The 131789-nt window shown below is 37.5% G+C and overlaps 1 long non-coding RNA gene across 1 annotated transcript; it reads left to right on the top strand.

Annotated features, from left to right (window-relative positions):
- Positions 1–19361: 19361 nt before the first annotated feature.
- LOC117801554 lies at positions 19362–121166 on the top strand. Its single transcript, XR_004624194.1, has 4 exons — positions 19362–19525; positions 101194–101284; positions 106613–106727; positions 121033–121166. It is a non-coding gene; the product is annotated as an uncharacterized LOC117801554 (long non-coding RNA).
- The last annotated feature ends 10623 nt before the right edge of the window (positions 121167–131789 follow it).

Below are 131789 nucleotides of genomic sequence, written 5' to 3'. Positions count from 1 at the left end.
TTTTTTTTTTTTTTTTTTTTTTTTTTTTTTTTTTTTTTTTTTTAAAAAAAAAAAAAAAAAAAAAAAAAAAAAAAAAAAGAAGCCAAGTTTGAGAGAAATAGGCGATCTTGGAAATAAGATACATAATGGGATTGGAGGAATAAGAGTGACTTCAAAGACAGGGAGAGGGCAGTAAAGAATGATGGAAAGGGCTATGGTGCATTAAAGCTGGCTTCTACCTGCTCAAAAGAGCTGATGGTGAAGTTTTCAAGAATTCTTGGGGCACCTGGGTGGCTCAGTTGGTTAAGTGTCTGCCTTCGGCTCAGGTCATGATCCCAGGATCCTGAGGTCTAACCCCTCATCAGGCTCTCTGCTGAGTGGGGAGCCTGCTTCTCCCTCTGCCTCTGTCTGCCCTTCTCCCTGCTTGTAAACTCTCTCTCTCTGTGTCAAATAAAAAAAATAAAATCTTTAGGAAAAAAGTTTTCAAAAATTCTTATGAGCCAGTTGTTGAGCCCAGACATTATTAAAAATGAAACCTATAAACTTAGTTAAATAAATAATTTAAAAAACCAATGTATACACAAAACTCATTTCTTCCTAATTATTTTGCTGCATTTTACTATTATTTAGTAAAATCACCTTTTGAGATGATTTGTGTGTTTTGTATTTGTGTGGTGGAAACACTATATAGTGATTGCTGCTGTACACCTCTTACCAACTCTTCATTCAGGGACACCAGTAGCTTGTAGTTGGTCATGGTGGGGATATTTTTGTCAAGGAAATTGGAAAATGCTACAAATCAAAGCCCCCAGATGGTTGTGAAACATTGGCCCCCACACCACTGGAGAGGAGGTCTCTTTGGGAACAAGAGAAGGAGCTTTCCTATTTTATTATTTAATTTAACTCAATTTATTCTACCATCTATGCTGGATTGTTGCTCAAGTTCATTTATTCATTCAACAACATTGTTTTATTGAAGTGTAATTGACCTACAACATTGTGTTAATTTCAGGTGTACAACATAATGATTTGACATTTGTGTACATTGCAAAGTGATCACCACAATAAGTCTGGTGGCCATCTGTCACCGTACAAAGTTACAATTATTTTTTTCTCGTGATGAGAACATTTAAGATTTACTTATTTAGCAACTTTCAAATTTTTAATACAATGTTATCGACTATAGTTATGCTACATTACATCCCCACGACTTACTTGTTTTACAGCTGGAAGTTTGTACCTTTTGACACCCTTCACTCATGTAACTCACTGCTTGTCCCCCAACCCCCATTCTTCTTGTAGTTACCAGTCTATTGGTATCTATGAATTTGGTTTTGTTTGTTCATTTGTTTTCTAGATTCCACACATAAGTGAAATCATACAGCATTTGTCTTTCTCTAACTTATTTAATACCCTCAGGGTCCATGGCCCATTCATGTTGCAAATGCTAAGGTTTTATTCTTTTTAATGGAGGAATATATAGAGAGAATATATATTAATATATCAATGTTAATATTCAATATATATTTATAAATATAATTATATAAAATTATAGTTAATATTTAATAATTTAGTATTAATATAATATATTTCATTGTGTGTGTGTGTGTGTGTGTGTATACATCCCACATCTTCTTTATCCACTCATCCATTGATGGACACTTAGGTTGTTTCCATATCTTGGTTGTTGTAAATAATTTCTGCAATGAACATAGGAATGCATATATCTTTTCAAATTAGTGTTTTTATTTTTTCAGATAAATACTTAGAAGTAGAATCGCTGGATCATATGGTACTTCTAGTTTTAATTTGTTAAGCAACCTCCATACTGTTTCTATAGTGTCTGCACCAGTTACATTCCCACCAACTGTGCGTAAGGATTTGCTTTTGTTCCCATCCTTGCCAACACTTGTTATTTCCAATCAATAGTAATTTTTGATTCTCTATTTATTGGGAGACAGTTTTCCATGGGTCATCATGCTTCTGCCTGTCCTACAAGAGAGGCACTGACTGCCGTTTGTCCCAGAATAATCCTTTCAGGGACGTTCATGTAGCAAATGGCTGTGGAAGATAGGGATCATATCCTCCTCTGGAGCAAAGGGCCGGCATGCCTACTGCCATTATAAAATTTTTGGATTCCTTTAAACTCAGGATTTCTCTCGTACCAAACCCACTGTGTGTTCAAGTGTCATTTGGTCCTTTTGGTGTCACCCTGCAGGACTTGGGGTTCGGGGAACTGGTGCAAAAATGCCAATATTCTGGCTTCCATTCTTGCTGTAAGTAATAAATTGTCCTTCATCTCTGACCCAGAGTCTCATGTTTTCTGCCAGCATCAATGAAACTGTGTCACACTGCCTTACTGGCTCGCAAGTAGGGTAAAAGATCTGACCCTTCCCCTTTCTTGACGGACTGTGTGTCAGGCACTGGGACAAAGATTCTGCCCCTGTAGAGCTCAAAATATTTGGGGGATTATAAACAAAAAGCATTAACACTAAACATTAAAATTATATTGAGGTAAGTGTTGAGAAGGAGTTGAACAGTGCTGTGATAGAGTAGTGAGATAGTCAGGAGGGAATCTACTTCACACAGATTGTTGGGGAAGTTCTTTCTAGTGGTTGAATCAGAAGGGAGTTAGGACTGAGGGGTGAAGAGGGGGTTATGTAAAATAGTCCATGACATAGTGACCTAATGAGGTAGTATTTATTGATTGATAAATTAATAGGATTTTTAAACTGGGGAGGGGGGGTTACTTTTCTCATTACCAAAGTAAATAACTGGGAAGGGGGGCGGTCATCAGACAGTCATGGTAATGGCAGGGGACTCCTGCCTTTTTCTTACATTGGAATCACATGAAATTCCAAATACTGTGTGAAGATTTGGGATTTGAGGACATGCCTGGAAATAATACTTGGAAACTGGATGGGCGGAGTGTTAGTGCAGCGGGTAGAAGGAGTGAGAAGGCAGAGAAGGCTGCGGTGAGGGAATGGAATGAGTGTGCAGTCCCTGCCCCCTGCGGTGTTCCCAGCTGAGAGTTTATGAGTGGGGGGGGGAACTGCCTGCACTTTAAAATTACCCTCCTCACCATGATTTTGGAAAATTATGTAGCAAAATCCGGGGAGTATAGATACAGTAACTGTTGAGAATTAGAGTTAAGATAGCCTGGGTCAAGGACTGAGGAGAAGGGTTTTGAGACCCAGTTCCTGACATTTAATTGGTTGCTCTGTGACCTCTCTACTGTCCTTATTATAAGATGTGGAGCTTTTAACTAGAGTTTGCTTTCACAGCCTCACAGAAGACCTGAGACTCGAGAGCAAAGACAGAGCAGTAGAATATAAAAGTTCCCTTATGACTTCCACAAATGTGGGTTTGAGTATTTCTGTGGATTTTAGAAATATGAGTTAGAAGTTCCACTTAAAGCAATTTAAGAATAATAATTTATACTCAGTTATTTTTATTGACATAAGTGGATATTACATAATGCGTGTTCTGGATGGAATCTGTAAATTGGTTATAATTGCCTGTGTCTTTTAGCACCAGCCATTAGACAACCTAAAGGTATGTACAAAATGTCTCTCCCTGGATAATAAATTTCTTTGCTGGCTTCCAGAGAGTTTTCAAGAAAATGCCAACAAAATAAATCTTGAAAACATCCAAATTGCTTGACTGTAAAATTTCATTTAAATGAATATGTTGCTGTAATAATGTACCCTTACATTTACCAAGCACTCAACATATATTATCAGAGTCCCATAAGAATCCCCCAAAGTACTCATTTGTCATTTTTTCTATCTCTTTTAACACAGAGGAAGGAGCAGGCTCAGAGGTGGAGTGAGTTGTTTCAGATCACATAGTTACTAAGTAGCTGAATCAGGAATTTGATTTTGAACATCAAGCCTTTTGAACATCAAGGAGTGCTCTCTGATATAAGGCCCTAAGAAGTTTTTGCACATTGTCCCTTTGTTGCTTCCCTTTTAGTTTATGGGAATATCTTTGCCCCATGCCGTGATTCTCGGGGGGGGGGGGGGGTCATTGCGTGTTCTTACTGGCCCAGCCTTCCTCCCTGCATAGGTCTGAATTAAGATCTGAGCCCCTTTCCTCGTCCTGTGGAAAAGCAGGCTTGTTGCCTGTCTTGAGTACAGTGGTGGTGCTTTCTCCCACCCTAAAGTTTTGGAATGTTCATCCAGAGAGTACCCTTTTGCTCCAGATTGGGCCGTCATGGGCCTTCATGAGCACTGATCCCAGCACAGTTTAATTTAACATCCTATTAGTGAGAAGGATAAAACATATCCATTCCTTATTTGGAAAAAAAAAATCAGGGCTAAATATGTATATTTGTTAGGAAAAAAACTCGAAGATACTGTCTCTGAAACAGCCATCCTTAGGAATATTAAAAACTCTCAACTAGCTGGGGAACCTAGAAAAAAGTTGTATTTAGGACTGAAAATATTAAGTATGAAAAGAAAAATTCTTGACATAGTCAATTGGCAAAATCACTTAGGTAAGGGGTAGTTTTTGAAAATAACAAAATAACATAATAAAAAGTACATGAAACTATAGATGTATATAGTTACCAATCAAAGGAACTCAATGTAACTACCACATAGATCAAGAAATAGAGCATTGTCATCTGCTAGAAACCTCTTCCTGAGCACAAAGCCCTCCCTTGCCCTCTGTTAAGGTGATTTTTAGGATAAATTCTTCCCTCTCTTTTTTTTTTTAAGTTTTGATACCTAAGTTTATATATATTATATATATAATATATATATATACACTCACACACATATAGTGTGTGTATATATGTAGTTTATATGTAGTATGTATATAGTTTGTATAACTATGGTTTATAAGAATATATATGGGGTATGTGTATATGTATATATAAATATCTTAACCAGTATTCTAATTAGAGAATATATCAGCAAGATTTATGAACTTCTCAAGATTAGGCAACCTTACCCATCTTTACATGTCTGCTAGCACAGACCCTGAAACTTAACAAGGATGTAATAGCTTGCAATAAATTTGTGTTGAGCAAATAAATTATAAATTGTTAATTAAGAGATCATTATTTCCACCTATCTTTTAGAGATTATTTTGATTATGTGCTGGAATAATATATATATATATATATAGAGAGAGAGAGAGAGAGAGATACAAACTTTTTTTTTCCTTTAGTATCTCCTAAACCATTTCCTCCATCTGTCTTTATTGCCTTAGGGAAGGGAAACACAGATAAATCAGATTACAGAAGAGGTAAATCCTTGGCTAATCTATTTCTATTTCTAGGAGTCAATAATAAACACTGGATTTGGAAGATTAGTTAAAATGTTGTTTTTTCTGCTCCTGAGTCTCAGATCCAGAGAAAGAAGGAGATAAAAAGGCAAATAAGAGACTAGGTGTGAGGCTTTCACTGAAAACGAGAGGCTGACACTTGCTGTTTGCCTTCCTTGATGGCAACCCCAGGAGGATTACTGACACCTCAGAAAGGCTAGGAGGCTCCAAAACTAAGGGGGCGTATGCCCTAGTGTGCTGGACCTGCCTTGTCCCAGCTTGCGAGAGAGCCAGTTGTCAAATTTTTAGGAGTTTTGCGAGCTTGTTGGTGACACACTGGTAACTTGAAATCACACCAGGGTAAGAGGTTTACTCTCTGGAAATTGGCAAATGCTACAAACCAGTCCCCCATGCTACCCTGCAGAGCCGGTTGTTAAACATTTACCAGCACCCCACTGAATCTGTGCCTCCCCTCCCAGGTGGCACCTGGGAAAGTAGACGGACTGCTGAGGACCAGCCATATTCTGAAATTTCACATCAAGTGTAAATTTGTAGTGCGATACGTCTGGGAAGATGGGTGTCAGTCAACCTCCTAGGGCTCCTGCCTATCTCTATGTGCCACAGGGAGGAGTCGAACAATTTCTCACGCATCCAAAAGCGAGACAGAAGTAGTAAAGTATCTCAGACAATACTAATAATTGACCTGAGGACCCAGAGTGGATGGGAGAGTAGATGACTGTTTTCTGAGCTCCTTGGAAAGGGTGTGGCAACGATTGAGCAATGGCCAAGTTTGAAGGGTCTTGAAGTTGAGACCAAAGGATGACGTGCTAGTAACCTGAGTGATGAATGGCCCAGAACTGGGTAAGCAAGGTGCATCTCAAAGAATGCTGCTGTTGACAGATGACAACCCCACATCTCCAGCCACTCTTTTCACCCGGATATCTTGGCACAACCTTGTGAGTCCCTGTAACTTAAACTTGATCCCAGGGAAGAAGGAGGATAGGGGTTGGAGTTAGAGTGAAGTCTGTGAGCACCCACCTTGGGTCAGAATTTAATGGGGTGCCAAAAAAATTAGAAGGGAGAGGAAAGCATCTTGCTGAAGGGCAAATAAATGAAAGGTGAATAAAAATGTTAATTGGGAATGTTTTTTGCAGTGGATTTTATGAAGTACGTCCATATGTCTATTTGTAAATACACATTGGTAGTGAAAGTTACCCACATGATTTTCCAGCAAAGCCCAAAGCGAGCAAAGAACATAATCTCTTTGTTTTCCTTCATTCGTGGACATGCTTATGTATTTTTATTGTCAGGTGGACCAATTGATTCTCCAGGTGGTTTCTTTGTGACATACAATGTCTGTTTAAAGGATATTCTTATATGATAAATATGGCACTTTATAGATTTTTGAAATCCCTGCTCCCATTCTCCCCACCTTCATATTTGCCTTCACCCAGAGGCAGCTCTGTCATTCTGTGCCCATTGCTTGGATAGGAATGTGAAGGGTGGAATCAAATTGGTTTCCATTCTGTTTTCTTTTTCTTTTTCTTTTCTTCAAAATGCTAAGCCTCTAAGGGAATAAAAAGGCAGAGCTGGGGATAGGAGGAGAATAGAACTTCTCCAGATAGCAAAATTTCAGATGAATTTGTGGAATCTGTGGTTAGAGGCATCTATGCCTTGCTCTTTAGGATGCCACTTGTTTCTGTTTCGTGGTTGGATCCATCTGACTTATACACTGTGCTGCGTATCTTTGATCTCTCTAAGCCTAGAACCTAATAACAGTTTAGTCATTAGTTGGTGATATACATATTAGGACCACTCAGAACACTTAGTAGGACTATTCTAGAATTTCGTATTTGGAGGCAATGACTGCATGGCATGTCTGGAGATGTGGCACCTGAGACAGTCATGCGGATCACCTGTACCCCAGCATGGTATGGACATAAAATAACTCTTAATTCTCAGGGATCTCTCAGAAGTAGCAGAGATTATATTGGTCCTGAGAGGAACATGCAGACAGAGAAAGAGGTTCATTGTGAAGAATTAGATTACAAGATTATAGGAGGATTGTGGAAGACAATGGTGAGCCCAAAATCTGCAGTGAGGTCTGGCAGGCTGGAGACCCAGTGGTACAGAGGAAGTCTGAAGCCATCTGTTGGAGAATTCCCTCTTGCTCAGGACTTGCTGGCCTTTTTGTTCTGTTCACGCCTTCAGCTGATTGGATGAGGCCCACCCGCATTATGGAGAGCACACTGACTGTCTCAGAGTTCACTCATTTAAATGTTAATGTCATCCAAAAAACACCCTCCAAGTTGATACACAAAATTAACCATCATAGAGGGTGTTTGGCAGTAATGATGTGTGCCCCTTACAAGCTGGGCCTCTCAAACCTCCCATGCACAATCCTTAATGCTTGCTTTCTTTGGCAGAGGGAGGCAGAGTGGAGGCAGAGAATCTAGAATAGGATTCTAAGTCCTGCTGGATGAAGGAGCCACTAGATGGAAGGAAGCTGGGTCTCTGAAAAACTAGATGAAACAGAGCCTTCATTCCACCTCTGTCTTTCACTGAAGTGTGACACGTGTGAGATGGAAGCAGATGTTGTGCTAAACTTGGGGATTTTGGAGGTTATTTATTACACCGAGGGGCAGGAATTCTTTGGAGAATGTTAACTCAGGGTTAAGACAATCTAGGGGTAGGAATTATAAGAAGAACAGCCTGGAGCCCAAGATGCTAGGAAGTCTGGGGTAACGAGTGTATTAGTTGGGAGACTGGAGCAACCAGATTGAAGGGAGGGGGCACTGGGGACCTGGATGGGGTGGAAGAAGGAGGAAAGCACTGAAGGTAACCGTCCAGATGCTCTGTTCCATCCTTCTGCAGAGAGCAGCTTCAGTGAAACCCACCTGATGCCACCCCTAGTGGTTACTCGCAGCCACAATTTAACACGTATCTGAAGTAGTGACTGCCGCAGAAAATCTGAAAGTTGATTCCCAGTTCCTTCACTTTACAATTTTAGAACTTTCGGACGGTGCAGGCAGAAAGTTCGTAATACATATTAATGGTTAGATCGCTCAGGTGGAGAAGAAGTGAGGATGAATGCACCTAGGCCAGTTTCCTGAGAGCTGACTTTTATGCTGTGTGTAAATTTGGTCACACATTTGAAGAATCAGAGAGAAGATCATAGGGTAGACAGAAGAGAATTACATGATTCATCAGTTTCTCAATCAGCTTTTTTTTTTTTTAAGATTTTATTTATTTATTTGACAGAGATAGAGACAGCCAGTGAGAGAGGGAACACAAGCAGGAGGAGTGGGAGAGGAAGAAGCAGGCTCACAGCAGAGGAGCCTGACGTGGGGCTCGATCCCATAACGCCGGGATCACGCCCTGAGCCGAAGGCAGACGCTTAACCGCTGTGCCACCCAGGCGCCCCTCTCAACCAGCTTTTTGCATAATTCAGAAAGAGCGCATAGAAGGATCTAAAGAAATCTTGTTGAATAAATAAACTTGTAACTACTGATTATATGATTTCCTTCTCTATTGTTGTGAATTGGGAAAAAGATTTAAATAGTAGAAACAGCAATATTTCCAGCAAAATGTCCACACATTTTAAATTCAACTGCAAATAGAAGAATACATTTTTTTTTTTAAAGATTTTATTTATTTGACAGAGATAGAGACAGCCAGTGAGAGAGGGAACACAAGCAGGGGGAGTGGGAGAGGAAGAAGCAGGCTCATAGCGGAGGAGCCTGATGTGGGGCTCGATCCCATAACGCCGGGATCACGCCCTGAGCCGAAGGCAGATGCTTAACCGCTGTGCCACCCAGGCGCCCCAGAAGAATACATTTTTTTTCTAATCAATTTGAATGATTCTTCTTTTTGGGTTGTTTTGTTCAGTGCATTTTATACTGGGAATCCAAGACGGTAAGTAGGTAACACACTTTCTGAATACTTTGTGAGTCCATGACTATTCCATGTTAGGTGTTTATAAAGCAAATAGAAGACCCAGTAACTTGTATTGGTTAATTTGGAAGTTTAATATTGTGGTGATTATAAGTTATTTGAGATGGTTAGAAGACAACTTATATTGCAATCTTTATTATTTTGTGACTTGATCTAATCAGTTTCAATAAACATAATATAGTGAGATCATCAAAAAGTGTTCAATTCGTAGTTGTAATGATTCTTAACTCTCTCAAGAGGGCAGCAAAACCGCACCGCTCAGTTCTCAGAGATAGGATGAAAATCCTAAAAAGCAGTTCACAGACTTTCCTTGACCTGATCATTCATATTAGTCCAACTAATTAGACATAACATTGTGCTGAAATTTCTCTTGGCATTTTATGGAACTTTAACCTTTCCTTTGTGAAATGAAAGAAAATCTTTTTTTGTCCTTCTAGTTTCGAGAAAAGAGCTATACTTGCTTGGGGTCTCCAATGCATTGTTTAAAAGAGGCTAAACGCTGTTTACGTGATGAAGTAAGAACTTCTTTCCCCCCAGTTACTTGATTTGTGATCAGATAACGGTTGTGCTTGACTTTATTGGGGCCATTTTGGAAACTGCCTTTCCATCCATGATCTGTATCAGGTAGAAAGACCTTCAAAAATACATATTACCCAGAGTGAAGAAAACTTGAAAATTTGCCCTAGGATGAGTAGGGAAATGGGAGAGAGTTGAACACATCTCTGCCCACCTCCATAGAGGGGGATTTGGTCATTTCCTTCACCAGATGACAGATGAGGTTTGTTTTTAGCACTTATCACATCTCCTTTCAGTACCTTCTCTGTTCCTGGTTCTCCAGGTGCCATTCTTGCACCTCGAAGGTGGTCAAGTGATCCTGGGAAGGGGTTACCTTATAATGATTCAAAATCTTTCTTTTCTCTGGCGTATTTACATTTAATAAGGATTTGTGAAGACTGGAATATTTTCAAAGTGTAAAGAATGGATCATAGAATGGTAGCATTCTGGTCCTTAGCAGGTTTATCTTTTGTATACAGTAGGCTTTCAATACATGGTTGTTAAATGAATGAATAAAGACCCAAACAGATAAATGAAAGATATAGCTGCTCTTCTGTCTGTCCAAAGTACAGAATAGAAATTCTCTTTCTTTCTATGAGGCTAACTTTTATGGGAGAAGAATTTAGTTTATTGTAATTGGAAGAAGCACAGGTAGATTCAGGCAGAATATTTGATGATTCTTCCTGACATTATATTGAATAGGTTGACTAGGGGTCAAAGCAGGCTTAATAGCCTGGTTGTCACCATGAACAAACTTAAAAGTCTAAATTCAAGGGACTGTTCTCATCTTTCAACTCTTTAAATGTTTGGTAAGAATTAAATTTTCTAAGAATTAGATTCATATTTATCAAGGACTTATATTTTGCAAATCCCAGTGCTACTTCTGTATTGAAATTTACCACACAGACTAAAAAGAATAAACTATACCCCCATCTTCAATGAATTTATAATTTCCCTGGAGTCCCAAGACGAGCAAACATGAAAACATTGGTAACCGTAAAAGGTATAGAGCACTAATGCAAATGAGTGAGTGGCATGCCCACGTATTAAAAGGGTTCTGGAGAAGAGGAGGTCAATATAAGTTCGAGACCCCGGGGAAGGCTACACACAGGGAGGAGGTCTTGAGCTGACTCGGACTAGAGTGCAGGCAGGCTTCCAATTCAGTGAGGAAGGGAGGGTGTGCTGGAATGAGCAGTTTGTTTAAGGATGTAGAAGTGATGAGTGTGGTAAATCCAGAAAACCTACTAGAGCAGAACTGCAAATGGGAAAATAGCGAGGGCTAAAGTTGGGAAAGAATCTGGGGCCCATGATATAAAGCTTTTGGGGGTTGAAGCTGTAGAAAGAGATGAACAACTTAATATTCTTGAGTGGGTGAATAATGAAAGGACAGTCATGTTTCCAGAAAGTTAACCTGTCTCCACTTCCATTGCTGTAGAAACCATCAAGAGCCTGTGGAAGAGCAGGAAGAGGAGGAAAGTTTAGGGGTGGGTAGCGGACAGTAGGACCTGTTTACCTCTGAACTGTGAATATTACAGTTATTAAGCTGATTAGGTTTTCAAATCTATATGATGACATATTTTAAGAAAGTACACTTAGAAATAATAAATCTGTGTTTCAGTATCTGCACTAAGATAGTGCTGGTGGTAGATGCCAACCAACCTGAACCCCATGTATGTGTCATAGTCACTAGAAACCTACTTAAAATAAGAGATGAGATCTAATGATGGTACGGTTTTATTTTTCACTAGGAAGCTGTTTCTAACAGCAAATACTGGTAAACGAATGGTTTAATAGAAAACCAACATTTTTAGTGAAAAACATTTTTGTTGTTGTTCTAAATGGAAATTTACTACAGAAGCAATATTTTTCCCTTGAAATGAACATATATTGCAGAAATAGGGGCTACTTATATGCATCAAACTAATGTCTTTGCTAGATTGCTATTGTGCACTTTCATGATATGAATATTATCACTAATAATCCATCAGTTTTAAGCTGGATTTCACTTGAAGCTGCAAATTTACCATTTTCATGACATTTGAAAAGTGATTTTCTCATAGAAAAGTAAAAATAAGTAAAATAAAATACACAGATGAAAACATACCACAAAATGCTGGGAAAAATAACTAAAGAAGTTATTTGAAAAAATTTCTTAAAGCTCTGGAGTTAGAAAAATTTCACCAACTAATGGAATTTAGTGAATAGGAATGGAAGCTATTTCATTTATACCCAGTTCATTCACTCATTCCTCTCTCTCTCTCTCGTTCTTTCTTGCTTCACATTTTACCCTGCCCTTGTTCTCTAAATCTTCTAGATTTTTAGTAGAGATTATTTACTTAAGTCTTTTAAACTTGGGCTTATTTTCAACCATGATCTTTTCTTCCATTCTCACTTTCTATTCAAGCCACTGCAAGAACTTGATTTTTTTTTTCTTACACTGTCTCAAAGTATGTCACTTTTTGCTTTTCTAATTGTAAAGTAAGAATATCATATTATTTGGTCCCCTTTAATTTTTATTGTTATAACATTTTCTTCAGAAATATCCTCACATTATCTCTACGTTCTGTAATTTTGAATGGCAGAATCTGTATATCTTTCCTTTTTGCTTTCTCTTATCACCCCGAATATTCCACTTCCCATTTATGTTATCATCAAAAGAAGTGCATATGCATGTTTTCTTTCATGTTGTTTTCTAAAACAAATTCAAAATTGTATATTTAAAATAATTTTGTAATTTGAGTACTTCGGGTGTTATTCCTATTTTTAAAATTAGGAAGCTGAGAGATGAGAGGTTATGCCAACCAACAAATGTTTATTAAACATCTTGACTGCGTTGTGGGCAGCCCTCAGTGATAAAGGTAACAAAACAAAGTGTTTGGAATGTTTTAGGAATATTTCCTGAGACCAGATTTGCATGTACCACTAGAGAATATGAGTTTCCTCATATACTTTATTCTTGATGGCCATGAGAGTAGAGAATAACAAAGTTCTACTGAGATTTTAGACCTCCTACTAATAGGAGCAGCAATAGCACCTAATCTTTATTGAGGGCTTATTACTTTTCATGAATTTACTTATTTAGTAATTAAAACAACCATATGATATAATCATATTAACATAATCCTTAAATAAGGTTATGTATATAGGGGGAAAAAAAGTTTAAGTAATTTCCTAATGGTCACCCATATTGTAAGTGGTGAAGCCATCGATTTGAACCCAGGTAGTCTGTCTCTAGAATGGACACTCTCTACCACATTTACCTTTCATCACTTTGTATTTCCTTTATATTGCCCACCAAGCTCACTCTAGTTAGGGGCATGACTCTCTCATGGTGTGCCCTAGAGAAATTATAAAATTCTTTATGTCAGAGGGACTCAGATTTGTTTGGAAATAGGCAAACACCAAGAATTTAAGTGATAATATTGAATTATTCTTGATTGCAAAATATATACAAGTAGGCGATGCAAGGCCCACAGAAATTAGGAAGGGGTGTGACTGAGAACATACATGGAGGAGTAATCTTTGGGGAGGAGAAGGGAAGCATCTTCCATTAAAATTCTGAGAAGGAAGGATAGACATAGAGATATAGATGCATTAAGATGTGAACAGGGGTTGATAAAAGACAAGAGTTTGATGGTCCCAGTGCCTCAATTTTCCATTGATGTAGGGGAATTCATCTGCTAAAGCCAGAAGGAGGGAGAGGGACAGGTGAAAGTGAGTAAAGAAGAAATTTAGAACCAGCCCCGGAGAGAACCAACCCTGTTGTGGTTGCAGGATTGCTGAATATGGAGGGCCCAGTTAAAGTTAGACTGCATGAATTTGTAATGTGTACAGCCTGAATGGCTCTCTGCCTCTCTCCGTAGTGTTCAGTGACCTGGGGACAGGCAGAAAAAGCTCACAGTGAGGGTGATCCAGGTTTGTGGTTTTTATGGATTAAGTTATTTGCCTAAGGTCATACTTCTAGTTCTCTCTGATCAGTTCTTATTGTTTTTTCATAAAAATACAATGTTTACCCATGGACATATTTTATATTCCTGTGGTTCTGATAATCTTCTTATTGGCTTGAAATTCATCTCTCTAACCACTGGAGCCTAGATTTCTTTTTTACACTTGATTCTTTATAAACTATAATTTTAGTTTTTGGGTGACTTTCCTACTTTCTCACTTTTTTGTTTTGACAGATTTTTCAAATAACTTTGATTGGTGGAAAAGTTTTCTGTGGTTCTTTATGAAAGTTTGTCACCTCATTTAAATCATTAGTTTGGGTCATTAGCAATCATTACTAAGTGACTAATATGTGCCAGGTGCTGTGCGAAAGGCCAAGGATACAAAGATAAATGGAAAACTGTAGCTAAAATATAAACAGAACCAACCTGAAAATCCGAGAAAGTATAACTTGAAGTCTCTTAAGCTCCTAAAATGTGTATAACTTGTGTTCTAGTGGGTGTTACTCTCATTTGTTATTGAGGAACCCAGCTCTCTGAAAAAAATCTCTCTTCTGTTCCTCTCCTCTCCTCCCCCCCTCAATCCGCACACGCAGATTATTGTATTGCGTTTATCAGATTTGGTTGATCACTGCTTTGGTCCTTACTGATGAAACTGATCCTAGTTGTTGACACCATCTTATCCCACTAGTAACTATAGGCTCTCAACTGGATTTTGCTACATTTGCGCAGAAATGCTGCCACATCTGGGGCACTTGGGTGGTTCAGTTGGTTAAGCGTCTGACTCTTGATTTTGGCTCAGGTCATGATCTCAGGGTTCTGACATCAGGACCTACATCATCCAGTTTCTCTCTCCCTCTGTTGTTCCCCACCCTTGAAAAGAAAGAAAAGAGAAGAGAAAGAGAAGAGAAAGAGAAGAGAAGAGAAGAGAAGAGAAGAGAAGAGAAGAGAAGAGAAGAGAAAGGGAAGGAAGGAAGGCAGGAAGGAAGGCAGGAAGGAAGAAAAGAAAAAAGAAAAGAAAAGAAAAGAAAAGAAAAGAAAAGAAAAGAAAAGAAAAGAAAAGAAAACAAAAGAAAAGAAAACAAAAGAAAAGAAAAGAAAAGAAATGCTGCCACATCTGTAGGCTGTTCCAGGGTCTTACTGGTGTACTGGATCCTTTGACTGTTAAAGATGATTGCTGTTCTATTTTGACAAGAAGGCAAAGTTCTGTTTTCCGATTTCAGGTTACATTTAGAGGAGAACCAATGCAGTGTGTTTTATGGCTGTCAATTGATATGGAAATCTGTAACTACTACTTATATATAGTGCATATGAGTCCTGATTTTAAGTAAAATCAGATGAAACCCACATTTTTATGCTTTGTGAAAGTCTGAGCTCTTCCGAAAATACCCAGAGGCATATGGACACGTGGGCATCTTGGATTTCAATTTATTGTCTTTGCTGGAATTTTGTTTCTATACTGTCTGATTTTGTTTTTATTTTATTTTTTACTTTATTTTATTATTTTTTATTTTTTTTTTAAATTTTAGTTATTTATTTGACAGAGAGAGTACAAGCAGGGGGAGCTGGAGAGGGAGAAGCAGGCTCCCAGCTGAGCAAGGACCCCCCCCCCCTCAATACAGAACTCAATCCCAGGACCCTGGGATCATGACCTGAGTCAATTGACGGAGTCACCCAGGTGCCCCTGATTTTGTTTTTGAAAAGGCATTATTTAAATATGACAAACTGCTTCTTATCAATACCTACAAAGAAGCTATCCTCCCACAGTCCTGAAAATTTACTGGTGGGAAATGGGGAGAAATACTTACAATTTGGAAAAGTATACAAAATTGAACATTATAAATTCTTATTCATAAAAGTCGAGCCATTGGGCATTTCTCACCACCCAAACATATCATTCTTTCTTCTTTACCTTCTCTGCCTCTCACTTCTATTCCATTTGGAAGGAAATACATTGCTCACATTGTCCCGTGCATAAAACCTAGCATTTATTTTGGTTGCCTTGATTTTTCCTTCAGAATCTTTCCCTTTACCCTATGAGCTTTATCAAACAAGATCTTTTCCCAAACAGTTTTCTCCTGAGATAGAATTCTGGGATTGGGGCTCCTGGGTGGCTCAGTCGGTTAAACATTCGCCTTAGCTCAGGTCATGATTTCAGGGTCCTGGGATCAAGCCCTGCGTTGGGCTCTCTGCTTAGGCGGGAGTCTGCTTTTCCCTTGCCCTCTGTGTGCTGTCTCTCTCTCAAATAAATAAATAAAATCTTAAAAAAAAAAAAAAGAATTCTGGGACCAGGTCTTGTGGTCATAAAATGTGTGGCCCTACTGTAAGTCTCACAATTCCATGAATCCAAATGACATGAAAAAAACCCCTTGGGTATATAAATTGGTACAACTACTTTGGGATACAGTTTGGCAGGACCAGCTTCATGGGTAAGTGACCAATGCAGCCACAGAAGGCCCTGTGCTTAGAAGGGCTCCCACTCGTTCTAATGCTCTACTATTTGTCTTGAAATTTTTAATAATTTTTGAACAAGGGGCTCTGAATTTTCACATTTCTTCACTGGGCCCAGAAATTTATATAGGTAGTCCTGCAGGTTGGCATTAACTACCAAAGCTGAGCAAACCCAGTGATCTAAGGAATTCACTCCTAGGTAAAAATCCAACTGAGACTCATACCCATTTTCACCAGAAGATAATACAGAAATATTTATCTCAGCAGTATTCATAATAGCCAAAAAGCAGAAAAAACAATCCCATTTCCATCAGCAATGAATGAACATATAAATCAAGTTGTAATCATACAAAGAAATACTTTCTAGCAGAGAAAATAAATGACCTACTGCTACAAATTATAGTGGATTAATCTCACAAATATATTAGGGAAAAGAAGTAAGGCAGTTTAAGATTCCATTTTTATAAAGTTTGGCAGCAGACAAAATTATAATGTTAGAAGAAAGTATAGTGGCTGATTTTCGGGAGCAGAGAGTTATAATAATTAGGAGGGAACGTTATGGAGGCTTCTGAGGTTCTGCTAATGTTCTGGTTACATGTGTGTCACTTTGTAAATCTATACATTTATGTTTTATGCACTTTTTTGATGTGTCTTATATACACACAAAAATAAAATAATAATACCTACCATGATGTTGTTGCCAAGGGAAATTGGAATTTTATGTTATGAGCCAAGTAGAAGCTCTCTTAAATAATCTCTGATTTAAATAACTCATTTTATTAATAGGTGCTCTTTCTTCCCACTGTAAAGTGCACTGTCAGATTCCCAAGACTCAAGAATGTTCGTATCTAGTAAGCTTCTCTCTTGTGTGCCCTTTTAATAAGCCAACAAGCTTCCATTTGAATAAGATAAGGGCATCAATGGCGATAAAAGTATATTCATTCTACTTATTAAAAAAGGGAACTATTAATAAGGCTTAATCGATTTTTCGTGGAACTCCAAGACCAGAATGAAGGTAAGCCTCAGGAAGGTTTGGGATAAGGAAGGAGAAAGCTGACATAAATTGCTTGTCATTTCTTATTTCTGCATCTTTATCTACCTCAATTAATTCTTCTGTCTTTGGTCTTATTTTTCTTATATTCAGTCTACTCGGTAAAATACGGCTATTTCATAACTTTCACGATTTTATGTCCCTTCAGTCCAAAAGGCAAGGCAGACTGATGTATCCTCAGACCTGAGTACAAACTTTAGAAACAGACACTTTGGTTGCCTAGCTTGCATCAGGTAGCTATCTCTGGACCACTTTGAATGGCTGGAAGTGGGTCACACGGTAGTAACACCTTTACAATATTCCATTCTGTATGATCTGAAAAGCTTGTTTCTAATGCTTAACATGTGAATGCATACACAAATTAAGGTGCAGGACATCGGCTCCTCTAAATACCCAGGCTGGTGCAAATGCCCTGTCTTTCTGATCAGTGAATTGGCCTTGATTCACAATGTGAAGGAAATATTGGCCCTGTCTCTTATGAAAAGGTAAAAAACACAGGAATAATGTTCCTATGAAACCTCCACCTAAAAGCAACATGGGCATTTCAAAATGAATGGTTAAAGGTTAATTTTTTAAGAAATTGTGTTGGGACATTTGACTGTCCATTTTGGGGGAAAAGTTAGTTTTCCTGCCATATGCCAATCATTTAAAAAATACAGGTAGATAAACTACCTAGTAATAATACGAAGACCTTAAAAAAGCAAACAAACCCACAAAGACTATAAATAGAATTTGTTTAGAAACATGGGTCAATGGGGTAGTTTTTAAACATGATACCAAAAAAACATTAAGTGGAAGGTTGGTAAATTTGATCACATTAGAATTAAAAGCTTAATTTTAATGAAAGACACCATATACATATTTATTTATTTATTTAAAGTCCAGTATAGTTAACATACTATGTTATATTAGTTTCAGGTGTATAATATAGTGATTCAACAATTCTGTACAATACTCAGTACTCATCATGTTAAGTGTACTCTTAATCCCCATCACCTATTTCACCCATCCTTCTACCCACCTCCCCTCTGGTAACCATCAGTTTCTTCTCTATAGTTAAGAATCTGTTCTTTGGTTTGCCTCTTTTTGTCTTTGTTTGTTTGCTTTGTTTCTTAAATTCCACATATGAGTGAAATTATATGGTATTTGTCTTTCTCTGACCTTTTTCCTTAGAATTATGCCCTATAGATCCATCCATGTTGTTGCAAATGCAAGATTTCATTTTTTTTATGGCTGAGTAATATTCCATGTGCATGTGATCCATTCATCTAGTGATGGACACTTGGGTTGCATTCATAATTTGGCTATTGTAAATAATTCTGTAATAATAACAGGGGTGTATATATCTTTTTGAACTAGTGTTTTTATATTCTTTGGGTAAATACACAGTGGTGGGATTACTGGATTGTAGGGTTGTTCTATTTTTAGCCTTTTGAAGACCCTCCGTATTGTTTTCCACAGTGGCTGCACCAGTTTGCATTCCTACCAGCAGTGCACGAGGGTTTCTTTTGAGACACCATATAAATTTAAAGACAAGAGTAGTGATCAGTTTTATATGTCCCCATAGGTAGGTAGGCTGTGGTCCCCATTATTCAATCAACCATGAATCTAGGTGCTGCTTTGAAGGTGTTTTGAAGATGTTATTAAAGTCCGTAATTAGCCGGCTTTAAAGTAAAGATTATTTTAGATTATGTGAGTGGGCCTGATTTAATTCCTTGAAGGCCTTAAGAGCAGAATTGAGATTTCCTTGAAGGAGAGGAAATTCCACCCCATGGATTGCAGCTTCAGTTCGTTTGGAGAGACTTACCTATGAGTTTGGGGCTTCTCTAGCCAGCCGCTATACCTGCATAAATCAGTTCCTTGCAATAAGTCTGTGAATATGTGTCCTCTACTGGTTCTGTCTTTCTTACTAAACATTACTAAACTGATACAACAAGTGGTAGACTAGATGCAAGTATCTGTGAAACCTATCATTCATCAAGAAGGAGTAGGTTTCAGAATAAAAGATTAAAACAAGCTAAAAAGGAGAAATCACTAGCTTAGTAGAAAAATGGGCAAAGGATATATTTCATTTATCTGCTGCTGTATGACAAACCTGAAACCTCACAGTTTCAAGCAGAGGTCTATTATTTGTCATTTTCTGTAGGTTGGTAACCTGGAAGAGCCTTATCCTGGATTCACCTGGGATTGTGACTACAATTATCTGAAGGCTTCTGTGTGTCTGGAGGATCCAAGTTGTCCTCACTCAGATGTGGGGCAGTTGGTGCTGGATATCAGCTGATTCTCCTCAGTTCTCCTCCACCTGATCACCCGTCCTCTGGTAAGCTGGACTGGGCTTCTTCATAACATTGAGGTGATAGGGTTACAAGAAGATGAGAATGGAAGTTCTAAGAATAGGACTTATCTTTGGGGAGAGGTAACAAGAGGCTAGGGCAAAGTGTCAGTTAAAGGGAATTTTGATCTTATCTGAAAAGTTTCAGTACTTTAATATGCAGTCATGATTTACCTGTGTAATTAAAAAAATGTATGTTTCTATAAATATTGCTAGAGACTGAATGTTTGTGTCCCCACCCCCTTCCCTACCAAATCCATAAGTTGGAACCTAATTTCCAATGTGATGGTATTTGAAGATGGGGCCTTTGGGAGCTGATTAGGTCATGAGGATGGAACCCTCGTGAATGGGATTAGTGTCTTTAAAAAAGAAACCCCCAGAGAGCTCCCTCTCCTCTTCTGCTATGTAAGAACACAGTAAGAAGAGAACTGTCTATGATATAGGGGGGCTCTCACCAGATACTGAATCTGTCAGCACCTTGATCTTGAACTTCCTAGCTTCCAGAACAAAAATAAATTTTTGTTGTTTATAAGCCCTCCAGTCTTTGGTATTCAATTAAAACAATTTGGATGATCTAAGATGAATATATACAAATATACATACAAACACACACAGGGAGAATAACAAGGGAGAGAGCTTTCTTCTTTTTCAGTAATCTTAATTCCTTGCATATACTGATTCTTTGCCATCTCAACTAAAGTTTCAAAAAGGTTACCTTTTGTTATCTAACACTGTGCCAGTAATGGACTTCTCCATTCTCTGTCCAAGCTTCCAACTGGAAGAGTAATTACATGAGATGCTCTCAGAACAATACATGAGGCAGTATTCAGGGTGCTTTGGTGTTAGGATCCCAGTTGTGCTTAAACAAAGACAATGATGTGGTTTTTGGGGATCACTGAGAATAGAAGGCCATGTTACTTCCGCATGAGAGCATTAGCCCGTGAACCTCATTTTCTTGGTTACACTCTGAGATTGGGATGTCAGACTTACTTATGAGTATGGCGTAGTTTGTAAGAAATAGTAGGCTGGTTGAGGGCCCCACTAGTTGGACCTGTTTCTGTTGCTGTGCATTATGTTTATGGTACAGTAAGTGTTATGAGACTCTCTCATTTCAACTATAAGGGGCAACACTTTTCTTTGTATTTGGCATATATATAAGTAAAGGGAAATACATCTAACTGGAAGAGTTGGTCCAATATTACAATGTGTACCCACCCAATTCCTTCATATCTAGGCTAGAAACGGACATGAATTGTATTAGGTTAGGATTTCCTGAAAACAAAACCAGGAACAGAGATGCTGATGGGAAATGTGCCATGATAGATCTGATGGACAACAACCAAGAAGAGCCTTTTCTTCCTTCATTGAGAGCAACCTTTTGACAAAGTTATTTCACTGTGAACCTGACTTGATATATGATATGATTCTCTGGGGTATGAAAGTTGTTCCTAGGGAGATAGAGGGTGAAGGACATATGGTTCAAATGGCACAGAAGAAAGGTAGCAACTGCAGCCTGGATTGACCACTGTTTAGGGTTCACAGCCCAATTCAAATTGGGAATTTGAGAAGGGAAGAATTAGAAAGGAAAAAGTGATTTTGCAGGTATCTTTAAAAGTCTAGGCTCCTGACAGTTATGCTGCTAAGTGTCTTTAGCTTGACACAAACAAACACAATGTTGATAACATATTTTAGCAGCCCGGAGCAGGATCCTTCTCTGGTGCAGAAGCTTACAAGTATCTGAGAACTTGGGCAGTTACCAGACAAGTGGAGGACAGATTCTTATTCCTCCCTGGGTATCAGGAGCAGGTGGCAGATTGAGATGAAAGTGAGCTTGGGAAACATTGTTATCTTTTTCTCTTAGAAGCTGTAGCAACATCTTGTGTGTAAGGACCTGATATTATTTGATACAAGGTGGAGAACTTGAGAAGTCAGTAGTTAAAATCAATTTTCAGGGCCTTTTCAAAGGAGCCTTTATTTTCAAAGGAGCCTTCCTTAAGCCAATAATTGAATGGTCCATTTGGGACCGTAAACCCTTGATGTGAGAACTGTGGCATTTTCTCTTTAATATGTATGTTTTTTTGCCCTGTTGTGGAAATAATTCTTGAATGGATGTAACCAGTTAATGCAGAGTTGTATGCTTTTAAGAGGTTATGTTGTCCCTATAGTTTCCTTTTGAGTTACAAAGATGCTTGACCTTTCCAAGTTTACAAAGAGCAGAAGTTTAGACATCAATGTTTATATAACCATTATATAGACTCTTGGTACCTATCCTCACTGCCCCCAGCTGCATTTTGGCTGAGAAACATGTTTTGTTTTCTTTGCTGCCATCCATCTGGCAGTAACTAGTGGAATGAAACTGGTGGGCATGTAGACAGACTTCTTAGAAATAGAGATTTAATGATTTCTTTATTACCACCTTACTCTAAATGAGGTGAACTCACTGAGAACTAATTAGTTGGCCTCTACTGACCAAAGCTAAACATGAAAAAGGATTCTTAGACTGTTTTAGAGACTAATGTTTTGTCTAATAAGAATGACCCTCTACACCTAAAAATATTTAGTACAGCTGCTTCATTATAGACTGGAAACTCTTAGGGTTCTCCTTTGTCTGCTCAATTGAGGGGATAACATAGGAATTTACTTAGGTAAATTGACTTAGCTAGATTGGAAATATGGACTTGGAGCTGTATTAACTTTCACCCTGGTGCCCCCTCCCCTTACATGGAAGGTGCTTAGAGCATTTAGTAAATGCTGTGAAAAGCATTTCTCAGTTTGGGAATGTATTACTGGGTATGTATGTAGAAAAATCACTCAGATTAGTTAGATTATTGTGATTTTTAAAAAATGCTTTATGGAGTAGATGTAACTGTGGAATTCTAAATTTGGATATGGGCTTAGAATGTCTAATTACAAAACAATTGATTACTTTGAGCTGCACTCTTCTAATTGGGAACTGACTCTACAGGTTTTATAGTCCTGAATGCAGCATTAGTGGTGATTGCAACGGTGACATGCTGGAGGCATGAAGCTGCTGAAACAACCTAATCTTTGTTTCTTCTTGTGAATAATTTCTGAAAGGAAATGGATTCCCAGTTCTCAGTTGTAATTTAGCTAACATTGGGACCCAATTTCTAGAAAGCTGCAGAGTAATGCTAGATAATACATTAGCCTCAAAGAGTTTTCCAGATTAAATTGTCTGGGTGAGAAGTGTAAAAGCATATATATTCTGGAAGTGCAACCTAATTGTGTCACATCTTTGGCTTTGAGTTGCAAGTTAAATATTATATGTCTCTTTGAAGAACGAAATTCTAGTTAAAAATTGTAGATAAAAGACATTTCATCTCCATTTCATTTGCTCAGAAACTGTCAAAGAAACAAAACCAATATGTGGGAAGGGCTAAAGAAGAGGTGAGGTTCCTTTTCATTTTTGGTGGAAAAGGAAGTTGTGAATCCCTACACCCCAAAGTTTGTCACAAACCTGCCAAATAGTGTGGAATGTGGACTGAAATGAGAGAGAGAGAGTGCTTAGTGCCAACCTACCTTCTCTGATTTTTAGCAGGAAACAGTAAAGTGAATATTACAGTCTAGAAAGGACAATACAACCATTATTTGATTAAAGTGGTGTGATCCAGAGAAATGGATGGACATTCAGAGACTAGAACAGAGATCCAAAGGAAAGAGGGAAATGTGATGAGAAATCTGGATTCCAGCTCCTAGTTAAGGGAAAAAGCTGTGAGGAAGAGCAAAGTGAGGGTGGGGTATTTTCAGGTAACAGCCTAGGGAACCTGTGGATTGAGATACATTGACTTCTTAGCACAGAACACTGCAGAGACCTGTCCCCAGACCAAGGAGAAAACAGACCTGGTGAAAGAATGATTAAGAAAATACCCTAATCAAAATTCTGTAGTGCTTAGATATCTGATTAAACCCTTCTGGCTGTGTTTGTGAGAATGTTTCTGGAAGAAGTTAGCATTTGAATAGTGGCCTGGGTAAAGCAGATTGCCTTCCTCAATATGGTGGGTATCATCCAATTCACTGAGTGCCTGAATAAAATGGTGGAGGAAGGCACAGTTCTTTCTCTCTGCCTAACTTCTTGAGCTGAGACATTGGTCTTCTAAACTTGGACTGAGACTTATGCCATCAGCGCTCCTGGTTTTCAAGGCCTTCGGACTCAGATTGGAATGGCACCACAGGCTTTCCTGGGTCTCTAGCTTGCAGATGCAGATCGTGGGACTTCTTAGCCTCCAGAACCATATAGATATGGTTCTGTTTCTCTGGAGAATCCTAATACATCCTTACTCTGAATAATTGACTGAACTTGTAGACAAAATATCAGTAAGATTTTGGTATCACTAAAAATTATGACTAATTTGACCTAATTGTTGTTTATATTATACCAAAAAGTATAGAACATATATTCTTTTCATGTGTACCTTGAGTGTTCACCAGTATAGAACATTTGCAAGGCCATAAAACAAAGCTCTGTAAATTTCAAAGAATTAGAATTATATCACATGTGTTCTTTATCACAGAGAAATTTATTTGGAAATTCATAAGATGAGATAACCAGAAAATCCCCAAATATTTGTAAATTAAGCAACATTTATTATAAAGAGAGCATAGTCAAAAAAGAAGTCAAAAGGGAAATTCAAAAATACTCGTGAACTGAATGATACTGAAAATACAACATACGAACATTTGTGGGAAGTAGCAGATTGTTTGCAAAGGCTGGCTGCAGTAATTCCTTCTGTCACTCTGTGAATATCCTTTCTGCAATATTACATTGTTCTTCTTCCCATCAAAAGATGGAGTTATTTTCTACTTCTTGAATCTGGGTTAGTCTTATGACTTGCTTTCCTTAATTAATGGCATGTGGCAAAAGTGATGTTGTGAGACTTCTGATGACTGGTTTGGCCTGCATGAGGCTGAGACGGAGGCAGAGGTGCAGCAGGTGGCTGGTACCAGCCACCAAACATGTGACTCGTATGAGCGAGTTCATTTTAGACACCCAGCTCCAGGCAGCCCAGGCACATAAATGGTCTCAGAAGACCAGCAGGAAAACCACTGAGCTGAGCTCAGNGGTGACATGCTGGAGGCATGAAGCTGCTGAAACAACCTAATCTTTGTTTCTTCTTGTGAATAATTTCTGAAAGGAAATGGATTCCCAGTTCTCAGTTGTAATTTAGCTAACATTGGGACCCAATTTCTAGAAAGCTGCAGAGTAATGCTAGATAATACATTAGCCTCAAAGAGTTTTCCAGATTAAATTGTCTGGGTGAGAAGTGTAAAAGCATATATATTCTGGAAGTGCAACCTAATTGTGTCACATCTTTGGCTTTGAGTTGCAAGTTAAATATTATATGTCTCTTTGAAGAACGAAATTCTAGTTAAAAATTGTAGATAAAAGACATTTCATCTCCATTTCATTTGCTCAGAAACTGTCAAAGAAACAAAACCAATATGTGGGAAGGGCTAAAGAAGAGGTGAGGTTCCTTTTCATTTTTGGTGGAAAAGGAAGTTGTGAATCCCTACACCCCAAAGTTTGTCACAAACCTGCCAAATAGTGTGGAATGTGGACTGAAATGAGAGAGAGAGAGTGCTTAGTGCCAACCTACCTTCTCTGATTTTTAGCAGGAAACAGTAAAGTGAATATTACAGTCTAGAAAGGACAATACAACCATTATTTGATTAAAGTGGTGTGATCCAGAGAAATGGATGGACATTCAGAGACTAGAACAGAGATCCAAAGGAAAGAGGGAAATGTGATGAGAAATCTGGATTCCAGCTCCTAGTTAAGGGAAAAAGCTGTGAGGAAGAGCAAAGTGAGGGTGGGGTATTTTCAGGTAACAGCCTAGGGAACCTGTGGATTGAGATACATTGACTTCTTAGCACAGAACACTGCAGAGACCTGTCCCCAGACAAAGGAGAAAACAGACCTGGTGAAAGAACGATTAAGAAAATACCCTAATCAAAATTCTGTAGTGCTTAGATATCTGATTAAACCCTTCTGGCTGTGTTTGTGAGAATGTTTCTGGAAGAAGTTAGCATTTGAATAGTGGCCTGGGTAAAGCAGATTGCCTTCCTCAATATGGTGGGTATCATCCAATTCACTGAGTGCCTGAATAAAATGGTGGAGGAAGGCACAGTTCTTTCTCTCTGCCTAACTTCTTGAGCTGAGACATTGGTCTTCTAAACTTGGACTGAGACTTATGCCATCAGCGCTCCTGGTTTTCAAGGCCTTCGGACTCAGATTGGAATGGCACCACAGGCTTTCCTGGGTCTCTAGCTTGCAGATGCAGATCGTGGGACTTCTTAGCCTCCAGAACCATATAGATATGGTTCTGTTTCTCTGGAGAATCCTAATACATCCTTACTCTGAATAATTGACTGAACTTGTAGACAAAATATCAGTAAGATTTTGGTATCACTAAAAATTATGACTAATTTGACCTAATTGTTGTTTATATTATACCAAAAAGTATAGAACATATATTCTTTTCATGTGTACCTTGAGTGTTCACCAGTATAGAACATTTGCAAGGCCATAAAACAAAGCTCTGTAAATTTCAAAGAATTAGAATTATATCACATGTGTTCTTTATCACAGAGAAATTTATTTGGAAATTCATAAGATGAGATAACCAGAAAATCCCCAAATATTTGTAAATTAAGCAACATTTATTATAAAGAGAGCATAGTCAAAAAAGAAGTCAAAAGGGAAATTCGAAAATACTTGTGAACTGAATGATACTGAAAATACAACATACGAACATTTGTGGGAAGTAGCAGATTGTTTGCAAAGGCTGGCTGCAGTAATTCCTTCTGTCACTCTGTGAATATCCTTTCTGCAATATTACATTGTTCTTCTTCCCATCAAAAGATGGAGTTATTTTCTACTTCTTGAATCTGGGTTAGTCTTATGACTTGCTTTCCTTAATTAATGGCATGTGGCAAAAGTGATGTTGTGAGACTTCTGATGACTGGTTTGGCCTGCATGAGGCTGAGATGGAGGCAGAGGTGCAGCAGGTGGCTGGTACCAGCCACCAAACATGTGAATCGTATGAGCTAGTTCATTTTAGACACCCAGCTCCAGGCAGCCCAGGCACATAAATGGTCTCAGAAGACCAGCAGGAAAACCACTGAGCTGAGCTCAGCCCAAATTGCTGGTTCACAGTGTAACGTGCAAATAGGATAGTTTTGGTTTTCAGGCACTAAATAGTAGAATTGTTTAATACGTAGCATAGATGACTGATACAGATATTGATACTAGAAGTGGGGTACTGCTGTAACAAGGCCTAAAATATGTAGTGTTGGTTTTGCTACTGGTCAGCAGTCAGTGGCAGAAAAAGTGGCAAAGATGTGAAAAAAAGTGAATTTATTGTTGGAAGTTAAAATATTGGCAGAATTCTTTATTGAAATAAATTAGAAAATGGGGGATATGCTTAATAAGTTTATGATTCTAGCTAAAAGGATTACCAGGCAAGATTTTGACTGCATCAATTGGCTGCTCTTAGCTAGACACAATTAGGTATGGGAAGACGGAGAGGAAATAAAGTGGGGATTATCCAGTTTGTAAGCAGAATTTAGAAGAAATAAGACCCAGAACTTGCCTGAATGGAAAATAAAATCATTCCCCAGTTTGTCCAGGTTGGAAAAGCTTCTCAGACTAAAAAGTGGCCTCAGGGTAAAAATCAGAGATGTGGCTGTTGGATGTTTTGTTAAAATCTCAGACGTATTTAAGACTTGGTAAACCCTCTCAGCTTGACAAAAGGGATTCTAAGACTCATTGGGGAGTCATCTCTCAGCATCCCAACATGTGGCACAAAGGATTCACAGGGCAGATAGAGTTGTTCTAGATCTTCAATTAGATGATAGTTATGTCTGAATGGCTGAGTATAATCTAGGAAATTCATCTAACTGTACGTGGAACATTGGTGCATTTTACTGTATGTATAATATCCCCAAACATGAAAGTACATTGTAGGGATGAAAGCCACATTTAAAAGCAACTAAAAATGAAAGTATTTCATGGTGAACACACAATCTCAGAGATGAAACAGAACAAGGACATAAAAATGATTGTAGAAATATTCTACTAAGGTATACAAAGGATATAATATATATCAATTAATAATAATTGTATATAATTCACATTATATAATATTAATTTTAATTTATTATACATATAGTTGGTGGACCTCAAAAAGGAAAGAAAGTAAATGGAAGAGAAAAAAATATTCAAAGACATAAGAAAATCCCAGTCCTCCTTGTCGGCCAAGGGAAAATAGAAGACCTTTTTGTTAATTTATTCTGCTGAAGATCTACTTTTTTCTTCACTTAAAATCTTCCCATTTTCTGTATGCCCATTTGACATTGTCTTTCATAAATATGTCACTACGGTGTTGTAAACAAAGGAATGGTTCTCTTATAAGAAATTTTCATCCTGCCACCTTGATCAACTGAATCAGAGTTCATCCAGTTTAAAAATAGTTATGATTTCGGGGTGCCTGGGTGGCACAGCAGTTAAGCGTCTGCCTTCGGCTCAGGGTGTGATCCCGGCGTTATCGGATCGAGCCCCACATCAGGCTCCTCTCCTATGAGCCTGCTTCTTCTTCTCCCACTCCCCCTGCTTGTGTTCCCTCTCTTGCTGGCTGTCTCTATCTCTGTCAAATAAATAAATAAAATATTTAAAAAAATAGTTATTATTTCGTTTCTTTCCCTTAAACAACTTCACTTGCCTGAAGTCATGAGATTAAATAATAATATTTCTGGAGATTGATTTCATGATCGTAGATGACATTCAGTGAATGAGTAAATGGCTGCTCTTGATCTCCTGTTGTCCATCTCTGAGAATGTTTCCCTGAGAACAAACCCTGAACTGGCATTTGTGCCATTATTGCCATAAATGTAAGTGCTATATGATTGTTCTACTTCTTTCTCTTAAAATCTTACAACCTGACTTTAAGCTCTTCTGTTCTATTACTTTTCTTTCCTCTTAGAAACACTTACCTTTAATCTCCAGGAGAGTGGTAGGCAAATTCAATTAAAACTCTGCATGATGACTCTTTAGACAGTCGCCAGGGGAATGCTAATACAGAAGCCACCAGAGCAGTTTAGCTTAGCGTTGCCAAATAAACCTGAAAATCATATAATGAGTGGATTTACTATTCAGGTAAGATTTGGAATAGTTGGAGTTCTGATTTGCACCTAAAAATGATGTATTTTAGAAAGAAAAAAAAAATCACTTGAGTTTTGGGAACAGGATTTTACAGGCACCCAAAGTGCTGGGAAGCAAGTCAGGACATTTGGATTCTAGGCTTGTGTGTTCACTTATTAACTCTATGGTTGGTGTCTCTAGTACTTCATTTGTGGAATAATTTATGGGGCTGTTTTGAGGATTAAACAAGGAGATCTCGGAAGAGAGCTGTAGAAATGTGTTAATGGCAATCTAACTCTTTGTGCAACTGAATACCTATGATCCAGAAAGAAAAAGAATTTGAGGAGTTCATATAACCCAGGAATCTTCTCATATATACCCTTGGGACTTGTGGGCTTCAATGAAAAGAAGCACCACTGTCCGCCCAGTTTCTTTATATCAGATAACTGAGAAGTGGCCTTCATTCACCAATTCTTTTGTCCAATCAGTCACTATGTCCCTTAAATATTTCTGGAATCCCTTGACATGCTCCATCTTGGGTGCCATATTTAAGCTATAATCGTAGCTCACATCTAGTCTCACCTTACTCTACTCCACTTTCAGAATGATTTCAATAAAATAAATATTGGATTATGTAACTTTTCTACTTAAAATCTTTTAATGTCTCCCCCACCCCATCAAGATAAAGTTCAAGCTTCTTCTTCTTTCATACTTCCTGATCTTGTTCTTGCTTCCTTCTTATCTTCATCTCTTTTATTTTTCTCCATATTTTGTTCACTCAGGCCTTAGAAAAACACAGAGGGTAGCTGTTGTTAATGAGGTGAAGGAAATTCATCTGAGAAGGGACCATGAATTATAGAAATGGGAGATGGTTTTTTGGGTTACCATTTTTATAGAAGCCTTGATCAGAAAGTCAACTTGGATGTCTCATATCCTTTATATAAACCAGAATGTCCTTATCTTCTTTTTCAATAACCACAGGGCCCTAAAGGCTCCTAGTTACTGAAAAGAGACCCTGGTGAAGGAAACAGAGACAAAGATACATTGAAAAAATAATTTTAAAAAATTTAGTGCAAACTTCAGGCTGCTTAAATCTAATCAAATAAGCTTGGAGGTGTCAGAGACCTAAGTATTGTTTATGAAAGACATGCTTTGGGCTAGGGAATTTTTATCTGACCATACTTCTTAGGTGGCTAAATTCTTATAAATATGCCCTAGAACTGGGACTTCTTGAAGTTATCTGATTTAATTTTTTTTTTTCCTGAAGCAGTGAAATGCCTTCATCAATTAGTACAGATTGTTACTGATGTTTCCAGGAAATTTCACAACTCTTTTTTGGCAGTGTACTCTAGAGTTTCAATGTCAAGGCCAAGAGTTTCTTCTTTATGCTTAACCAAGCCCTGTTGCCCTCATTCTAATTTTAGCACATTTTCTCTCATTGTTTCCTTGGTCAAGATGAAGAATAATTTGGTTGATTTTTTATTCACCATGACTCTTCTCATTAAATATCCCCAAAGACTTTGCTTTTCCAGATTAAACAGTCTTGGTGTCTTTTAATCTTTTCTCCAAATAACAGTTCTACCTTTTTTTCCCTCATTATATTTTACTTTTTTGCCCTCTTCTAGCCCCTCTAAAATTTCTTCACATTTATTTTAAACTGCAAAGACTGGACACAGCATTCTGCTAGGGTCAGACCACTGCCAAGAAGGGGGAGGTTGCTTCCTGACTCCTGGCAAGCTGCACTACTGTGAATACATTCTAGTATTCTACTACTTTTTAAACTTTCCTCTTCCAATAACATTATCTTCAAAAGCATTTGTTCAGTATCTATGAACAGAGCCAGTTTGCAAAAGAAATTCAGATGCACATCTGTTCCTGTCAGACTCTTTGTAGGAATAAACATTCTGTGTTGGGAAACAGAGGGATTCAAATAGGAAAGATTGTAAAACCCAAATTAAGACTTTTCTCTTGGGATGCCTGGGTGGCTCAGTCAGTTAAGTGTCTGCCTTCTGCTCAGGTCATGATCCCAGGGTCCTGGGATGGTCCCTCATCAGGCTCCCTGCTCAGTGGGGAGCCTATTTCTCCCTCTGCCTGTCACTCCCGCTGTTTGTGTTCTCTCTCTCTGACAAATAAGTAAATAAAATCTTAAAAAAAAAATTTTTTTTTCTCTGTGAAAGGTAGAGAGCCAGTGTTTAAGATGCTTTTTCGTTTTGCCTAAATTTACTGGAAATGAGTGCAAGGAGAGAACAATTTAACAAAGGCAGGTATGTTTAGTACTGAGCCTGTGAATATAAGTTGGAAAATTCAGTCCACTCTGAGTGTGGGGGAACTTTTTTTTTTTAATTTGAGAGATACTTTCTTAAAAAAATTAAATTCAATTAACATATCATGTATTATTAATTTCAGAGGTAGAGGTCATTGATTCATTAGTCTTATATAATATCCTGTGCTCATTACATCACATGCCCTCCTTAATGCCCATGACCCAGTTACCCCTTTCCCCTACTCCCCTCCCGTCCAGCAACCCTCAGTTTGTTTCTTATGATTAAGAGTCTCTTATGGTTTGTCTCCCTGTCCAATTTCATCTTGTTTTTTCCCTCTCTTCCCCTATGATCCTCTGTTTTGTTTCTTAAATTCCACATATGAATGAGATCGTATGATAATTGACTATCTCTGATTGACTTATTTTGCTTTCCATCCACATCGTGGCAATTGACAAGATTTCATTTTTTTGATGGCTGAGTAGTATTCCATTGTATACATATATACCACATCTTTTTTATCCATTCATCTGTCAATACACATCTGGGCTCTTTCCATAGTTTGGCTATTATGGACATTGCTGCTATAAACACTGGAGTGCAGGTACCCCTTCAGATCACTCCATTTGTATCTTTTTTTTTTTTTTAAAGATTTTATTTATTTATTCGACAGAGATAGAGATAGCCAGCGAGAGAGGGAACACAAGCAGGGGGAGTGGGAGAGGAAGAAGCAGGCTCACAGCAGAGGAGCCTGATGTGGGACTCGATCCCACAACGCCGGGATCACGCCCTGAGCCGAAGGCAGACGCTTAACCGCCGTGCCACCCAGGCGCCCCACTCCATTTGTATCTTTGGGGTAAATCCCTAGTCGTGCAATTGCTAGGTCGTAGGGTAGCTCTATTTTCAACTTTTTTGAGGAACCTCCATACTGCTTTCCAGAGTAGCTATACCAGGTTCCATTCCCACCAACAGTGTAAGAGGGTTCCCCTTCTTCACAACCTTGTGAACATCTGTTGTTTCCTGACTTATTAATTTTAGCCATACTGACTAGTATGAGGTGGTATCTCATTGTGGTTTTGATTTGTATTTCCCTGATGCCAAGTGATGTTGAGCATTTTTTCCTATGTCTGTTAGCCATTTGTATGTCTTTGGAGAAATGTCTGTTCATGTCTCCTGCCCATTTTTTCATTGGATTATTCATTCTTTGGGTGTTGAGATTGATGAGAACTTATCAAAGTTCTCTATAGATTTTGGATACCAGCCCTTTATCTGATATGTCATTTGCAAATATCTTCTCCCATTCTGTTGGTAATGTTTTGTTTTTGTTGACTGTTTCCTTTGCTGTGCAAAAGGAAAATCTTGAGGAAGTCCCAATAGTTCATTTTTGCTTTTGTTTTCCTTGCCTTTGGAGTCGTGTCTAACAAGAATTTGCTGCAGCCAAGGTTACAGAAGTTGTTGCCTGTATTCTCCTTTAGGATTTTGATGGATTCCTGTCTCATATTTAGGTCTTTCATCCATTTTGAATTTATCTCTGTGTATCATATAAGAAAATGGTCCAGTTTCATTCTTCTGCATGTGGCTGTCCAATTTTCCCAACACCATTTATTGAAGAGACTGTCTTTTTTCCATTGGATATTCTTTCCTGCTTTGTCGAAGATTAACCATAGAGTTGAGGGTCCCTTTTGGGTTCTGTGCTCTGTTCCAATGATCTAGGTATCTGTTTTTGTGCCAGAACCATACCTTCCTGATGATTACAGCTTTGTAATAGAGCTTGAAGTCCAGCATTGTGATGTCACCACCTTTGGTTTTCTTTTTCAACATTGCTTTGGCTATTCGGGGTCTTTTCTGGTTCCATACAAATTTAAGAATTATTTGTTCCAGCTCTTTGATAAAAGTTGAAGGTATTTTGATAGGGACTACATTGACTATATAGATTGCTCTAGGTAAGTGTAGACATTTTAACTATATTTGTTCTTCCAATCCATGAGCATGAAATGTTTTTCCATTTTGTTTTGTCTTCCTCAATTTCTTTCATGAGTGTTCTATAGTTTCCTGAGTACGGATCCTTTGCCTCTTTGGTTAGGTTTATTCCTAGGTATCTTATGGTTTTTAGAGCAATTGTAAATGGAATCAGTTCCTTAATTTCTCTTTCTTCTGTCTCATTGTTAGTATATAGAAATGCAACTGACTTCTGTGCGTTGATTTTCTATCCTGCCACTTTGCTGAATTCCTGTATGAGTTCTAGCAATTTTGGGGTGGAGTCTTTTGGGTTATCCACATAGAATATCATGTCATCTGTGAAGAGTGAGAGTTTGACTTCTTCTTTGCCTATTTGGATGCCTTTTATTTCTTTTCATTGTCTGATTGCTGAGGCTAGGACTTCTAGTACTATATTGAACAGCAGTGGTGAGAGTGGACATCCTGCTGTGTTCCTGACCTTAGGGGAAAAGCTCTCAGTTTTTCCCCATTGAGAATGCTAATCCCTGTGGGCTTTTCATTTATGGCTTTTCTGATATTGAGGTATATTCCCTCTATCCCTATACTGTGAAGAGTTTTAATCAAGAAAGGATGCTGTATTTTGTCAAATGCTTTTTCTTCATCTATTGAGGGGATCATATGGTTCTTGTCCTTTCTTTTATTTATGTAGTGTATCACATTGATTGATTTGTGGGTGTTGAACCACCCTTGCAGCCCAGGAATAAATCCCACTTGGTCATGGTGAATAATCCTTTTAATGTACTGTTGGATCCTATTGGCTCATATTTTGGTGAGAATTTTTGCATGTATGTTCCTCAGGGATATAGGTCTGTAATTCTCTTTTTTTGGTGGGGTCTTTGTCTGGTCTTGGGATCAAGATAATGCTGGCCTTATAGAAAGAGTATGGAAGTTTTCCTTCCATTTCTATATTTTTGAAACAACTCCAGAAGAAAAGGTATTAATTCTTCTTTAAATGTTTGGTAGACTTTCCCTGGGAAGCCATCTGGCCCTGGACTCATGTTTGTTAGAAGATTTTTGATTACTGCTTCAGTTTCCTTGCTGGTTGTATGTTCAGGTTTTCTATTTCTTCCCGTTTCAGTTTTGGTAGTTTATATGTCTCTAGGAATGTATCTGTTTCTTCCAGATAGCCTAATTTGTTGGCATATAGTTGCTCATAATATGTTCTTATAATTGTTTTTCCTTGGTGTTGGTTGTGATCTCTCCTCTTTCATTCATGATTTTATTTATTTGGGTCCTTTCTCTTTTCTTTTGACAAGTCTGGCCAGGAATTTATCAATGTTATTAATTCTTTCAAAGAAACAGCTCCGAGTTTCGTTGACCTATTCTACTGTTCTTTTGGCTTATATTTCATGATTTTTTGCTCTAATCTTTAATTTTCTACTCCTACTGGGTTTAGGCTTTATTTGCTGCTCTTTCTCCAGGTCCTTTAGATATGTATTTGAGACCTTTCTTGTTTCTTGAGAAAGATGTGTATTGCTATGCAATTCCCTCTTAGGACCACCTTTGCTGCATCCCAAAGGTTTTGAACAGTTGTGTTTTCATTTTCATTTTTTTTCATGAATTTTTAAAATTCTTCTTTGATTTCCTGGTTGACCCATTCATTCTTTAGTAGGATGCTCATTAGCCTCCATGTATTTGACTTCCTTCCAAATTTCCTCTTGTGATTGAGCTTTAGTTTCAAAGCATTGTGGTCTAAAAATATGCAGGGAATGATCCCAGTCTTTTGGTACCAGTTAAGACCTGATTTGTGACCCAGTATGTGATCTATTCTGGAGAATATTCCATGAGTATGTGAGAAAAATGTGTATTCTGTTGCTTTAGGATGGAATGCTCTGAATATATCTGTGAAGTCCATCTGGTGCAATGTGTCATTCAATGCCCTTGTTTCCTTGTTGATCTTCTGCTTAGATGATCTGTCCATTGCTGTGAGTGGGGTGTTAAAGTCCACTACTATTACTGTGTTATTATCAATGTGTTTCTTTAATTTTGTTATTAATTGGTGTATATAATTGGGTGCTCCCAAGTTAGGAGCATAAATATTTACAATTGGTAGTTCTTCTTGTTGGATAGACCCTTTAAGTATGATCAGTTGGGCAGGCGGAGGGGAGGCCAGACAGGTTCTAGAAAACAGTTGTCCCTAACTTTGCTGTGACGTGGAAAGTGATCTCAATCACACAACTCTGGGGGAGGAGGGAAGGGGTGATCCCAGCCTGGAGCTCAGCCACTCCCGGCCCACCTGGCCCTACAGTAAACCTAGGGGCTTAAGGCAGGGCCAGGTCACGTCCCTCTCTGTGGACAAGAGAGGTTAGGGCAGAGTGTTAAGCCCTTCTTCCTGGGCGGGGTCCATTCTCCTGATCTGAAGTTTCCTTCCACTGAAGGGTCTCCTGGTCCTGTCTGCAAAGGTCCCAGGGATCTCCCTTCTCTGAGGCTCCCTCCCTCCTTTGTGTGGTCATGGTGAGCAGGCAGATGACCATAGGCCTGGCACTGAGGGTATCCCCAAAAGTATTAACTAAGAGACCAGGATTCCAATCCTAGCAACTCAGGAGAAATCAGCTGGAACTGGCAGAGTCTTACAATTTCATGGACTTTGTAGAGCCAGCCTGTCCTTGTTCAATCCAAGTGTTCCTGCAAGGGGGTGACTCTGTGGCGCTCCATCTACAGCTGTCTTCTCCCAAGGAGGGCCTGTGGATGGCCAGCACCTTTTCCTCCCCACCTGATAGTTTGGGGTCCATGATGGAGCCTGGGAGCAGCCTCATTGTTCTGGGGGGGGATAGGAACAGCCTGCCCTTTCTGGAGAGTGTGCTGCCAGTGAGTCCTGGGTGAGGGAGCACACTCTTATTTGTCACCCTAGCAATGGATGGAGGACCCTTCAAAGCCTAACTCAGAGCACAGTCACTCACATAGCTTCCCAACGGGTTTGGTGGTTAGGCAAGAGTTCTGGTAGGGTTTTATGTCAGTCGATGGCAGAAGCTTAGGGTTTAGTGTCCTCACTATGTTATGAACTGCAGGACTGGGTGGGGTTTGGCTTTGAAAACCACAGCTGGGAACATCTCACTAGACATTCTCCTGCAAGATGTGTGGTTGGACAGTCTGGTCTGTGCCTGGGAGTCAGGGCCCTCCTGCATGTCTCTGATTCCACAAATACTCTTCCCTGCAGGCTTTGTCTCCTTTCCCTCAGAAAGTTGGCTGGTAGAACTCAGCATCAACTTTGCTTGGGAGGAAAAAAATTCCTTTTATCTCTAGCCTACGTTTTACGAATCTAACAGATGGGGGAAGAGCTGCCTTACTGTCTCATCCCGTTCAGAGGGTCCACGGTGCCACACCAGGCAGAGACTTTACTTCAGGTGACAGACTCTTTCGGGCCTGAAATGAGATATTTGGGAGGTGTCAGGAATAAAAGTACCTGTTTCCTTCAGGTATTTTTTTTTTTAAACAGAAAGCTAAGCTCTTTATTGATAAGTAACTTCCGTTTTAAATTTTTAGTTCAATTAGCCAACATATAGTACATCATTAGTTTCAGATATAGAGTTCACTTATTCATTAGTTGCATATAACACCCTGGACTCATCACATCAGGTGCCCTCCTTAATGCCCATTACCCAATTACCCCACCCCTACCTCCCCTCCCTCGGTTTGTTTTCTATGGTTAACAGAAATGGTTTATCTCCCTCTCATGGTTTATCTCCCTCTCTGATTTCTTTCCTTTCAGTTTTCCCTCCCTTCCCTTATAATCTTCTATGCTGTTTCTTATAATCCATATATCAGTGAAACCATAAGATAATTGTTTTTCTCTGATTGACTTATTTTTTCAGCATAATAACATCCAGTTTCATCCACGGTGATGTAAATGGTAAGCTTTCATCCTTTTGGTGGCTAAGTAATATTCCATTGTGTATATATACCACATCTTCTTTACCCATTCATCTGTTGATGGACATCTGGGCTCTTTCCACAGTTTGGCTGTTGTGAACATTGCTGCTATAAACATTGGGGTGCAGGTGCCCTTTTGGATCACTATATTTGTATCTTTGGGGTAAATCTGTAGTAGTGCAATTGTTGGGTCATAGGGTAGCTCTATTTTTAACTTCATGAGGAACCTCCATACTGTTTTCCAGAGTGACTGTATCAGCTTGCATCCCACCAACAGTGTAAGGAGGTTCCCCTGTCTCTGCATTCTAGCCAACATTTGTTGTTCCCTGACTTGTTAATTTTAGCTGTTAAACCGGTGTCTAATTGACTGAGCCACCCAGGTGTCCCATGTTTCCATGAATTTTTTAAATTCTTCTTTGAATGCCTGTTGTTTCCCCATATTAGGGAATTTCTCAGCTATAATTTGTTCAAATATACCTTCTGTCCTTCTTTCTCTCTTTCCTCTTCCTCTGGGTCCCCAGTTATTCTAATATCGTTTCACTTTATGGTATCACCGATCTCTCAAACCCTCCCCTTGTGATCTAGTAGTTGTTTATCTCTCTTTTCCTCAGTTTCTTTATTCTCCATCATTTTATCTTCTGTGTCACTGATACTCTCTTAAGCTTCTTTATCCTAGCCGTTAGAGCCTCCATTTTGATTGCATCTCATTAATAGCCTTTTTGATTTCGACTTGATTAGATTTTATTTCTTATATTTCTCCAGAAAGGAATTCTCTTGTGTCTTCTATGCTTTTTTCAAGCCCAGCTGGTATCTTTGTAATCGTTATTCTGAATTCTAGCTCCTGCAATTTACTAATATCCCTGGCAGTCAGTATTGCCTGTTGTTCTCTTTTTTGAGGTGAGTTTTTCCATCTTGTCATTTTGTCCATAGAATATATGAATCACCTCAGAGAACAATGACCCAAGAGAAATATACATTAAACAAATCAGAAGAGACCTGAAACTGAAAAAAAAAATAATTAAAAAAAAAAGAATATAATCAGACGGGTGAAGAGAACAGAGCCGTACACTAGATTCTGGGTGTATTTTGGTCTGTTTGTTAGAAGAAACTGCATCCCAAAATTGTAAAGAAAGAAAAGCTTATATATGTATATAAATAAAATTAAATACAATGAAAGGATACAGTATAACTGTAAAAATGAAAATTAAAAAAGATTTTAAAAAGTTGATAAAATAAGAAATTGGTTGAAAAAGGAAAGGGAAAAAAAATAAAAATTAAAAGACTAAAGAATCGTGGGATAAACCCCCATGAATTCTGCATGTTATTTTCCCCTAGTGCAGAGTTTTGCAATTCTCTGTGACTGGTAAACTTGGTCTTAGCTGGATGTTCTTGCTGATCTCCTAGGGGAGGGGCCTGTAGTGCTGGTTCTCAAGTATATTTGCCCCTGGCGGAATTGCACCACCCTTGCCAGGGGGACAGACTAAATAATCTACACCAGATTGCTCTATGTGGCTTTTATTCCCCGAAGGCTTTCCTTAAGGCTTTAGAGGATGAGAATGAAAATGGCAGCTTCCCAGTCTCTGGCCTGGAGCCGAGAGCTCAGGGGCCCCACTCCTCAGTGAGCCCTCAGGGAAAATCAGGCAATCACTCCAGTCTCCTTGGTCTCCATCCACTCTCTGTGCTCACCCAGTCTGTGACTGAACATTTCTGTCTCAGGCATGGACCCTGTTTTGGGTCTCCAAACCCTGCAAACACCTGTTGCGCGCACCTGCACTGCTCCTCCCAGGGGAGGTGGGGGGGGGTCTCGCCCGTTCTGCTGCCTGCTGGGGCTCTCCTTGGAGAGGCCCCACCATGCATGGTTTAAGGTTTATGGCAACCCCGAGCTGCGAGCCCGTTCGTGGGCTCACTGTTTGCAGCCAGCTTCCCCACTCTGATGTCTGGGACCTATGGCACACTCAGGCACCCCCAGTCTTCCTGTGACCCCGGGGATCCTGACACCACACTGTCCCACCTAGGATTGCGTCCCACTTCACTCCCTGAGCACCTTTCAGGCAGGGACATCCCTCACCAGAGCAGACTTTCAAAAGTTCTGATTTTGTGTTCTGCTGTTACATTACTTTCTGGTAGCCGGTTTAGGGAGCCTCCCTCCCTCTGTGGTTTATCTTCCCATATCTCACCTCAGATTCACTTCTCTGCACCTCCTACCTTGCAGGAAGTTGTCTCTTTTCTATTTATAGAGTTGCAGCTATTTCCTTAGATCTCTGGTTTAGTTTGCAGGTGTTCAGAATGATTTGATAGCTATCTAGCTGAATTCCTGGGACCAGACAAAACTAAAGTCTCCTACTCCTCTACCATCTTGGACTAACTCTCCTTGAGTGTGGAGAAACTTCACATGGGTCGTTCAGTGCTAAATCTGAAGGCCCCTTCTTGGCCCTGAGTGATTCAGTGAGTTTCTTCTGTTTTGCTGCAAGATTGAGGCATTTAGCTTGATTTCCTTGTCTTCTCTAGATGACGCTACTCTGTTCCATGACTGTTTTTCCTCTCATTGAGTGTCTTCAACTTTTCTTTCTTAAATGAAGCAGAAACACTCACTTCTACATTAAGGATGTAATCACCCTCACTAAAGGGAAATAAAGAGGTAGGAAGATTAAAAAAAAAAAAAAAGAAAGGGGAAGGTACATAGTTAACCAAAATTGGCTCTTAAAATAAGAACTACTGTTACAAAATATTTCTGTCCTCAGTTTTTAGTCCTGGATATGAGGTGTCCCAAGCCTCCTGCATCTTACTGATTGTACCTTAGAAGTAACCAAGGCCAGATTATGCAATTAAAATAGAACAACAGTGAATCCTTGGTTCAAGTGAAAAATGTGTGTGTTTTTGGGATATCTCAGTCAACTTTACTCAGTTTGCTAAGTTTTTGGTCTTTTCATTTCCTCAGCATCTCTTAGTATCTATACAGATGTTTGGTAATGTGGGGACACAGTTTAAAGAGATCCCTTTTCCAAATTAGTGAGCATTTGGAATTCAGAAAGGGTTTTCTAAGAATTCTATACCCTATTTTTGATTAAAATAAAGGATTTTGATTATGAGTATTAACTTGAGGAAATTCTCATTTATCAAATAAATATGAGGTCAATAAATAAGGAAAATGTACAAAAAGTGATCAGTTATAGCACTTATTAGAAGTGAGAAAAAAATCTATTGTAAAGAATACAAGTTTAACTCACTCATAGGAAATTAGCTCATTTTCCTCTTTTACTTTACAAAAGTTAGCAGACCACGGTCTGAGTCAATTGGCATTTATGTTTGTAATTTTAAAAAGTAGGTCTTACCAGGAAAGAGACAGAAAATTATTTTCTTACATTTCCCTACTTGGGACAGCTTGGGTGTTGTTTTAAAATGGTGGCTTAAATTAAAAGACCGTAATTCAGTATTGTAACAAATATTTTCAGCAAAATCATATTTAGAATTCAGGAAATTAAAATGGAATTACTGCCCTTTAAAAAATAGTAGTGGTTGTGCTATAAAGTATTGTCAGAAACTGCCGTGGTATCAATACTCACGTCATGTTTGGTGAACAGTGAAGAGATGATGATGGGGAGCTGGAGATTACGGGGTCAACTGTTGACAGAGAAGCCCATTTTGTGTTGGATGAGGTAACAGGGTGTAGTGCGCACTATGGGCTCTTCAAAACGCTGCTGTCAGAGCCCTGAAGGTAATTCTTCACTTTAATTTGCTCTTTTGTGGCTCAAGCACACAAATTGCTCTGTGCTAATGCTGGCATGTGTTTCAACCAGAGAAGACTTAGAGTCTTAAAACTGGAAGATTAGACTCCTGGACGTGGAGGAGACATTAGAAAGCAGGTAATCCAGAGTCCTTTCACATATAAGGGCAGTCCAGATGTAAAAAAAAAAAAAAAAAAAAAAAAAAAGGAAAATTGCTTTTCTGGGGTCGCACCACTAAGTATATCACAGAGAAAGGCATGGAATTCTGGTTTGTTGAGTCAAGGGCTTGCTTTACTCAACCAACGGACTGTAGAGTTTCACTTTTATTTACTTGGTGACAAAATGGGAGCACAGAGGACAAATAAAGAGTTTTAATGATATTGACAAATTATTTCCATTAATACCCTATTTTGAGTGCTAGCCTCACCTCTAAAATCTTTTTTAAATAACATGCTATCCTGATCATTCCTTTGAGCTTGGTTCTACCAGCATTTATGTAAAATTTTCTTTTCTTTTCTAATTTCTTAGACATTAGCAATTACTAACAGTTGTTTTAGATATACACAATTTATTACCAGTTGTTTTTATATACAGTTTATTTCCCTGAATGGAGTTTAGGGTCACAAGGGTGTGGCCTTCCACCTGTCTTAGTTCTCCCATAGTTGAAACAATGTCAGATTCTGAAATAACGCAAAAGATACTCAGTATGTATATAGTTACAGACAAATAATTTGAAAAAAATATGCTACTACATACCATTCTGAAATTAAAAAGCTAATGACTTCAAGTTGAAATTCCCTGTGTGATCAGTCTTGCTTATTCGTTATCTTAGGGCTGATAACCAGTCTGTACGTATGGATATGACCATGTTGGTAAAATACTGATGCACTTCTACACTGTTGGTAAAAAGCTGCTACATCCCCTCCAACCCTGGGCCCAGCCCTTCCCCTGAGGGATACCCTAGACTTCTCCATGATACAGAAAACAAAGGGTTAATGCCTGCCAACAGGGTTATCTCAACACTGTGCACAGCAGCACTACCAGAAGATCTAAGCTTATTGGATTCAGAATATTTGGGGCAAGTTGACAAAACTCTGTCTCTTATAGCTGGCACGAATTTTTCTGTGTAAAAGCTGAGACTAATCACTGAATAGATATTCCAGTTCCTCAGCCAATGTGATTTGTTAAATTCTTCAGTTAAGATTTTGTTGGATGATAGATTAAATGGCTCCTCAAACACCAATATGGCCAGCGTGTAACACTGCTTTCAAGGCTCAGTTGAGTGCTTTAGCCAAGTTCAATTTTCAAATCCCAGAAATATTTTCCAGTCCCCATCTTAACTTTTCCGAGACATTGGATACAATTGACTGCTCCCTGTTTTGAAACTTTTTTTTTTTTTTTTGCATCTCAGAAGCCACTGTATTTTTGTTGCCTTTCTTACCAACTGTTACTTCTGTCTCCTTCACCAGATTCTCTTACTCTGTTATCTCCTAAACCTCCTAAAATTCTGTTGTTCAGAGTCTGCTCTTCGTCTTTCCCTTTTCTTATGGGATAATGGGCTATTGTCACATCCCATGACTTCACTCAACTGACACACTGATGATTCCTCAATCTGTCTCTCCTCTGGGCTTCTGTTCTTCAGTATTCCTCCTGCATGCCCTACTCAGTCTCCCAAACCCAAATGCTTTTCTCTCCACACCTCCCACATTCAATTAGTTTTAAAGAAATAATAATTATTTATATCTCTTAAGTTCGTAGTCTCTTCTCTGTTGGGTTTACTTCTCACTGGCATTAGTTCAGACCTTCAACTTTCTTTTACGCTTACGCCCTGTATTATTTCAGTAACCTTTAAGCTAAACTGTAATATATTTGCTATCATGGCTCTCTCCTTTATAAGACCATGAGCTTCTGGAGTGCAAAGATTATGCCTTTGTCATCCTGTATTCCTGGTGCCCACTAATGTGTGCTACAAATAGGTGCTCCATAAATGCTTGTTGAGTGAACAGTGTACTGCATCTGAACGCTCACCTTCTTTGGGGGAAATTCTTTTGCCTCTTTCCCTTTTCGTTAAGACTTCAGTGTTCTCACAGCCTGTTCTACCACTCCTTTATGTCTGAGAACTGAACTCATTATCTTTGAAGTGCTGATTGCCTGTATCATATCAGTTCAGCTAGAGCTACCTAAAAGCAAGTTTGGCCCACAGTGAGCATCTTGTTGTAAATGACCAGCTTTGAAAGGTTCCCCTGGGAATCTAATCAATCACTGTGAGTAGGGACATCTTGTACTGTTGCTTTCCAGGAAGCTGCCAGATGGCTCATAGAAAAGCATCCTTATTTAAAATCCTTTCAGAGGTGCTCAGGGAAAATGTTGTGGGCAAGTTTTCAAACAAGATCAGTAAATGAAGCAGCAACTAGGGAAAGGCTATCATTTAACTTACCTGTCCCCAGGTGATCCTTATGCTTGCTTCTGAGCAGAGAGAAGCCTGATGTACTGACTCATCACAGTTTCTAAACTGTGATTTTTTTTTATCTTTAGGAGCCCTTTCCAGTGAGCAGACTACAAACACATCTCTTAACAAAACCTTTATAATATGTCTTAGAGGTGGGAAAAACTAACATAGTTTTTGTTAAAGTAAGATTAACAGATGGTGATGCAGCAAATATGAACAAACTTTGGATTATTAATGTTCAGTATATGAGAGCTCATAAAAAGAATGGACAACAATGAATGGACATATTTAAGAGGAAGAAAGGGACCAGTGTTTGCTTCCCCTAAGGTTTTCATTGTTTCTTCTTCAGTCTTTAATGTGACCACATCAAAAGAGCTTGAGATGTTAGAAAGAATTGGAAACAAGACAAATTCAATTCCATGAACAGACGTTTCTAGGAATTTTCTTGGTCCTGGGTAGAAAAAAACACATCAGTAAATTTTCAGGGTCTTTCAGATGTGGGATGGATTACCCCCGAGGTCAATGGGTGAGTGTCTAGGGACCTATATTCAGGGGCATGGGAAAGCATAAATAACCTGCATTTTTCTCTATTTGATTCTAAAAAAGAAATGTGGACTCAAGAATATTTATCCTCTTTTAAAGGTGTAACCTGAACTTGTTTTGTACTTTGGAGCACATAAATAGCTAAATAGCTTATTTTTTTCCCCCACAAATTGAACTTGTGTTCTCCAAGGTGAAGAATTGAGAACATAATCAGTTCTATTTTACTGTGCTGGATGAGAGGTCAGGTTTTAATTTATTCACATATTTGGTCTGAAAGCAGTTTTCTCATGAGCTGAAGGTGGATTTGGGCAGTGACTCTGAAACATGGATTCTCTAGAGCTTCTTCCAGAGGTCTGATGCAGATGGGCAGGCTGACCCTGAGGATGTGTCTGTGTTGTCTGGGGCGGGGTGGCTCATCCGCCATCTGTGTGTAATTATGCATAATGTCAATACCTGGGCACGGAGAGCTCTTTTACTGCCACGGAGAGCTATTGTACTGTGACTGTTAGAAGGAAACTTTCAGAAAAACTGTAGAGAAGCACAGCTGATAAAGTAGTATTTTTTCCCTGAAATACAAAAAGCTGTAAGAAAAATATATTACAGTATCACAAATATAGTGAACAGCTAATAAATCTAGTGAGAATTGTTAAGGTAATATTTCCTTCATGGAAAGGCAGTCAACTAATTCTTCTCCCCAAAAGTGTTGACAAAAAGTTTCCCTTGATTCATTCTTTTAATCAAATTGGATGTGCCGGGGTTTCCATTTTAGGAGTCCGTGGCTTGTTACTATAGAGATTGTATCCCAAAACTGAGTTAGTTAAAAGTCCTTCTAATTTGCTAATCTATTTGTCAAACAGGGTTTATAGGTATTTATGTGGAAAATGTCATATTGGGAAAATTCCAGAAGATGGCACCGTCATAGTCCTCTTTCTAACCAGAGAAAGACCTTTTTCTCTTTCTTTTCTTCTTCTTCTTTTTTTTTAATCTGCCTTTGGCTTCAGCATCTTTTTAAAGCTTCTCCCTGTTATACAGCTTAAGGCCCGGCACCATGCTGCTTTGTCTCTCTTACGTCCTTACCATCATGTCATCCATGGATGACCTTTTGCATTAATGCTCAGAGAAAAGCATGAGAAAAATAAAGAGGATTTGGTTAAAATGAAATCACTTTACATTTAATCTGTTAATGGCTTTTATTCTTCCATCAATAGAAACAACTTGCCAAAAAATCACAAACATACATAGTTATGGGAAAATGTATTCAGAGTGCATAATCATACCCTGTTATTTGTCTTTGACTGTGAAAGTATTTAATCAAGAGACTTGTTAAATCAGAGATTACACAAATTAACATAACAGTCATGTTTTGAAATTCCTTTAAGAAAGAAAAGCTACCTTTGAAGCTGAAATAAACAAAAAATTGTCTTTTGTGTAAATCAAATCCATCTCATTGAGAGAATGATAGATACATGTGCTTCATGTTTTACATGTGAATGCCCTGCAAAAAGCCGTAAAACTTACCTAAGCAGAATAAAAGGAAATTAAAAGTGAAGAAAGAATATCTGTAGAATGAATATGTGTAATACTCAGATATAAGCACGTACATACTTAGAATGTATGCATGGAAATGCTTGAACCAAAAGGAATATATTAGTTTAAATATAGTTTAAAAAATAAAGTATCTGACAGTTTAGTTAAGCAGAGTTCTGTGGAAGTGACCTGGTAATTATACTATCAAGGGGAATTATTAATATTTTTTTTTCAGAGTAAGTGGGTACACTTATATGTGGGTAGTGCTGTCTTTTATGTAAGAATGGGTTCCAGTCTGTTTCATTGTTTGTTTTAAAAAGGTTTGTTTTGAATTCTTTGTTTCCAACAGGTTGAGGATTATTTTCCAGACAAAGAATTCCTGGTTTAACTATCAGTGAATGTCTGTAAAAATTGCCAAAATTTCACTTTACTTTGTGGTCTAACATAGCCAATATTGACTGTCGGTCTGGATAGCTTAGGTAACTTTTGGTTTGCTTGATCTTTTTCTGGTTTGCTTGATCTATTTTGATCAATTTGACCAGATACCTGTTAATTGTCATTTTTTTTTTTAATATGTGTCATGTTGCCACAGATGTATTAGGTCAACAAGTGCTGGTTTCTCCTTGTCCTGTTTAGCACTTTGCTTTGTTCATGTGGACAAATGAAATAGAAGCCAAGAACATCTGGAGACAATCAGTAACAACAGTTTGAAAATTTCTGCTTCATTTAGACTTATATATCAGAAAAGTATATTGATAGAATAATTAAATTTATATTTTAGTTTCATCTGGAAAGTTTATCCACTCAATATCTCAAAAACCATTAACTTCCCAACTTATATTGTCATTGTCCTAATTAAGCAGTAATAATTCTTAGCACCCCTTCCTCCTCAAAACATACACAAGCAATCTCCAGTCGTAAGAATTTTCTTCCTAAAACATAGAATGGGGGATCCTGTCACTCTCCACTTCATAAACCTTCAGTTTTTCACTGGTATGCTGAAAAATTTCAAGCTCACTGGTTTCAAATTTGACATTGACCACGTGCTGGAATCCATCTGGTCTCCCCTCTGTCTCACCTCTTGATACATTATGTAGTCTAGTCACTTTCTATTTTAGCTGAATGTGCTTTTTGTTTGCTTCTTTCTTCCTCCTTCTCCTCCTCCTTGTCCTCCTCTTTCCTTCCCCTCCTCTCCCAGTCCACCCCTTTTTCTTCAACTTCTTCTCATTACTATTATTACGTATGATTTTAATTTCTGTTGATGGATTACTCAATTTTCAGATGCCACCTCTGTCACTTTCTCCTCCATTACAAATTGCTGTTTCTTTTGGGCTTCTCTCACACATTTTCATACCCTTATAATGCAGTTGTTTTAATTTTTAACTTACAGATGGTTGCATACCACTTTGTTCTGCAAGATTTTGAGTTTCTTGAGCGCAGGACCCACATCTTATTCACCGTTATGCCTCATGATGCCTAAATAGGATTGTGAGAGGAACGTAACATCAAAAAGGAACAAGACAAAAATTAGTAGGGAAAAAAAATGGAGGAATGCATGAAAGACCTAGGGTCACCTTGTTACAAAAGAAAAAAACTGAGTTATGTGACCAAGACATCTCAAATCTAAAATTACTTAATTGTTCTGTTAAATGATAGAGCTATAAATGGCTATCAAGGGAAGTGCCAATTAAAAAAACACACTTAGGAGACTTGTTTTGGGAACAGAAAACTGGGCTGGATGAATTGTGGTTCTAATACAATACGGACATTTTTAAGTTCCTGTATATGCCATTATTAAAATATAATTTCTTAAATATCTTAATACTCTGTGTGTTTTATGGAATCCAGTTCTATGTATCTGTAATTATCTTCCAGACTCTAGTTTGATAAGAATTGATGGAGAGATGGCACTCTGGGTCTCAGGCATGTACTTTTTTTTTTTTTTAATATTTCTTTATTAATTTTCAGATGGGGGGGGCACAGACAGGAGGGCCAGAGGGAGAGGGAGAGAGAGAATCCCAAGCAGACTCTGTGCTGAGTGTGGAGCCTGACATGGGGATCCATCTCATGACCCTGAGATCTCAACCTGAGCTGAACCCCAGAGTTGGACACTTAACCTATTGTACCACCCAGGTGTCCCCAGGCAACATACTTAAGTCTTGGGCTCATGCCTCTAGTCTTGAATCAAGTTTAGAGGGGTGCTGAAGAAAGTGTTGTTTAGTCCTGGCAGTGATTGCAGAAATACGGTTCCAAATTAGGGCCACCCGTAGACATTACCAAGAAGAGGTGGGGCTTGAAAGGAATACCCAAGAACTGGGTTATCAGGAGCAGGAAAAATTGTTTCCCTCTAATTTTTCTTAGAGTTTATGAAGTCTTTTTGATTGACTTATTCAGATGGAAAGTGGTTGAGTCCTCATTTGTCCAGCTCTTATTTCTCAGGTCACCTCAGACAAAGGCAGAATACTGAAAGTATGGATTATGATCTAGAGGTAAGGACTGGATGTAAACCTCTGAACTGGGTACTGTGCTTATTGGTTGTTTTGTCTGCTGTCCACAACTACAAGGTTATCTCACAGGCTTCCCCATCATATTATGTGGAATCAGGGTAATTTACTTTGTTGAGAGGATTAGGTAGTTGTCTCCTTAGTAACTCCCTGGAATGACTCCTGCCTGGGCTTCTATTGCTGCTGATTTCCAAATGCTCCACTTCCATTTTTGATGATACAAAAAATCCCAAAGAACACTTCACCCTCAATAGTGATAAGATTTATTTTTCTCTGAACTTCTTTATGTGCTTAGCAAGTAGCTGTAGTTTATTTTGATCATGAAAATTTTATTTCTCCAACTATTGAGGTATTTATGCCAAAGAATTGAAGTGTCTATAAATGTATTGGTCCAAAGGAGAATCATGTGTTTTTACTCTTCCATACTTAAAAAAAATTCTTTGTCTTCCTGACACATCCTATAATAGCCTCTCCGTTGTGAGGATTTTTAATTCTAGCTTATTTATTTATTTATTTATTTATTTAGGCCCAAGTTTCTCATCACAGCTTCTTCCATGGAGCCTGGGTTTTCTTATGCAAATGGAGACTCTGCCATTTACCTCAAGCTCTAGGATTTGCTGAACAGAATGAGACTAGCAGGTTCTACTATGTTCTAGTATGTTCTACTATGTTCTTCAAAATGCCTGCCACCCATTAACAGTGTTACTGCTCCTAGTGAAAGTACCTCTCCTTTCAACAGGAGATACATAGTTGGGATTTGGAGAAGGGAGAAGCACAAAGAAATGCAAAGATAGTGTTCATTCTTTCTGAAACTAGGATCTTGCTCTAAGCAATCCAATCTCTGACATCATTCTAATGGTCCAGGGCCAATCAAACAATATTCAGATATTCAAAAAATATTTATGTACCTACTGTGGACCTAACAATTGCTCTTCCTTTGAAGGGCAGAATCACGGTGGGACCAATGCTTACCTTGTTACTTGACACATGTGAGATGGTTACTTCATCAAGTAGTTCAGTTCAGGTCCCTTCAGAACCCATGAGTGGACTTATGATCTGTGTTAAACAACGTTTGTTCTGCATAGTTGCAGGAATTTTTCTGAAAGTCTCCATGTACTCCAGTGGCAATGTCAAGCAGCTTAATTAATAATCCCTTCATCATGAGGCTGTTCTGCCTTTCCTTCAGTTCTCTTGGGAACGTGTGTTTTCTCTCAAGCATTGGAAATTGTGTGCACTGGGTCAGGGAGAACAATGGAGCCCCCTCCATACTCTTGCCAGCTATCAGGGACCTGTCCCTAGTTTTGTGCTGCTGGCCTCCCTTGTTTCTAAAAGCCAGCGGGTTTATCTATGTTTCTGGTCATAGGAACCAGGAACTTCATTTGGTGTTAATAGTGTCTTTTTCCATGATCTATAGTTCCCTTTCTGTACCTAAAATGGTTTGTATAAAAATCAAAGTTATAACACATAGTATTTTCTTGGCATATAGTTTCTTCCTCCTTTGCGTGAAAGGTGGCTGGCGTTGATGTGCTTTTGTTTGCAGTTGGTCTTGGCTCCAAACTGTGAGGAGCAGAAATTTTTTCCCCCCATATTTATTAGATTCTCCCTATTTTTTTCCCCTTTTATTCTCAGAACCTCTTGTTCCAGGACCCCTCTGCCATTAGGCACAATCTATTCAGCCTGCTGAGAACTCCCTTTAGCAGATCCAGTCCCAGCTTTAAGTGCCACGTCTAGGACTCTGACAGGGCAGGAATTCAAGCTCTGGCACCTGTCTTCTGTTGACTGTCTTTGAAGGAAGACCCGGTGCTTCTGAACTCCACACGTGGCAGGGGAGGGGTGTTCTTGGTAGCTGTAGATTATCCAAAACTCCCCATTCGACCAGCCTGTTTCCTTGCCTGATTTAGAGTCACCTCTTCTGTAATCTTTGTTATTGTCTGGATTTCCACGTACATGTGCTAGGATACCCTTCTGCTTCTTCGACCATTCATTGTTGGCTCTTTGTCTCAGTGATTATATTTGGATCTTACCTGTGTCTTACCTGTTGAAATTTCTGTTGTCAGCCAGCTTATGCCGAATTCTAACCAACTTCCAAATCTCTTTTTCTGGGGGCTAGCTCATGTTGGGAGTCAGTTCTTCCTCCTCATAGTCTAGTTTTCTTTCAAGTATCTTTTAAGCCTTGTTTAAAAATTAAAGATACAATAAAGAACACTTTATTGTTACCTATTGTTGAGTCCCATTTATGTGATATTTCTCATATTTATCCCTAACAACACTGAGGTAAGCTTAATGAAGGAAGATCTATGCTTTGTCAGCCTTTGAATTCTCCTTCCCCTCTCCCTAGCTTCTAGCACAGTGACAAACATGATGGACACTGGATAAGCAACCAGTGGGATCAATGCAGAGTTCATTTGGAATTTCTCACCATGCAGGGAGTTTGTCTTAGATGGAAGCAGAAACCTTTATGTTATTTTCACTGTTGATTCCCATGCAGCTGCCTATGTCATTTCAGAACTCAGTGATTATTGTTGAATGCTTTTCAACTCTAGAAATCAAAGGACTTTTAGGAATAGGGTTTCTTTATACTCCAGAGTGAGTGATTTGCCAGGAACCATCAATGGTGTTTTGTAACTGTCCAGAAAATGACGTATTTTAGAAATGTGGACACCTAGGGTTTCTGCTTAAGTTGCTCCTTTTAATACTGTCAATTTGTTCTTTTCCTCAACACGATTAAGCAAAGCTTATGCTCCCCCCCAAGTCTTCTGGATCATAGGTTGAAAACATAAATAAATTGCTTTAAATGCCTTAGTCTTAGATAATATTTTTCTCATATATTTGTTTTATCCTAAACATCCATTTGTGATTTAAGTTAAATGGTAAAAAATAGTTCACTGCATTGTACAAATTGTAATTATAGAGACCTTTATGGTAATGTAGAAATTAAATGGTAAACACTCATTTGATGTCTTGGAATTTAGGAATTCATATTTTTCATCATAAGGAGGGAATAGGATGGATATATAAAAGGACAAAAAATAGGAGAGAATTTTGAGGTAAAGAGGAGAAGGGATACGCTAACATTGCATTATGAATACCATTCAAAATACCAGCTTTCTGTATAAAAATGTTACATGAAACAAATTTGTAAGCAGCTAACAGAACTAGTGACTCTTCAGTCTGAATGCTGAATTAAGTTTTTATTAGGAAATAAATATGGGTTAATATTACATTTTACTTTTTAAGGAAATTCTGTCTTTTTTCTGTTAGTAATGTATAAAAATTTTATGATGAGAAGATTAAAGTTACCTATTACATCATTATTTTGTGAGCAGTTTAGAATAAATGTACAAGTGGCTTTTCTTCTTTTCTTTCTAAATTCTGGAGATATAGTATGGTATTTTAAATAATGATATACAATACCTAGGAGAGTTCTTTGAGGCATTAATATGATATTGAATCTAGATTATGAATTTTGATGGGCAGATACAACCTAATGATTTCTTAGTCATTTAATATCTGGAAAATTATTGGGCTACACTCTTTAGGCCTCAGATGGGAGCAAATTATTTTCCACGTACCTCCCGTCCTCATGTGGGGGACTTCTTGCCCCACCCATTATCCATTGCAATCAATGAGACAATGTGAGTTTCCTTATTGATAAGTTACACCTGGGTCTGTTTTCTCTAATGGACCCTAGGGATTATCTCTTTTTTCCTTCTCACATTGCCTTGGACCAGTGTGAATGACCAGTCTTGAATAAGTATGCCTATCCTGCAGATTCAAAATTTCCTTTAATCACTAACAAAAGGCTCATTAATGAGTCAATAAATGTAGAAGATGAATTTTATCAGGATAATAGGGATTACTAAATATCAAACAGTTATATAGAGGAGATACGTTACTGCTGAGGCAATCAAAATATCCTTTAAATATATAGAGAGGATCTGTTCTATTAATTCTTTAAGACAGCAATTTGAAGTTACATTTAGAAAGACCAGTGACATTTTCTTCATGTTAATTAATATGTAATATATACTAATAGATTGTAGATATTTCATTATTCTTAAAAATTTATACCTCTTTTTTAAAAAGAGGAGCAATAAGGTTATCAAAATAGAAGTATAAACTAAAAGAAAATTAAGAAGAAATGCCTATACCCCAAACCTAAGTTTCCCACTGTGTCAGGGAAAAAAATCTAACTGCTTTAAAATGACTTGCAAAGCCTTGCAATGGCTAACTCCTGCCTGATTTTCTACATCGTATCATGTTATTTTTTTCCTTCACATACCACATTTTTGGCACCCTGTCCACTTTTCAGTTCCCCAAACCCTCCTCATTTTCCTGACCTCAAGGTCTTAAATCCAATGTTCGTTATGTGATATTCTTCCAGGAATGCTCCTCCTTCATTTTTAAAAAAATTTATTCATTTGAGACAGAGAGAGCCTGAGCAGGGGGGGATCAGAGGGAGAAGCAGACTCTCTGCTGAGCAAGGAGCCCGATGTGGGACTTGATCCCAGGACCCTGGGACCATGACCCAGGCCGAAGTCAGCCGCTTAACCATCTGAGCCACCCAGGCACCCCTCCTCCTTCATTTTTTTTGGGAAACTCCATATCCTTCAAGGGCTAGTGTCATCTTAAGTGTTTTTTTTTCTCAGCAAGCCTTTCTCTGTCTATGTTCACATGGTCCCCTTGCTCCAACATCTAAGAATCTGTGATTCTTATGATAAATTGTGGTCAGTCATTAATAAATACAAGAGATACAAGGGCCCTCAAAATTTATAGTCCTTATTTATAGTCCAAATAATGAGCTCAACAAATATTTTGACTATTTATTAAATTTCAGTACAGATTTTAAAATAATTTTGAATCATGAATGATTCTCAAACTTAATGTAATGAAAAAATTGTATTTTCATAGAGACCATGTTACATTTTATCATATAACGTTTCTGTGAGGGATGGACTTCTGTTAACTTGACAAAACTATAAAACTGATGGATTAAAAGATAAAATTTTGCTGATTGTTTTTCAAGATTATATGCTTTTGGTTAGATATCTGGTAGATATCTAGATATTTGGTAGATGATTGTTTTTTTTTTTTTAATTTCAATCATAATAATGTGTTCTTCCAGGAATTTCAGAGCTAAATTTAAGGCCAACCATAATATCAGTATTCCCCATTCATTCAACAAGTATTTATTGAACACCTTTCATGTGCCAATGAGAAGCTGGCCAAATCTCTGAAAATTAATTCTCCCATTAATCAGTTCATCTACCCAATTTGCTAAGTTCAATAAATTCACCAAGTTCAATAATTATTGATAATTATTTCCTAGCAGCTTTTTAGCTATGGAATTGTAGTGAACTCTCTACACTATAATTTTCTACATTAGAATTGTGCACACTATCTACGTTTGTTTAACTTTACTGCTATGGCCTTGTCTTTAATTACTTCTTTTCTCTTTATACCCTATTTTTAAAATGTATTTTTCCCTAATTTATTAAGATCATCTCAGATTTTAATTTCATCATTCACACTTTAAGAAATAATAAGAACACCCTCTTCTTTCATTTGAGTCATTGGTAAGCATATTAGTGGTTGTGTGACATCAGGCCTGACTTCTATGGAATGATTTTCAGAAATGCTTTCCAGGAAGATTTAAGTCATTGTTATCAGCTATGTCATATAAACCTTTACTGCTTTGTGCAGCTACCTACAGATAGAGTGTTGGGAACAGTGTTCTTGAATTTGGGATTAAAACCCCAGAAAGCTTTAAAGGAGACTGTAGAAGAGGAGTTTGAGGTAGATTAAGCATCTTCTATGTGTTTTACATTTATTAAAGCTTTCATTCATCCCTCACTCTTGTCAGGGAGCTAGCATTTTCCTCAGTGAATAGATAAGGAAACTAAAGTTTGAGGAGATTAAAGAATTTTCTCACCTTTCCCCCCTTAGTTCTTCACACTTTGCCATTTTGCATTTGCCAGAAATAGCAAGAAATACTTTTCAAAAATAATACTCTGATTGTTCAGTGCAGAAATAAAGTGCTTTGAGGTTTTATTTTAAGACATGGTCAGCTGATTTTAAGTTCTTAAGAACGTAAATTTAATTTCTTAAGAAGGTAAAAGTTATTGGGGAGGAAAAAATTTTTTCTTCACCATTTAAGATTCTTCTGGCTGGTCTAAGAATTAAATTGACATGGGACAGATTAATAGGAGAAAAACGGAAGTTTAATAACATGTATACCTCATGTATACATGGAAGAAGACCCAGGAAAACTGAGTAACTCCCTGAAATGGCAAAAGCCATCACCTTAAATACTATCTCCAGCTAATGACAAAAGAAAATGTTGGGGCAGAGGGAGAGCCCAGTTATGGGAGGTTACCTGAAAAAGCACAGTAAACAAAGAAAAGGTTGTTATGCAGATTTAAGTCATTGCCTTCTCCACTGATCACAGCTCCTAGAGATTGAGTCATATCCCTCTTTTTGGTATAGCCAGGGAGACACCCTTACAAATGGCAATTTCCGTAGTAGAAGTAAATATTTCTTACGAAAGGGTAACTTCTACTCAGTTTTCAAGACTTCCCTCGTGTCTGCAGTTTCTTAAAGACAACCAACTTAAAATAATCAATGTTCCATAGAAGCCTTGGGGTGGCAAAGTTTGCTTCCTTACAAAAAGGTAAGAGGTGAAAGGAAAACAGGTTTTTGGGTTGGGGATGTGTTTATTTTCTATTGTTGGCATAGCAAGTTACTACCAACTTAGTAGTTTAAAACATTTTCATGTATTATCTCACAGTTCTGAAGGTCAGAAGTTCTGGATGGTTCAGCTAGGTTCTCTGCTTTGGGTCTCACAAGGCCTAAATCAAGGTATCAGCCCTTGGGAAATGATAGTTACGTGATGCAATAGGGTATTAGCTAAAGCTACAATGGCAATAATATTGCAACATAAATGTGTCAAATCAATATGTTGTGCACAGACTTGCACAATGTTATATGTCAGTCGTATCTGAATAATGGAAAAAAGGATGCCAACTTCAGGATTCCTAGATGGAGGGTTTGGGAAGGATCCACTTGCAGGCTCATTCATGTTGTTGGCAGAATTCAATTCCTGTGGTGGTAGGACTGAGATTCCTGCTTTCTTGGTTGCTGTCAGCTGAGTGCTGCCCTTAGATGCAAAAGAACCTAACCTCTTCTCTCCTTTCCTCTCCTCTCCTCTCCTCTTCTCTCTCTCCTCTGGTTCTTGCACATGAGCTTCTCCTGCATCTCAGAGCCAGCAACAGTGTGTTGAATCCTTCTCACAGTTTGATTTCCTTTGCCTTCTTCATCTTCCAGCTGGGGAAAGTTCTCTGCTTTGAAGGGTTCATGAGATTAGATTGGGCCTGTCCAGATAATCTCTGATAATCTTCCTTAGTTATAGTCTGTAACCTTAATTAAATCTGCAGTCCTTTTTGCCATGTAACAAAACCTACTCATAGGTTCCAAGGATCAAGCCATGGCAATTTTGGGGGGACCATTCTGTCAACCACAGACAAAAGAAGAGTAGAAGAGGGAGAAACTTTTCTCAATTTAGAAGTATATTTGAGGGAATTCTTGGAAGTTTTTTGTTAGATAAAATCTACTCTATGCATAGAATTTCGTGTTTGATGATTGTTTTCCTGCTTAGTTGGAATTTGTGGGTAAATAAATATACAGAACTATAGTTAAGGGTCTTTTATCTTCCACTTTTGGTGTAGACTGATTTTACTTTGATTTCTTCCTTCTAATTTGTAACTTTGCAAGTATAATTAAAGTTTTGCAAAATATTTTTGCTTGTCCATTTGGAATACATTTTCCCTGATTACTACATATTTTTGGTTTATTGAAGCTTCATTTGGATTACTGCAGTGATTAACATTATGGCTGAGCACAGAGGATTGAAAATTCTAAGTATCACTTCTAAAGATCTGAAAATTGAAGGAGCAGACTGTTGGCAGTAATGAGTTACAAATGGCAACTTGTATTTTGTTTGGAAAATCACTTCTTTCCTTGAGGAATTATGTTTTGTATTGGTTTTCATAGTGCTTGGTCTTTGGAGAGGTACTTGTGATTTTAGGGAACACCGTAACTGTATCTTCAAATTAAATGTAATTTAGGCCTTTGATAGCATGTTTTCTAAGCTCTTTAAATTAGAAATAACTTTACCCATATGCCAAAGAATCCAAGTAGTTCAAGGTTAAACAGTGTGTCATTGTGATGTCAGGGATGCCTCAACTTAACTCCTCCAAAAAATGTTTTATTCTATGGTTTCTTTTCCTACTTCAATAGAAAAATATTGACATAAATTAAAAGTGAGCATCGACTTGCTCTTTTGGGAACTGCCCCCTCCTTTTTTCCTGTACTGACATTAAAATCATCCATTTCATTTTGCCCGGAGACAAAATCTGTTATATCAGTTTTCCATCTACATTTTGCCTGAGAAAAAATGTGGGAGACAGCTGTTTTAATGTTGAAATGGATCCAGTTTCTACTAAGTATGTCCTCAGAGCTTTTGGGGGTTTATTTTTAACTCTGACAGAATTAATTTAGAAAAGACATAAATGACCATTGCTGTCCCTGTCTAATTTTCTGAAGAATGTGTGATCACCTATGCTTTTGATTATGCAGTAGAAATGTGCACTTTCAAGTAAACATAGAAAGTATTATTGCAGGGTACAATAATGTATCTGCTCAACTCCTGCTGAAGTCATTTGAGTTTGCTAACATTTTCATTTGATTAAGAATTTAAAAGAAGTTAGTCATTTAAATCAGCACACCTATGTTATGTAGAAAACCTATACTTTAAGACATTGTTATCGTTTATATATTAGGTTGTGGTTGTTGGTGAGAGGGTGAGGTGTGAAGAGGGAAGGGATGTTGTATTGAACTCCATGAAGAGATTGCTGACCTGCGAGATTAGGTTCCATTTTGGGGCTTCAGGGGCACCTGGACATTCTTTTTATGACCTGGTCAGATAAGGAGCTAACAGTCCTTAAACACTGCTGAGGACCTGGACCCCCTCTCCATATTCACCCTATGTAGATTACACCCCCCATTGCATTGTACATGTATGTGACCATGTATGCACATGCCTGTATCAGCAGTGGAGGTTGGGACAAACCATGTTCTCTATGTTCCATTCTTCACTTTGAAAAGCCTGAGAGAAGAGCCCTGGCCCCAAAGTAGGCTAGATCTGAATTTGAATCATGGCTTCCTCCTTTGTCAATATCTTTGTGACCTTCAGTGGTCTCATTTCCCTGTAAAACGAAGGCAATAGTATTGAGAACTGGAGATCATTTATGTAAAGCACCCTGCACATTTTTAGTCTTATTGTAGGCAGTTAATAAATAGTAGTGATTATTATTCTTATTATTACAAAACCCTCCTGTCACTATATTTAATTAATATATTCCATCTATGAGAAACGTATATGAATAGAAACAAAGTAGTTCTTTATTATTGTTTAAAAAAACATGTTTAGAGCCCCACACTGCAGTTGGTTTCATGAACACAATAGGCTCTGAGCATGTAGGTGCTGCCAGAAGGAACTTTCAGAGCTCAGCTCTATCTTTCTAGTTTATTAATCTGCTACCATGGAAACAGGCATTTAATCCTTAAAAAACAAGAAAATGGCTTTCAACAAAGCACTGTTTCAAATAATTTGATGATGGTGAGCAGTATTTCTTTCTTTAAAAAAATATGATTTGTAAGTGACTAACCTCATTTTTGGCAATCTGATTTGAGTTTCCATGGAAACAGAAGTGACAGCTGAGACCCCCAAGCTCTTGTAACCAGTGGGACTCAGGTTAAGTCTTGCAAATGTCAGTTGTCCCAAGGTACCCAGAAGAGCCAATAGAAATAAGAGTCAGCCGAGTTCCAGGGAACAGAAAGGAACAATAAATCAAACATTTACAAAATTATATATGCACAATGCTACGAGTTTGAGAAAAGCATGTGTGATGGGTATGCAGAGAGAGACTCATGAATGTAATTCAGGGTGAGAGTTTATATAGTTCTACTTCATTCTAAACACCCTTTTCTGAGTGGCTAGGCAACTTATTTATTTGTAATGTATTTTTGTTGCACTGAGTGTAGGAATATTGGGGAAGGAAAAAAAGTGGAGAACAAAAGTATCACATAATGGTCCTGTTATTTATTAGCATGAGAAATAACTGTGAAAGAAGAAGAATCAAATAAAAATTTATAAAAGTCAAGTTATGAAGACAGATGTGGTCATCTGACATAGGCCAAAGTATTTCTTGGGGGGCTTTTATTATTAGACTTTGTAGAGATTTTTCTAATTCTTAATATTTAATATGACATTATGTACCTCTCAGGCTGATTGATGTAAAGGCGCTTTTCATTGTCTTATTTTAGAAAGACTTTTCAGTAGTTACACATGACATCAGAGAGAGAAACAAATTAGCATTTCCCATCCTGTGTTCCTGATACATATTCTAAAACACACCACTATTTCCCCCCTCTCAGCTCAAGTTTATACTGAAAGTAGTGTGAGTGTCACTGGCAAGATGAGTTGTATCTCTGAATTGCTTTGTGAGTGGAGAGGATTATCCAATTTAGGTCACTCTGACCACCAGATCGTGTACTAAAAATCTCATTTGAGTCCTATAGGAATCTAAAGGGGTTTGTCTAATTATCTAAATAAATATATAAATATCTTATATCTAAAGGGATTTCCATCAAAGAAGATTTTATAAAGAAAGCAAAAGGTTTAGTTGAGAAGGACTGAGTTTGCTTTATGGCATGCACAATTACAGTTTCTCAGCATTTGAGTATACACAGATACAAAAGTAGAATGCGACATACAGATGAAAAGGTATCCCACTAAGGAGTTATTTTATTTTAGGAAAATTTTGTTGATTATTTTTCTGATTATAAAAATACTGTGATATGCTCTTTTTGAATCTTTTAAAACAAAACAAAAGAATTAAAAAGGAAATAAAAGTCATTCACAAGCTCAACATTCAGTTTGTGTGTAAAACGTACATATATAACATATCATCTTATATATCCTTATATAAATTTTGACTTAAATGTAACCATAGCATCCTTTCACATATTTACTCTCACATATATACTTATAGGAATTTGTAACATACATATTCTTTCTAACTTCCTTTATTTTTTTATGGGTATTTTCTTTTAACTTAAATAATTTTAAAATTTAATATTATTTTATTATTTTTTAAAAATTGTGGTAAGAACAATTAACATGAGATCTAGTCTCTTAACAAATTTTTAAGTATATAATATGGTATTCTACTACAGGCACAATGTTGTATAGCCAATCTTTGGAACTTATTCATCTTGCATAAGTAAAACCTTATGCCCATTGATTAGCAGCTCCCATTTCCTCCTTCTTCAGCCCTAGAAAACCACCATTGCACTCTATGATTCTATGAGTTTGACTACGTGAGACACTTCATATGGGTGGAATCATGCAGTGTTTCTATCTGTGGTTTATTTCACTCAGCATAATGTCTACAAGGTTTATCCATACTGTTGCATATCTCAAGATTTCCTTTTTTTATAAGAGTGAATAATTTTCTGTTGCATGTATGTACCACATTTTCTTTATACATTCATCCATCAATGGACATTTAGATTGTTTCCATACCTTGGCTATTATGAATAGTGCTGCAATGAACATGGGGGTGTGAACATCTCTTTGATATCCTGATTTCAGTTCTTTTATGTAAGTACTCAGAAGTTGGATTGCTGGATCATATGGTAGTTCTACTTTCAATTTTTGGATGAAACTCCATACTGTTTTCCATAGTGGCTGCATTGTTTTGCATTTCCACTGACAGCATTCCAATTTCTCCACATCCTCACGACACTTGTTCTCTTTGTTATTTTGATAATAATAATCTTAACAAGTGTGAAGCAGTATCTCATTGTGGTTTTGATTTGCATTTTCCCAATGTTTAGTGATGTTGAGCATCCTTTCACATACCTGTTGGTTATGTGACCAGGTTTTTGGGGGAGAAGGGCATGTCTATTTAGTTCCTTTGCTCACATTTTAATTGGATTATATGTTTCTTTGCTATTGAGTTGTAGTTCATATATTTTGGATATTAACCTCTTATCAGATATAAGGTTTACAAATATTTTCTCCCATTGCATAGATTGTCTTTTCATTTTGCTGATTATTTCCTTTGCTCTGCAGAACCTTTTCAGTTTGATGTAATCCCACTTGTTTATTTTTGCTTTTGTTGCCTATACTTTTCAATGTTATATCCAAAATGTCATTGCCAAAACCAATGTCATGAAGCTTTCCCCCTATGTTTTACTTGGGAAATTTTTTGGTTTCAGGTCTTAGTTTTAAAATCCATTTGGAGGGGTGCCTGGGTGGCTCAGTTAAGTGTCTGCCTTCGGCTCAGGTCATGATCCCAGGGTTCTGGGATCGAGCCCCATGTCGGGCTCCCTACTTGGTTTGGAGTCTGCTTCTCCCTCTCCCTCTGCTGTTTCCTCTGGTTGTGCTTGCTCTCTCTCTCTCTTTGTCAAATAAATAAAACCTTAAAAAAAAATCCATTTGGAGTTGATTTTTGTGTGTGGTGTGAAATAAGGATCCAATTTCATTCTTTTGCATGTGGGTATCTATTTCTCCAACACCATGTGTTGGAGACTATTCTTTCCCTATTTTGTATTCTTGGCATCCTTATTGAAGATCAGTTGACCATATGCATAAGTTTATTTCTGGGCTCTTGATTCTCTTCCATTGAATGTATATCTGGTTTTGTGTCAACACCATACTATTGTATATTGCAGCTTTGTAATAGATTTTGAAATCAGGTGATGCTTATAGCTTTTTTTCCCCACAAGGCTGATTTGGCATCTTTCGTAGTGGTACCACATGAATTTTAGAATTATTTTTTCTAGGTCTGTAAAAAAAATGCCATTTAACTTGCTTTGTTTTTACCTCAAATATGTCATGAATATCTTTCCATGGCTAAAACTATAAACTCAGTATTAATATTCCAATGTGCAGATATACTACATGTCATTTAAAATTTTTTAGGACATCTGCATCATTTTTTTTACATCGTTTACAGATGTCTTAATAAATATCCTCACACATACATCTTGCGAGTTTTTGTGGTTTTCATTTGGGATATATTTCTAAAAATGATATTTTCTTATTGCGGGGTATGTACATATTTAAAGGTGTAGTTGATAATGGCAAATTTTCCTCCAGAATTATCCTAGCAGTTTATATCATTTCTGCAGTTCTTGAGATAGCTCACATTCCCTCATCTTCACCTGAACCTCATCTTGTCATTAGTTTTTCATCTTTGTTAACTGGGTAGTCAAGACATACTATCTTAATTCTAGCTTTATTTGTATTTCTTTTACTACTGATGGAACTTATTTCATATGTTAAATGCCAATTTGTTTTTCACATTTTATGAATTGTTGGTTTATTTTATTTGCCCACATTTTTACTGGATCTTTTTTTAAACTATACTTTATAAGAACTCTGTATATAGGCTATGATGTTGGCCTCTTATTAAAAAAATTAAAATATTTTTCAGTTTATGTGTCTTTTTTTTTTTTTGCTTTGCTGTCTTGACTCATTTATGTGTGTGTTTTCTTTTTCTTTTCTAGCTTTACCAAGATATAATTGACAAATAAAATTGTAATATATTTAACATGTATAATATGATGATGTGATACATGTATACCTTATGAGATGATTCCCACAATCAAGTTAATTAACACATTACTTAATTCACATAGTTAGCTTTTCTGTGTGTGTATGTGAGATTGCTTGAGATTTACTTCCTTAGCAAATTTCAAGTATGTAATACAGTATTATTTTTTAATTTTTTATTGAAGTATAATTGACATATAATATCTTGTTTCAGATGTATATCATAGTGAGTCAGTATTTTTACACATTGTAAAATGATCCCCACTGTAAGTCCAGTTACCATCTGTCATCATACAAAGCTATTAGAATATTACTGACTATATTCCTTAAGTTATACATTATATCCCCATGACTTATTTATTTTATAACTGAAAGTTTGTACCCTTTGACCAACCTCTCCCCATTTCCCCCACCCCCAGCCCCTGGCTACCACCATTTTACTGTTTCTTTGACTTCAGTCTTCTTATTTTATTTATTTATTTCACATATAAGTGATACAATACAGTATTTATCTTTCTCTGTCTGGCTTATTTCACTTAGCATAATGCCTTCCATGTTAATCCATGTTGTCAGAAATGGCAAGATTTCTTTTGTATGAGTGAATGATATTCTGTCATACATATTTACTACATTTTCTTTATCCATTCATGCATCTATAGATACTTAGGTTGTTTTCATACCTTGGGTGTTGTACATAATGCTGCAGTGAACATAGGAGTACAGATACCTCTTGGAGGTAGTGATTTCATTTCCTTGGAAATGTACCCAAAAGTGAGATTGTTGGATCATATGGTAATTCTATTTTTAATTTTTTGAGAAGCCTCCATGCTGTTTTCCACAGAGGCTGTACCACTTTATATTACTGTCAACAGTGTATGAAAGTTCCCTTTTCTCCACACCCTCACCAACATTTGTTATTTCTTCTCTTTTTGATAATAGATATCCTTACAGGTGTGAGGTGATATGTCTTTGTGGCTTTGATTTGCATTTCCCTGATGATTAGTGATGTTGAGCCTCTTTTCATATATCTATTGGCCATTTGTATGTCTTCTTTTTAATATTTTAATATATTTTTATTTTTGCTATTGAGTTGTAGGAGTTATATTTTGAATATTAGCCCCTTTTTGGATATATAGTTTGCCAATATTTTCCCCCATTCTGTAGGTTGCCTTGAATTTCATTGATGGTTTTCTTGGCTATGCAGAAACTTTTTAGTTTGTTGTGGTATGACTTGTTTATTTTTTGCTCTTATCATGTAAAGTTTTTCTAATTAAGAAAATTTAACTTTTGTGTAGTCACATCAGTCTTTTTCTTTAAGGGTTTTGCCTTTTTAATTATGTATAGAAAGGCTATCCCCATCTTAAAATTTATACCAAAAGACCCTTAGATTTTCTTCTAGTTTATAGTTTTTTCCCCATTATTTTTAATTGATTTATAATTTATTTTGATATTAAGTTAGAGGTATGAATATAACCATTTCTTTTTAGGAAATTTAAATTGTTTACTTTCACATCAATTTTTCACTAATTTGAAATACTTTTGTTATCACTTCCTAGATGCTTAGATCCTTATATACATTGAGTCTGTCCATTCTATTAATAAGTTATCTAGTGTGGTAGAAATACTGCACTATTTATTATAACTTTATAATACATCTTTATATCTTATGGAAACGTTTCTTATTAGTCTTTGTTTTCACAAATTTTGAAATGAAATTGAGTCTTATGATCTAGTTCCAAAGCAGAACTCTCATTCAGATTTTGATTAGAACTGTATTGTTTATAGATTAATTTGGAGAAATCTGATATATTTATAATATAGACACTTACTAACTAGCCAGAAACATGGCATCACTACATTTTTCAATTCAACTCTTATGTCCATCAATAAAATGTGTATTTTTGTTCCCTTGAACCCAGCATTTTGCTCTATTGTCCCTTTAGCAGTCTTCCTTCATTTTATCAAGAGTAGAACTTTATGGACAGTTGCTATCACAACATTAAGTTGCCAGCTCCTCAACTCTACCACTTACATCACTCTTGGATTTGGTATTTACCTGTTCAGTTTCACCAGCTGGTAGCAAATCTGGCAACGTCTGCATTAACTGGAAATTTGCCTAGAGTCATACGGTCATGGGAGAATGGCATTTCTACAGTGAGAGAGGAAAAATTCCAGTTGTTTTTCCTTCTTCTTTTCTTGGTCTAGTTTTCAATTAGTTCCTGAGATAAATTGTTCTGGCTCGCATATTGCAATTTTATGGTGACTACAGGGTGTGAATTGAGCAAAGAGGAAGGTTCCTATGACCACTTGTTTTCCAGGGGAGGCTGCATTCTACCATTATAGGTTCATTCTTTTGGTTTAAGGCTCTGACCCAACACAATGAAAATAACTCCTGGAGGAATAACTGCTTATACTATTATAACCTGGTAACGCTTTAATTAGCAGATTATTTCCATCTGGATTGCTATATGAGAGAAAGATCTTAGCCATGATGAGACACTGGATATGTAAGTTTTAGTAGTGGGGTGGTGTCAAAATAGGTGACTGGAAGGGTGGACCATTGTAGAGGGCTGTGGGTGGTAAGGGGACGTCGCAAAATTACATAGTTGGAGGAAAAGGTATGGTCTCTTGAAGAGAGAGAAAGAGGATATTAATGAGAAGTTAGGAGAGTTCAGAAAATGGAACTTCTTTTTATGTCTGTAGCTTGTCCTGCCTAATTGTATAGAAAAATTGCGTGAGGAATAGAGGAATAAAAGGGGTAGAGGTTATAGCTGCTTTTACAGTAAAATCCATTAAGTTTCCTTCCCACTAGCGCAATCTCAGCCGACAGAAGACAGGGTTATTATTGCTAAAAAGTGAGCCAGCAGCTGGGCTCCTACTACGAATAGAATTCTACTGTCATCAGTGCAATCGTTTTTAGTGACACATTGAAATAAACATCCAGGCCAGAGTTACTTCTTTAAAATATCGTTTTCCCCTAGCTGTAATCATTAGGATAATCATTCAATACTGCATTTCCTAATAAAATATTACCACTTTATTCTACCTAGTTATCTGTGTAGCATCATTACTAATGAGACCAAAAGGAAAAAAAAAAAGTGACTTCCAAGCAGCTACATTTCGTGTGCAGCACACACAGCTGCCACTTGAAGCTCAACTCACAATCAATTTGATAAGTCAATCAATTTTCATTTTGTCTTCATCTCCTAGGTAACCAGAGCATCCATCTAGACCCTTGCCAAGGGAGGACATTTAAAAAGTAATATGTATTCATAATTGGTTTTCTTCTAACACTGACTTAATAGAAAAGCAAAGAGCTACCCATGCAGTATTTTAAATCACAGTAACACAAATTTTCTTTGATTCTGGAGAGAGAGCTTGAGGAGAAACATACTATAGAACATGATATCATTTTATTTCAGCCTCTTAACGATATATCAGGAACAAAAACTGCACCACCTGCTATGTCTATTATATATTTAATGTGAATAACAAGCATCTCTCTACTGGTTATTAAAACAAATTGTAAGCCATCTGACATTACACTTATAACCCGTCCCATGCTTCATGACTCTGAGAAAGACACAACTTGGAGCGGGGGAGTTGCTTTGGGGCAAACCTTTTGATGTGAATACAAAGCATCTGGCCCCAAAGGAAGTCATTTATCTCCCTCCAAATCCCTGAAAAAAAAAGCATTATATAAAATATAATTATAAAACAGTATTATTGGCACAATGTAGTGGACGAAAATTTTTAGCAGTTGCAAAAAGCATTAAATTTTGCCTTACTTGAATCTTCGTGCTGTGTGAAGTCATGAGAAAAATGGAACATTTGGTGATTTTAGGAATAACTCACACCTAGGAAGTCATGGATCTTGCTAACTTTGTTGATACAGTATGACATTCAAATTCCACTGACTGAACAGGTTTCAAGTACAGCTGAGCTTACCCCATCTACCTGGACACATCAAGTTGGCTTATTGGCTATTGTTTCCTAGGAAGTGTTAACCCATGTCTTACAAAGGTTCAACACTAAATATACATTGAAGAATGTACATGTAAATATACATTAGAGAGGAGTAATATTTGCTGGAATTGAGAAAAGGAAGAACATGAAAATAAAATAGTATGAATGAGATTATTAGTCCATGACTTTTTATGTTATAAATATTGTTTTTGCTTGAATATTTTGAGGGATTTGGAAAGTATGTAAGGTCCTGGTTCTATATCCAAAAACAAGGTGGAGGCAAAGATTGGACACAGCATGCTCCTATAGGAAGACTACACACCTAAAAATCTGTCTTGACTCCTTTAAGGTCCTTCAGCGAGAACTTGAAAAAAGTCACTCATTTCTCTGGGTCTCATCTGTAAAATGAAGGGTGTTGATGAAGGAAATATTAAGTTTCCTCCAAGTCTAAAATTCCATGTTTTCATCTAATAGACTATAAGCACTTTAGGACTTCCATACACATGCACACATGCACACACACAGACTATATTTACTTTTTAATTTTTATTTCTTTATTTTTTTAAGAGAGAGAGCACGTGCACATGAACAGGGGAGGGCAGAGGGAGAGGGAGAATCTTAAGCAGTCTCCACACCCAGCACAGAACCCGTTGTGGGGCTCCAAGCAGGGCTTGATCTCACTCATAACTCAGACCTCACATGACCTGAGCCAAAATAAAGAGTCAATGCTTAACTGAGCCACCCAGGCTCCTCTAGACTATATTTATTTAAAATGTCATAAAACTCTGAGGAACATTTAACCAGATATTTCATCAGATGTTTAAATAATTTAATTAGATATTTATTTAATAAATTCATTTGATAAATAATATGATAAATACATAAAATTTAATTTAAATAAATAATTATTTTGTAATATAAGTCTTAACAAGATTTATATTAGAGGTTCAAAGTGATATTTGTTGTATAGGTAGTCTTTTTTATGTCAAAAAACCAAGATATAGTAAAAAAACAAAAACAAGCAATTGCATGTGTTTGAATTTGAATCTGCTTGAGTTCATTTTGTTTTGTATCAACCTGAAATGAAAGAGCCAAACGTCAGAGAGTCTGGGACCCTTTCAGTTCACAGATGAGCCCACACTGTGTCAATTAATGCAAGACTCATGAGGTTATTAAAAGCTAAGTAAATACATTTCATTTTTCAAAAGCGAATAGGTACTGTGGACTAAACAGTGAGTATTTTATAAATTCATTAGCTGAAGGCTCCATTGCTGAGGGATTAAACAAGAATTTGGTGGTAAACAGTTAAACATTTCTGGAAGCTTCTTTATTCCTCTTGGTAAAAATAACAAGAGAGCCTTCTGTTAACCATAGCAAGAGACAGAGTGCAATTTCAAATTTAATAAGACTTTTGTCTCCTACAGTGTTCTTTGAGGCTCCCCTGTATTCCTTGTTGGGAAGAATAACAATGTGTATACAGGACTTTCAGAAGTCCTACGTTATCAGGATTCAGACCTTCTAAATCTCACAAAATGCCATTGTTATAGGTCATATAAATATAAAATATAAAATGTCATGTTACTTAAATAAAAATATATAAAACAAAAAATATATTTTCCTTTCCGCTCCTCTCTTGGTCTCTGTCTTTGTCGCTCTGGTTTCCACACTTAGCTGTAATGCTTGGGAAGAGGCACAGTGAGAATCACTGTAAGTTGCGTGTCTTGTGTCTTGGAAGCTGAAGAAATTTTCCTATCAACTGCTGTATAGATCTTTTTAATCTTTTTTTTTTTTCTGCATGGAAAATGAGAGGGTTGTGTTCAGCTAACATACTGGTATATAAGAATATTTAATTACATCTTTATATACTATATACTAACATTTCCACTATAGTTTCAAATTGTTTAGATGATTTTCAGTGCTGAATTTAAGCATATTAGATTCTAGAAATATGAATCGGTTTCAAAGTTGCTAATTAATCTTGAGAAATTTTTATTTGTGTTCTTGAAGGAATCATGTTCTTGAATGATATTAAGTAGCAATCCCAACTGTCATGCAGCTGGGTAGGTTCTTGGGTTAGCTGTCACCACCACCTTAATTATTTCTAACTGTTCCTACATCTTTGGGTCTCTCCCTAAATGTTCAGGGTCTTGCTGGAGAACACGTGACCAGCCAAGCCTGGGTTTCATGCCTGTGGCCTAATTGCGAAAGTTTTCGGAGAGTGACTAAATCCCTGCCAGTTTTGAAGTGAGATGTGAGGCCCTGGATTTCACTTACTTCTGCAGACCTCCAAGTGAGGTGAAGGTATCCAGTACATTTGGTGTTCAAGATCTTTTGTACTCTGGCTAAGGCCACCTCTTCAACACGATTACCTGATTACCTCACTCGTGTATCTAGGGCTTCTGCCGATTTGAACGACTTGTTATTCCTTGTATATGTTTTGTGGCATCTAATTCGGTTACTCTTCCTCACCATCATTTTATTCTCTCTGTGGAGGCCTTTTTTACCTATGATCATGTGCTATCTGTCTTTGAAAGTCTAATTTCAAATGTCGTCAGCTATATGAAGATTTTACTCTTCTCCAGGCCAGAAAAAAAACCTTTTTGAAAAGATCAAACACCAGTTGTTGGCAAATTGAAGTGTAGAATGTAAAATATAGTCTAAAGGATAGGAAAAAATGAGGATATAGTAAGGATACTCTAGCAAGAGAGAAGAAGCTAAACAATAATGTTTCTCCCTCAGGAATCTTATTTCCTTTTAGTTGTGCTAAGGTTATCAGTATCCATAAAGCATGGGCTTTATCCCTTTTTGTGGACTTACTGGAACTTGAGGGCAGGAAACATGCCTGATTATCTTGGGATCCTTTTCAGGACCCAGTACAGTGAATTGGCAAGAAGCAGCTGCTCAGTCTAAAGAAGGAAGCAGTGACATAAACCAAGAGAGGAAATGCACTGTGCTAGGTGGCATGGTATAAGTCAGTAAGAGACACAGTAGGGACATAAGTGGGGACACAGTGGGGAATCAGGTAGACTCCTGGGGACCAGGAAAAGCATCTCTGGGGGTTTGAACTGGGAATTGAAGGATGAATGTATTTTTGCCAAGTGGACAAGGCAGTGTTTAGATTTGATCTTTTTTTTTTTTTTAAGATTTTATTTATTTATTTGACAGAGATAGAGACAGCCAGTGAGAGAGGGAACACAAGCAGGGGGAGTGGGAGAGGAAGAAGCAGGCTCCTAGCAGAAGAGCCTGATGTGGGGCTCGATCCCAGAACGCCAGGATCACGCCCTGAGCCGAAGGCAGGCGCTTAACCTCTGTGCCACCCAGGCACCCCTAGATTTGATCTTTAATATGAGGGAAGAACTTTTTATTAGTAAACATTCTCCAACAAAGACTAAAATGCCTTGTGATGTCATGGACCTGGAGGTGTTTAATCAGAGGCCCATTGACTACTTTTGCAAAAATTTATTCACCCCTTGGATGAGATCTCTGAGGACTTAAAATATCTGAATTTTTATGATTCCTACTATAAAATCCTAGAGAAATTTAAAGATTAAAAAATTATTTGAGTAGAGAATCTTTACTAGCTAAATATATATAACAAAAAAATCAACTTAAAACCAATTTTTTGACTTTTAGGAAAATATCCTTTTTATTCTGAGAGAAAAACATGAATTATTTTTATAATCAGAACACTGAGCAAATGAGTCTATCAGCATCAATAATAAAGCAACTTCAGTTTTGTTTCCCACTTTTTCTTCAAATCCATCCTGTGGGACTAGTTTTTTCTGCTCCCTCTGGAGAAAATCTCAGGTTGCTCTAGTCTTACAAATAATCATTCTAGTTGTTGGTACGTCTAGATATGTGCAATCGTCAGGTAATTTTGTTTTAAAGTCAAAGCTTCTCCCCTTCTGCAGGAGGTCTTTGAAGTCCAGAACCTGCATGAAGGGAGTGGGGCATGGCCAGCTTCTTCTCATTCTCCCACCATAGTTTCTACCTCTCCTCCCTTTTCTTGCTATGTTTCTGGTTCCACCAGGATCATGCAGAGGGTGGGAGCAAGGCTGCTTGCTTATTAGTCTTGCCATCAGCATTCTTTGGGCTTGGCAGATGAAAAATGGTGGGTTGTAGGTTCTTTGTAGAGAACTCCCCTCAGCCAGATATCTCTCGCCTGCATTTTCTTGGCATGGATGGTCAATCTCCAACAGGCCATGTTGGGAGACATATATCAACCTCTGCAAATGGACCTTTTGAATCTTTTTTTATTATGTTCAGGTTGAGGAGAGAAACACTGCCTTCTTCTCCTCTGTAGCAGGGGAGGCAGAAAGAAACAGCCACTCTAACAGTATTTTTTGAAAGAAATTTTCTTCTGAATATCCAGTTTTAGCTTCCTAGACACTTAATGTAAGTGCTAAAATAAACGTTGCAAAATTGGGTTTTGACAGCCTCCTTTTCAAATATTGTTATGTTTTGGTGGTCTAGCAACTCAATTTGAAATGTGATAATAACAAATATTTTTATTTTTATTTTATTTTTTTTAAAGATTTTATTTATTTATTCGACAGAGATAGAGACAGCCAGCGAGAGAGGGAACACAAGCAGGGGGAGTGGGAGAGGAAGAGGCAGGCTCATAGCGGAGGAGCCTGATGTGGGGCTTGATCCCATAACTCCAGGATCACGCCCCGAGCCGAAGGCAGACGCTTAACCGCTGTGCCACCCAGGCGCCCCAGTAACAAATATTTTTAAATTAGGGCCTCAGTCATAACTGATATGGAATCCTATTTTAATATCCTTTTGTCTTAGGGTCTTCCTAAACAAACTGCAAATGTGAAATTCACTAGATATTTGCTAAATGCATAGAAGAATTTCATAGGCTTCTTCCTTGGTCTTCAGGAAATATGTACCATGATAAAGCTCTAATAGGGTTATAGTCTTAAGATATTTTGGGATAGGGAGTGCTTTTCTACTTGTCTTTCCTGGTTTCCCGAAGTTCTGTATAAACTTTGGTAATGTATGTTACTCAACTGGGCCAGAATCTAATTAGCTACTTATTGCTGCTCCCATTTGTGTTTCTTGTTCCAGGAATTCATTTTTTTTTTAATCTGTATTTTTGCCATGGTATCATTCAAATACAAGAAACATATTAGCTCTTCCTATCTTGTGAACTTTAAAAGACTCCTTGGGGAATGACAAAAGGTTCACCTGATTTTCTATAAAGTATTTCTCCTCATTCTATGGAAAAAGAGCTTCCTTAGCTTCCCCACACCAATAATAAATTATTATAGAGGTCTCACGGGTAAGAAGGGGAAATGTGGTTCTGCTGACAGCACTATGACAAACACTCATATTAATTATAAAAAATAACAAGGGTGAAAGTTCAGAGCCCAAACTTTGCTCTCAAAACAGTTTTTTTTTTTTTTTCCTGTGATAGGTTTCAGCTTTCAACATTGAGCTTCCTGAAAAATAGACTGCAACCTGAGCCTAAAGATGAGTTTAGCATACTCTAGTTTTTGCTTTGGCTTTTAAAGAGAAAAAAAAAAAAAAAACTAAATGAGCTAATAATAATAATAATACTCATAATAAGAAAAATTGAAATTAATATTACAGTGTGTGATAGAGTCAGAGACCAGGATTAGGCCAGGTAGAGGGTGAGAAGCTATTTACAAGCATCGGGCATGGGCCACCATCTAACATGGAAAGAAGGTTAGAAGCACAGGGCTTGTGGCCAGATACGATAGAACAAATGAGGTAAGGTAGGGCAGAGTAAGAAACAAACCAAGACAAAATCCAAACTCCGACAATAGCTGAGTTGAAAACCAGAGGTCATTTTCAATTAATAGAGGCAAGAGTATGTGAGAACAAGGGCCAACCGAGTCAGGGAATTTTGATAACAGTTTGATAACATGCCAGGCTTCAGTTTTATTGGCCTTGCTGCTTACATGGGGAACATTCCTGGGGGTGTGTTTAAAGAGCCCATGAGGCTCTCGGCAAGTGGCCCACGAGGATGTCTTTCTTTTTGTTATAAATACAGTGTAATGACATGCCTCATTTACCAGTTAAAGCCATAATAGCTTATTCAGATCCATCATGCTAAGGATTACTTTGGGACTGTGGAATAGACGCTTGTTTCTGCTGCCAGCAAATACATTAGTCTTCCTGTTACAGTATATTACATTGTGATATGTTGGTTCTGCATGGGTTGTTAAAAAGGCCCAGGTAGGAAAGAGAGAAAATTCATGCCATGCAATTGGCTTCATCCTCCCATTCATTATTTTCCACAATCCTAACATCAGAGACCATTTCTTTGCAAAAGAAAAGCAAAAGCAAATTTGATAATTATAAAATATGTCACTTTGATAGAAAATATCTGGGTATCGTTTCTTTTCCATGAGTCTAACATAATCAGTTTATGGTTCTACCCACTTGTTTTCTAGACGTGTCACATGATATGAATTAAATGATTAAAACTTAATACTGACCTAGATATTTGCTCCTTTTTAAAGATTGTTTTTCCATGCTACTACTAAAACTAGTACAAATATGGCTCCTAACAGATAAAATCCCAGTCTTAAGGTTGTCAAGAAGTAGCCTGGTTCTAATTTCCTTCAGTTTTTAAAATTTTAACTTTGTTATAATTTTTTCTCAAAGTTTTTACTTTATTTCCAGCTGGTTAACATACAATGCAATGTTAGTTTCAGAAGTAGAATTTAGTGATTTGTCACTTCCATACATCACCTGGTGCACATCACAATAGGTGCCCTCCTTAATGCCCATCACCTCTGTCACCCATCCCCCCCCCGCCCCCCTCTGGTAACCATCAGTTTTTCTCTGTAGTTGAGAGTTTGTTTCTTGGTTTGCCTCTTTTCTCTCCCCATGTCCATTTGTTTTGTTTCTTAAATAACTTTGTTATAATTTTTATGTTTCACACTAACGTCTTCAATTTTTAATATTTACTCCCTTTTGAAGTCCTTTCCTCACATGTGGGCTTGGAACAGATTGCAGTAGGATAGCTGCTCTAAGACGTAGGAAGGTATGAAGTTCTGATCCTGAAGCAGAAGATCTACAGTGGCCTAGACCTAGGCTTTCTGTGATCTTGTCGTGGGTGCTTCAGTCTCTGAGGAAAGACTTCCATATTGGCCCTGGTTCCAACACTCCGCCCCCAGAGGGCCCCATAGCCTCCTGGAGTGAGAGGCATATCCTCTCTTCCAATCTAAGCTGTTTGCAGGGACCACAGAAATATGTGTTGATGGACAAAGAGGTCTCCTGGGGATCAAAGACACCAGTGTCTACTAAGGAGGGCACGTGTTGTGATGAGCACTGGGTGTTATACGCAACTAATGAATCATTGAACACTACATCAGAAACTAATGATGTACTATACAGTGGCTAACTGAACTTAAAAAAAAAAAAAAGACACCGATGTCCTTAGGATCAATACACTCTGAGTTTGGGCCGCTATAACAAAGTGCCATAGACTGGCACTTATAAATGGCAAAAATCTTTTTCTCACACTTCTGGAGTCTGGAGGTCCAAGATCAGGGTGCCACCTCGATTAGGTTCTGGGAAGGCTCTCTTCCATGTTGCAGACAGCTGTCTCCACATTGTCTCCTCCTATGACAGAGAGAGGGTGAGAGCGTTTTCTGGGGTCCCTTTTATGGGGGGCACTGATCCCATTCATGAGGGCTTAGTTCTCATGTCCTAATACTATCACCTCCTAATATCCCCCTCACCTCCTAAAACCATCATTGCACTGGGGCTTAGGGGCTCAAACTGTGAATTTTGGGGGCACACATTCAGTACATTGCACTCTCTTTGGGGACACACAGAATGCTGCTAAGAATCAAAAGCCCTGGGTGTTCACCACCACTAGCTTCATCTCACTTTTGAGGCATTTCTCTCTTTTACTTTAATGTTGGTAGGACAATGGCTGTTCCATACACGCCAGATTTCCCTCAAATGGCAGATAACTTGCAATAGTGAACCTCTTAGTGAAGATCCTTTTCACTTAAATTAAGCACTTTTGATACTGTCTGTACTGGCAGATCATGAAGACTTCAGAAAAGTGGAATATGAGCACTCTAAAGTATAATATTAAAAATGAAAGCCAATATTGATTGATTGCCTTCTACATGATAAGCAGACTGTTAGGCACCTTACCTGTGCTATTTCACTTTATAATACATGTCCATTTAATACTTTGCATTCATTTAATAGTATGTTGAAGAGATGGATGTCAGTTATTCTTTATATAACTCAAAATGCAGATGCAAAATTTCTTTAATTCTGCCTTATGGAGGAGTAGTACACAATTTACCAGCAAGGAGAAATGTTTTATTTGTTTGCATTTTTCTTAGAGAAAAGACAACTTAATAAATAAAAGTCTTAATAGCTGAACCTAAGCAAAGCATTATTGGCCTGAGAAGAGGCAAGTTAGCAAAAATTCTTCTATTTTCATGTAGTTTTGCCAGTTATTTTGGGGAGAAGTATTTGATCATATGTATTTTTAATTATTGTGTTTAATGGATAGTATAATAGACAACACTTTTGTAATCAGAATATGTTAATTGGTTTTGAAAAGAAACAAGCTTTTAGCTTCCACCCTATGAGTGATGTCAAAGGTCTTAATCAGTGTGTATTGCTATACTGTACTTCTGCTACCTTAAATCTTCTTCCAGGATTTTGAAACAACACCACCATCACCATCAGTTACAGCAGAAATACTCTTGGGGAGATAAAAATAGAACGATGTCAGTGTTATGCTTGTTGAGACCTGTGATGTACACCCATGGCTTTTAGAAAACAAAGCATACAATCTGAATTAAATGAAAAAGAGTTAGGTCAAATGAGGACAGTTAAATTTTGACAGCTTATTTATTCATTTGTTTGTTTCTAAATCCGTTCACTTGCACACATAGAAGCAGTCACTTCCCTGGCCTCTGTTGTATTTTTTTTTTTCTTTCGGTCGAAAAAGGACACAAACCCTCACTGTTTTATAGGTATGAGGTCTTAGGTTTATTACTCAATTTTGATGTCGTATATTTTTAATATGTGAAATAGGAATCATCTTTTCTTTGCAACATTGTTACAAAGATTAAATGAGGTAATGAATTGTCAAAGATACATGAGAGGTCCTTATCATAGTCGCTATTATTATTTTTATCTGTGTGGTGATTTATGGCCATCACTATTTGCAGTGATGTGCTAAAACTAGCAAGAGTCACTTGTGGTATGTTACTGGGTGCCAGACACTATGCCGAATTTAGCTTTACTTCAGCCCATTTGAGTAGGTCCTATTATTCCCATTTTACAGATAAAGAAAATAATTTGTCTGTAGTTGACAAATGGCAGAATATGGATTCAAATCTACCTGTATTCATTAACAAGTGCCTTCCGTGAAAAAAAGGACTCGCCTATGATAGGCACGTAGTGGGCTGTTATGGGCCTGGACGCTGGGGCCAGGTAACCTGGGTTCTAACTCTGCCATTACTTTGTAGCATGACTTGGACAAGTAGCATAGTCACTCTCCCTGCCTCAGTTTCTTTATTTGTAAAATAGGAATAATAATAATATTACCTAACTCCTAGGGTTATGATTATTAAAGAAGGTAATATGTGTGAGGCACTTTAGAATCAGGCCTAGCACATAGTAAGTGCCAGAAAATGTTTGCTTATAAAAATACAGAGGCTCCAGTGGTGCCTGGGTGGCTCAGTCCTTAAGCATCTGCCTTTGGCTCAGGTCATGATCCCCGGGTGCTGGGATCTATTCAGGCTCCCTGTTTAGCGGGGAGCCTGCTTCTCCCTCTCCTGCTCCCCCTGCGTGTGCTCTCCCACTCACTCTCTCTCTGTCAAATAAATAAATAAATAAATACTTTAAAAAAATACAGAGGCTCCAAATTACTCTGTACTGGTAGGAATATTTAAAGGGCAATTGTAAATAGCCTGGTTTAAGAATTTCTCATTTGGGTTAAAGTTATCTGGAAGCAATCCTAGACACAGGAGAGCAAAGGACCAGACATTCCGCTAGCTCATAAGCATCTTTGTGTAAATTATGTCTCATCTTTCTGAGGCACCTTGAAAAGCTCTGCTATTACTGGCCCCAGTTTGAGGGGCTGTGCTCTTTTAAGAGCTGAAAGAATCCATGTCCATTCTGGAAACAGGGAACTCCTCTCTCCTCCCATGCTCCTGCTCCAGATAGGAGCTAGCAAGGGTCTTCTCAATTACATATGTTACTGCTACATCTGTTGCTTTTTAATACGTCTCCTCCCACTCAGAAGCATGGAGGGGCAAACAAACTGAAAGGAGGGAATTCAGGGTGTGCCTGGGTGGCTCAGTCAGGTAAGCCTCTGCCTTTGGCTCAGGTCATGATCCTGGGATCCTGGGATGGAGCCCTGGGTCAGGCTCCCTCCTCAGTGGGGAGCCTGCTTCTCCCTGTCTGTCTGCCACTGCCCCTGATTGTGCTTGGGGGTGCATGCTCTCTCTCTCTCTCTCTCAAATAAATAAATAAATAAATATATATTATTATTATTATTTTTTTTAAATGGAGGGGGCACCTGGGTGGTTCAGTCAGTTAAGTGTCTGCCCGTCTTCGGCTCAGGTCGTGATCCCAGGGTCCTGGGATCCGGTCCTGAATCGGGCTCCTTGCTCAGCAGATAACCTGCTTTTCCCTCTGCCTGCCACTCCCCCTGCGTGTGCACAGTATCTCTCTCCTCTCTGACAAATAAGTAAATAAAATCTTTTAAAAAATAAAAAAAAGAGGATGGAATTCAGTTATATCTATACTGATATTTAGATTCAGTACAGGCATTCAATATTAAATAAATGATAATTCTTCTCGTGCAAAACATTCTTTCCATTCTGATCTTAGAATCAGAGCTAGTGGTATTTCAGGCTAAGTGATAAGATTACCCTTAGACCATTTCACCAAGGGTTATCTTTCTGTTGGGAAATATTTCCTAAAACAGTTTCATAGACATCCTTAGTAGCTCTTTACAGAACTCCAAACTTCACTACCAGGAAATTGGTGGCAGAATTATAATGTTGCCCCTGGCCCACTCTGCCATCGTTCTGCAATCTGGCAGCCTCCTGGAAGCACTTAAGCAGCTTAGTGCCTTCAGTCTGACACTTTAGAAATGGTCATCAGCAGAGTTCTTGGCTTGATATTCCAGATGCAAGCCTGAGCTTCTCAACAAATGACAAAGAACTTCCCCCCCACCCAATTTGGGGTTCATTGGCATCATTAAGCACAAATATTTTGTGTTGACAAATTGGGATTGAAAAAATATTCAAGAGATTTCTATAAAAAATGTGCACAGAAATTTTCGAAGAAATACGTGTTGAGTTGAATGGGAAAAAAGTATGATGTAATTGTCAAAAGGGTAAAGTCAAGCAAACATGGTCAGGCATCGTAGAACCCAGAAGTGTGCTAATCTCAGTCGGACTTTCCTGTTTGGAAACCATTTTCTAAGATCTGACAATTCAAATATATGCATCTGTTATGGAAAAGATGCATATTTTCCAATGAAATTTTTCTGCATTTGTGTAATGTGTATTTACTATATACTTAAGTATCAGCCAGATACAGAACAAGATACTTGAGATATAAGGCCTCCAACCAAGCTGATGATCAGGTATTTGCACTGATTTTCATAAATGCTTTGGGTTCAAATCTGCAGTTATTACATCTTCAGGTTTTGATTAAGTGCATGCATTATGATTGATGTTTCAGAAATATTGATGTGAAGAAAAATAGGCATTTATTGATTGCATACACTAAGTTACCTAAGGCATTCTATACTTCCTAAGAGAATGCAGGGAACTCCTTAAATTGAACTATTTGTCCTCTTCAGATTAAGATGCAGCAAATAAATAATGTAGGTCATACTGGCAGAGAAACTTTCTGAAAGGTTTTATAGAAAAGATATGGTGGCATCAAACATAAAACTTAACTAGAGTTTTTAAATTTGCAGAGTTTCTGTATTTTCCACATACCAATTGTGTCATTACATGTACTTTTCATCAATATTGATTTGGGCAAAATCCTAATATGGAATTTGGAACACTTGAAACTGATCATTGAAAGAATAGTAGGATACTTTCCTGAATTTTAAAGGTCAAAACCATGCACAGATCTTTTATTGCACTGTGTAGTTTTAAGTTAGTGCACTTGTTATGAAGAAAATGAAGAAAACAGTCATACAGTTATTGTTCCAGTGAAAGATGCTTTTCTTAAGGTATTATAACATGTTAAGTTGAAAAATTTACTGTTTAAGTCTTATAATTTCCTCTGTGTAAATTGTTCCAATTTTTATAATGATAGGGATGACTGAATCATATTTTATTTTGTTACTCTGTTGGCATATTAGTTCCAGATAAATGGCTCAGAATTAGCCTGGTCTGGTTGCTCTTTGAAAAGGTTCATTAAAATAGATGAAATATCCCAGAAATAAACAAACCCACTTTAAAACAATATTTGGTTTCAGACATATTTACTTTAAGACAATATTGGGTTTCAGACAGCATAGAATTCTGTGATGAGTAGAAGAGAAAAATAACAGCAGACTATTCGGTACATTGATTTTCTTATTTTTGCTGTACTGAAGGATTGCCCTCTTATATTTTTTCCATCATAGACAATTGAGTCCAAACTCTGTTCATGATTCTCTTCATAAATACAATTCCATTCAGTAGAATAGTTTAGGTCCAAAGGTTGTTCATTTGTTCATGTATTTTTAAGCTAGATAGCTAAAAATTTAGGAGTCGTACTATATATATGACGATTTTTCCTCTAGTCTCCTTTGTTTTGAAGCTATGTTCAATAGATAATTTTTGAAAGAAGCTAAAATTAAGCTAAAACAAAGAAATACTTTTTTTCTTTAAAAGTACAAACCTAGGAATTGAGGAATGATTGCTATATGCCTAGTGAGCGCAATTATTTGGACCATAAAATGTAAATTACACAAGTCACATTTTATTTAAAAAATACCATGTATAGGGGTGCCTGGGTGGCTCAGGCCATTAGGCCTCTGACTTCAGCTCAGGTCATGATCTGAGGATCCTGGGATCAAGCCCCTGGTCAGGCTCTGTGCTCAGCGGGGAGTCTGCTTCTCCCTCTCCCTTAGCCCCTCCCCCCACTTGTGCTCTCTCTGTCTCTCTCTCAAATAGATAAATAAAATCTTTAATAAAAATGCTATGTATGATTCAGTTATGTAATAAAACGTAAAACGAGAATGTGAAAAATAGTCTATAGCTTAAAGACTCCAAATCTACTCTTAATGGCCTTATAACTTAATTGAAATTCATAATACATTGGAATTATTGGCTGGCTTACTTTTCAAAAGAACACCATTTAGTCACAATCAGCTAGACTGAAGGAATCAACACAGGGCAAGTCCAGCCAGACACATGGACATGATCTATACTCTTTTGGAATCACTGCCATGTTCAAATTCTCATATGGCCAACTTGGACTGTCTACAGTTAGAATCATTAAAAAGAAAAGTGGTTCAACTCAGGGAAGTCTTCTGGTGGATCAAATATTCCCACCAGTAACTGGAGAAGTTTCATCTGGTGAAGATCTATAGCTGGAACTCTTGACAAATTATCACTGCAACTTACTTGCTTCCTCATCTGTGTCCTATATATAGACGCTTTATGATAATCCCACTGATCCCTTCTCAAAATCCCAGCCTTGTATATCCTCTTTTTAAAATCTGTTTTTATTTAATCAGGAATCCATTTTTACACAAATATAGTTTGCTTGTGCTGTCTCTTTCTCTTACAGGTAAGATGTTCAATAATGTGAATCATTCGTGAGTTAAAACTGGAAAAAATAAAGCATTAAAATCCCAGCTATTGAGGGAGATAGAAACAAAACACTTAAAAGTAAACTTGCTTTTAAAGGGAAGCCTGAAATCTGTGAGATTTTCAAATGATTCCATTAAACATTTTAGCACCAGCATTATGAAAGATCCATCAATTTTGGCAACTCTGTTTATTTAAGCAAGGTGAAAGGAAAGACATTAATGATTTAGTCTTGCTTTCAGGAAACAAGATTCTTTTTTGACAGTATAAATATGAACAAGGACCACTTTCTAATGTTCCTAGAAGATATATTGACTTTCGAATATCCATCCATATGTATCAACCAAAGGGTTTTTTGAGGTCAATAAAATTTTGAGTATGGCAAAATATTTAGAGAATCTCCCAGATTTATTATGTATGTTGTATGTAATGCTACCAATTTCCATTTTTACTCTGTACTGGGATAAATGTGTGGTAGTAAGGTTAAGTCGATGGGGAGAAATACGATAATATGTATCTTCGTCCAAATATTTAATGATTGTATTAAGTATTAATGAGGTGGCAAATACCAGAATTTTTGGTAGGTAACTTGGTTAAGAAAAAAACAATGCAACATAATGCTTCTACTTTTCTCTATTATTTCTTTTAGGAGTAAGCGCGGGTAAATGGTTGTAATCAGTGCTACAGTCTCAGTAGACAGCAAGGCAAGAAAAGAAAGGATAAATGGTTATTTTATTTTATTTTTAAAGATTTATTTATTTATTTGAGAGAGAAAGAGAGAGTGAACAAGCATGTGTGGAGGGGCGGAGGGAGAGGGAGGGAGAAACTTCATGCTGAGTGCAGAGCCTGTTGCAGGGCTTGATTTCACAAGCCTGAGATCACAACCTGAGCAAAAACCAAGAGTCGGTTGCTCAACTGACTGTACCACCCAAGTGCCCCATAAATGGGTATTTTAAGGCAAAATCTGGAGCTTAGGTTTTGAAGATTGAGGTGATGGAAAGCAGTATTTTTTTCCATTGGCATTTAGGGTGAAGAATATAAAAATATAACTTGGCATAGCAATTATTTTTTCTTACTGAAAATTCCCCTCTCCCACTAATAAAGAGGAAAATTTGTCCCAAATAGTTAACAGTTTGGTACATCTCTTGCTGAAAGGCAATGTTTTTGTTTTTAAAGGATCCTGCTGTTTTCATTCTCTCATGCCGAAGTTTAGTCCTTAGCTCTACAATTTATCTATGAATAAATCATCTACTCTCTTAGAATGTGTCAAAAAGTTTTAAAGCTCAGGTAATAGGAAGATGATATTTTTTTTCTCTTAAATTGGTGATGATAGCGAAAGACAATGACATTCTGGTAGAGCGGATTTGCCAAGGGAGATTTTACAGATATCCTAGATGCAATATATTGCAGAATATTCTCTTCTGCATGATTGTTCTGCAGAGCGTCCCGGGTCATTCCTCATTGTTTTTCAGAGGAGATTGCAAATGGACTTAGTTCACTCAACCAATACTAAATGCCTACTATGTGTTGGACATCATTCTATGTGTACCTAATTAAGTTGAAGGCAAGTGATGCCTTTTCATCTGACAAGTACCTTCAGCTGTCTATTTGAAATTTACCCATGTTGTATGTCTTCTGTTTTGACACGATGAAGACTTACTGGATACTGACAGGACCAAGAAGGATCGGAGGCTGGGCATTTGGACACTGAGGGTGTGAGTGTTTGGGATTCAGACACCAGCATTATCATTTTCCCAGACACCAAAACTAAATGACATCGTGACTTCTGCTCCTTTGCTCTCATTTGTCATCACAAACATTTTCCTTTTAATAAATACATCATTCCCTTCTATCTTTTAATTTCTACTGCCAATCTCCATGTCAGGTCCTTCTTTCACCTTTAGATGACTGCAATAGCCCCTGACTTTTTCACTGTCTAAATGATACTCTAGATTAATCTTTCTAATGCATTCCTGTGAGTCTGTCCCTTGTCTCCTGAAAAATTCTGAAGAATGCCTCTTCAAGTAATGTTAAGGCACTCCATATCACCTTTATTAATGCACACAGGAGTGTAGAATAACTGTTGGCATCTTCTAATTGAGCAGGTAATGGTATGTTTGAGAAAATTAAGGCCTAAGAAGCTTAACTGGTTCGTCCAAGCTTACTAGTTATTAGGAAGAAGTGCTGGGAAAAGACATGAGATTTCTTAAATTTTAGGTCTGTGTATTGCCTCTTGTCATATAATGTCATGTATTAAATTTATTTTTTTCTCCTAAAGGTCAGTCACTATGGAAAAACAGCCAGAAGAGATAGAAAAGAATATTAGTGAACTGGTTCACCATGTTGCAGGATTTGCAAATAAAAATTGGCCACTTGAGTAACTATTCAACATTAATTAAAAATGTGGCCATACTGGTATTATTGTTGAATGAATGAATGAATGAATGAATGAATGAATGAATGAAAGTATGTTGCATATGACATTCAGGATATAATTTCAGTACAAAAGCTTGTTAGGTGTTCTAGTAATTATCCCAGGAAGTCAGGGACTATACACGAGGAACCACTACTGTGAAAATTTAATTAATTTTGAAATTCTTTATGTGACTTGCTTGATTTTTCCAGAGACTTGCCTACAAAGGTAATCTGATCAATAATGTACCCTATATTGGCATCTTTCCTTCCCTTCTCATTCCATGTATCCTGTGTCTTGGGATCACCTCTCGAATAAACTGCTTTGACTCCAATTCTTGTTTTAGTGTCTGCTCTGGAGGAACCCAAACTAAGATTATTATCTAGGTTAAAACTTTAGCTCTAGTTGTCTGTGCTGGTCATTCAAAAGCAGTTCTAATGTGGTCATCCCCTAAGAATTTCTCTACTTACAGTGTTGCTAATTTAGTTGGCTATCTACTGTCACTTCTTCAACTGCCCTTCCTACTGTCTCTGGACTTCAGACTTCCAGTTTAGATCCTTGCCAAAATTAGGGATGATTTCTGCCTACTTTGATGGAATTTTTAAGATACTACATTATGGAGAGAGGTTGACGGAGTGTTCTTCTGTTTTATCCATTCTGTACCACCTAAACTGCTAAGTGATATGGAAGTATTATGGATACTAATCTTTTGCTTCTTCATGTTAAAACTGGTAAGACAACTTACTAGAACTGAATTTCCATTTCATTGGCCTTTGGGGATGGATACAAAGGAATTTGTCCAAACCATGGACACATGCTGGTTGGTTACTACCTCAACGAAGGGAGATACTCTTATTTTTTATATTACCTCTCCTTTGGCAACAATGCTGAGTATTTGCCATGGTAGCTGGTAACATTAAGTAATAACGGTATCAGATTACTGAGATCTGATTAAATGGGTAGCTTTTTCTGTTTTCTGACAGCAATAATAAGCAGGCGAGGAGGCATAGTTTGTGAACTTTGAAAGCATTATGTGAATGTGAGGTTTATGTGTTGAAATGTGTATAATTTCTGGGAGGCTTCCTTAATGAAAATGCATAATCTTTGGTAACTTATATGTTCCCCACATGAGGAGAAAAGAAAAAAATGCAAGTGGTGGAATTTTGGCCTTTTGTTTCACAAATGGGTATTTGACCAACAACCTCCCCAGTCTTCAATTTCTCATGTCTTTCTCCATCATTCTGCCTGTGTTTCCCTTAAACCATCTCACATTCCAACTCTCCAAGATAGAAAATGTGAAGAGCTCAGTAAGTCAACATCCAGCTCAGGATAATCCTATTGAACAGACCTCTCAACCCAAGTCACCTTATAGGCTGTCAGCCAATATTTAGATTGCCACCCTCAAACCAGGCACAGATCTTGGTTCAAAAAAGTGTGGTCAAGGTGGCTAATTTGGAGTCAGGAGCTCATGTTTTATCCAGTTATCAGTGGTCAAGGAGCAGAGTCATGTGGAATATAGCAAGGAGAATCCAAGTGTAGAAAATGTTTATGGTTGGTTTAAAGGGATCGTAGCTATGGCAAATACTCAGAAGAGCCAGTGTATGGGTCAGATATCCTGCTTGGCCAATCTGCTGCACTCTTTTGTTTTCCTTCATGACTTGCTTATAACCTGCCTATCCAGTCTTAAGTCTATCACTTGTTAGTTGTGTGACCTAGGAAGCTACTTAACAATTTTAATTATCAATTCCCTTATGTAAACCATGGAGATAAAAAGGATTCACTGTAGAGCTTTTGTAAGGAAGGAATGATAGGATCTTTATACAAGTTCCTAGAACCATGCTTGTCACATGGTAGGCCGTCAAAAATGCTGCTTACTATTATTGGAAGCTATGTATTCTTAGCCTGTGCTCAAATCAGACAGAGAGGCAGGTATTGAGGGAAGTTAATTGAAAATAATATTGTATGCTATAAAAACGGGATGCCAAATTAATATCACAAAAAAATTAAAAACCTGGCTTCAATTTTTATCTGTTTCTTTCAGTTGCACTGATATATTAATCAGTTTTGCTGTAGTAAAAAACAAACAAACGAAAAACAAAACAATGCCTGAATCCTACTAGCTTATAAACAAGAGTTTACTTTTCATGCATGTTGCATATATGGGGCAGCTGTGGTTCTGCTCCATATGTCTTCTCATATGGGGCCACAGACTGAGGAAGCAGCCCCTGTGGGGGACTTACCTATTCTTGAATGAGGGAGAAAAGAGCAATAGAGCTGGGAGAACTCATGATGCTCTAAAAGCTTCTTTTTGGGCATGGTGTATGTCATATCTATCCACATTTCATTGACCAAAATGATATATGGCCAAGTCCAAAGTCAAAGAGGCCGAGAATTCTTTCTAACAGAAAGCACCAGCTAGTCGTATGGAAATGGATGGGGAGAGATAGTCTTCTTACTAGGGAGAGTGTTAGTAAAAAATTGTGAACAACTGTGCAATCTTCAGCAAATGGACTTCAAGGGTACTTTCTGTTTGGGCCCAATTTTTTTGTTTTTTCCCATTAAGGAGTAGTTTTAAAATTGTTTAGATGGTTCAAACAAGTAATGACTTGAATTTCTATGGAGACTTTAAGAAGTATGGGTTGCTGGTCATCTAGGGTATGTTCTGTATCAGTGAAAATTATATGAAAAATTAATTAAAATTAATAAAATTAATATGAAAAATTATAGTCTAGATGTTAGAGGAGGTCATTGAGAAGACATGACTACCAGTTGATCTAAGAGCTCAACCCAGGCAATTGGAAGCCCCTCACCTCTTGGATTGTACTTTTAGCCCACCTTCCCATAGTGTGGAAGCTGTTTCACGGATGTAGCCTTGAGAGAGTAAGGGGTGGTTGAGAGCATCTGGACAGTATACACGACTGAACTCAGTTAAAGCCCTTTATATAAACTTTTAAGATTCTGATGGGTGGGTACAGAGATTATCTTACCTTTAGCCACCCAAAACAATCCTTGTATATAAGTTCCCTTGTTTATTAAACCTGGCACCTATCGATCTGAGTGGCCTGCCTTTCTTTAGTCTTTCCTTGTCCTCCAAGTGTGGGGGCCAGTTTTAGATTTCACTGGGGAAGCTCACGAGATTGTTAACCAACACCAAGTCAAGGTACTAGGTAAAGAAATAGAAAAGAGGTAAAAAGATACGTACAATATGACTGACAGTGACAAGCACTAGTCATTTTTTTTTCATTTGTTAAGTGCTTTCAAATTGTAGTTATATCCTAATGCATATATCAAGCATGGTCTGCTTAAATAATTATCTTAATCACCATCCATCATTTACATAAATAGTGTGTGATAAAGCATGAAGCCAAGCCCCCTCTTTTTTTCCCCTTTCTCATTTTGAGAGATATAAATGAATCTACATTTTCTTTTTTAAATTCTTCAGTTTATCTTAATATAGAGCATTGGTTTCTTCTTCAGCATTGTTTTTTACTTCCTTTGTTATGGACAGAATGTTTGTATCCCCAAAATTCATATGTTGAAGCACTGACCCCCCAGTGTGACTATTTTTGGAGATGAGGCCTGTAAAGAAGTAATTAAGGTTAAATGAGGTCAATGAGTTGTGTCCTGATAGTGTTGGAGGGTTGCAGGGGTCTTGTCTCATGGAGTCTAAGAATGAATCTCACAGGCACAAAAGGTGAAGTGAAGTGAAAGTTTATTAAATGAAGGTGAAAACAGAAAGGAAAGAAAAGGAACTCTCTAGAGTGAGAGGGGTACCGAATGGATTGCCACTGAGGCCCTTTATGGTCGGTCTTTTATAGAAAACTGACCAGGGAACTTAAATCTTCTTGATGTCACCACTAATAGCACCATGATTACTTCTCCTTTGAATGTCTCAACTCTGATGGTTAAGACAAATGAGATGGTCTGGTTATGTTCCCTTATCTTTAGTTCTGTTACGCCTCAACATTTCTGGGATTTTTGGTGATCACATAGCCACCAACCTCTCTCTCCCCCTCCTTCCTTACTCAATAGGATTACTATCCTTTTAAGAAAAGATTAGTGTCCTCTCTCTCTCTCCCTGTGTGCATACCAAAAGAAATCAGTGTGAAGACATAGTGAGAGGCAGTGGTCTATAAGCCAGGAAGGGAGCTTTCACCAGAAAGCAAATCAGCTGGACTCTTGGACTTCTAGCCTCTAGAACTGTGAAAAAAAATTTGTTTAAGCCACTCAGTCTATATATTTTGTCATGGCAGCTGGAGTAGACTAATATATCATTCAGTCAACAAATATTTGTTGCGTGGCTCACACTCTTCTAAGTGTTGGAAGCATAGTAGTGAATAAGACAGACAACACTGTTGAACTCCTGGAGTTTACATTCTAGTGAGGGAGATAGATCATAAACAACCAGCGAATAAATATATAATAACATGATTCAACACACAAAACAATGAAACAAGATAAAGGGTTAATGAATGATGAAGGGAAGCTATCTTGAATAGTAATCAAGAGAGGCCTCTCTAATTAAGTGACATTTAGTCCTAGACTTGAATGAAGTGAGTAATACAAATATCTGAGATGAATGTTTTAGGCAGAGGGGTTGGAGATGTGGTCAGAGGTACTGGAGCTTAGACCACACATTGCATTGTAGGATACTGTAAAGATATTGAATTTTATTATAATTGTAAGGAGAAAACATTAGAGGATTTGAGCATAAATTTGGTATGACATTTGTTTTGAAATCTCATCCTGCTTGCTGTATGAAAAATAGACTGTAAAGAGGCCGAGAGTGAAAACAAGGAACAGATGAGTTGGCATATTGCTGAAATAATCCAGGTAAGAAATGATGACAACATGAACTAGGATGGCAGCACTGGATGTAATAGAATGTGGTCAGATTTGGAAAATATTTCAAAGAGAGAGCCATTAAAGCTTATTGATGAATTGGCTGTGGGCATGGAGGGGAGGATGGAGTCAAGGATGACTCCTAGATTTTTTGGCTGAGCGTTTGGTGAATGGAGGTGCATTTTAATGAAATGAGGAAGGCTGAAGAAGTGGGCTGTGGGGTGGGCAATGTAGACGACTGTTTTGAATTTGTTGGTTTTTAAATACAGACTTCTCCACCACAGACTTCTAGTGAATGTCAAGAAGTGGGCTAGAGAAAAGTATTTGGAGTTTGCAGCATACAGGGGCATTAAATTCCACAGCCTTGGATGACACTGGGTAGGTCTGAACATAGAAGAAACAAGAGAATAGAGCACTGAACCCAGGGATACCCTGATATTTAGAGGTCAGCCAGAGAAGGAAGTTCCAGCAAATTAGACTAAGAAGCAGCAGCCAGAGAGGTAAGAGAAAAATTAGAAGAGTATGTTATTCTTGAAGCTAAGTGACAAGCAAGAGATTCCTTTTTTGATTTTAGTCTCCCAGGTATATGCATCACAAATTGAGCTTTACTGTACTCACACTCCTGATTGCATTGTTTTCTTTGATTCCCACTCTGGTCCACCTTACCCAGTGACCAGTTTCCTTTCGGACTAAGGGACTAAGAAAAGGTAACAAGAGGCTTATTTTCCTTGCCCCACTGGAGTGAAGTCTATCAGGTCACTCTAGGTATCCTTCTAGGACCCCAGATTCTGGATTGTATATTAAAAAAAAACTATGTATGTGTTCACTTTGACCTCTGAGATGTCAACTAAAAGTTGCTTAGTATATATCTTACATATATCTTAGTCAAATGAGTGAGTGGATTGCAGAGTGACGGAATAAATTAGTGGAGTAATAGAAATGTGTAGAGGTTATATGCTAAGTCTCTGTGCTTTCCCTACTACCTTTTGGTAGAGAATACAGAGCCACCCCTTTGTGAGTGGTAAGTGGTAGGATAGTGGATGATATTGAGGAAAAAGAACTAAGTCATCTCCCTGAGAGGAGTCTCTGTTCCTGAAGCATCATTAAAAGAGTGTTATGGACTGAGTGTGTGTGTCTCCTGCCTCCACCTCCCAATTCATGTATTGAAGCCCTAACTGCCAATATGATAATATTTGGAGATGGGGCTCTTGGAAGAATGTTAAGTTTAGATGTGGTCATAAGGGTGGGACCCTCATGATGGCATTCCTGCTCTTGTAGGAAGAGACGCTAGAGAGCTTGCCTCCTCCATCTCTCTCTGCCTTGTGAAGGCACAATGAGAGGGCAGTGGTCTGCAGGCCAGGAGAGGGATGTCACCGGGAACCAAATCTGCTGGTCCCTTGATCTTCAACTTGCCATGTCTGTTGTTCAGGCCACGGTCTGAGGTCTTTTGTTAGAGCAGCCTGAACTGACTAGTACAAAAGAGCTTCTGTCAAGGTCACTGTATTCTTTTCATGGGCTGCTGTAACAACCACACATTTGGTGGTGTAAACACCAGACATTTATTCTCTCACAGCCATAGAGGCTGGAAGTCTGAAATTATGGTATTGGCAGGGCTGTCATTGGAATTAGGGCAGTCCTGGATAATCCAAGATGATTTCATCTTGATTCTTAATTGCATCTGCAAAAGAGGAACTTTAAACAAATACAGTAACCTTTGCAGGCTCCAGATACCAATATGGGTATCTTATTAGGGGTGGGGAGTGTCATTTTTTGGTCTCCCACGGTTCCCCTTGAAGAATGCTTATTTATTTGGACACCTTGAAGTTAATCAAATAGAAGGTTTTAGGAAGAAAAAATGGCATCAGAGAGTCTAATTTTTCCACTTGCAAGCCACAAGTTTCTAGTTAATTTTTTTAATTTTTAATTTTAATTTTAATTTTTTTGATGTAAAGTTCGATGATTCATTAGTTGCGTATAACACCCAGTGCACCATGCAATATGTGCCCTCCTTACTACCCATCACCAGCCTATCCCATTCCCCCCCACCCGAAGCCCTCAGTTTGTTTCTCAGAGTTCATAGTCTCTCATGCTTCATTCTAGACAATTTTGAATAGCCAGAGTAGTTGGCTCTTTTAAGAACAATTCCCCCCTCCCCCTGCTATCATTTTACTCTTATTGCTTATTCTTTTTGCCTAGAAATGCTTTTCTAAATTCATGAAAGTTCAGTTAATTTGTACCAAGAAACTTGTAGGTATTGTGTATTGTTCTAAGCTCTCTGATAAGCATGGTCTTGGTTAGTGTTGCCAGCAGCAGAGGCTCTTAGAGGTTAATTACTCATCTTCCCATTGAACCTCAGCTCTTTATTTCAAGTCCAGTGCCTTCTCCACTCTTCCATAGAGATAAGCTTGGGAAAGCAGGCTTGGGGAAGGAAGGAAGAAGACACATTAAGGTGCTAATGGCTTTCGCCTAAATGCCTAAGTGGAGAGATTTAACAGCAGTTACCTGACAGCTGTTCAGAGCGAGAATGGGCCAGGGCGAAACTGGGAGGGGCCAGGAACAATTAAAGGAGAGATAACCTACCCCCTCCACTAGTATTCTTGGGTTTGGCCTATGTCCGGATATAGGTGAGCCTGATTGCTTAGCTGTAACAACTGGCTGGGACCAGCTGAGGATAAGGGGGTGGGGACTGGCTCACTACAAAGAGATTCCCCAGCTGGAGCTGCTCTCAAGGGGAGGTGGTGTGGAGGCTAAGCTGCTGTGAACAACTGGGTGGCCAGTTAGTGGTGATACGTGCCAGATTGAAAGGGATGTTATTTACGGGAGCCAGTTCCAGCTGGTAGTCATACAAGATGGAAGCTACCCTACAGAGATGGTAGGAGGCAGGGATGGGAAAAGCGTGGGTCTATGAGCTTGGGCGACAAAAAGGATGCTTGTGTGTGGAGCCATGAACCCAGTCAGGACTGAAGAGCAACTGTGTGTCGAAATTTGTGGAGTTCTTGACTGTGCATTTGGTTCCACTCTTGTCCGTAAAGAGGCAGCTGTCCCAGGCAGGTACAGTTTCTGACACTTTTGACCTTGTCCTTTGGATCATCTTTGGCAGAAAAGCTCTACTGTGTTGTCTCCCTCAAGTAATTCTATTAGTAGAGGAGTCTGAGGATATAGGGTTTGAAGCAGGTATTAACCTTTACCCCTTATATAACCTTAATATTTTTGATCCACAAAATGTAAATATTTTTACATTCCATTTTTCTTTCTCACAGAGACTATGAGGATCAATAAACCAGTATACAACTGGCTTTTCTGGAAAGAATTGCTGTGTAATATAAACATGCCTTGGAAAGGAGTCGAAAAGGCACAGAATATCTGCTTTTCAAAGCATGAAAAACTAGTGATTAGCTATGGTAAAAAAGAAGTTGGGAAACAGTTTTTTCCCCCCTCTGAGAATAACTGGCTGCCCTACGATCTTTACCATGTATTTGTTCATTATGCTGAAATTGTCCAGGGAGTCTGATATAAATATTTTTTTTGCATTTCCACCTAAAACCATCTCCTTATTTTTTCCTCCCAGTTAACTTAGTAGCCAATGGAGAGATTCAAAATCTAAATGCTTAGAATGTATTTTGGAAAACCTTCTCCCCGTGCCAGTAAAGGCATGGCCTCATTTGTTTGTCTAGGCACAACTGGTATCCTTTTCTTCCTTTGATTCTGAATTTTATATTCTGGCAGATAGAACTATAGGCATAATATTGAGAGAGAAAAAGTAAGGCCAGGCACAACTCATGTCTTGAAGAATTCTCTAAGACTTAGATGTTCAGAGAAATAAAGTTTCTTAAATGGTTTATTCAGAACTATACCAATAAGAAAATATAAAAATTGAGTGTAATGAAATTTCTGCTTGATTTGTGAACAAATTCAAAGATATCCTGGGGTGGGGTCGGGCTAACGCTCCTTTGCTTCCATGCCTAAGTGAAAAGAGGCAATTCTGACAATGGATGTCTATGGATGGCTCTTTTCTGGAATTGGCAGGATGCATCTCTGCGTGGTGGGGGAGATGGGGAGTGAGTGGTGGCCAAAACCACTGAATCACTCCTTACCTCATTCTCTGATGATATCATGAAGCATTTTGCCAATCTTTGGAAGTCCTATTTTATTGAAAATCGTGCTCCTGGAAAAGTCCATGCAGAGCTGTAATGTCATGAGACTTAGTTTGGCTAACCCATAGGGGATGATGGAGTTGTATACTTTCTTTAGAGACACACTTTTTGCACTGCCCAACACTTCCTGACCCCGAGAATTTTACATTATTAAATAGAATGCCTCACAAGTCTGAAACATATGCATTTGTATCACTTAACTAATGTCTGGTCTAACCTCAAGAACAATGAATGTATCTTGTGACTTACACTTGCTTGACTAAGTCTACAAAGCAAAGTAATACTTCTCAGAGCTAAAGACTCTGCCCAAAAGAAAATTTCTCCTTCTAGTCTTAGAGTTATAGGAAAAAAAACTGTGCTGAGTTTTTAAAGTAGCAGTTTTGTCCGTAATTTCTGCTATATCAAAATCATAAGTACTGAGTTTTAGACTCAAAGCACAATAGAAAATATAAGATTTAGAAGTAAACATTTATGTGTCTTTTAAAAAAAGGTCATCAAACAATATGTTAAAAATATCAAGTAACCTGGTTCAGTACTGGTTGCTTGGCTAGCTTAACCCTGACATATTGAATACATTAGAAAATTTTAATGCTGTGAAACATATCCATAAATGATCATATTTTGTTATATGGGTATTAAGAATGATGGAAGAAAAATAATTGGTAGAGTCTTGTAAAAACATTCCTTTCCCCTCATCAAGAACCCTTCTGGCTGTGGTCTTATTTTTTTATAAAATTGGTGTCTATACACACTTTAAAATGATTTTCTCAGAGATGGAAATGAATGAATGTTGCCCTACTCCACAGTTCCCTTTTATTGACCTATTTTTTTTCAGCATGGAAACTTTCTAAAATATTTAATTTACTTCTTTATGTTTCTTTGCTTGTTTGTCTATTAGTGTATTAGTTTGTTAAGGCTGCCATAATAAAATACCACAGGCTGGGTGTCTCAAACAAAAGAAATTTATTTTCTCCCAGTTTCAGAATCCAGAAATCTGAGATCAGAGGTTGACAGGGTGGATTCCATTCTGAGGCATCTCTCCGTATTTGTAGATGGCGGTCTTCTCCGTTGTCTTCACATAGTCCTTTCTCTGTGTGTGCTTGTCTGTGTCTAAATATCCTCTTCTTATAAGGAGATTACATTGTTTTTACTTAATTGCCTTTTTAAAGACTTTTCTCTGAATATGGTTACATTCTGAGGTACTGGAGATTAGAACTTCAACATAAGAATTTTGGGGGACCCAATTCAGCCCACAATAATTGTTTTATTTCCAGCCACTATAATATAGGCTCCGTGAAGTTAGGGAATTGGAGGTTTTTGTTCACTTATGTATCCTAAGCACCTATTATCAGGGCCTGGGACATAATAGGAGCCAAATTAATATTTGGTGAAAGAATAAATGAGTGAATCCATCAATGAATGAAACAAGTGGAGAGACAAATGCGTAACCCTCGGAGTTCTCTCCATATAACAGATGCCACATTTGCTATTAAAGATCATTTGTACTTTAATTGGTAAGATTTGAATAGTCTTAGTTATGCTTATTCTGGCATATGGGCATATCACTAACATTTGTGGATAAAGTCTGTAATTAGAAATAAGTACCAAATAAAGCGCATTAATAATTTCAAAGTGAAATAATAAAATGTACATCAACTGTGGAGGAGAAACAGGGAACAGTAGGGGTGCTTTCAAGCCAATAAAACTTTAAGGACAAAGATTTGTAATTAAAACTGAAGTGAGTTTAATCTTTCCTGCTAATCACTCCCTCACTGTTAGCCTGTTTTCATCAAACTAATTGATGGCAGATGGAACAGATGCACGGTGAGATTACAGCTGCACTTTATGGCAGGGTTATAACAAATGTGACTTTCCCTCTACTGTATGCATTAACATTCAGAAAATGCACTCCTTTGCTTTTATCACACACCAAAATTGTTTCTTCTTTTGTGTGAGACTGATTGAAAGGAATCAAAGAATGTTTCATATAAATGGAATCCGTTTGATCCCTTAAATAAGCATTTATTGAGTGCTGACCATGTGCAAGGTGTCGTGGAAGACAATTTGCTAACTTTAAGGAACCTACAAGAAATTTTATCTTCAAAAGGTTAAACACAATCATGACTTTTTTGGGCAAATTTCAAAATTACGGTTTTTGAAGTGTATGAGGTTTAAAATCATGTCTCACAAAATTTGCCTTTTTTTTTTTCAAGAACAAAGCAAGTAATATCTTTAAAAATTCCTTTCCAGAAATATAGCTTTTCATCAGATTTCTTATAGCAATTATTAAACTGCCTTCAATAAATTAAATTGGCACCAACCTAAATAATTCTAATTATAGATTTGGGAGTCATTGGAAGAAAGCAGAGTACAAATTATTATTAGTGATTTTAATATTGCTTAAGAAGTTACACAGAAGACTCACATGTGAACTGCCTGAAGTTTGGTAAACTTAGGTAATGAGAAAGTCATCTTGAAATGAGCGGTAGAAAGTTAGTTGCAATAATAGAATTGTATTAGCCAAGATTTTTCAGAGAAGCACAACCAGTAATACAGATAGATATAGACAGATGTAGGAAAAGACAAGACTTACAGGGATTGGCTCGCATGGTTATAGAGGCTGAGAAGTCTCGCAGTTTGCCTTTTGCAAGCCGGGGAACCAAAAAAGCCAGTGGTATAATTTAGTCTGAGTCTGAAGGCCTGAGGACCAGGAGTGCCCATGTCTGAGGGCAGGAAAGAGAGATGCCCCACCTCAAACAGAGCAATCTTGCTCTTCTTCTTTTTTGTTTCATTCAGCCCCTCAGTGGTTTGGATGGTGCTCACCTGCATTGGTGAGAGCAATCTCTTTATTCAGTCTACCAATTCAAATGCTAATCACTGCTAGAGACACCCTCAGAAATACACCCAGAAATTATGATTCACTGGCTATCTGGGCATCCCTAAACCCAGTCAAGTCGACACAGAAAGTTAATCGTTGCAGGAGTCAAAGTCCTTAAATGCAGAAGTGCCAGTGAAGACAATAGCAAATGCCTAGTGGTGACAGTACAATTAAACCGTTCTTTAGACAGGACTTAGCTGTGTTGGATCCTGAGCAGGTTCTCTCACCTTCTTGTAAATTCTGTCAGATACTGGACATCTGTGGTAGGGAGGCCTCTACCTGCCCCACTGAATCCTGTTCCTTGAATAATCCTTTCCCCATGTGTAGGCTGGACCTAATGACTCACTTCTAATAAATAGAGTAGGCAAAAGCAATGGGATATCACTTGTGAGTTTATGTTGCAAAGAAACAATGGCTTCTGTGTTGAGGGTACCCTTTCTTACTCTCTGCTTGCTCACTCTGAGGGAAGCCAGCTGACATTTGTGAATGACCCCATGGAGAAACTTACATGGCAAGGACCTAATGTCTCTAGCTAAGAACCAGCAAGGACCTGGAGTTTGTCAACACCCATGTGAATGAACTTGGAAGGAGATCCTTTTCCAGTTGAGCTTTAAAATGACTGCAGCCCCAGTCTAGACCTTACGGTAGTCTCTTGGGAGACTCTCACCCAGCACTACCCAGCTAAGCCATTCCCAATGTCCTTGCCCATAGAAACTGAATAATAACTGCTTGTTGTTTTCAGTTGCTAAATTTTGGATAATCTGGTATACAGCAGTATATAACTAATACACTACCTTGCAGAAAACCCCTTTCTGCTTAAATAAACCAGAGTAGGTTTCTGTTGTTTGCAACCAAGAATATTGTTACCAGGATGGAAGCAGGTAGAATCTGATATAGTCGGGGCTGAAGGCAGTAAACATCTTAAGACTCTGAAAAAGGAGTAGGGAAACTCATTGTATGTTGTAGTGAAACAGTTACTTGAATTTTTACCTGTGGTCAAATATAATTAAATACCCTTTGAAGGTACAACTTTGGAGAATCTAATGTCTGCTGCCTTAGATGAATATGAGAAGTTTGAAGAAGTCAAGAATTATGAAGTGAGGTGACTTCTTTCAACAGTACTAAACAGATCAGAGAAGGAGAATGACAGGTTTAAGTGTCCAGATTCTTAGCTCAAGGAATGGATGTTAACATGACCTTGCCAAGATCCCACTAATTTTTTGTAGCCATAGGGCTGAGTTAGTCAAGAACCAAATAGTTACTAAATTAATATATCAGTTGAATTTCTGGTCCACGATATCTCTTATCTGAAAGTTTGGAAATTGAGTGTTGGGATGGCAATATCTAAGAGGATTTAAAGCACTTGGAAAGCTTAAAGTGCTAACTGTTCTATACGTTTCATGCCAACGAGTGCAAGCCACCTCTCCCCTTTTAGAAAAAGTTGTTCTCTTTTGGCCTGAAGATGCCATAAGTCCTTAACCTATGGGAGATTCCTTACTAAGACGACTTCCCTCATTTCTACTCTGAGAATGATTTTAATTGTTTGCTTGGTCAACTGATTGAAGCCCGTATTTAATGTGGCCCATATGAAAGAAAGGTGGCAGAAATTCCTTGGTAATAATGGAGAAGTTCAAAGACGTCGGGGACTGAAGTTATGGAGTGAATTTATTTAATATAACCCAGTGGTACTCAGGATATACTTTATTTGCCAAGACCTTGAAAAATAAATTTGTGACAGTAATGTCATTACCGTGGAAAGGGGCTTTAGAGGTTGTTCTCTGTAGGTTGGGCACACCGTGAGATGCTGGAGGTGAAAGTATTTCCTTGATTGCCATAGGAATAGTTGGATCCTGGGAAGAATAGGCGAGGGAGCAGCCCTTTACTGCCATAGACAAAATGGGCAACAGAGTTAGTGTAGTATCAGAATGGCTTACTTGCATCCTGTGTAAGGTGGGGGGTGTAAATTGTTGGCAGTCCACTAAGATCTGGCTTGATTTGAGCTGAGTCCTGATGAATTACATTAATAGAAAATGTACAGCCCTTTCCCTGATTATCAGCTGAGTCAATCCAACAACCCAGTATCTATGAATGAAGAGAGTTTAAACTACCTTTGATGAAAACCAAACACACACTGTGAATTTTCCTTCTAGGATTCTCTGAATTATCCTGTTTTTACTTCTCATCACAACTATGCCGTTTTTATCATTAGGTGACACAGCCTGTGAGTGGAAACAAATTTCTGGAAATTCACAGTGCTACTTTAAACTACCAGTCAGAATAGGGGCTTCTGGAGAGCCAGCTGATGCATAGTATTTTGACCCAAGCAATACTGCCTCACTGAAGAAAAGCAGAGATTAGTGCCACAATCAAATATTCCTACCCCATCCTCATTTGTCTTTCCAACATGGCTGACGCTGAAGGTAGACGAGTTCTAGAAGATGACAGGTGGTTACTTCAATTACAGCTGCTGCTTCAAATGTGATCTTGCTGGAGCACATCAGCATACCCTAACACCTGGTATGCAATTATTTATCTGAAAAATGATTTTTTTCTTCTTNCTGGAGAGCCAGCTGATGCATAGTACTTTGACCCAAGCAATACTGCCTCACTGAAGAAAAGCAGAGATTAGTGCCACAATCAAATACTTGAAAGATGTGGGCAGTTGATTCCTACCCCATCCTCATTTGTCTTTCCAACATGGCTGACGCTGAAGGTAGACGAGTTCTAGAAGATGACAGGTGGTTATTTCCAATTACAGCTGCTGCTTCAAATGTGATCTTGCTGGAGCACATCAGCATACCCTAACACCTGGTATGCAATTATTTATCTGAAAAATGATTTTTTTCTTCTTTTTATTCCACTGAGCAGAAGATACAAGGGCTTTAAAAAGGTATTATTGCAACACCAAAATTTGACCCAAGATTCCAGCAGCACATAGTTTCACTATATTGATTACATTGTACTGATAGGACCTAGAAAGCATGTATCTTACATGTGATGTGATGACATATTCATGTCATTCACTCATTCATTTATTCAGAAATGGCTACTGAGTGCTAATTTTTTGTCATTCATCTTTCTAGGTGCTAAAAATATAGCAGTGAACAAAAAGAAGTTCTTCATGGTTAACATCATCGAGGGGAGAGACTGATATTAAACACATAAGCATATAAATACATCACATATCAAACTCTGATGAATACTATGCAGAAAAATAAAATAGAGTCAAGGAAAATAGGGGAGGTCAGAGAATGGGACCTTGTAACTTAATATGGGGGTTAGGTTAAACGATACCAATAGAGACCTGATGGGAGAGAGGGAGCACACTGTGAAAATCTTTGGGAGTAGAAGGTTCCAAACATAGGGAAGAAGAAATGCAAAGACTGTAAAAGCAGTGACCTGCATTCCAAGGTGGTCAGTATAGAGATACACAATGAGTGAGGTAGGGATAAGGATAGAGGCAGCAGATCATAAAGGACATTGTAGGCCATCCTTGAGTGAACTGGGAAATGGATGAATGATTTTGTGCAGAAGCGTGTGACGTGATCTGAATTATATTTTAAAAATACTATTGAGGTTAATGTCTAATTAATACATTAGGTGGAAAAGAGGATGTAGTTAGGAGACTAGGATTGCAGTGCTTAACATGAGAGGTGATGGTGTCTTGAAGCAGGTTGGTGGTAGTTGGAGAGAGTGAGAACTAATTACGCTTTGGATATGTTTTTAAAGTAGAGCCAGATAATTTTGTCAATGGATTGAATTTCTGGTATAAGAAAGAGAAGAATCAAAGTTTTCAATCTGAAGTTTGCCACAGCAGAAAATGGCTACCACTCTTTGGGCTAGAGGAACCACACAATAAGGTAGCATATCAGGAGTCAAAAATTGGAGCCATCACGAATGTAGAGCCAAGATGGGATTTCCCAGTGGATATGGGGAGTGCAGCTGGAGCAGAGGCAGAGGAGAAGTCCTCCTTGCTGCTTGAGATCCCACAGGAAACAGTGAGGAGGTAGAGATAATCTGGATTTTATTTTACTCCTGCCTTCCAAGCTTCTGCCAGTGCTTTCCATTGGCTGAAGTGGTCTGGAAGTCAGAATGTGAGGAAACCAGGGAAGGCAGGGAATGAATCTCAGAGCCAGCAGGCCGGGGAACAAGAGACCACAAGGCAGTTGGATGTGCAAATTTGAAATCCTAACCTCTAACATGATAGTTTTAGAAGGTGGGCCTCTGGGAGGTACTTAGGTGATGAGGGTAGACCCCCTCATGGATAGGATTAGTGGACCCCCTCATGGATAAGATTAGTGCTCTTATAAAAGAGACCCCACAGTGCTCCTTAGCCCGTTCAGCCATGTGAAGACAGAGCAAAAAATCAGCAATCTGCAACCTGCTTGAGAGCTTTCACCAGAACCCCACCATGCTGACACCCTGATCTTGTACTTCCTATCCTTCATACTGTTAAAAATAAATGTTCCTTATCAGCCACCCAGTCTATAGGAGTTTGTTACAGCAATCCAAATGAACTAAGACAATATGTAAACTAAATTTTTAAATTGAAAGTTTTTGGTTTTTTTTTTTTTTTTAAAGCCATGGAACTCAATTAGATAACTTAGGGAATGAGTGAAGAAAATGAAGAGAAGAGCTCTGAGAAAAGAAACCTGGGCCCTCCATTGTGAAGACAGGAGGAACCTTCTATGTGGAGGAATCAGCAAAGGACCCTGAGAAGGAGTGCACAGGGAGCTGATATGAGATTTGCAAGACTCGTGTCCTGGAAGCTATGTGTAGGATGTGTTTAAGGAGGATGGTGTCCACTGATATCAAATGCTGCTCATAGGACAAGCAAGATGAGGCCTGAGAATTGAATCATTGGTTTTAGCACTATACATGTCATTGGTGATCTTAGAGCCAGGACTAGGGTAAGGCAAGTGAGGTACTGGCATCGGGTGCCTGAAATCTCAGTATTTTAATGCAATTAAATGATATCTTAATGTGATATTAAAAAAAGAAAAATTAATGCAAAAAAATTCACAATCAACACAATATCAACAGTTTAAATGTGGGCAGAATTGGTAGCAGTACTGTGCCGAGTCCCATTAGAGTCTGAGGCAAAAGGAAACATCAATATTGAGCCTTTTTTTTTTTGAGCCTGTCTTTATTTAAACATTTCACAAGTGTATTGTGACTTTTTGCATTAATTTTGATTTTTAAAATACCATGTGAAAATTATTTATCTTGATTGATGAATTTTTGGTGTCCCTTAAATTTTATATCCAACATAAGGACCTCACTCAGCTGAGCCTAGCCCTGTCCCTGCTTCATCAGAACCATTTCATTTGAGAAGTGAGGGTGAGGGTGAGAAATGGGGAGGGAAGCGTTGGTGGGCTTAGGAGAAAGAAGAGTGAATGCATTCCTCCTTCAGCCTGGGTCCAAGAATTGAAGAGCCACAGGGCAGATGTGCAGCCTGGAGCCAGCCCATACTAGGCTTGCAACTTACGTGTACCTTGGTGGAGAAATAACTGTTCCGTAAGGTTCTGATGCTGTGAGTAGTTACCACAGCTGAGATGATCACTGAAGGTTCTCTATCTTTAGTAATCAAAGTCTGAGATATCTCACTAAGTGAAGAGTCTTGATTAGTAGAGGTACTATTTTAAGGCAAAGGAATGTAGAGTGCGTAGCAGAGGATGGAAATCATAAACCCTGGGTGCAACTGCATCACCCACCAGTTTCAGAACTGAAGACTGGAGACTGGGCCTATAGTTTCTTCTTCACTGTGTTGTGAATATTTTTAGGAAGTTGAGCTAGTTTTCCTTTTTTTTGGTTATGTTCTTTTCCTATTCTAATTTTTAAAAAAGATTTATTAGAGAGAACATGTGCACACACATGTGAATGGCGGGGGGGGGCAGAGGGAAGAGAATCTCAAGCAGACTCCCCACTAGTGGAGAGCCCCACATGGGGCTCAATCCCAGGACCCTGATGTCATGACCTGAGCCAAAAATCAAGAGTGGGCGCTTTACTGACTAAGACCTAGGTGCCCCATTTCCTTTTTTTTTTTTTTTTTAAGATTTTATTTATTTATTTGACAGAGAGACAGCCAATGAGAGGGAACACAAGCAGGAGGAGTGGGAGAGGAAGAAACAGGCTCCCAGGGGAGGAGCCTGATGTGAGGCTCGATCCCAGGACCCTGGGATCACGCCCTGAGCCGAAGGCAGATGCTTAACGACTGAGCCACCCAGGCGCCCCATTTCCTATTCTAATTTATAGGAAGTTAGTTGTAGTGAAATTTACAGTTTAGTTCACTGGTTGTAGAACATCCAGGTAAAATAGTAAAAAAACATAGGGAGGGTAATTATAACCTAGAGGAAGCTAGTTGAGGCTTCGGGAGGAGGGGAACACTTTTGTGACTGTTGTCAGGAAATGTTGTAGTGTGTCATTAAATTTTTTGTTTTGGAATGATAAATATGAAAAGGAGTTTATAAATGGACCCTGGTTCATGAAAAGTTATGAACTCTAAGACCTTTGAAAGTCATGAGAGAACGGTTAGGAGGCTGTAGCTGCTTACTTTATGGAGAACTGAGTGGAACATAGAATCCTTTTGATGGATCCCTAGAAGCTAGTAATGTGGCTTGGGTCCTAGGCTCATCCAAGTGGCTTCTCTGTTTTGGCTTTGAAATCTTTAGGGAGGGCCATAGACTCGTAGATAAAGAGTTTTAAGACTTCGGTGTTGAATATCCAACTCTGGTGGTTACTGTGGCATCAAGTGTCTTCTCATAAAACTGTACCCATGGTGAGACTTGGATGCATTCTTTCCTAGTTCTGAGTCTCATATTCCAGCTTTGTCTCCACGGTGTTAGTGACTGATGTCCTTTCCAATTGATTATTTGTTCATTTGCTATCCAAATTGGTTTCTTTTGTTTGCAGCCAAGAATGCAGACTGGTACACCCAGATTCTGAAGAAAAGGTAATAAATAATTTTGGCAAAGATCCATAAACTTAAAGCCAAAAATAAGACAAGTCTAAAAGATATAAAGATGTTATAGAATGACTTCAGAAGTCAGTTTGTAAACCCTTTTAGGAGCACTCCTGCTTATGGGGATCTAGTCCACAGAAATAAAATCACAGTAGTTAAGGGCATGTATATTTCAGGATTTATTTTGACAGGACTATTAATAACAAAACTGGAAAAAAAGCAAACTACTCAAATAGTTTAATTATGGTATACTAGGAAGTAATATACAGCCACCAAAAATAGTAAATTAGGTTGATATAAATTGTCTTTTAGGAAATTTTTTGAGAGATTAGAGAACTATATGTAAAATGATCCAATTTTTGTAACTATACCAGTGTTCAAGGTAGAAGCAGAAAAAAAACCCCAAACAAACAACCTGGAATCCTATTTTAGGGAATTGGCTTTTTACAATCACCCACCAAAAGAAATAAATATTAGATTGATCCAGTATGCATACCTCTTGCAAACACAATCATACCCTTACTATATGCAAAGCAGTTTGATTTCTTTATCCTTCCTATTCTATCCTATTTTATTTTATTATTATTTTTTAAGATTTTATTTATTTATTTGACAGAGAGAGACAGCCAGTGAGAGAGGGGACACAAGCAGGGGGAGTGGGAGAGGAAGAGGCAGGCTCCCAGCGGAGGAACCTGATGTGGGGCTCGATCCCACAATGCCGGGATCACGCCCTGAGCTGAAGGCAGACGCTCAATGACTGAGCCACCCAGGCGCCCCTATCCTATTTTATTTTTAAAAATGCTGACTATGACCAACTAATTGACTTCATGGTCTGCTGACTGGTGAATATTCATGATTTGAAAAACACCATTTTTCACATGTACACTTCATCTGGTCTACCTGTTACTCTCTGCCATCACTTTCTTGTTTTCTTCAGGTGATGTCAAGAATTGATTCCTCCTGTAGCATCCTGTGAAAAGAGAATTTCACAACTTTAACTTAAAAATCAATGAGAAGATTCATTTGTGGTAAGATGCCACTTATAACCTCTCCTTATAACCTCTGACTACTATGACCAAATCACTGTGACTTGGGGCATGATTAAAACTAAAACACAGTTGTTCACTCCCAGCAGGGAAATATGGGAGTGCTAATCCATTTTTATTTTGCAGTTACCACAGTTCTCTTACATAACTCTCAATTATTAAACAACTGGTGAGACAGAGTCATCAGGAATATATTTACATGAGGGACCATGAGAATATCCTAGGGAAGAACTCAAGGTAAAAGAAGAGAATTCAGACCCATACATACAAAGATAGTTCGGAGACCTCTCATTTAAAATAGCATATAACGGGGTACCTGGGTGCCTCAGTCCGTGAAGCCACCAATTATTGATCTCAACTCAGGTCTTGATCTCAGGGTCATGAGTTCAAACCCTGTGCTGGGCTCCACGCTAGGTGTGGAACTTACTCTAAATAATAAATTAATAAATAAATTAATTAAAGAACATAAAAGAGTGGATAGCTTAAGGTCTATTTATATATTGTCTCCTATATTCTCACAAAATTGTAAAGTACAGAAACAAGAAAACTCATAACGCCTTAAAATAAGTTTTAGAGTCAATCTAGTTTCTGAATCAGAGAGAAATTTCCGCTAACTATAAGGTTTATGAAATTGAATTAAGAACTCCTATTCTGGCTCATCCAATGAGTCAGCAAGCCTGTCCATTGTTTTATTCCTGTGATTGGCAATATGTCTGTGCTTCCTTCTGTGAATGCACACATTTTAAACCTGTCACTAGGAAAACGTAGTACAGTTAGGCTGAGGATGTTCTATCCTTATGAGATGATTCCTGTAATTTATAATGATGGTAATGTTAGGATAGCATAAAATGTTTTTTTAGATTTTATTTCTTACACTATGTCATGAACACTACTAGCTTGACACTTTGAAAGATCTCTGTTAGAATACATAGGAAGCTCTCCTTTTTGTGCACCAAATGAGGGGTGGTTGATGTCATCAGTGTAAATCATCTTGGGTATAAAAGAGGTATGAGTATGGTACAAGTTAAGACCCATCATGGTCACCACTGCTTTTCATGTATCAGGGTTTGCTTGGGAAGACTTCCACAATGTCACCGTTTACTGTGACTTTACTGGAGAATGCCTACCAATCAAGGACCAGTAAGAAGGGTAGAGGCATGTGGTACCTGTGTTCTCTTTATCCACTGGAGGTAATGCCAGAGCCTAGGTGATCTAATAGAAACAATAGATATGTGTTAACATGGAGGGTCTCCATTTTGCTGTCACTCTGCCTTCTTACAGGGCAACTGTGAGAGCAACACTCTTGCTGAGCATGCAGACAGACTGCTGGGTCACCAGGAAGTCTGGATTTAGAAGCCAGCTGTTTACATAAATTGGGAAACCTTGCGGCTCAATGGCTAGGTACTTTGGGGACTCCAGAGGAAGTTGAAGTCCTGTCTTCAGGGAGAAGAAAGTCACTGGTAACATGGGAATAGAAATTTAGGGATAATCTCTATGGCTAGAGAAAGGGAGGATGATATCAGCTGGCTCACTGTTCAGGCAATTCAGGGAGACCTTGTTGCTGTATTTCAGATGAGAGAAACAGTCATCTCAAGACAAATCTCTTCTTGCCCATCCCCTATATAAAGATGGAGAGGGATAAACCTTAGGTTTGGACCTTTGCAATATTACAAAAAGTGAAATCTCACTAGCAGAGGGCTAAAAAAATTGCTTTTCTCTTAAATTACCCTATATATTTGTCCACATGTTTACTATATTCTGTGTTTTTTTATTCTTATGTAGACCCATTTTTTTTCCATTTAGTATCATTTTCCTTCCTCCTGAAGGACTTCGTTTTAGAAGGTACTTTTCCTTGTTAAGAATTCTAGATTGACAGTTTTCTTCTTTTTATGTTTTAAAGATGTTTTTCCACTTGCATTGTTTTTGGTGAGAAATCTACCATCATTCTTATCTTTGTTTCTCTGTATATAATGCATTTTTTTTTCCTTTCTGGATGCTTTTAAGATTTTGAATTAATCAGTGTTCTCCAGAGGAAGAATCTGCTATTAATTCATTGAGTTTAATTTTTTTTTTTAATCTCAGACATCGAATTTTTTAATCTCAGAAATTCAGTTTGGGTCTTTAAAAAAAAATCATCCATATCTACTTAAAATGCTGACTCTTACCTTTACCTTCTCGAGTATATGAAATATAGTTATGTGCATGCCCTAATGTCCTTATCTACTAATTCTATCATCTGACATTTTTTATCTGTTTTTATTGATTGACTTCTTTCTCCTCATTATGGATCAAGGATGAGTATTTCTTATGCTACATTACTCAAACCCAGTTTAATAGAATCTCTTTCTATGTTTGATGACCACTTCAACTAACTAGCAAAATACCTGCCAACAGTCACTAACTTCCTTATACAGCTATTGGGACACTACTTGGAAAATTACTGAACACACACTTCAGAGTAGAGCTGCATAGAAGAACTTAATGGCCCCTGAGTATTTTCTGGCTAGTTTTCTGTATCATTAAAGTGCATGTAAAATGACTTAATGATATTAAGATTTGGATGATTTTCGATATTGGGGACGTCTGACAAATAATCAAGTGGTAAACATCAATTACAAATGGTCTCTTCATGACGTAGAACTTTTGAATATTGTGTTAGTGATGGTTAGAAATCAGTATCTAAAATATAATCTTAGCTATATAAGCAAAATCCACTCTGATAAAGAGATCATAAAGAAATAACCTAGACAACTCTATGGGAAGACCAAAATGACTTTATGAACTCATGGTCCAAACTGAAATAATTTATCTTGTTTTGGGATGGAAGCTATTTGCTATAGTGATAATTCTGATTTGGGAGACTTGTAACAGTCAGGATTTATGCTGCCCTAATGTCAAGGGTGTACTAAATAATTCCTTTGTGTTAACACACTACAAATAAACCTGAGAGATTTACAGCTACTATTTATTAATTCTTAGAATAGATTTGTTTGTTAAGATTGCTATCCTCCTTGTGTCTTAAGAAGAAATTTTGATTTTGTATGAGAATGGAATAGAGTTGTAATAGTTTGGGGTATAAAAGTAAAGGTCTCAAGGTCACACAGTCATATAAAAAATGGCAGAAGTGCCCTGCAGTTCTCTGACTCCAGACACCATGTGTGGATTCTGCACCCTTCCTCTTCCTACCTCTTAGGATTCTTAGAATTTAATCTAAGATTTTAAAATTTAATCTTAATTTTGAAATCTTTTTTTTATTAAAACCAAAAATACTAATTAAAATGAATTTTTTTCTGTGCTGATTAGCCCTTAGAATCTTGAACCTGGCATTACATGGGATCTCCTTTATGTCTTTTCTCATATGCTTGGTCTAAATCTGGAAATATTAGCTAACCTTTCATTCTGCATTCATGGAACTCTAGAACTCTGAATTTGATTTTGCTCATGTGGCTTCTCGTTCTAATTTTTGGCTCCTTAGAGAACCTGACTATATGTGACTCACTATCTTTTATTACTTATTAGAAAACCCCAACCCTCATCCTCATCTATCTCACCCTGACAGCCCCCAAACTCACCTTTAGCACCATATCAATATTTCTTACTAATTAAAAAGTTGAAAGAACAATTAAAGCTGTTGTGGATTACCCTTTGAAATTTATGGTTTGTTGTTTTTCTATTTAGTTCTAATGAGAGGGATTTGACATTTATATAGTTATCACCTTCCATTTAACATTTGTTGAGACTTAAATTAATCTTGATTTGTTCCAAATGATCCTCAAAATATGGACCAAGTTCATGGGCTTGTGTTTTTGCAAATGAGTCATGTCATACAAATAAGGATATGACTTTACTCAAAAAATTCTTTAAAAAGAAACATGTTATTTAATCATTCAAATGACTTGTAAGAATGAATTCTTATTATTTATTTGTTAAAGGATTTATTAACTTTTGCTCATGAACAATGTATTCAAAAACAACTCATAAAAGAGAGTGGCCATACTAGTACTAAGAGAAGCCCCCGAATTCTTTATATTTGACTATTCTTCGTACATGTGAACATCCCCTATCCTTTCACACTTTATTATCTTTATAAAAAGGAAGGAGACAACATACAAAATTAATTTAAGTAAAGGTCTGCATTACAACTGAAAGCCATTAACTGGCAGCCGTTTACCAAAGCACAGGGAAAAATCAATTTTAATTAGTATTTTTGGCTTTAATGAAAAGTGATTACAAAATTGGCATTTTAGCTAACACCGTTGAGATTTATGGTGAGGTGATACAAATTAATTTTCTGTTGAATTGCTATGGGCCTTGAATATCTGCGATAAAATGATGTATTTGCTGATACCAGGGCTGCATCAGCATTTCAGAGTTTTGTAACAAAAGGCTTCTTAATGGTTTGCAGATATATTTCACACTATTGCTCCTAAGCTACAGAGTATTATTATTTTTTCCATAAAAAGGCTGTTATAGACAATCAAATTTCATACCATTTTTTAAATTGGGGACATTTTATTTTAATATATCTTGAACATTAGCCAAAAAACCCTTTATTTCAAATATAGCTTTCTTTTGTCTAGTTACAAATGGTAAAAAGAAGACATGATATACTTTAATTAGAGAACATTTAATGAGTTATTTCTCTTTATTTCCTCACTTTTCCTCCTCTCTTGATTATATTGGTAGTAAATCGGCTGCTGAACCTAGTTACATATCCAGATTAATTTGAAAGCAGGAAATTAAAAAAAAGAAACAACTAAGCTTCATAATCTACTCTTACGATTTGAATTTCAAATGCTTTAATTTTAGTTTGCTTTAATTATGGCTATTTCTTCCTTTCCTTAAAAATGAAAAGCAATACTTACTAAAGGCTTTAAAAATTACAATTGACCCTTGAGCAGTGTGGGGGTTAGGGGCACTGACCCCCATGTAGTAAAAAATCTGCGTATAACTTCGGACTCCCCAAAACTTAACTACTAATAGCCTACTGTTGACCAGAAGACTTACTGATTAACATAAATAGTCGATTAACCCATATTTGTATGCTATATGTATTACATCTGTATTCTTACAGTAAAGTAAGCTAGAGAAAAAATGTTATTATGAAAATCATAAAAGAAAATTCATTTATAGTACTCTACTGTATTCATAAAAAAAATCCGCATGTATTTTGGACCTGTGCAGTTCAAACCTATGTTGTTCAAGGGCCAACTGTATATAACCTTCCCCTGCATGCAGAAAATCTGTATCCTTCCATTGATTTTGTTTGACCTTGATTAGAAAGTCATTTTATTCATTTGTTGTTGTTAGCTGTCACAGGTAGATACAGGAGGCATAATCCAGACTTGATTACAAGGATGGCCTATGGAGAGAGAGGAGTGGACTTGGAATCCTGGCTCCACCGGTGATTGGCTTTGTGCCCTTGGTGAGTAACCTCGGTCTCAGTTTTCTCAACTGTACAATAAAAAATAACTGTATCCATGTCACAATATGTTTTGGGTATTAAAAATATATAAATCCCTTCATGTCAAGCACTCAATAAATACTATTGATTGGTTATCTTAGAAATGAAATCCTATTTATTTAAGCACCATCTTATTACTTTCTGGAATATGAATAAACTTGGATTATAATATTTTACTTAGAATCCATGTGAAAATCATGCAAGTGTATTTTTATAATTATATGAACTTGAGTATAATATAACATTAAATCATTAATCAAAAAACCCAAAATGGTAGCAAATACAAACTTAGGAACAATAGATTCTTAGAATTTTAGACTCCATAGAATAGACTCAATTAAATAACTGAGTCATCTAATCCAGTCTTATTTCTTTTAAAAATGAGTAAGCTAAGGCTCACAGAAGTTAAATCACTTGATTAATGATTCACAACTGATTGTAAGAGGAAGGGCTAGTCAAGCCTATCCTAGTGGCAAATTTTATGACTCTTATGCATGTGTTTTTATGTGTCGAATAGAGGCAATATCAAATCTATCTACTATAGGTTAGCAATAACTATATAAAAGAAAGCTACCTTTTACATTGCAGATTTGGGATGATATCACATGGGAAATTGAATGTTAAAAAAGAAACTCTTAGGCAGAATTTGGAGAGGTAGAACAATACAGCTTCTTCTTATTCTTGCCTGAAACGTCAGACAAGCTAGCATAGGAGCCAATGTACAGTGTCCTACAGACTTTTAGGAAAAGTATACTTTCAAAATCCCATCTAAAATTTTTAAACAATCCATAAACATTCCTTCAGAAAGGCCACTGGGGAATATTTTCTACTTTAAAGATATTAGTTTTTATTTTTATTTTTTAGCAAGAATACGTTGTTTTCCAAAATGTTTTTAGAACATGGCACAGATTTCAATACATATTTACTAATCAGATTTCATATGAATAGCCCTCTTCTACCCACTTTCATCCAGAAATATTCTTCACCCCATTTGATTGATGTAGCCTCATATTTGGGACCCACAAGATGTACAGGAGGCATCTACTTGCCTAGGTGCTCTGGTGATAAGCACACATGCTTTTTTGTTTATTTGTTTGTTTTTCAGGTATGAGAGGATCAGAATTTTAAATCAGAAAGGGGTATTATTTATGGTAAAATAAATAAAATAAAAGGAATTATTTATGCTAAAATCCTTGTTTTGTAGATGAGGAACTCAAAGCACTGGACAAACTTGCCATTGTTACCCAGCCAGTATAAAGCAGATCTGGGATCTATGATTCTGTCAGTCTAAATCGTAGCTGAATGATTTTTTCTTTATTCCAATATATCCAGTAACTTACTAATAAGTTAAACATCTGGTTTAAAATGTGCTTCATGGGGCGCTTACATTCCATGTAATATATTTTAAGAGAAAGATTCTCTTGGGTATAAGATGAAATAATGGAGGTACAGATCCTGGGTGTTTGCTAGGGTGTAAATATGCAGCTATGCTGAATTTTCGATATATTCTTCAACTTTGGTCATTTTGTAGTCTTCGTCTTTATTTGTCCAGAAAACTTGATTTTGGCAATGTATTTAGAGATGATTAGGTTCTGACCATTCTCTTTGTTGACTAAATTCACCATAATCTTATGGATACACCAAAACGAGAATATTAAATTACAGTGAGAAATTTAACTTTTGGATGAATGAATTACTCTTTGCTACTCGAAGAAAAGTCTATATGGGATGACAAGTTATCATTCTAAAATTGCACTTAGGTATAGCGAAGGGGAAATTGGTTGTATCCTCTTGATGATTTAGGTCACTGAGATGATTACCAGATGAATTTATTTCCATGCCTAAAATTCAGAAAACTCACTGCAGTACTGACTTGAAGAGCATGCGACCTGTATAGTCCCACAGGGCTCACATTCAGAAGGGACACTTTCTTGGTTTAATGCTCTGCTGTTGAAGTATTGAATTCTTAATAATATTATCTTTGAACTTGCATTTTATAAATTAAATCTGATGGGAAAACGGAACATGTCTGTGAACAGAGGAGATACATGCAATGTGTATCCCTGCTGTCTTGTCACTTCAATCTCATGCTACATTCAAGATGCTCCATGAGCACAGCATCCAGTGGACTCCAGGTGTGTGGAAGTTCAGAGAGACTCAGTGTTCATTCCTTGTATTAAGTAAGCCGGGTGTTGACAGCCCAAGAGGCCATGCTTTCCATTTGAACCAGAACTTTCTTAGATTGCAGAAGGAAAGCAGTGGTATTTTGAGAAACACAAATGACCAAGGAACTCTCTTCTTTCTTACTCATGTTACTTCACTGTATTAGCCAACAACCTACACTCAAAATGATGACAGAGAAGGAAAAAGAAAGAGCAACCTTTTTCTTTTTCTTTTTAGTGCTTTCCTACTTTTCAGGAAGCCAAAGATGGAAAGTATTGGTAAAATGTGCAGGTATTAAAAAGTGAAATAAAAACAGTTGAATCAGTTTTGTGCTGTGCTTCCACTTTCCTGGTAAGAATGAAATAGATGGGGTGCCTGAGTGGCTCAGGTTAAGCGTCCAACTCTTGATTTTTGGCTTGGGTCATGATCTCAGGGTCATGAGATCGAGCCCCATGTCTGGCTCTGCGCTCAGTATGGAGTCTGCTTGGGATTCTCTCTCTTCCTCTGCCCCTCCACCCCGATCTCTCTCTCTCTAAAAAAAAAAAAAAAAAAAAAAAATAAAAAANATACACATGCATGCATGAGCTACAAAATATGAATTTTATAACTTTGATGATTTAACATACAAGTTAAATGCTCTTATGTTTGCATTTATAGTTAACATGGCACAATATCAAGATAAACAGCAAATTATTATTCACACTAATAATTTAAAATATTAAATGTTCTTTGCTTAGAAAGACAATAAATTGTAAAATAAAAAAAATCATGGCAATCAAAAGACAGACTGCAGAAGATTTATTTTGTTAGTACCTTTAGTGATACGTTTTTCTGCTCTTTTAACAAGTGGCCCTGCATTTTCATTTTGCACTGGGAGCCACGAGTTAGATACCAAGTCCTGACTCATTGTGATCCTTAAGAGAGCAATCTGTATTATTCTGGAAACACACAATTTTCCTGTTTTAGGGCTTCTCATTTTCTGTATTTCAATCAGATTATCTTCTTTTTGTTGAGTGGGGGGAGGGGGACTTTTTCCCTTTAGATAGACTGCAATATAACTGATTAGATAAGCTTTTATTGTATCAATAATAACTCAGTCATGTGTTTTTGAGATTGTGTCCTGGTCCTCTTAATTAGATTTTGAATTGATTTTGAGTTACCCAAGTTTACTCTTCAGATGCTAATTTTATCCCACTTCACAGAGTTGTTGTGAGGCCTGTATTCATATATTCAGCAAATATTCACTGAGCAGCTGTTAGATGCTGGGCTCTGTGCTAGGTGCCACAGATTCAGCAGCGAGTAAGAGAGGTTCCTAGGCCTTCATGTAGATTACATTTGAATGCAGGAAATAGACAATGACAAGGAAGTAAAAAGGACAAACTCCCAGACTTAGATAAATGCTGTGATGAGAATAAACAGGGAGATGAGGGAAAAAGTAATGAGAGGAGGCCTTTTGGGTAGGATGTCCCAGGGAAGGACTGTATAAGGGCAGTGTATAATTTCTGAGATGAGACCAGAATGATGGGTCAAAATCCTGAGAGGAGAGTGCTCCAAGCAGAACAAACAAGAATTACAAAAGCCGAAAGATGAACAACTCTTGGTATAGTGGGTTGAATGGTGGCCTCCAAAAAGGTATATCCATGCCCCAGAACCTGTGAATATGACCTTATTTGGGAAAAAAGAGTCTTTGAAGATGTAATTAAGTTAAGGATGTTGAGATGAAATNAGGATTTTGAGATGAAATCGTCCTAGATTAACAAGGTAGGGTTAAATACAGTGAAAAGTGTCCTAATTACAGATGGAATAGGAGAAGACATAGCCGCAGAGGAGAAGGCCATAAGGCAGAGGCAGAGACTGGAGTTAAGCTGCCATAAGCCAAGGACTACCTAAAGCCATCAGAATCTGGGAAGGGGCAAGGAAGCATTCTTTCCTAGAGTCTTTGGACAAAGCATGGCCCTGCCAACAACTTGATTTTGAGCTCCTGGCCTCCAAAACTGTGAGAGAATAAACTTCTGTGGTAGTAAACCACCCAGTTTGTGCTGATTTGTTATGGCAGCCTCAGGAAGCTAATACACTAATATACATTTTTTGAAGAACAGAAAGGAGGCCACAAAGTAAGCAAGGTGGAGAAAACTGAGAGATTAGAGAAGCAGGCAGAAGCCAAATTCTGAAGGGTTGGGTAGCCCATGGGAGGGAGCCGGAATTTTACCTAAGGGTCATGGGAAGCCATTGATGGATGGGTATTAATCTAGAGTATCGTCTGGTCTGCATTTAAGCAACAGTGCAAAGAATGGGCTGTCAGAGAGAGTGAAAGAGGAAGAGGACAGTAGTTGACCAACTGAGAGATGACAGTGGCCCAGACTGGTCTGGTTGTCCCAGAGATGGAATGAAGGAAACAGATTGAGATATATTTTGAGATAGGAATGACAAGACTTGGTAATGGATTGGATGAGAGGAATCAAAGATGACTTCTGAGATTTTATTGCAAACAAATGGCTAATGAATGATAAAGTTGTTTACCAAAATGGCAATCACTAGTAGAAGAAAAGGTACTCACCTTGAGGGTGGAAATCAGGAGTGCCCTTAAAACACAGTAGAGGTTTAAAAATGCAAATGAAAATGTTATTTAGGTAGCATTAGTTGAGATAATGTATGCTAAAAGCCTGACTAATTGCACCTATGTATTGCTCAGGAAAAGGAATGTGTCCTCTAAGATTTAATGATGACTTAATTTTCTTGTTTCGTTTTCACAAGATAACCATTTTATCTCTTGGGGACATCACTCTGCAACTCTATCATAGCAGTAATTATTTCTTGCCTTCTTTTATTATTAAAGGAGACTAATGTTCTTTAAGGACAAGATTCCAAGAGCTGAGCTAATTTTCATGTCTCCATATTTGATATTTCTATACCCATTTACAGGTCAAAGAATACAATTATAAGTTTAGGGCTAACTTGCATTATAATATAGCAAGGCATTCTCCCCAAATAAGCAATTCCCTGAACTTGGTGATTTGTTTGAGTGCTCAGTCTACCAACTTGAAGAAATGCAAGAATCAACTTTTTGCTCAAACTTTACTTTAATTTTGGCTCAAGAAGCCTGAAAATCTGGGCTTATGGATGCTCCATCTAACCCTTCTCCATTCAATCAATAATGACTCTGGCAGAAAGAGAAAGTGTGTGTATATATATATATATTCCCCTAACACAGGTAATTGAATATCACCTAATTAGATTAACTGCACTGCTTTGATGCCTTAGTGATTGGTGATATATAGGAAGCCTGGCAGTGATAACTGTGTGAGAGAGATTATTTAATGTAAAATGAAGGATTAAGGGTCTAGAGGCCATGGCTTTGAATATGGTGTCCCCTTCCCCTCTCAAAGATTGAGTATATATTTTAATAGTAACAATGTAATATTTTCAACTATTAAAATATGCTCAACTCCTTTCTATGGCTCCTAACTTTATATACTCAGATAATTACTTTAGATTGCTTGAATTATTCCCAGCTGGGCAGGAGATAGCACCCTTCTGTTCCTTTCTGACCCAAGCTGGGAACAGCCACTGGCCATTCCCGTATTCACCATTGCCATGAGTATGAATCCAGTATTACTGGTAAAAGACAGGGTGCCACATACAGTGGTCCTTCTGGTCTCATTTTGGCTGGAATCAGGCTAAGCATTATGTGTACTAAGAGTATGGGTAATCTCCTTGAAGGGGAAACAGATATGTTATAGAAAGAAACTTGGAGAAAAGCTGCCAACTTAGGCATCATGCCACCCAGTCTGACCTAAAGCGCTTTGGTGGAAGGTGAATATGACAAAAATGTATGAGGCTATACAATTTGAGTAGTAAGGACAAGAGGGCATTAAAAAAAAAAAAAAGATGTGACACGGGTTCCATAACTCTAAGCTCTGATCTTAGGAACATGGCCGCCAACTCCTTCATTGTATTGCTTGTGCTGTATCTCCACAGTGTGCAGGAAAACATCACACCTTTTCTTCTCATTCATTTATGACTTATTGAATGCTTAGATTGTTCTGTGGTCATGAGGCATGTGTGGGTTAGTTGTATCTGACTGTATGGAAGCTATTCGTGGAGAAAGGACTTTGATATTGGTAACATTGGTCCAGTCAGGTGAATGAGACCAAACTTAAAATCTCTGTCTTCCTGAGAAAAAGAGGAGGAATTGGCTTGCTTCTCTCAATAATAACAGAGTTTTAACATTTTCCTGAAATCCCAAATAGGAGAAGTGGAGATTCTGAAGGAACTTGGAAATGTTTCTTGGTATCTATTCAGCTCTGAAATTTTTGTGAAAATAATATGGGGTTCTGTAATTTTTAAAATACTTTTTTCCTTTGTGAAGGGAGATAATTCCTTTTCTTTAAAAACAGATAATTCCTGATGAGGCAGTTTGGGTGGGATAAGAGAGAGCAAGAGTGATATGGTCAGAGGAACTAGGTAGGAGGATCTGTGACTTTTCATGGCCATCTTGTTTCATGCATTGTTTTCATAGTTGTGAATTTAGAAAAACCCTGTACTTGAGAGTGGGTGACAGCTCAAGTTAATAACAGAAAAAAATAGTAGCACCGAAGAGAAAAAGAGGAACAAAAATTCTGAAACCCATTAAGTCCTATGGGGGGAAAAATTAGCAGGAGTTCTATATATGCATATTAAATCTATGACAAAATCTGCTTATAATCTTGAACTTCAAAGTGAATGGCATGCCAAGTGATGAAATAATGCTTTCAAATGTGGAGTAATTATAACCATTGGAACTTCCCAAACATAGTGATAATGCTGTGAGACTGAAAAACCTTTTTCTGGATCCATTTTATCTTTACAGTAGTTATAGTAGTTACCGTATGTAACGCCTCTCTTTGACATCTGTCTTTAAAGTAGTGAGGCTGTGGGGCAGAAATGCAACCCACTCTCCACAGCCAGTTTTAGGACCTATAAAAGCAGACTGGCTACAGATTTGTTGTAGTGTTCAGAACTTCAAAAGTGTGAAAAAAAATTGGTTTATAATGATTTTCAGATGAGACTAAAGAGCACTCGATTATTATTGAGTCATCTTAANGACTGGCTACAGATTTGTTGTAGTGTTCAGAACTTCAAAAGTTTGAAAAAAAATTGGTTTATAATGATTTTCAGATGAGACTAAAGAGCACTCGATTATTATTGAGTCATCTTAAATTTTAAAATTGAGATAAGCACAATTACAGAACTATATAAAATTACTATTTTCTGTTTGGAAGGAATTTTTATGACCTACATTGTTCCTGTGTCGTCTGTGCAATATAAACAGCATAGTCCATAGGCTTCAGCTTTGGTAAAGGCTGGCGCTGAGTACGTTTGAGTAATCTTGTCAACAGTTGAATGGCTGAGGCCGACCTGAACTGCTATAGAAGCATGTTAGTCAAAGTTGTCATTTATGCAGATATAAATAAGTAAGTTCGACAAATCCTTTTGGAAAATTTTAGAAGTTTGCCAAATTTGAGTGGAAAATTTTAGAATTTATCTGTTAACCAGATTGACTAAATAACGAACAAACCTGGAATTTACACAGCACTGTGTTACAACTATGAATTCGCAAACATGACTCAATACATAATAATACTACCTAGGAATATAATGTGATTTGTTTTTCTAATTACATTTAATTTTATTTTTATTTACAAAATTTTAATTGAAGTATAATTAACATACAGTGTTATGTCAGTTTTAGTTGTACAATAATAATGATTCAACAATTCTATAAATTTCTCAGTGCTCATTACAATAGATACACTCTTAATCCCCATCACCTATTTCACTAATCCCCCACCTACCGCCCTCTAGTAACAACCAGTTTGTTTTTTATATTTTAAGTCTATTTTTTTGTTTGTCTCTTTTTTTCTTTGTTCATTTGTTTTGTTTCTTAAATTCCACATACAAGTGTAATCTATTTACATTTTAATTCCAATTAGTATTAGTTTGCTGGGGCTGCCATAACAAAATGTTACAGATTGGATGGCTTAAACAACAGAAATTTATTTTCTTACAGTTCTGGAGGCTAGAAGTCCAATATCAAGGTGTTGGAAGGTTTGATTTATCCTGAGGCGTCTTTCTGTGGCTTGCAGATGGCTGTCTTTTTGTGCCCTCACATGGGCTTTTCTTAGTGTGCATGCACCCCTGGTATTCTTAGCATGCCAGATTTCCTCCTCTTTTAAGAACACTAGTCAGGTTGGATTAGGACCCACCCTAATGGCCTGATTTTTGCTTAATCACATCCATAAAGACCTGATCTCCAAATATGGCTACATTCTGAGGTTCTAGGAATTGGGACTTCAACATATGAGTTTTGGGGAGACTCAATTTAACCCATAACAATCAATGGAACTCATATGTTACCAATATTTGCCAAGCTACATGCCGGGGATACAACAGAGAAGCAGTCTCTGCCCTCAGGGAGCTAACAGTTTTATGGAGGAGAAAGTCAATCAAGAGTTAAGCAAACAAGTAACTGCATAAATGTAGACAATGATAAGTGGCCTGAAGGCAATTAAAAGAGAAGGTGATGAAGATCAACAGGGTGGGGGGAGTAGGAAATGATACAAAATCTGCTTAGGTGGGGTCCTTAGGCAAAGCACATCCATCAAGGGACAATTTTTCTTTTCTTTTCTTTTCTTTTCTTTTCTTTTCTTTTCTTTTCTTTTCTTTTCTTTTCTCTTTTCTTTTCCCTTCTCTTTTCTTTCTCTTTCTTTCTTTTTTTTTTTTTTTTTTCTCTCTGTCAAATAAATAAATAAAATCTTTAAAAAAAAAAAAAAAAGAAAGAAAAACCAAAAGGAGATCAGGATATTTCAAACACGGGTAATAAAGGATTGTAAAATGAGATTGTTTGCAGGGCCATCAGGTGTTTGGATTTGTGGGGCCTTGTAAGCCTTGGGAAGGAGTTAAGGTTTTATTTGGCTTATAATATGAAGCCCTTGAACATGTTTAAGACAAGTTTTTGTTTTAAAAATCTTTCCCTGATTGCTGAAGTTTGGACTGGAAGGGATGGAGTGGGCACAGGGAGCTCATTTTGAGTCAGCGGTTCAGGGCAGTGGTGAGAGTGACTGGATGAAGGTAGTGGCAGTGCAGATGAGATTCGAAATACATTTTAAGGTAGGAATGTCAAGACTTGAAGATAAGTTGGATGTGCAGAGTAAGGACAGAGTAGAACCAAGAATGACGCAGGTTTGGACAGCTGAGTAGATCTTGGTGCCATTTGCTGTGAAGGAATAGACTGGGAAAGATTTACAGTGGGCAGTGGGGCAGGGAAGGGTGTTGAGATCCAAGAGTTTACATTTGGTCATGTTGAGCTTGAAGTGGCTATTAGTCATAGAGTTGTTCAAGTAGGAATGTGCTACGAAAGCAACAACAACAAAAATATTTGAAGTTAGAATAAAAATATACTCATTTATTAATGACCACTAGTGGCCCATAATTAAAATAGTGTCTGTGAACTATTGGGACTGATGAAAAGTTTTGCACAGCACAGGAAACAGTCAACAATACTAAAAGGCAACTACAGAATGGGAGAAACTATATGCAAATGTCTTACCAGATAAAGGGCTAGTATCTAAAATCTATGAAGAACTTAAGTTGCTTTTAAATTATGGTGTGACTAAAGGGTTAGGCACAGCTTTGTCTTTTCCTCCTATACAGTGGAATAGGTATTGGATAATTGTACATGACATGGATACCTGACTCAAAGGGGCTCATCTTCATGTTCCTAATGAGTTTGATGATGCTGTTATTAAAGATGTCTTGGAGGGGCAATGTCCAATTATTCAAAACCAAAAACTGCCATGTTATATTTTAGAAATGTGATGAAAGAGTATTTTAGAACTTTAATGAAAGTACCAAGCAAAGTGCTTTTAGCATGACTTTGCAAATTGTACATTTGGCAGAGATTCTAAGAAATGTTTGGCCCCTCTGGCTTAGTGACTTTAGTGATTTAGTAGACTCCCTATAACAGTTTCTTCAATATATAATGTTCTAGGCAGAAAGATAGGATGATAAAAAGTTTGCTGTTGATGAAGAAAATAAATCGTTTCGTTTACTCCAAATTGTTGTGGCCTTAAAAAGAATCTTGCGTTTCAATAAATTAAGAAAGGCCTTTTTTATCTTTTAATGTTTCTTATTTAATGAAATAGTATAATGAGAAACAGTAGTGAAGAAAATAAACTAGAATCACATATGCATAAAACTGTGGACTTAAGAGTCAAAACATGTATGACAGGACATCTTCTGTAGATAGAGGTAATAAAGAGTTGAATATGATTTTAAAGGCAGGAAAAGAAATATTTTAGCTATTCTGTCATTATCAGCTTCCCTGGAAGTTTGTTTGGCAGGAAAGATTCTATTTTCAGTGTTTAAATAGCTCCTAGCAAGAACGGGAGGTTTACTAGGAAAGTTCATCACCAAATAGATCAGAAGTCTTGGTATTTGTGCTAAAAGGCTCATCCTCATTTACTTACATAACAATGGCGATAATCAGTAGAGCATGCATTTGAGTTGTTTTTCTAATAGTAGTGACTAATTTTATAGGGTGTTATAAAATAATGTGTATATATATAAATTTATTTTTAAAAATAATTTCTTCATTTTACAGATAAGGAAATAAGCTCCAAATTGGTGAAACATGCCTAGCCCGTAATTGGTTGTCGGAGGGACGGGGGTCAGAACCCAGGCACTCTGATTTTTTAAGGCTAGCCTTTTAGTTCAACAATGTTGCATTTTGTAGCCTGGTTTCTTCCTTTGGTAAATAACAAAATACTTGGGAAGTTTCTTTGTGTTTTGTTGTTGTTGTTTATTTGTTGAGAGAAAGAGAGAGTATGCGCGGGCCTAAATGGGGAGGGGCAGAGGGAGAGGGGGGTAGAGAGAATCCCAAGCAGGCTCCCTGCCCAGCAGGACATGGGGGCTCCACCTCGACCCTGAGATCATGACCTGAGCAGAAGTCAAGAGTTGGAGGCTTAACTGACTCAGCCGCCCAGGCATCCCTAGATAACTCCTTTGTTAAAAGACCTAAGTTTGTACTCTGTTAGAAGTATTAATTAGATGAGAAATCGCTTAGTTTTTGTTTGAGATTTTTACCGCAGATATAAGAAGATTTGCTAAGGGAGAGTGGATAGGTTTACAACAGAGTGTGTCTCTATGTGCTTCCACTCAAACATACTAGCATCTTTGGACCAGCATTGATTCATCTTTCTTACGTAGCACAGCTCATTTCAGACCGTTTTTGCCACCACTGCCCAGATTGAGGGAAGCATCCACTGGGCAGTATTTTGAGAGATGCTCCCTGAACCATATGAATTAAATTTGTCACTTCAGATTTTGTTAACCTGATTTTCAGCCTGATTGCTTTTGTTGACAAGATTAAGCTAAGGGAATAGAAGTTTTAGACCCCCATAAATATATTTATTTTTCTTTAATCCACAGCTAAATAGATCTTCAAACATTGAAGAAACAGAAAAATACTGCAGAAAATATTAAATTTCTCTTTAGGTATACTGCATACATCTCATTAAGTTTAATATTCATACCCATGGTTAATATAGCAACTTTTAAACCCAAGATTTTTACAAATTATATATCTGATACAGAAACTACACAGCATATCAGTAGTGAATGCAGGAGGAGATCCATTCTGAAAGGGTTAAGTGCTTAGCCACATCAAAACAATTCTACCAGAAAGTTTAGAAAAGGGGGTGAAGACTATTACAAACAGCTAAATATAATAGAAGAGAGAAGATGTAATAATGTAATATAAAATTTGGCAAATGAGAAAGGGGAAATATTTTTTCTCTTGCCAAAGAACCATAGGATCTTTACATCACTTATATTGGCTTTGCTAACCGAAAGTACTGTTTATTGAAATGCTGGTGTTGTAATTCTGCGTTGACCTCAGAAGATACTTTGTCACCTAGAGAATCGCCAATGCCAGAAGTAGCCAAGATAGTTTGGTTTCCATTAAAATACTGACCTGGCCTGACATTGATTGATTTGTGGTGACTGGAAGGACAAAAATTTTACAGTGACTTCACTGAAAATGAGATTATTATTTTAGAACTGAACTTCCATTTGGTCATTGACTAGATCAAGACTTTTAAGTAGTTTTACAAAGGCAAGACAACAGCAGAATATTTTCGGAGAAAGGAAATCTAGTTGTCTATTTCCTAATATTTATTCCGGACAAATTTTCTGCTTCATTTGACAGAAGTGACACATATGAAGAGTAGGTCAGAAATTGTGCCGGAGGTAATAAATTGCAGATTTATTGCGGTTCTGAGGACTGAAAATCACAAAGAAGAAAGCAGCCCCCTACCAACCTATACCAGGATAATGAATACTCATAGCTACACATTTTCATCAAAGATATATCTCTCTCATCTCTCTCTCCCTCTCTCTCTCATCTCTTTCTTGACCTCTCTATAGCTATATATCACACACATCATATCACACATGTACACAAACATAATATATCATATATCTGATATATGACAAATATATGTGATATATGGCCATATATTATTTATATGTAGCAAATCATGCATACATCTTATGCATAACCATGATATATATGATAACACACATGATGTATTTATCTGTGATGAAAATGTGTCTACACACACACACACACACACAGAGGAAAGATCAGAGACGTAAAAAACCAAACCAACTGGTGGTGTGATAGAAAATTTGTTCTAATAGAAAACCAATTCAAGTCTGAATGAAAATTCTACAGCATTTTTTTTTCTGATTTTTTTTTGTGGCTTGTGATTATGTCATTATTAATTTGGCCTCAGGACATTATCCATGTTTATATTATACATTAATACAACAGGCTAGTTTAGAAAACCATCCATTAATACTGAAACAATACTTGCTACTTCCCCAAAGTCTTTCATTATTCCATGGTGGCAGAACATAGTGGGGGAGTAGGAATTTTGTAGAACATGATCATGGCAAGCCACATACCAAAAAGATTTTGGATTAGAAATACATGATCATTCTGTTCTTAGTTTTAAAAAAAAGTATGATGGTGACGCAAGGACACCCCTCTTACTATCTCATATTCTCCCAATTGGAATGTTTGCTCTTTCTGCCAGTATATGACGGATATCTTGAGATTCCCCCTTCCCAATTTTCAAGGAATTCCATTTGCTTTTTTTCCCCGTTTTTGAAGCTTTTGTTTTCCTTTTCCTCTTTCTTAGATATTTTTTTTTAAAGATTTTATTTATTTGTGAGAGAAAGCATGAGTGCGGTAGGAGGGTCAGAGGGGGAAGGGTAAGCAGACTCCCCACTGAGTACAGAGCCCAACACAGGCCTCGATCCCGGGACCCTGAGATCGTGTCCTGAGCAGAATGCTTAACAGACTGAGCCACTCACGTGTGCCTAGATTTTTTTTTTTTTTGAGTTTCCAGTTGAAGGGTGCATGGGAAATACATTTTTTGAGACCTCTTTTGTCTGAAACTGTTTTTATTCAATCTTCTTGTTTTCCTGATAGTTTGAAGACATATGGTCTCATTGGCAGATCATTAACCTCTGGAATTTTGAAGGCATTTCTCCAGTGTCTGCTTTAGTGTCATTGTGGTGAAGCCATTTCAAATTTTGTTCATGTAGGTCACTTTTTAAAACTTAATTAATTAATTAATCAATCTTTTTAAAGTTTATAGAATCTTTTGTTTGTCCTTAGTGTTCTGAAATGTTACAACGATGTGCCTTACTTGGCATAGGCCTATTTTCATTCTGTTTTGGGGGTTGGGGGTTTATAACATAGGTTATAAATTCTATGAGGGTTTATAATTCAAAAACTCATATCCTTCAAATCTGGAAATTTTTCTTGAGTTGTCATTAATGTGTTCCTGTTATTGCTCTTTGGATCTTTTCCAAATGTCAAATATCCTGTCCTATCCTCTCTGGTTTCTCTCCTTTTTTTCATCTCTTTATCTATTTATTCTCCTGGGAGTTTTCCTTGACTTTATTTCTCCCATCCCTGCTATTTGTTTTTCTTTTCTGCTATCACATTTGTAATCCTGCTTCATGAATACAACATCTTCTCTGATATTTGCAGGAAGAGCCCTCAGTGTAGAGCTTTGCTGGAGGATAACTTGGAAGAATCATATATTGAGGAGCTCCCATGTCTGGATCTTTAGTCATTATTAATTACACAATCTTCAGGAAGTTGTCTTCAATCTCATCCTGAGGGTAAGGTCTGGCTCCCAGTATAGAGTAGAGAAAGATGGCTGGGATTTTCTATCTTTAGCATTCATTGTTCATATGGCTACCCAATTCACCTGTTTTCCATAAAATATCACAACCTCTTTTTTATGTATATTTAATATCACTTTCTTCTCTCTCTCTTTCTCTCCTCCTCATTTTCAAGTGGATAGTTCACATTTTTTTTCATAGACTTATTTTTTAGAGCACTTTTATGTTCACAGCAAAATTAAGTAAAAAGCACAGAGAGTTCCCATATATCCCTGAACCTACACATGCATAGCCTCCCCCACTAACAACATCCCGCACCAGATTGGTACCTTTTTTACAGTAGAGGAACCTACATTTACACATCACTAGCACCCAAACTCCACAGTTCCATTAGGGATCACTCTTGGTGTTGTAAGGTCTGTGGGTTTTGACAGATATATATGATGTGTATCCACTGTTATAATATTATACAGAATAGTGTCAGTGTCCTAAGAATCCTCTGTGCTCTGTCTATACCATAATCTTTAAAATATGTTTAAGTCTCCGCCATTAAAAAAAAATCTTACCTAACTCTAAAAGCCTTCCCCTGTATGTCACTTCCCTTTCAAAGATAAATTCTCCTTTTTTTCCCTCCGTTCTCAGCCCACTCTAGTCCATCTTCCAGCCTTGTCTCTTTTCTGAAATATCTCCAGCTGAGGTCACTTCTGTGACACTCCATACAAAACGGATATTGTTCAGTTATACTCTTTCTTGGCCTTTCATGAGTACTTAACATTCTCTTTCTTGATTCCAGGCTCATGGTTTTCATTATACCTATTATTACAACTTATTCTTTACCTCCTTTGCATGATAATCCTCCTATAACCATTCACTAATTTCTGATGTCTCAAGGTTCAGTGCTCAGTTTAGTTTCTTCCTTGTTTATACCTTCCTTAGGTAGTCTTATCAATTCCCCTTTCTTCAGTCACCACCTATATGAGGATAATTCACAAAATTCTATCTCTGACCTGGTGTTATGCACTAAATGATTTTGTTCCTACAAAATTCATATGTAGAAGTCCTAACCCTCAGTAGGGCTGCATTTGGAAACTGGGCCTCTGAGGAAATAATTAAAAGTAAATGAGGTCAAAAGATTGGAGTCCTGATCCACTTAGGATTAGTGTCCTTATAAGAAGAGACACCGAACAGCTCTCTCTATCTCTCTTTCTTCCTCTCTGGGTGCAGAGGAAAGGCTACAAGCATGCAGCAGGAAGGTGCCTATCTACAACCCAGGAAGAAGGCTTTCACCAGAAAATGAATTTGCTTTTATCCTGCTATGCATGTGTAGGTTCAAGGATATATGGGAACTCTCTGTACTTTTTACTTAATTTTGCTGTGAACATAAAAGTGCTCTAAAAAATAAGTCTATAAAAAAAAAACGCTTTAATAAAGGGTCAGTGACATTTCAGGAGACCAGCCTGGAGACCAGATCACCTGTCATCAGATCACCCAATCTACAGATCAAGGCGTGGCAACTGAATTCACCTCACTGAAGGACTCCACTGCTGGCTGAATCATCATGGATATGAATATAGATTAACCCAAAGCAGGAAGGAAAGCCTATCTGAAGACCTTAGTACTGCTGAATCACAGAATATACAATAGCAGATCTTAACCTGTGAGCCCAGAAGCAAGCAGAACAATGTATTCATTACCACTGTTGACTACACTATTTATTGATGGAGAACCTCTGAAATAGAGTCTAATTGTTTGGCTGCTTCTGGCCTCAGGGACTTACCTGAAGTATAAATAGGTGAAGGTATTCATAGCTTATTTATTCCAAGGCCAAGTGGAAAAAAAAAAGGTAGTAAACAATTTCCATAAATGAGTTTCATACTAAGGAAAATTCATAGTGATTTTGATAATAATTCCTTTGATGGATTCATCAAACATATAAAAGTCTTAACGTTAGAGTTCAAGCACATGTAAGTCTTAAGAGAGAGAAAATATCTCAATGTTATACTCCATCGGGAAGTAACAAAGCCGTATTTTGGGGTTTAGATGAAGAGGCTAAGTGAATAATAATAGATGACAAAAAAGAAATGGATGAAATATTTCTCAATGGGATAGTTGTTTTCAGCATCAATGCAGTTGACTTTATAATTAGTTTCTCAAAGACAATCAAGCTCTGAAAATAATAAAATGTTAAAGCTGTCAAATATGGATCTTGAAATTATAGTGTGATCTTTAGCTTAAATAGTTGCAGTTGTGGAAGTTAATGGGATAAAAACAGGGAGCGCCAACAAAAAACTTTCCACAATTTAGTGTTGGTGGCAATAATGATGATTGTGATGGAAATGAATGCAAAAGTCAGCATTAATGAAGATATAAACACCTAAAAGATGTAGATTTTTTTTCTGTGAATTGACTTTTTATATGAGAAAATGGTGATAAATGGAAAAAGCACAGATTCTGAGTCAGAAAGAACATGGATTCAAATTCTGGATTCCCAACCACCAGCTATACTGTCTTGAACAATGTTTCTCTGTTTTTTTGTTGTTCTCTGTTGTCTTCTCCCCACTTCTTCCCCATCTTAATTCCACCATAGTTAACATAGTGTTATATTACTTTCAAGTATACAATATAGTGATTTAACAATTCTGTACATACTCAGTGCTCATCATGGTAAGTGTACTCTTAATTTGCTTCACCTATTTTGCCCATCCTCCCACCCACTTTCCCTCTGGTAATCACCATTTGTTCTCTATAGTGAAGAGTCTGTTTTTTGGTTTGTTTCTTTTTTTTCTTTGCTTTGTTTCTTAAATTCCACATATGAGTGAAACCATATGGTATTTGTCTTTCTCTGACTCTTCATTTAGCATTATAGTGTCTAGATCCATCCATGTTGTTGCAAATGGTGAGATTTCTTTCTTTTTTATGACTGAATAATATTCCATTCCACATCTTTATCCATTCATCTGTCGATGGACACTTGGGCTGCTTCCATAATTTGGCTATTGTAAATAATGGTGCAGTAAACATAGGGGTGCATATATTTTTTTTTTAAATTAGTGTTTTTGTATTCTTTGGGTAAATATCCTATAGTGAAATTACTGGATCATATGGTAATTCTATTTTTGATTTTTTGAGGAGCCTCCATACTGTTTTCCACAGTGGCTGCACCAGTTTGCATTCCTACCAGCAGTACATCAGGGTTCTGTTTTCTCTACACCCTCACCAATACTTGCTTTTTTGTGCTTTGGATTTTAGCCATTCTAACGGGTGTGAGGTAATATCTCATCATGGTTTCGATTTGCATTAACTTGATGATTAGTGATGTTGAGCATCTTTTCATTTGTAAAAGATGTAGATTTTTGAATGTAATATTGAACTATGCTGTGTCAAAACTTGACACAATACAGGATAAAGGTGATTTTAACTTATTGGTTCTCAGTATTTATGGAAGCCCAGATATCTGAAACAATGAAAATGATGAAAATCCTATATTTAGCAGAAACTGATGATCAAAATAAGCCACTGAATATAGACTCATGGGACAATGTGGCAATGTGTTGTTTGTGATTGACAGAATCCCTGGATTCAGTCTTGATAGAAGACAAGGTTTCTATCAACAAATGAAGTTGGTACTGAAGCAATAGGAGGAAAGAAAAGAGGAAGAAGAATATAAAAAATAAAGAATCACCAAATCATATAAATGATAGTGTGAATTTGGTGACAATGACTTATAAAATAGCACAGGTTTACACCTTTGAAAGCAATAAGCAGCAGCCCAGACCCTGCTCTGAGTTTGGGGATTGGCATATTAACTTTGATGCAGAAAACATATACTCTAAAAGATAGATCCTATTCAGGTCAATAAAAAGAGAGAGAAAGAAAGAAAAGAAAAAAAAAATAGAAAAAAAGGAGCCCTTACAGAAAACCGTCATTTCTTCTGATTTTGAAAAAGACAGTTCTCTCTTATGATGTAGGGAATTATAATTACAGTTTCAGAAAGACTCAAAAAAAAGTGACAAAAACAGCAGGATATGGCTGGTTTGATGAAAGTTCCAAAAATGATGACTTGAACTGAAACATCACTTCAAAGAACTGAACATGGAATTAGCATGGATCCAAAACAGTTTACAAGAGAGAAGATAGAGATGGTTTCCAGATTAGACCTTTGCTGACAATGCAGCTGTGTTTATCATTTATGAATCCCTGAGGAACAAAGTAACAGAGCGATGCAGGAGAACTGCTGCTTGGCTCAGAGTTCAGAGAGAAGAACATAGAGAAAATGGCTGAAAGTGCTGGAAAGACGTGTTGGTGGAGGAGTGGACTGAGTGATTAAGATTCAGTGAGCACACTGCCTCATGTTACTGACTTCCTTTTACTTATTTACTGAAGATATATTGAAGACAAACAGCATGACATTAATTAATTTAAAGTAGACTGTTACTATTTGTATACAGATTTTTCTCTGGGAAAAAGAATTGATTTAAGAGGGAATCAGTCATGTGCCCTTGGGGTAAAAATAGGTGTGTTTGCAAGAAACCTATCCAGGCTCATAATATTTGGGGAAAAAAAGTAACCGCAACTATTTTCAAATAAATTACATTTTTATGAAGATTTTAGGTTTTGGATGGTTGAATAATAGTGAATTAAAATATATTTGGGGGATTTGCAATTTGTAAACATTCAAAGAATTCTTATTTATATGATCAAAGAATTATAAAGAATGTCATTTAAACGCTTTGAAGAAGCAAGCATCTCTGGAAATCCTGCCATCTCAGACGATATGGATGAACCTGCAGGATATTATGGTAAATGAAATAAGCCATCCACAGAAGGACAAATATTACATCATCCCACATCTACAAAAAACATAGAATAGTCAAACTCATGGAAGCAGAGAGTAGAATAGTAGTTGCCAGGGCCTGGGGAGCAATAAGAAGGTGTTGGTCAAAGGGTGCAAAGCTTCAGTTATGCAAGATCAATGTCTTAGAGACTGATTGTANGTTGGTCAAAGGGTGCAAAGCTTCAGTTATGCAAGATCAATGTCTTAGAGACTGATTGTATTGTATACTGCTTATAGTTAACAATACATCTTATGCTTAAAAATTTGCTAAAAGGGGCGCCTGGGTGGCACGGTGGTTGAGCGTCTGCCTTCGGCTCAGGGCGTGATCCCCGCGTTATGGGATCGAGCCCCATGTCAGGCTCCTCCGCTATGAGCCTGCTTCTTCCTCTCTGNTTGTATACTGCTTATAGTTAACAATACATCTTATGCTTAAAAATTTGCTAAAAGGGGCGCCTGGGTGGCACGGTGGTTGAGCGTCTGCCTTCGGCTCAGGGCGTGATCCCCGCGTTATGGGATCGAGCCCCATGTCAGGCTCCTCCGCTATGAGCCTGCTTCTTCCTCTCTGACTCCCCCTGCTTGTGTACCCTCTCTCGCTGGCTGTCTCTATCTCTGTCAAATAAATAAATAAAATCTTTAAAAAAAATTTGCTAAGAGGTAAGTCTTATGTTAAGCGTTCTTAGCACAAAAAGAATACATAAAATGAACAAGTCGAGAGGAAACTTTTGGAGATGATATGTTTATGGCATTGATTATGATGGTTTCATGGGGGTATAGTTATTTCTAAACCATAAATTGTTTACATTAAATATGAACAGACTTTTATACGTCAGTCATATCTCAATAAAATGCCTAGTTTTTAAAAAATACCTTAATGTATTTCCATTGCTCTTAAGATGAAGACTAAAATTTGAACATGGCCTCTAAGCCCAAAACATAGCCTGACATTTATCCTCCTTCTTGGCATTTCATTTTTTTTGTTCACATTTTTCACTCCTACTTGTACTCTCCATCCACTCTATTCCTCAGTGTGATTAGCTGCTCATCACTAAAGGTGATTCCCTCTTTCTAGGTGACCCCACCCTGTATACCCAAGATCTCCTTTGCCTCCCACTTCTCTTCCTTGCGATTATAGATAAATCTTCACTTCTAAGAATCCTTCATGGGCTTCCTGCCCTTGGTCAGAGGTTCCTCTAACTGCCTTTCTTTGTTAGTACTTATCACAATTATAACTTATTTTAAATTGTGTTATATTTAAATAGTCCCCATCTCTCCCCATGAGAGTGCTAAGAAGGCTGGGACTTTGTCTAGGACTTCTTTACTTAGTAATTTATTTAATTGCAAATATAATGACTGACACAAACTAGGCATTTGATAGTTTTTGATAAAATTAATACGAATGAAGCATGTGCAAGCATGTGTAATGAATTTTGCTAGTTGCTTACAGTTAACTAAATTAAGTGAAAGAATAAATAAGAATATTGCTATTAACAGAAATGGACTCATGGCTTCAAATGATTTGCATACGTGGTTATAGCAATTATCCTATCACTGTGTGTTGTCTGAATGAAGGTCATTTGTAAATCAAATGCAGCTTTTGCTTCTGAAATTGGTGGTTGCCACTACCAGTTAAAGGATAGCATTTTATGGGTAGGCTCCATGGAAAGGATTGATGCCTGTACCGCTAATAATATCATGGTTATCTAGTTATAGTTTAAATACAAGGGCACATAAACATACACATGTACTCACACATGCTCACAAATTCTCTTTGTAGCCAACTTTCTTCTTCTTCCTTTTTTTTTTTTTTTTAAAGATAGAAGTTTATTGAGTACACTGTGAGGGAGAGTGGTGGACAGGACAGCAAAAGAGAGACTGACGATCATGCCTATTTTTTCATTCAACCTATAATCAGCAGTTTTGCATTGGAATAAGCATTATAAGGCACTGTAAGCTCCTTTGGACATAGACTGTCTCTTTCATCTTTGTATCTCCAGGCCCTAATAGAGTACTTGGCTCATAATACGCATCACAAAATATTGTATGATAAGTGTGTGAGTTTAATGAACAAATAAGTGCATAAAACATGTGGACCTCTATAATTAATATATGATGCACATAGTTCACTCAAGGATTTTTGAGAATTGAGAATGCCATATGTACTTGGATACTTGAAAGTTTGTGTCAGTAGTGTTAGTCCTTTCCTGATAAGATGTTGAGTAGAGTGCTATTCAATAAGTGAAGCATTTTAACCAAAGCATTGCATGCCTGGAGACTGCAATCAAGTTGCTGATGAAGCTGAGTAACAAAGGCAGACAGACATTAGATTAAAATTTTTAAGAAGCTTAGGGAGAAAATCTCAGTGTTTTAGCAAAGCAAGTGATCATTTATCATTCAAGGCACTCATTAAATGCAGCCTTGGAGACAAATCTGATAGACTCTGAGAGACTGTGGCACTTGCATTTTCCTTGGCAGCACATGCTCAAGTGAAGTTTTGGTTAATTGTTTGAGGGTATTAAAGAAATGCATTAAAAGAAAACAATTGAAGAGAAATGCTGTGATGGCACATTTGAAAAGGAGGGAAGCCCACAGTTGATAATGATGATGCATTGCTGTTAAACATAAGCAACCTAATCCAATTTAGCTGCTTCATCAGAAAATTTGAAAGGCAAGTATTTGTTATATTTCAGTGACCACCCACCCAATATATAAATCTACAGCCAGTTGTGTTGGTGAAGTTATGAAGGGTTTTGTATTGATTGCTGACTCTAAAGCTGGGTTAGAGTTAAATTTACTTGGAAACTTGGAATTTCTTTTTTCATATCCTCAACCCATGATTTATGCTAGATTACATTTTCTGTGAAATATAAGGTAATGTATTTCATTTTGGGTTATTAAAAAGCTAGGAAATTATGTACTTGATTTCTAATCGTATTTCATAAATATGCAACATTTCTTTTCCTGTAAACTAAGGTTTTCAGGCCAGAAATTGCTCAATTTTAAGAGAGATGCTCGTAATTTTCTTTCTCTTAATTATATAGTTTTGTATCTGATTTTTTAAACCACAATAAGGGACTCTGTCCCTATTATTTAACTCATATTTGAATATTTTATTTCAGTATTGTTCCTTCTTATATGATGCTGCAGGTTTGAAGGACCCTCTCTAGGGACTGGTAACTGGTGAGAGAATCCATTCTATTCTCCATGAATAAAAGATCTCATAACATCTTTATGGAATGGACACCGGAATGGGGATAGAGAAAATCATGTAGGTAGAAGAAGAAATGTCTCTGCTATTACAGAAACAGAAATACGCTTAGTTTCTTGCTACCACATTTTCTGGGAAGTATGACTTTAGGGGACTGTTATGAGCTGAATTATGTCCCCTCCAAATTCATATGTTGAAGCCCTAACTTCCAATACCTCAGAATGCGATCTTTAGAGATATGGCCTTTAAAGAGGTAATTAAAATGGACTCTAATCCAGTCTGACTGGTGTCCTTAAAAGAGAGGAAATTTGGACACATAGATATCAGGGGATTACATGCATAGAGGGATGCCGATCAAGAGCGTGGCCATTTGCAAGCCAAAGAAAGGCCTCAGGAGAAACCAAGTCTTTTGACACCTTGATCTTGGACTTCTGGGCTCCAGAACTGTAAGAAATACATTTCTGTTGTTTAAGTCACCCAGCCTGTGGTATTTTATTATGGCAGCCCTAGAAAACAAATACAGGGAAATTGAAGATACTCAGTGAGCCATGTTTCATGCCAGACAGTATGAGGTGCTCCTCATAGGCACTCAACCTCAATATGTGTTGATATCACTCTCAAGTTCTTTTAGTTCTTTCGTTGAAGGATACAGTAACCTGTTCATACAAATCTATTTTTAAAATAGTTTAACTGATTCACAGAACTACATGGCTGAGTATTCAGCTAATAGCCTACCCTAAAGTTCTAGTTCTCAAAATACTAATAGTGAATTAGCAAAAAGTAAACATAAGAAAGATGTGAGGCTGATTGAAAAGCAATTTTAAAGACCTCTGATTAGTTAGAAGCTCTACTTATGGCTGCAGTGTAATTTCTGTCAGAATGTGCTTAGTGATGAGGATTAAATAGTTTGCCATTTGCAATTATAGTGAGAAATATTTTTCAGAACAGGACTGGCAGTTGCATGGATGAAGCCTCTCCCATGCCACCCTTCTTATTTTAGAAGAGTTGATATTATCGAGTGTGAGGGCTTCAGACTTCAGGTGGGGATGGAGAAGAAAAGGCTCTAACCAAAATGAGTTGAAAGAGTGTTAGAATCTATGCTGAAGGTAGGAATTTCAATAATGTGGAATTTTGATAGTTGTGACTTATTTGAGTAAGTAAATTTCCAACTATGAAGTATGATCCCAATTTTGCATATGCCTAGAAAAAATTCTGCGGGTATTTTCTTAAGAGAGAAGGAAATGTTTATTTAATGTAAAAAATCAGAAAGGAATAAAAATCCATGTGTAGGGTAGAAAAATCTTCACTGACTGTCTAGACAATTACAGGAATATAACCTTGCAAATGGAATCCTATCTGCAACGTGTAAGAGTCACAGCCTGCCACCCCTCACTCCCCCACTGAGGGTGGAGAACTTCCTACATCAAATACACCTATAAAAGTTTAATTTTTACATTCCATCGTCTTTTAATTTCCAGCTCTGTTATATTGGAGTTCATTATAATGGCATTTGAAAAAATTTTAATATCTCCATGTATTTCAATGTCTCATTTATTATTAAAGTTCATATGTTGATATTCAAAGGCTAAGCCATTGAAAGACTTATCAGCATATAACCTCTTCAGTAACAGTAACGTTAGATAAGGAATTACTTTGGGGACAGGAACTATTATAAACCATCTCAGTGCAGCCTTGTGACACTTCTCCCACTTACTGCGCCTTTAGTCTCTGTAGATAATGAAGTAGCCATTATTAATACCACTACATTGGAAAACTTTTTGAAATAGATAAAACATTACTGACTTTGATCTAGAATACAAGGTTAGGACTAGTGTAAAGGATTTTAAAGTAAAATTAAGGCGAAAATCTGAGAGCAATGCCAAGCAACCAGTTTAAAAAATGACATCCATAAGGTGAATAAAAAATTCAGGAGCAGGTGAAATTGGTTGCATTTTGAATTAGTTTCAGAATGTAGTTTTACCTTAATAAACGCATCAATTGCAGTCTTCTTGAATGATTATCTTTAATCACCATCCGTCTTTTGCATTGCTAATGTATGGCATGGCATGAAGCCTTTTTGTACTTCCAATGATTATATTAAATTGATTTAAACTTTCAGTAAGATTTTATCATTTTTTCCTCCTTTAAATTATTCTCCTTAAACCAGAAAAAAACTTTTCTCATTTGTCTTATCTTTTAACTGCTTGAGTTCTAATGATTATTCAACCAGCATTATTTACCTAAATTAAAAATGTAATATTCACACTGACATTTCAACTCATTTTATTAGTTAATTTATTTATTTGAGAGAGAGAGAGAGCACAAGCGGGGGGAGGGGCAGAGAGAAAGGGAGAAGCAGACTCCCTGCTGAGCAGGGAACCTGGTTTGGGGCTCTATCCCAGGACCTCAGGATCATGACCTGAGCCGAAGGCAGACACTTAACCAACTGAGCCACCCAGGCACCCCTCAACTCGTTTTTTAAAATGTCTTTTTAAGGAGGAAGAAATGACTAAGTATTTTTAAAAAAGCTTTACCTGAAGATATAGTTCACTTGGTTTATCTCCCAAACTTAGACACTTCT

Source organism: Ailuropoda melanoleuca, chromosome 1 (assembly GCF_002007445.2).
Source record: "Ailuropoda melanoleuca isolate Jingjing chromosome 1, ASM200744v2, whole genome shotgun sequence".
Taxonomy (NCBI): Eukaryota; Metazoa; Chordata; class Mammalia; order Carnivora; family Ursidae; genus Ailuropoda; species Ailuropoda melanoleuca.
This window is presented reverse-complemented; position numbering and strand designations above follow the sequence as displayed.